The sequence below is a fragment of the Tachyglossus aculeatus genome, chromosome 25 (assembly GCF_015852505.1).
Source record: "Tachyglossus aculeatus isolate mTacAcu1 chromosome 25, mTacAcu1.pri, whole genome shotgun sequence".
NCBI classification, from domain to species: Eukaryota; Metazoa; Chordata; class Mammalia; order Monotremata; family Tachyglossidae; genus Tachyglossus; species Tachyglossus aculeatus.
This window is the reverse complement of record NC_052090.1, coordinates 15,133,485-15,277,663: the sequence shown is the minus strand read 5'-3', so window position 1 is coordinate 15,277,663 and position 144,179 is coordinate 15,133,485. Positions and strand designations below refer to the sequence as shown.

Sequence of the window (144,179 nt, the reverse complement as noted above, 5' to 3'; positions counted from 1 at the left end):
AACCACCATCCTGGTCTTCAAGGATTTTACAGAGCAGCCTAGAGTTGGAGGAAAGTAGGCTGAGTAGTCAGGACAGTCTTACTCCAGGAGAAAACATGTCAAGTCAACTGTAAAATGCCTTTTTTAAAAAACTTTTCTGGTGAATGTTTATTGATTGTTGAATAATTCATCCTACAGTTTCCACTCCTTTTCTCCCACCCCCATGAAGACTCCCCTTCAGTCTGACAGGGTCTCTTCTCCCTCCAATACTTACAACCCTCTCCCTGCCTTGCATCCCCAGATTGTCCCAGGGTAGACAGAGGAATGAAGAAAGTGGTTTTTGAGCAGGAACCAGAGCCAGATCACAGCATTATAGGCATTGTAGCAGCAATAAGGAGAGCAGATTAGCAGCTCTCCTGCCTGGTCTGGGTCACTCCAGAGAGAAAACGCTCTTCTCAGCCCCATACACACCAGCCCTTCTCTCCCTACCCAAGCAAAGAGCCTCTCGTTTCCACTAACCGTCTTCAAAATCACCAGATTTCCTCTCTGACTCTATAGGCTTCAGGTACCCAAAGATTCAAAGCTCTGTGCACCTGGGCAGGGAGGTAGAATTAGACTCCCAAGACTAAAGGCAAGGTGGAAATTAAGGCTTTTCAGACTGATCACCTCCCTTCAGCCTTCCCAAAACTCTCATGCATGGAACTAATAATAATAATGGTATTTGTTAAGCACTTACTATGTGCCAGGCACTGTACTAAGCCCTACTGGGTGGATTCAAGCAAATTGGATTGGACAAAGCCCCTGTCCCACATGAGGCTCACAGTCCCAATCCCCATTTTACAGATGTGGTAACTGAGACACAGAGAAGTGAGTGACTTGCCCAAGTGGTGGAGTGGGATTAGAACCCATGACCTTAACTCCCAGGCCTGTGCTCTCTCCACTATGCTATGCTGCTGCTCAACTACAGAGAAAAAGGGGAAACCAACAAAAGCAGAAAGTTTTTACTAAACTCAAACCCAGCATAAACATAATGCCTCTTGGATCCCCGCTAAATTCTGCCCATGAAGTGATTTTAACCACCAAATTTAAATAATCCTCACCAGACCCCCAAACTTTCCACCGAATGCCAGATAACATAAGGGGTATGGAGAAAACAAACTTTTCAGGATATCATTTATCCACTTAACAGAAACTGGGAAAATATTTCTTAACCTGAAAAAGACTTGTCCCCACTCTGCACAGCCCTGTTTAGGAACACTTGACTCACCCCAAACTGGGACAGAGACTAAAGAAATAGATTTCTAAAATTTACTTCCCCTAGAATAGCCTTAGATATTTAGCACACAAACAGAAACCTCCTTGACACGTTACTTTATTCTTGTCCAATTGTATACACTCACCATTAGCAACATCGTCTTCCAACTGGAAAGCCAGCTGAAATCTTGGTCCCTTCTGGTTACAGTTTAGCTCTACTTCAGTTGATGAATGGCATTTATTGAGCACTTATTGTGTGGTAAATAGCATATTTAGTACCTAGGAGAGTACAATGCAACAGAGTTGGTGAACATATCCTATTTGCACATTAGAGCATGCAGTCTGGAGAGTAGAAAGAGTGCATTTGCCTCACTCCAGAAGCAGGGAGGAGAATTTGGGCTGATGCAAATGGGAAACATCTGTGAGGTGCAGGTCTGACTCAATCCCTTTGGGGAACAATGAGGGACAGCTGGGCATTAGCCACCCTCCTATTTCCTCTCCCCCTTCTCCCCCCACACCTCCCACCCCTGGCCCACGTGCTCTGTTGTCCCACAGAGACGCCAATGTCCATTCATTCTTTCAATCGTATTTATTGAGCGCTCACTGTGTGCAGAACACTATACTAAGCACTGGGAAAGTAGAATTTGGCAACTGATAGAGACAATCTCCATCCAACAACGGGCCCTCAGTCTAGAAGGGGGAGACAGACAACAAAACAAGTAGACAGGCATCAGTAGCACCAAAATAGATAAATAGAATTGTAGATATATATACACATCATTAGTAAATAGAATAATAAATATGTACAAGTATCCACCAGTGCTGTGGGGCTGGGAAGGGGGTAGAGCAGAGGGAGGGAGTAAGGGCGATGGGGAGAGGAGGAGGAGGAGAGGAAATGGGGGGCTCAGTCTGGGAAGGCATCCTGGAGGAGGCAGTTGATTGGGGATTACGATGAACCTAAGAGTTATAGCTCAAAAATGAAGGGGGAGGTCGTTGGGGCGGGGGGGGACAATAGGAACAGCAAGAAGTTTTCAAAGAAATTTTATGGTAGTTGTAGGTGTGATCAACTTGTGGTTTTTTTAATGGTACATGTCTACTATGTGTCAGACACTGTACTAAGTGCTGGGGTAGATGTAGGATACTCAGGTTAGACACAGTCCCTGTCCCACCTGGGGCTCACCGTCTTAATCCGTATTTTACAGATGAGGTGGCCATCACAGAGAAGTTGTGATTGTGATTGCTACTACTTGTGATTGCTCCTCTTTTAAAAATGAAGCATGGGAAAACCCATGAAACACATTCAAGATACTTGACTACGCTGTCTCTCCCTCTCATTGATTTTCAGTTTCCTTAAACCACTTCCATAAATTATGTTATCTTCCTCTCTATGGGTGACTTCCTGTGGCCTCATATGTAGCACAAAAACTGCTCTAAACGTAGATTTCCCTTTGAATCTTCTGTCGATTTTAGGTGAAGAAAAATGTCTTTTGTTTTGTCTTCTAGGGTGCTAAAAAGAATATCAAAGGTCTGAAGTGTATTAGTCAACTTGAGGTGCTGCTATTTTTTTAGATAATTATTTTAAGCAATAAGTCACATCTATGTTGCAGATTCTGTTTGTAGACAACACTTGAGTGAACCCTCCCATTGAAAACATACTGGATGATGTGTATGTGTACAAATGCAAAAAATATTAACAAAATATGTGAACTACAGTGCATATTGTGGCTCAGTGGAAAGAGCACAGGCTTGGGAGTCAGAGGTCATGGGTTCTAATCCTGACTCCACCCCTTGTCAGCTGTACGACTTTGGGCAAGTCACTTAATACCTCTATGCCTCAGTTACCTCATCTTAAAATGGGGATTAAGGCTGTGAGCCCCAAGTGGGACAACCTGATTACTTTGTATCCTCCCTAGTACTTAGAACAGTGCTTGGCACATAGTAAGTGCTTAACAAATACCATTAAAAAAAACAAACTCAACTAAGATCACCTGAAAAACATAATAGCAATAGCTAAGAAATGATAGCCCTTCACCCATGTTTCAGAAGCAAAGTTATTCTTTAATATGTCTCTCCTCTCTTCCTATAGGATTTATTTATGTATCATGATTTATGCCTTCCATTTTGTTCTTCAATTGTCCTTTGTTAAGTGCTTGGCACATTAGTAAGTGCTTAACAAATGCCATTATTTAAAAAAGTGCCCTTAGCTCTTTTTAAAAAAAATTTCTGGTTTCTTCATTCATTCATTCATTCTTTCAATCGTTTTTATTGAGCGCTTACTGTGTGCAGAGCACTGTACTAAGTGCTTGGGAAGTACAAGTTGGCAACATATAGAGATGGTCCCTACCCAACAGTGGGCTCACAGTCTAGAAGGGGGAGACAGAAAACAAAACAAAACATATTAACAAAATAAAATAAATAGAATAAATATGTACAAGTAAAATAAATAAATAAATAGAGTAATAAATACATACAAACATATATACATATATACAGGTGCTGTGGGGAAGGGAAGGAGGTAAGGCGGGGGGATGGAGAGGGGGAGGAGGGGGAAAGGAAGGAGGGGGTCAGTCTGGGAAGGCCTCCTGGAGGAGGTGAGCTCTCAGTAGGGCTTTAAAGGGAGGAAGACATCTAGTTTGGTGGATGTGCGGAGGGAGGGCATTCCAGACCAGGGGGATGATGTGGGCCAGGGGTCGACGGCGAGACAGGTGAGAACAAGGCGCTTGCGTATATTTGTACATATTTATTATTCTATTTATTTTATTAATGATGTCTACATATCTATAATTCTTTTTATCTATTTTGATGTTATTGATGTTATTGTTTTGTTTTGTTGTCTTTCTCCCCCTTCTAGACCGTGAGCCCGTTGTTGGGTAGGGATTGTCTCTATTGCCGAATTGTACTTTCCAAGCGCTTAATATCGTGCTGTGCACACAGTTAGTGCTCAATAAATACGATTGAATGAATGAATGAATTCTGCCCAACCTCCCACATCTCTGTGAAGTCCAATCCACTCCTAGCATGCTGAGGAAGCAGCATGGTGTAGCAGATAGATAGATAGATAGATGTGTGACCTTAGGCAAGTCATTTTCCTGTGCCTCAGTTACCTCATCTGTAAAATAGGGAATAAGACTGTGAGCCCTATGCGGGACAAGGACTGTGCCCAACCTGATTTGCTTGTTATCCACCTTGTGTCACCTGTCCACATGTTTTGTTGTCTGTGTCCCCCTTCTAGACTATCAGCCCGTTGTTGGGTAGGGACCATCTCTATATGTTGCCAACTGGTACTTCCCAACTGCTTAGTACAGTGCTCTGCACACAGTAAGTGCTCAATAAATATGATTGAATAAATGAATGAATCCACCCCAGAGCTTAGTACAGTGAATGGCACATAATAAGCGCTTAACAAATACCATAATTATCCTAGCTCCGTTCTGAAGCAGCCGTCTCCTGGCCCCTTTACAGTCCTGTTTGATGATGACAGAAAGCACCCAAGTTTCGAAGGAATTGATTGTAGTGTGATAGCGGTTTGTAAAGTGCCCCTTTCACTCTCTTGGCAATGCCAAATAAACCACAGACTCCTGCTGAAGAGAAAGCAGAGCACCGAAATCATGAGATGAACTTATCTGACTGTATTGTACCTACTCCAGTCCTTAGCACAGTGCTTGGCACAGAGTAAGCTTTTAATAAGTGCCATTACAACGACTATCTGGTGAGCAACTTTGCAAAACCTATCCATGCCTGAAGGCAGTCATCTGGCAACTGCAGTCTACTGAGCCAACGTGAGTTATTCAATAGCATTTTTAATTATAGCCTGAAGAGTATTAAAGAAATATGAGTATAGGAAAGCACTGCTGCTCTTCTAAATAATTTTGATTAGCACTAGTGTCATTTCATTTGTATAGATCCAGAATTACTGGGTCGCCACAGGTCTGTTTGAAGAGATTTTTCTTCTCCTACCCGTAATTCATTTCAGTGTCTGTTTACCCCACTGCAAGATTGTAACCTCCTTGTAATGATTGGTTGTTTGATTGTACTTCCCCAGCTCAAAATACAGTGCATCTCTTGAATTGGGTGCTCAATAAATGTTACTATGACTATTACTATTATTTCCATGACTGCTGCTGCTGCTGCTACTGCTACTACTTCTAGGCATTCAGTGGCCATTCAGTGGCCATTCAGGCATTGGAACAAGTTCTTCAGAATAACCTGCATATTTTCTGGTGAGGAGAGGAGAGAAATATGTGACTATATTTTCAACTCCACCTCCATCCCACCCCTTCATGAAATCATTCAGGTTGTAATAATAATAATAATAATAATTGTGATATTTGCTAAGTGCTTGCTATGTGGCAAGTACTGGACTAAGCACTGAAATAGATACAAGATAATCAGGTCCCACGTGGGGCTCACACTTGGTAGGAGGGAAAACAGACATTGGATCACCATTTTGCAGATGCAGGAACTGAGGCACTGAGAAGTTAAGTGACTTGCCAAAAGTCACACAGCAATGTGGCAGAGCTGGGATTAGAACCCAGGACCTCCGACTCCCAGGCTCGTGTTCTTTCCACTAGACAATGTTGATTGTCTACCAGATTGTAGTCAATCCAGTAACTCATTATTCCCTAGAAGTCCTGCCTCCCCGCACTCAATTCAGTGGACTGACATCATGGGAATTTTCCCAGCAGGACAAGGTGTCCAACCCTGTACAGTGCAAGCGCTTAGTACAGTGCTCTGCACACAGTAAATGCTCAATAAATATGATTGAATTGATTGACCCCTGTAAAATAAAGGTCATGTCACTGACCTCAACAAGGGCAAAGAGCAATTGCACCTTAGAAATCTGCTGGTGACCTTCTGGTGACTCCTGAGAGCAGTATCCCTTGAAGAGGGATAATATACGGGAAGAGAAGCAGCGTGGCTCAGTGGAAAGAGCCCGGGCTTTGGAGTCAGCGGTCACTGGTTCAAATCCCGGCTCGGCCAATTGTCAGCTGTGTGAATTTGGGCAAGTCACTTCACTTCTCTGGGCCTCAGTTACCTCATCTGTAAAATGGTGATTAAGACTGTGAGCCCCCGGTGGGACAACCTGATCACCTTGTAACCTCCCCAGCGCTTAGGACAGTGCTTTGCACATAGTAAGTGCTTTATATATGCCATTATCATTATTATTACTGACTTTCAGATCCATATGCATGTTTAATTATACATATGCATGTGTTTTAAAATGCATGAAGTACAGATTGAGAACTAAAAATTATAGACTAGCTTGCCATAATTAAGGAGTAACCCCAGATTATACCTTTTGGATTGTTAAGCAATACATGATTAGAGATGAGCTAAATGCAATTATTGCATGAGACTTGGTTCCAAATCCTTCACCCAAGATTCAGACACTGAACCATCCAACTAATAGGATGTCATTCCTAGAGCGGACATTCACATGGAGAACTGATTTCAGAAATTTCTTTACTCCCCTTCCTGTATTAAAAATGGCCTGGGTAAAAATGACAGTGGTTTCTAATTAGTCACCAGGGTTCAGGTCCTTTATTTTTTTTTTAATGGCATTTATTAAGCGCTTACTATGTGCAAAGCACTGTTCAAAGGTTCTTGCGGGTAGGATATGCTCCTCTATTCTCGGAAAAATTTCATCACCTTCCAAAACCTGAATCTTTGGATAGCTTTGGAATCCGAAGCTATAACAGACTATTTGGTCTAAGGTTGATGTCAAAATCTGTCAGTCTTTTTAAAGATGTCTTGGCCTCTTTAAGTCTATGTTTTGTTTCTTTTTCTATAAGAACTTAATTGTACTGTGTTTCAGAGTTAGAAGAAATCAGGGACGGTATTCAATTGGCATCCCTGATCAAAACTATTGGCTGCATGTAGGATTTCCTTATTTCACCTTGGCCTTCTGTACAGCCCATAGGAATTTACAGATTCTGAAAAGGGATTAATAATGATTTGCATGTGTATCCTTTGAAAGTCTGGCCATCACAGCTCTTGTAGGACTAATTCAATAATTTTTCATAACCCTAATAATCTGTTAAATTGGAAGTGTTCCCCAGAGTACCAGAATCACACTCTCATAATGGTTTCCAGGTTCCTTATTGCACTCATAGACTTGCCTGTATAGAATCCGTTGAACATACACCTTTGCTTTCCTCCTTTGTGATGGGGAGAGGAACAGATGAAGCCCCCACAGTTCCAATGTAATGAGCCATACCTTTGTGGAGTAGCCTTAGGATTACAGAGAATTTCTCAGAGAAGACAAACTTGCTTAATAGCTGCCAAAATCTAGTCTTCTTCTTATGTTTTGTTAAACGATCAGCATTAAAATGGGAGCAGGAAGGACTGAAATTGTATTTCTCACCATTTCTACCACTTGAAACCCATTTTGGATTCTTGGATAAACACGCATAGTCAATTCAAACAGTATCCAGTTCAATGAACTGATGAAGGAAAATCTAATTTTACATTGATGAAACTATCCTCATTTGATCGTGATATAGATTGGGAAGAGAGATATTATTACTCTAAAGTGGTGTTCTTAGGGACTTGGTGAGATTTTATCATCCTGTGGGAATGGGCCTGATAGAACCAGTGAGTGACTGACATTATTTTCCATACTTGGGGTGCCTATTAAGATTTTTGTTTTCCAGAACTGTGACTTTTACTAGCTGCAATGCTTGGCACGGCTTTCATTTCTCCGCCGTCATCCCTAGCCTTCCTAAAAAACTCTGCTCTCAAAGTGTCATCCTATTTCTAGTTTGCCACATGCCAAGCTAGCTTGTCTGCTGCTGCTGTCTCTCCCAAATTTCCACGACTCTACCATGTTACCTGAGATTTGGATTTATTCTTTCTTTAAATCATTTCTTCTCTCCTCGTTTACCACTCCTCCCAGTTCAGCACACCAGAGAGCAACTAACCAGTCTCCTTACAGATTCCTCCCAGCAAAGATGTAGTGCAACATCAACAACAAAAATTTGGTATTTGTTAAATGTGTCAGGCACTGTACATTGTACAAGCTGATACGAGATACAAGACTCACATCACGTGTTCCAGGGCCTCTTTGTTTTCAATCTTGTCCAGGTTTTGATGTTGAGAATGGTACATAAGAGGCACTGATTGAACTGCTCTAGATATTACTAATGATTATGACATTTATTAAGCCCTTGCTATGAACTGGAGTAGATATAAGTTTATGAGATCAGATAAAGTCACTGCCCCACATGGGTCTCATAATCTGTTTTATCCCCATTTTTAAAAATGAAGAAGCGAAGGACCAGAGAGGTTAAGTGACTTCCCCAAGATCACATGGTAAGTCAGTGGTGTTCTTCTGGCTTCCCATGCCATGGGTTTTCACCGAGGTTGAGTTTACGATTTGTTGTCTTTGATAAATACAGTCCAAGGGGATTAGCATTGTTTAGTATTAGCTCATCCTCTCATAGGATGTGCTACTTCTAGATTCATTCTCTTTCCCCCATCTACTCTTACACCAGTGTGCTGTCTATGTAAAAAAGTCATTTACACCTACTTTGCTGATGGAAATTTTTGCTAAAATTGTCAGTTTCTAGGTGCAATCAATCAATCAAATTTATTGAGTGCTTACTGTGCGAAGGGTACTGTACTAAGCGCTTGGGGGAGTACAATGTAACAAATATAATAGAGTTGGTAGATATGTTCCCTGCCCACAACAAGCTTACATCTCAGTCATCTTTGATCCACTTGTCAGTCCAGAGCATTCTGCTGGCTTTGAAAAATAGTTTGTTATCAGCACATAGGAGGTGTTTAGTAAATGCTACTGATTTTGTTGACAACGATGATAATCACCTCCAAGTCTTCTGTGTCTCTGCCTACAGCCCAATCAATCAATCAATCAATGTTATTTGTTGGGCTCTTACTATGTGCAGAGCACTGTACTAAGTGCTCGGGAGAGTACAACAGAATTAGCGGACACATTCAGTGTAGAGGAGCTCCTGTATTACTGATTCAAGAGCGTTCGACGATGCTTTTAGACTAGTGATTAAGGAGTATTTCCCGGGGGTTCAGAATCACATACCAACACCAGTTTCTATATTGCTTGGTGCACATTCAAGCATTTCTATGTGAAATAGATGGAACAAGATTTTCTCTAATTTGCATATTCATTGTCAGTCATATTTACTGAGTGCTTACTATGTGCAGAGCACTGTACTAAGCGCTTGGGAGAGTACAGTATAACAATGAACAGGGACATTCCCTGCCCACAAGGAGTTTATAGTCAAGATATGTAAAATAAAAACCATATACACCTTCATAAAATGAATTTTTGAAAATAGAGCATTAAATGATGAAATAGGTTGAGAATAGAGCGTAATACCCATATTTTAGAGTGTGATTTTTCCTCCCATATTTCCTGAAGGTCAGTGTCGCATCGCTACTCAGTAGCAATTATAATAATGATTGTGGTATTTATTAAACACATATTCTGTGCCAAACTCTGGATGGATTCAAGATAATCATATCACAGTCCCTCTTCCACATGGGATTCAATATCCGAAAGGGAAGGAGAGGACATTTTGTCCACACTTTATGGATGGAAAAAAAGGAAGCCCGCAGAAGTTAAATGATCTGCCCAAGGTCACTCAGCAGGCAATTGGTGGATCCAGGACTAGAACCCAGGTCACTTAATTCTGAGTCTCATGCTCTCTCTTTCTCCTTTCAATGGTATTTGTTTAGTGCTTACCATGTGCCAGCACTGTACTGAGCACTGAGGTGTCTTACAAGCTAATCAGTTTGGATACAGTCCATGTCCCATATGGTTCTCACAGTCTTAATCCTCATTTTACAGATGAGGCAACTGAGGCACAGAGAAGCTAAGCGACTGGCCCAAAGTCACACAACATACAAGTGGCGGAGATGGGATTAGAACCCAGGTCCTCTGATTCCCAGGCCCATGATCTCTCTTTCCATTAGGCCATGCTGATTCTCTTCTCTTTCTTTCTTTTCTCTAGGCCACATTGTCTCATGCCTATAATCTATCAATAAATCAATATCTATAGCAATACAGCATCATCAGCATCATCAATCATATTTATTGAGTGCTTACTATGTGCAGAGCACTGTACTAGGCGCTTGGGAAGTACAAATTGGCAACATATAGAGACAGTCCCTACCCAACAGTGGGCTCACAGTCTAAAAGGGGGAGACAGAGAACAAAACCAAACGTACTAACAAAATAAAATAAATAGAATAGATATGTACAAGTAAAATAAATAAATACAGCAGGTGCTCCCTCTCCAAAAGCAGATATTCGATAAAACTGCTGCTGAGTTCAAATGACCGGGCATGTACGTTTCAACACCATTATCCAGTGGTGTAGAGAAAAAATAAGGAATCTCATCACTGTTTTACATTTTCTATAATATTAACATGTAATTAAAATAAAGCTTAGAAATCATGACCCTGGGCAAGTCACTTAGCTTCTCCGTGCCTCAGTTACTTCATCTGTAAAATGAGGACTAAATCCTACTCCCTCTAACTTAAACTGTGAGTCCTATGTGGGATACAGACTATGCCCAACTTGTTGTTCTAGTGGGCTGGTGCTTTAATCAGAGATGGAAAACATTTATATGAAACTGAAAAGTCAAAAAGGGAATCCTTTGGCAAACTAGTAAGTGCTGCTTTTGATCATAACTTACAAGTTATAACCGTTTTGCACATCTCCCTGTTCTTGTATGTTGTACATCGTGCATCTTATGTACTTTGCAAGTGCTTAGTACAGTGCTCTGCACACAGTAAGCGCTCAATAAATTCGATTGAATGAATATTTATGAGTTTAGAGCCTTGGAACTAGCTGTAATTCTATTTATTCTGACGATTTTGACACCTGTCTGCATGTTTTGTTTTGTTGTCTGTCTCCTCCTTCTAGACTGTGAGCCCGTGGTTAGGTAGGAACCGTCTCTATATGTTGCCGACTTGTACTTCCCAAGTGCTTAGTACAGTGCTCTGCACACAGTAAGCGCTCAATAAATATGAATGAATGAATGAATGAGTAGGTTCTATCTACCCCAGCGCTTAGAATGATATTTGGCACATAGGATGTGTCTATTTGTTGTTTTATCATACTCCCCCAACTGCTTAGTTCAGTGCTTTGCACACAGTAAGCGCTCAATAAATACGATTGAATGAGTGAATGAACGAATAAGGGCTTAATAAATAGCATTATTATTAAAGTAAGACTGGAATAATGTTTGAGTCTCTTTTTACTGTGCCTGTGTAAAACTTTCCAGCGAACACTGTCCTCTAGAGTTGTTTTTAAAGTACAGCATTCCCAGTTTTTTCTGGCCATTTATTTTTTTCTTTACCTTTGTTCAGAAGGATGAAAGAAGGAAATGGCCAGGGTGCATGCTCTGTCCTAGGAAGAGGTCAGATTCTGACATTTTTCCCTCTCTACTGGAGTTCTGCACCACTTCTTTGCACCTTCGGCAGTGGTAATTGCAGAGGGGTTTGGGGGGGACCTGCCTCTCAACCGCTTGTACTTCCCAAGCGCTTAGTACAGTGCTCTGCACACAGTAAGCGCTCAGTAAATACGATTGATTGATTCTCATTCCCCTGCCTGGAACTGCCTGAGAAGCTGTGTGGTCCAGTGGATAGAACATGGGCTTAGGAGTCAGAAGGACCTGGGTTCTAATCCCAGCTCTGCCACTGGTCTGCTGTGTGACCTTGGACAAGTCACTTCACTTCTCTGTGCCTCAGTTACCTTATCCGTAAAATGGGGATTAAGACTGTGGAACAAGGACGCTGTCCAACCTATTAGCTTGTATTTACCCCCAGCATTTAGTACAGTGCCTGGCACATAGTGAATGCTTAAAAAATACCATTAAAAAATTATTCTACACTCCTACCACTACTACCACCAGCAGCAGCAGTATGGCCTAGTGGAAAGAGCATGGGCCTGGGATTAAGAGGATCTAGATTCTAATAATAATGATGGCATTTGTTAAGGGCTTACTATGGGCAAAGCATTGTTCTAAGCGCTGGGGAGGATACAAGTGATCAGGTTGTCCCACGTGGGCCTCAGTTTTAATCCCCATTTTACAGATGAGGTTACTGAGGCACAGAGAAGTAAAGTGACTTGTCCAAAGTCACACAGCTGACAATTGGTGGAGCCAGGATTTGAACCCATGACCTCTAACTCCCAAGCCCGTGCTCTTTCCATTGAGCCTGCTGCTTCTCATCCCAGCTCACCTACTTAACTGCTGTGTGACCTTGGGCCATCACTTAACTTCTCTGTGTCTCAGTTCCCTCATCTGTAAAATGGGGATTCAATGCAAGTCTCCCTCTTACTTAGTCTGGGAGCCTGATGTGGGATCTGATTATCCGTTATCTAATCCAGCATTTAGTACAGTCCTTGGCACAAAGTAAGCGCTTAACAAAAACCAATTATTATTACTGTGCATCCACTCAATACAATGCACTGTGCTAAGTGGTTGGGAAGTACGAAACAAGTGACACATTCCTGCCACAAGAAGACAGGCATAAGAGGAGTTTAAAAAAACAATCAGGATGAAAAATTGAATGTAGAATTATTATTGTTATTATTAATAAAAATAGTAGTAGTAAAGTAACAATAACATAATAATTGTGGTAATTGTTGACACATATACCATTTGCTGAGCACTGTACTGTGATGTCCCCCTCTCCATCCCCCTCATCTTACCTCCTTCCCTTCCCCACAGCACCTGTATATATGTATATATGTTTGTACAGATTTATTACTCTATTTATTTATTTATTTTACTTGTACATATCTATTCTATTTATTTTATTTTGTTAGTATGTTTGGTTTTGTTCTCTGTCTCCCCCTTTTAGACTGTGAGCCCACTGTTGGGTAGGGACTGTCTCTAGATGTTGCCAACTTGTACTTCCCAAGCGCTTAGTACAGTGCTCTGCGCACAGTAAGTGCTCAATAAATATGATTGATTGACTGATTGATTGATGAGATAGATTCAAGATAATCAGTTCCTAATCTATATGGGCTCACAGTTTTAGGTAGAAGGAGAAACGGGCATTGAATCCCCATTTTACAGATGAGGAAACTGAGGCCCAAAGAGGTAAACTGTCTTGCCCAAAGTTTTGAGGTTTTATGACTTAGGATGTTGGAAATTCACCGGGGGGAAAGGAATGTTGGAGGAGGTGGGGTCTCAGGGGGTCTTTGAAGATGGAGAGGGCTGGGATCTGTTAGATTTGGGGAGGGAGTTCCAATCCAAGGGAGTAGTGTGGGTAGCCCCTACCTCGCTCCATCCCTGCTATCCCTTTTGAAATGTGCACTGGGTTAGGACTTGGGTCTATAATCCTTAAGCACGTTGTTACTCACTCCATCCCTACCCTCACAATATTTCTGTACAGATCCTCATACTCCGCTGCTTCCATTTGATTCATTTAACTGTCTATTTCCCCGACTTGAATGTAAGCTCCTTGAGGGAAGGAATCTTGTTTACCAAACCTATGGTTGTGTTTTCTCCCAAGTCCCTAGTACAGTGTTCTGCACATAGTATGTGCTCATTAAACACCATGGATTGTCTGATTGAGGGGGTTACTATAATTCATTGAGTGCCTATTGTACGTAGCATGTGCCCTCTTTTACCAAAGTATGTTACAGTGGAAACCCAAGATGTAATACGTATCGTCCCATTAAAAAAAATATATTGCAGATCTTACTTCTGCACAAGAGATTTTCACGACAAAGAAGAGGAAGAAAAGAAAGGAAGGAGTTAAGTGGAATTTCCATGGGTAGTGGTTTGAGGGAAATAGTTGGGAAATTGTTTTTAAAACATTTACAGTTTTCAGTTTAAACCAATGTATGATGCAGTTTAACCAAAAATAATTTACCATCCTTGCCCTCAATGTTCACATTATTCATCCGTGGGTTAATTACGGCAAATCCAAGAAACACTCCACACTGCGGCGGCTTTTTCCAAGCAAAAATACGCATAACGCCTCATCATTCATTCCCACATCACTCAACCACTCCCGAATGGCCGCAGGCAACCACCCCAAACCTATACTTAGGTCCTGAGTCAAGAACAAATCAGGTCAGTTTTGTTTTGTTGCCAGCTGCACACCACAACTATTTCATTCTAAATTCACAACCCCTGCTTACACACTCTGTTGTTTAGGGGTGCCATGGAGACCACTCCCACATGTGGAATCTATTTTAATTGGTTGTTCTTTGACGCTCTGGTCGTTGGTGTGCTTTTTGTGGGAGGAATAAAGGGAGCTTTTTGTCCAGTTCATTTAACTCTCTGTGGTCATGGTATGATGAAATAATTCTCGTAGGCCCACAGTTGCTCTGCACACGGTAAGCGCTCAATAAACATAATTAAATGAATGAATAGGGGAAGATCCAACCATTAGTAGGGAACATGGGGCGGGAAATGTGACAGTGAGAAAGAGAGGGAGGGAGAATCAATCAATCAATTGTATTTATTGAGTGCTTACTGTGTGCAGAGCACTGTACTAAGCGCTTGGGAAGTACAAGCTGGCAGCATATAGAGACAGTCCCTACCCAACAGTGGGCTCACAGTCTAGAAGGGGGAGACAGAGAACAAAACGAAATACTAACAAAATAAAATAAATAGAATAGATAGGTACAAGTAAAATAAATAAATAGAGTAATAAATATGTACAAACATATATACATATGTACAGTTGCTGTGGGGAAAGGAAGGAGGTAAGATGCGGGGGATGGAGAGGGGGATGAGGGGGAGAGGAAGGAAGGGGCTCAGTCTGGGAAGGCCTCCTGGAGAGAGGGAGAGAAAGAAGAGAGGGAGGGAGAAAGGAGAGATGAAGAGAGGGAAAGGGAGAAAAAGTGAATCAGAGACGGATAGAATGGATCAGAGTTGGATTGGCTATGTTTGCTGAAAGACTGGCTCCAGTAGGGAGATGTGGCTTCCCGTAAAGAGATTAAGGCTTCCCTAATAAGCCGCCACTGTGTTTTACTTTTATTGTAACCTTTTTGTTATGTTGACACTGTTGCCCTTGTCTTTTATACTGTTTTTGTGCTTGTCATTTCAGCCTTTCTTATGTGTCTGTCCGGGGGCCCCTCTCCCCTCCTTTGTGAGGACTCTGGAGTTTCAGAGAACGCCTCTAATATTCACCTGTGTATTTTTTTCCAGAGCTTAGTAGGGTTCTCTGCACAAAATAAACACTTAACAATACTCCCACAACTGCTATCACTACTACTACTACTCCCCTCTAGACTGTGAGTCCGCTGTGGGCAGGGTTTGTCTCCATTGCTGCATTGTGCTTTCCAAGCGCTTAGTACAGTGTTCTGCACACAGTAAGCACTCAATAAATACGATTGAATGAATGAATACCACTACTAGTTTGAATAGCCTTACCTTCCATCCTCCCACACTCTTCCTATTTCCCTTCCTTCCCTCCAGATGACATTCTCATCAGGGATAGAGAGCTTCCCACCCAGGGTAAATGAATTAACTAATCAATCCATGTTTTTTATTGAGCACTTACTGCGTGCAGAGCACTGAAGCACTTAGGAGAGTACAACACAGCAGAAGTAGCAAACACATTCCCTGCCCATAAGGACTGGGGTAGGGAAGCTGGAGGAACAGCAGGATAATAATAATAATAGTGGTATTTGTTAAGTGCTTACTATGTGCAAAGCACTGTTCTAAGCACTGGGGGGGCTACAAGGTGATCAGGTTGTCCCACTTGGGGCTCGCAGTCTTAATCCCCATTTTACAGATGAGGTAACTGAGGCACAGAGAAGTTAAGTGGCTTGCCCAAGGTCACACAGCTGACAAGTGGTGGAGCTGGGATTCGAACCCATGACCTCTGACTCCCAAGCCCTCACTCTTTCCACCGAGCCACGCTGCTTCTCCTAATAATAATGATGGTATTTGTTAAGCGCTTACTATGTGCAAAGCACTGTTCTAAGCACTGGGGAGGTTATAAGGTGATCAGGTTGTCCCACAGGGGGCTCACAGTTTTAATCCCCATTTTATAGATGAAGTAACTGAGGCACAAAGAAGTTAAATGACTTGCCCAAATTCCGGCAGAGCTGGAATTTGAACCCATGACCTCTGACTCCAAAACCTGTGCTAAAATAATGGCATTTCTTAAGCACTTATTACATGTCAAGCACTGTTCTAAGTGCTGGGATAGATAAAGGTCAACGAGACTGAACACAGTCCGTGTCCCATAGGGGAAAACAGTCTAAGATGGAGGGGGGCCAGGTATCAAATCCCCATTTTTCAGGTGAGAAAACTGAGGCACAGAGAAGTCAAGTCATTTGTCCAAGGTCACACAGCAGGCAAATGCCAGAGTTGGGATTAGAATTTAGGTTATCTGGCTCCGAAGCCGGTGCTTTGTCCTCTTGTGTTACTGAGCTTCACTGCCACTGCTTCTGCTGCCTTTTCTTGGCCACAGTTGCATCGTTCTTCTCTTTTCTACTCAAGATTCCCCCCTATGCACCAATGGAGGCACGGTGCCATCCACTAATTAGGGTTTATCCACCTGGCAGAGCATTGTTTGCTTGAGCTGGGGATAGATATCTTGAGGAAGGAAGAATGGCAATGGGAATTCCCGTGATTGGGAGAGGACCCAATCATTGCAGGGAAGAAGCGTCTCACCAGTGGGAAATATTTTATTTGGGCTATTATGGTCTAATTGTCAGTGGAAAGAGCACCGGCTTGGCAGTCAGAAGACCTGGGTTCTAGTCCCAGCTGCGCCACTTGCCTGCTGTGTGACCTTGGGCAAGTGACTTGACTTCTCTGTGCCTCAGTTTTCTCACCTGAAAAATGGGGATTTGATACCTATTCCCCCTCCATCTTGGACTGTTTGCCCCTATGGGACAGGGACTGTGTTCAATCTGGTTGACCTTTATCTACCCCAGCACTTAGAACAGTGCTTGGCAGTGCCTGGAAAAGTGTGACCTTGGGTAAATCAATCAATCAATCAATCGTATTTATTGAGCACTTACTGTGTGCAGAGCACTGTACTAAGCACTTGGGAAGTACAAGTTGGCAACATATAGAGACAGTCCCTACCCAACAGTGGGCTCACAGTCTAAAAGGGGGAGACAGAGAACAAAACCAAACATACTAACAAAATAAAATGAATAGATATGTACAAGTCAAGTAAATAAATAAATAGAGCAATAAATATGTACAAACATATATACGTAAATGATATGACTTCTCTGTGCCTCAGTTTTCTCACCAGTAAAATGGGGGTTCAATACCTGTTCCCCCTCCTTCGTAGACTGTGAGCTCCCATGGGCAGGGATTGTGTCCAAATTGATTATCTTGTATCTAGGCTGGTGCTTGGCTTATAGTAAGTGCTTAACAAATACCACAATCATTAATATTACTATTACTCCATTTTTCTTTTTATTCCAACATTAATAGTACATAGTCCAGCAATAGCTTATTCTAATACCTGCAAGGCATCCTAATGTTAAGGTCACATGCTTCAGCTGGGGTGAGATCTGAATGCCTTTGAAACCTTGGTTTCAATTTTGTGTGGGTGATCTTCAGGTAGAACTTTGGATTCAGCAGTTAAACACAGACAACATTTCCTGTTTTATTGAATTTATCTCCTCAAATGGACACACCCAGGGCCTTCAAAACACAGAACCACATTATTGAATTTAGCACTTATTTATTAATTAATTCATTCAGTCACGCTTACTGGGTGCAGAGCACTGTACTAAGCACTTGGGAGAGTATGGTACAACAATAAATATGCACATTCCCTTCCCACAATGAGCTTGCAGTCTAGAGGAGGGGGTTACAGGCATTAATATAAATGAATAAATTACAGATATGTACATAAGGGCTGTGGGGTAGGGAGAACAAAGGAAGCAAGTCAGGGCAAGGCAGAAAAGAGTGAGGGAAGAGGAAAGGGAGGCTTAGTCAAGGGAGGCCTGTTGGACGAAGTATGCCTTCACTTAGGCTTTGAAATTGGGGAGTGTAATTGTCTGTCGGATTTGAGGAGGGATGGCTTTTTCCAGGCCAGAGGCAGGATGAAGGTGAGGGGTCTCCGGAGAGATAGACGAGATTGGGGCACAGTTAGAAGGTTAGCATTAGAGGAGCCAAGTGTTCCAGCAGGGCTGTAGTAGGAGAGTAGTGAGATGAAGTAGGAGGGTGTAAGGCGATGGAGTGCTTTGAAACCAATGGTGAGGAGTTTTTGTCTGATGCAGAGGTGGATGGGCAACCACTGGAGTTTTGGGAGCAGTGTGGAAACATGTCCTGCAAGGAAACAGTCACTTTTCAGTGGAGTGTTTGTGTTAACAGTTGAAAGCAGACAGCACCAATATTAAAAGAGTAGGAGGAAGAGGTGAGTTGGGAATCTCAGAGGGGTGTAGGATTTTGAAGAGAAGGAAGAAAAGGAGAGGATCTCTGGTTCTTTTTCAGAGGACTGGGGAAAAATGAGAAAAGAAGGCAGCATATTGTAGGATAAGCTGTGGCCTGGCAGTCATCTCTTAGACAAAACCCCTCTGACTCTGAATAACAAGGGCTTATCTCACTGAATAGTTATGCAGCTAACTTCCTCAAGAAAAGTTCAAGTTTTGAAAAGTCTCCCCCAGGGCCCTGTGTGCTACTCCCACTCAAGTTTTCAAATGTCCTCATGGGTCCTCCCTAATCAGGATACTTAAGTCTCTCAGGGGGTAAATTGACAAGACAAAGGCTTGCAGATGAACCGGGCTGAAGTTTCAAAATTCTGCTCAAAGAGGGTTTTCTGTCTCCATTATCATCATGAGCACCCTCATCATGATGGAAACAAAGCTATACTCAGAAGGAGACAACTCCTCCTCCTTACCCTGCCCCCTTAACTCCTTCCAACCCCAAAGAAAACATCTCCCAATATCTGCTACCTGATTCCTGCTGAAACATAAAATGGTTAATAATTTGGGTATTTGTTAAGGGCTTACTGCGCTCTAAACATCAGGTTGAACACAGCCGCTGTCCTATGGGGAGATAATCTAAGAAGGAAAGGGAACAAATATTTAATCCCAGTTTTACAGTTAAGGAAACTGCCTGGAACATAGGTGCTGAACAAATGTCATAAAAACAAAAAAAAAACCCAAACTGAAGCACAGAAATATGAAGTGGTTTGCCCAAGGCCACATAGTAGGTAAGTGGCAAGAGAAGGGATTAGATCACAGATCTCCTGATTCTCAGGCCCAGGCTCTTCCCATTAGACCATACTGCTTCGTGACTGCTTGAAATCTACTAGTTTATATCCATTCTTTTACACTAACAGCATGGTACAGTGGATAGAGCAAGGGCCTGGGATTCAAAAGGTCATGGGTTCTAATCCTGACTCTGTTACTTGTCTGCTGTGTGGCCTCGGGCCAGTCGCTTCACTTCTCTGTGCCTCAGTTACCTCACCTGCAAAATGAGAATTAAAACTGTGAGCCCCATATGGGACAGAAACTGTGTCCAACCCAAATTGCTTGTATCCACCGCAGCGTTTAGTACAGTTGTCTGGCACATAGTAAGCACTTAACAAAAACACAATTATTCTGATTATTAGATAATTATTTGGTTTGGAAATTGGATTGAGTAGAAGTTTTTAAAAGCCTCCAAGCACTCTAAAGAGGATATGGACAAAAAAGTATCAGAACTGGAGTTCACAGGGCACAGGCAGCTCTAACCCTGATCCAGAAAGGATAGATGTGTGGGTCACCTGTGGATACCCAGACAGGTTTGACAATTATTAGTATTACTAATATTATTATCTATAAAAAGGGGATAAGATAGGTTGAGCCCTGTGTGGAAATCTCATAACCTTGTACCTACACCAGGACCTGCAACATAGTAATACCATGATTATAATTCTTAGAAAATCTCAATATGCCTAATTTCTCTTTCAGGTAAACTCCTGGTTGAAATGAGTTGGGGCAGATCAATGATGTACTTTATATAAAACTCTGCTGGGACTGGTAACTCTCTAAAAATGTAAAACTAGCCTGAAGGGCAATTCAGATGAATTGTACTTCCAAATCCGTGAGGCTAGTCACTCAACATTTCCAGCTGGACAGATCTCTTTTAGACCAGGAAATCCTTTTGAAAATAACCATTTTAATAATAGGGTCAGAGGACCAGAATACATATTCTTTGCTGCCACATCCAGTACTGACCTTTTTAGAACCTTATATCATCCCCTTAAAACATTATTGAGAATGAAATGTGTGTGTGAATAGATACATTTCAAAGTAGATTTTCTGACAATATTATACCCAAATTTAATATCCATTTCCCTACTACTTTGATTAGACTTAAGAGCCAACTTGATAGAAAAGTAGAATGGAAAGGAACTATGACAGATTATCTCCACCATCTTCCTACTTTCTGGAAAGAATAGACAGCATGGCTTAGGGAAAAGAGTAAAGGATGGGGAGTAGGGAGATAATAATAATAATAATGGCATTTATTAAGCACTTACTATGTGCAAAGCACTGGGGAAGTTACAAGATGATCAGGTTGTCCCATGGGGGGCTCACAGTCTTAATCCCCATTTTACAGAGGAGGTAACTGAGGCCCAGAGAAGTGAAGGGACTTGCCCAAAGTCACATAGCTGACAATTGGTAGAGCCGGGATTTGAACCCATGACCTCTGACTCCAAAGCCAGGGCTCTTTCCACTGAGCCATGCTGCTTCTCTAAGCTCTGAGAAGCAGCATGGTGTAGTGGATAGAGCGCAGGCTTGAAAGTCAGAAGGACCTGGGTTCTAATCCTGACTGCCACTCATCTGCTATGTGACCCTGAACAAGTCACTTAACTTCTTTGCGCCTCAGTTATCTCATCTTTGGAGTCAGAGGTCATGGGTTCAAATCCCCGCTCTGCCAATTGTCAGCTGTGTGACTTTGGGCAAGACACTTAACTTCTCTGTGCCTCAGTTACCTCATCTGTAAAATGGGGATTAAGACTGTGAGCCCCATGTGGGACAACATGATCACCTTGTAACTTCCCAGCGCTTAGAACAGTGCTTTGCACATAGTAAGCGCTTAATAAATGCCATTATTATTATTATTATTATCTGTAAAATCAGAATTAAAACAGTGAGCCCCATGTGGGACAAGGACTCTGTCCACCCTGATTTGCTTGTAATCACAACAGGACCTAGTATTGTGCCTGGCACACAGTAAGTGCCTAACAAATACCATAATCATTATTATTCTCTGGGTTCTAGACTCTGTTGTCCACTTGCCTGCTGTGTGATATTAGGCAAATCTCTTAACTTCTCTCTGCCTCAATTTCCCCATCTGTAAAATTGGGACACAATACCTGCTTTCTCTCTCTCTCTGATTGTGAACCCCTTGTGGGACAGGGATTGTATCTGGTGTAATGCTTGGCATACCGAAAGTGCTTAATAAATCCCATCATCATTAAAAACCTAAATCATTCCAATTTAACTGTTTTTGAAAGACCTCCATTGGAAGGCAAGTCCACGGTTTCCCTGGAACACTTTGCAGCACTGGCCTCTTTTTCTTCCTTTTAAATTAAGGGCTGAAATTTAGTCCTCAGGATAGTCACCTGAAGCAGTTTTGAGGCATTTGTGATGAAAGGACCCGATATAGGTAACTGGGGCTCATAGAACTTCAATAATGTTTTGCTGTCTCTATCTCCATCACCACCCATCCTCGTCTTTCCCTCCATTAGTTAGTGACTACAGCCCTGCTGTTTTTCCCTGCTGATGGTTCAGTGGAAAGAATATGGCTCTGGGAGACCTGAGATTTAGTCCCACTGCTGCAATATTAGTAGTGAAGGCTTCTGCCGGGAGAATCACCTAAGACATTCTGCGAGATGGACTGCTTAGAAGGAATCCTGAAAAACTGCTTGCTAAACGTGGACAGCCTAGATCCTTGTGGCTACCAAGGCAACCACCGGCTGGTATATGGAGCCAAAGCTCAGGACTTGCTCTATGGCTCTAGTCACTTGTATTGATGCCTGTCTCCCTCACTCTAGACTGTGAGCTTGTTGCGGATGGGGAATGTCACTGTTTATTGTTGTGACATACTTTCCCGAGTGCTTAGTACAGTGCTCTGCACACAGTAGGTGTTCAATAAATATGATCGATTAAATGCATTGAATGAATGAATGAAATTGTCAATGGGCCCTGTACGTAAAATGACTCCTTGTGCAGTCTGTGAGGTACTGTCTCTTTAGCCACTGAACTCTTGTTCCTTCCCTTCCTCCTACTTGGCCCTCTCCAGCCCTTCACAGCATCTTCCTATCTTTAAAGCCTTTCTAAAATCATTAGATTTTAGAAGCAGCGTGCAGCGAGAAGAAGCGTGGCTCGGTGGAAAGAGCACGGGCTTTGGAGTCAGTGGTCAGGGGTTCAAATCCCGGCTCCACCAGTTGTCAGCTGTGTGACTTTGGGCAAGTCACTTAACTTCTCTGTGCCTCAGTTACCTCGTCTGTAAAATGGGGATTGACTGTGAGCCCGCCGTGGGACAACCTGATCACCTTGTAACCTCCCCAGCGCTTAGAACAGTGCTTTGCACATAGTAAGCGCTTAATAAATGCCATCATTATTATTGTTTGTCCTTTACAGGGAGGTCGTCCTTGACTAATTTTCATGTGTCCTACGCACTCAACACTTGGATACTTCCCCTGGCAGTAGCTATGTGCATATATTTATACTCAGTTTATTCCCCCTACCTGAAATGTATTTTAGCGTCTGTCTCCCCTGACTAAATTGCAAGTTCCTCAAGGGCAGGGATTGTGACTATTAATGTCATTTTCCCTCCCGTAGGCTTAATACAGTGCTAGGCACAGAGTAAGCATTCAGTAAGTACAATCCATTGATTACAGCACCCTCACCTATCTACTCACCCGTTGCAATCCGTGTTGATTCAGGAACATGACTGCAGGGGTGGGAAAGCACAGTTGATGCTATACAAATCACTAGCACTGTCAGCAATGCCTCATGTAAGCTCTCATGGTTACCCGTGTCTCATTATTAGGGCTTAGAGGAGGTGGAATTTGATATTTTCAAAAGGAGCTTATCACTGAATTTCGGGCAAGTGGGTAACGACATTTCACAGGGCCCATTGAATATTTACTTTTGGGGATGTACGTTCACGGCCTCACACCTGCCACGAACAGTCAATCATGGATATTAGTTGAATTCCAGCTTAATCACCGTGTGAACCGTGCCACAAACTTGGAGCCAGTGGGAAACACGTACTAGGCATACTTCCATCTTCAAGATCTATTTTACACCCAGTTCGATCAAAACATGTGTTTTCTCTCGGCATCTTGGCTGGAATGTTGCTAGGGAATCAGTGAATGTGTGTACAATGGCATGAGAGTATTTGGATGCAGGATGGTATGGGATTGGAAGGAATCTCTTACGCACTTGTGCCCAGCATCGGACATAGTGAGGGCTCGTCTTCTAGACTGGGCTCGTTGTGGGCAGGGAATGTGTCTGTTTATTGTTGTATCGTACTCTCCCGAGCGCTTAGTACAGTGGTCTGCACACAGCAATCTCTCAATAAATACTATCGAATGAATGAATATTAATAATAATAATGATGGCATTTGTTAAGCACTTACTATGTGCAAAGCATTGTTTTAAGCGCTGGGGAGGATACAAGGTGATCAGGTTGTCCCACGTGGGGCTCACAGTCTTCATCCGCATTTTGCGGATGAGGGAACTGAGACACAGAGATGTTAAGTGACTTGCCCAAAGTCACACAGCTGACAATTGGCAGAGCTGGGATGACTACAGTGAATGACAACAACACCGGCTTTCCATAACACTGGGTTTTGTGAGAAAGCAACCCCCAGCGTTTTAGAACAGGGTGTAATAATAATAATAATAATAATAATAATAATAATAATGGCATTTATTAAGCGCTTACTATGTGCAGAGCACTGTTCTAAGCGCTGGGGAATTTACAAGGTGATCAGGTTGTCCCATGTGGGGTTCACAGTCTTAATCCCCATTTTACAGATGGGGTAACTGAGGCCCAGAGAAGCGAAGTGACTTGCCCAAAGTCACACAGCTGATGAGTGGCGGAGCCGGGATTTGAACCCGTGACCTCTGACTCCAAAGCCCGTGCTCTTTCCACTGAGCAACGCTGCTTCTCTTATTACTACTAATTACTACTATTATTACTACTATTACTACTAATGGTGCTGACAACGTTTTAATGACTGATTGTAAAACACTTTTCAAACAAAATCTATTGCCAGCCTTCATTCGTTCTCGGTATTATTACCACTGCCACTTTAAAAGTGCAGAGACTCCTTTAGAGAAACTGAGCAACTTCAGCTCAGTCAATCAGTGGTATTTACTGAGCACTTACTGTGTAGGGTTGCTTGGTGAAGTACAATGCTACAGAGTTGGTAAATACATCCCAGCCCTCCAGGAGCTTGCAGTTTAGTGGCATGTCGGGTTCCTTTCATTCAGCAATTATAAATCTGGAAGCAATAATAATACTTGTGGTATTTGTTAAGTGCCTAGTGTGTGCCAAGCACTGTACTAAGCACTGGAGTGGATAGAAGCAAATGGGGTTGGACGCAGTCCCTGTCCCACATGGGGTTCACAGTCTCAAACCCCATTTTACAGATGAGGTAACTGAGGCAGAGAGAAGTGAGGTGAGTTGCCCAAGGCCAAACAGCAGACATGTGCGGAGCAGGGATTAGAAGCAGCGTGGCTCCATGGAAAGAGCCCAGGCTTTGGAGTCAGAGGTCCTGGGTTCAAATGCCGGCTCTGCCAATTGTCAGCCGGGTGACCTGGGGCAAGTCACTTCACTTTTCTGGGCCTCAGTTCCCTCATCTGTAAAATGGGGATTAAGACTGTGAGGCCCCCGTGGGACAACCTGATTACCTTGTATCTACACCAGTGCTTAGAACAGTGCTTTGCACATAATAAGCGCTTAACAAATACCATCATCATCATTGTTATTATTATTATTATTATTATTATGTGCGGAGTAGGGATTAGAACCCATGTTCTTCTGACTCCCAGGCATGTGCCCTAATCTCTTTGCCATGCTGCTTCTCTAACATAGAGTCCTTGAATGACAGCCAATAGTTTCCACCATCGGGAGTTGGAGAAAAAGCCACTGGTAGCTCATAGATCTGCTTGCATTTCTTTCTTTCTCTCTCTCTCATCATCATCATCATCATCAATTGTATTTATTGAGCGCTTACTATGTGCAGAGCACTGTACTAAGCACTTGGGAAGTACAAATTGGCAACATATAGAGACAGTCCCTACCCAACAGTGGGCTCACAGTCTAAAAGGGGGAGACAGACAACAAAACAAAAACCCCCACCCCCATCTTAACCTCTGATGGCTGCTGAAGAGAGCTACAGTACTTCTCTATTTTTCATTCGTTCATCCATTCAATCGTATTTATTGAGCGCTTACTGTGTGCAGAGCACCGTACTAAGCACTTGGGAAGTCCAAGTTGGCAACATAGAGAGACGGTCCCTACCCAACAGCGGACTCACAGTCTAGAAGGGGGAGACAGACAACAAAACAAAACATATTAACGAAATAAAATAAACAGAATAAATATGTACAAGTAGACTGTGAGCCCACTGTTGGGTAGGGCCTGTCTCTATATGTTGCCAATTTGTACTTCCCAAGCGCTTAGTACAGTGCTCTGCACATAGTCAGCGCTCAATAAATACGATTGATGATGATGATGAAGTAAAATAGAGTAATAAATACGTACAAACATATATACATATATACGGGTGCTGTGGGGAGGGGAAGGAGGTAAGGTGGGGGGGGATGGAGAGGGGGAGGAGGGGGAACATCTAGAGACGGTTCCTACCCAACAGCGGGCTCTCAGTCTAGAAGAGGAAGACAGACAACAAAACATATTAACAAAATAAAATAAATAGAATAGTAAATATGTGACTGTGAGCCCACTTCTAGACTGTGAGCCCACTTCTAGACTGTGAGCCTGCTGTTGGGTAGGGACTGTCTCTATATGTTGCCAGCTTGCTCTTCCCAAGCGCTTAATACAGTGCTCTGCACACAGTAAGCGCTCAATAAATACGATTGATTGATTGAATGAATGAGTGAATCCCACACTATTTCCCCGGTGAAATGTAGGTTAAGATGAACTAACAAAACCACCCACTCGTGGAGGAAGGAGGTGGCTCCTCATGGGCACGTAAGCACGCACACCTGCTTTCCGAAGCAGCAGTTTGACCTGCCCAACCTGACTCAGCCGGAGGAAGGCTAGCAGTCACAACAAAAGCATAGTCCCTGTTCCCTTCCTTGCCACAGTCAGGCAGGGCAAAGGAGTCGGGCCTGACTCACCAATAAAATGATGGTGGAGCGACACCTGCCCGGACGTCGACAAACGTGAGACCCTTTTAGATCAATAAAACTGTTTAAAGCCTGCTGTAACCTGCACACCCATCTCTGTTGAAGGTGACCAGATAAAGGAATTCTGTTACAGGAGGGTGGTGGGGGCAAAATGGTAGAAAACCATTCATCTGACCTTTGATTCTCTGAAACCCGTCTACATGTTTTGTTTTCTCCCCCTTCTAGACTGTGAACCCGTTGTTGGGTAGGGACCGTCTCTATATGTTGCCAACTTGGACTTCCCAAGCGCTCTGCACACAGTAAGAGCTCAATAAATATGATTAAATGAATGAATGAAACAACTGAGGGAACTGGAGGATTGCTGAAATAGAAATAGGATTCCTGAAGAGAGGCTGGTGGAAAACGGAAAGAAAAGGGGATAGAGATGGGATATGGCTTAGGCTGTAAGTGCCTTGTGGGCAGGGAATGGATCTACCATTCATATTGCTCTTTCTCAAGCACTTTGTACAACGTCCTGCACCTAATAAGCGCTTAACTGGGCAAAGTCTTCTGAAGGAAGTGGCTTTTCAGAAGGGCTGTGAAGATGGGAAGAGCTGTGCAATGGTGGATTTGAAGTGGGAAGGAGTTTCAGGCGGGAGGAAGGACGTGATCCAGGGATCTGAAGGATCTGAAGAGGCAGAATCAAGAATGAAACGCCAAGAGGTGACCCTAGGAAAATGGAAAAAACAAGCTGGGTTGTAGTAGAAGAAGAGTAGGAGAAGGGTTTAGAGTGGCAGGGAAGAGGGAGTAAGTTTAGAGAGGGCCTTAAAGCCAAGGGTCAGCAGTTTGAAGCAAAGCTCAATGGGTAAGTATTGGAAATTTTTTTGAGAAACCAAGATGTAGAAAGATGATTCAAGCAGCAGAGTGAGGTAGCGTGATAAGCAGTGTGGCCTCATGGATAAAACCCAGGCCTGAGAATCAGAAGAACCTGGGTTCTAATCCAGGCTCCGTCTCTTGTCTGGTGGGTGAACTTGGGCAAGTCACTTAACTTCTCTGGGCCCTCAGGTACCTCGTCTATCAATTGCTTAGTACAATGCTCTGCACTCAGCGCTCAATAAATACGATTGAATGAATAAAACGGGGATAAACCTCAGGTACCTTGTCTATAAAAAGAGGATTAAGATTGTGAGCTCCGTGTGGGACATGGACTGTGTCCAATTTGGTTATCTTATATCAACCTCAGCACTTATTACAGTGCCCGCCACGTAGTACGGGCATAGTAAATACCATTAAAAAAGGTATATTTTGGAAAGGTGAAGGGCTGGAGGCAGGAAGGCCCCAGAGGAAGCTGATACAGGAGTAAAACTGAGTGGTGATGAGCACCTGGACATGACTAATAGGAAGAAGAGAAAAGGGCAGATGTGCCAAGTTTTGATGAGGACAGACCAACAGGAATTATCAGCTGTCTGGAGGTGAAAGTAAGAAATCAAAGACAATGCCAATCACATAACCTTATTTGATGAGATTACTGAACCTTGCATTTGTATACTGGTTTCTGTCAAGAGTGAGCTGACTTCTTTGTTTGGATACTGACATTTGGGATCTTTAACTTTCTGAACTTTTGCTGTGTCTTCTGCAGCTACTCCACAGGCCCAGGCCTCTAGCTGGGGGGTGGAAATTAATATTTCGAGGAGGGACAAAAGGCGGAAGCTCTTAAATAATACTAACCTGTCCCCGAACCCACAAGTCCTCCTTTCCAGCAGGACTCTTGGAGAGCCCTAGAGCTGTGCTTCCAAAATGTGGTAGAAGCAAGTTAAGGTTGCCCGTTTCTGGCTTTTGTGGCTGGATTATTCAGTAATGGCAGGATGTGGCTTTTTAAAAATGGTATTTGTTAGGCACTTACTCTGTGCTAGGCTGGGGCAGGTACAAGCTAATGAGGTTGGACACAGTCCATGTACCTGTTGGGGCTCATAATAGTGATCCCTATTTTATGAACAACGAAGTTCAGTTTTGTAAGATGGTAGAGGGGTAGCTTTATTTTCTAATATAAAAATCTTGCAACGCAGAACTTTCCAGCGCTCTTCAAAATATGGGGAAGCAGCGTGGCTCAGTGGAAAGAGCCCGGGCTTTGGAATCAGAGTTCATGGGTTCGAATCCCGGCTCCGCCAATTGTCAGCTGTGTGTCTTTGGGCAAGTCGCTTAACTTCTCTGTGCCTCAGTTACCTCATCTGTAAAATGGGGATTAAGATTGGGAGCCCCCCGTGGGGCAACCTGATCACCCTGTAACTACCCCAGCGCTTCGAACAGTGCTTTGCACATAGTATGCGCTTAATAAATGCTATCATTGTTATTATATGAGAATTGAACTCAAATGCATGTCTTTCTACAAATGCAAATTATCCAGGCAATGGAAGCCTGAAAACATACTTTGACCTCAATGACTGGGCTCCCCTGTGGCCCAAAATTTAACCTGCTTGAACTATCTTGATTACTGAGGTCAAGCCCATTTTTGAAGTCTGAATTGTCCAGATCATTTTGCATGAGTCTATTCACCTAATGAATGTTACTGACCCGTGCCATATTCATGTCCCGAGAACTGGGAAACGGCCAAAATCTGAGATGGAGAGTAACAGTGAATTAGTAATATTCTCAGACGCTCCCTCAACTTGTGTCCAAACTAAATGGAATCTTTGTAAAGATGCACAAGTCAACCCGGCTACTGAAGTCATACCTTTTTAACAGTTAATTGGCATGGCGGAAGGGCTTAAATTAGAGAGTAAAGCCTGGAACGGAGCCTGGAGAATCTCATTCATATGTGTCTTTGTGACGATTTAGGTGTGGAAAAGGGATGGGTCTTTTGTCCTGTTGGGTTCTTTCCTGGCTGAGTTTTCTAAGGCCTAAGGTATGCTGAGTTAAAAAATGAAGAAAAGGAAGGCCATTTTGAAATAAAATGCTGAATCCAGGTTTCTTGATGCCCCAAATAAAGTCTACGCCAAACAATAAAGGGGCTGGTTTACACTGGGCACTAGAAAATTACCGGACTGTAAACTCCTTGTGGATTATGTCTTTTTCTACTACAGTCTCACAAGGACATTCTCCCAAGGCCTGACAATTAATGCAACTCATGGATGAATGAATTAGTACATGTCGGTAGTAAACTAGTACGACCAACTTCAGATAGATGGTAGAATTTAAATCCGCCCTACTTAGACTTGGGTTAAAGATAAAGTTTCTGCTTGGTCAGAATGAATGATGAAATATCCAGAGCCGTGAAACCTCCAATGGCTCACTTTTTTATAAGCGTCACAACCGGCAGCACTCCCTTTAAGTCAAGTTGACATCTTCAGTGACATTTATTTAGTCCTTTGTAAAAAATACTGATTTAGCAGCTGTTGGAATTAGAAAGGAAGAGTAAAGCACAGTCCTGCCCTCACGGAGTTTATAATCAAATGACAAGGAACAAATCATCACTGTTATTTAGTGAGCTCTTACTACGTGCAGAGCACATAATGGATAAAGAGTATGAGGCTTGGGAATCAAAAGGACCTGGGTTCTAATCCCACCTCAGCCACCTGTCTGCTGTGTGACCTCGGGTAAAGTCACTTAATTTCCCTGGGCCTCAGTTACTTCATCTGTAAAATGGGGATTAAGATTGTGAGCCCCACTTGGGACAGGGACTGTCTCTAACCTAATTTGCTTGTATCCACCCCAGTGCCTTGTACAGTGCCTATTATTAGGCACAAATACACAAGCATAGAGTTTGAGTATTTGGGGCATAAAATGTGGGAGTTTGAAAAGCTTGGAAACACGCGTATTAAAAAATATTGCTGGGCTAGTTGGAATTAATGGTGAGGCCAGATGTGGGGGGAAAGGATTGGTCTGTGAAGGAATAATGGAGCAGAGAACTTGTAGCAGAGTTTGGAAGAAAAGAAAGGACGGGGTTTGGTGAAACACAGGGGGGAAAACGGCATGTGCAATGACTCCCTTTTTTTTTTCTTTACAAAACACTCCTGCAACCCAAACCCAAGAAAGGAATCTGGATCTCAATCTTGAAGGACGAGGTTCTGGAGAGCTTTCCTGGGGACTGGGACTGGTAGAGACATACCCTGCTGCATTTTTCTGGATTTTTTTTTAGCTCTCTCCATCCTGCAGAATTTACAATAGCCCTTTCCCTCCATCTTCGCTCTCGTAAGAGCCTGCCAGGTTCTGTACAGAGGATATTCCCGTATCGGCTTCAGAGTACTTAAGCTATTCTGTTGCCTCACCCCATCAAGTCTCTAGGGGTTCAGGCCTGACGATCGCAAAAAGGCCTTTTGTTTCCCTCACTGTGACAAAATGCTTGAATGCCCAGAACAGACCCGAGTTAGATGGGCCATCCGCGTAGAAACACGGTGCTGTTTTTCTCACGCTTTAGTATTTTTAAACCGAATTTCCCATTTATTTCCTTTGGCCTATCCGTCCTTTATTTATACAACGCGAGAAATATCATCTCTGAACGGGGTCCACGGCTTATCCAGCTCCCTTTTCTGTCTTTCACTGTGGCACTTGGCGGGTCCGTGCGGTGTTGGCTGTGCCCTGTGGCAGGGTGGTGAGGTTCCCAAGGGCCCCCCGGGCCCGATCTGCTAGGTCTGCCGGGGCCGGGGAGGAGAAAACCACCGCGGGAATAAGTCGAAATTCATTCACTCATTCGTTCAATCGTATTTATTGAGCGCTTCCTGGGTGCAGAGCACTGTACTAAGCGCTTGGGAAGTACAAGTCGGCAGCAGAGACGGTCCCTACCCAACAACGGGCTCACAGTCTAGAAGGGGGGAGACAGACAACAAAACAGGTAGACAGGCGTCAATACCATCAGAATAAATAGAATTACAGCTATATACCCATCGTTAATAAATAAAATAAATAATAAATAAAATCCCAGCTCCGCCACTCGTCAGCTGTGTGACCTTGGGCAAGTCACTTAACTTCTCTGGGCCTCGGTTACCTCATCTGTAAAATGGCGATTAAGACTGTGAGCCCCACAGGGGACAAACTGATCACCTTGTATCCCCCCCGGCGCTTAGAACAGTGCTTTGCACATAGTAAGCGCTTAACAAATGCCATCATTATTATTATTAGAGTAATGAATATGTACAAATAAAATAAGTAGAGTAATAAATATGTACAAATATATATAAGTGTTGTGGGGAGGGGAAGGGGGTAGGGCAGAGGGAGGGAGGGAAGGAGGAAAGGAAAAAAGGGGGGCTCAGGGGTGCAGAGTAATGTTGCCGACTTGTACTTCCCAAGTGCTTAGTCCAGTGCTCTGCACACAGTAAGCGCTCAATAAATACGATTGAATGAATGAATGAATACTACACTAAGTGCTTGAAAAGTACAATTCGGCAACAAACTGGGACCATCATGTGATGGGCTGGCCCAGAGGTAATCCCCCCAGATCTCCCCACTCTCTTAAATCATAAAGCAGCGTGGCTCAGTGGAAAGAGCCCAGGCTTTGGAGTCAGAGGTCATGGGTTCAAATCCCGGCTCTGCCAATTGTCAGCTGTGTGACTTTGGGTGAGTCACTTCACTTCTCTGGGCCTCAATTCCCTCCTCTGTAAAATGGGGATTCATTCATTCATTCATTCAATCGTATTTATTGAGCGCTTACTGTGTGCAGAGCACTGGACTAAGCGCTTGGGAAGTACAAGCTGGCAACAGATAGAGACGGTTCCAACCCAACAACGGGCTCACAGTCTAGAAGGGGGAGACAGACAACAAAACAAAACATATTAACAAAATAAAATAAATAGAATAGTAAATATGTACAAGTAGAATAGAGTAAAAAATCTGTACAAACATATATACAAGTGCTGTGGGGAGGGGAAGGAGGTAGGGCCGGGGGGATAATAATAATAATAATAATAATAATAATAATAGCATTTATTAAGCGCTTACTATGTGCAGAGCTTACTATGTTCTAAGCGCTAGGGAATTTACAAGGTGATCAGGTTGTCCCACGTGGGGCTCACAGTCTTCATCCCCATTTTACAGATGAGGGAACTGAGGCCCAGAGAAGTTAAGTGACTTGCCCAAAGTCACACAGTTGACAAGTGGTGGAGCCGGGATTTGAACCCATGACCTCTGACTCCAAAGCCCGGGCTTTTTCCTGGGATGGGAGGGGGAGAGGAAAAAGGAGGTGACCTCTCAGTAGGGCTTTGATGGTGAGCCCCACGGGGGACAACCTGATCACCTTGTATCCCTCCAGAGCTTAGAACAGTGCTTTGCACATAGTAAGTGCTTATCAAATATTATTATTATTATTATTATTATTGTTATTATTGTTGTTGTTATTATTATTATTATTATTATTATTATTATTATCCCTGCCCAACAACGGGCTCCCAGGCTAGAAATCCCCTTCCGGCCAAGGTCACTGGGCCCAATCTGCTTTTGGAGGGGGCTCCTTGGGGCCCAGGTCAGTCGGTCAGTCCGTCCATCAGTCAGTCAGTCCGTGAGTACATTCATTCATTCATTCGATAGAATTTATTGAGCGCTTAATGTGTGCAGAGCACGGTACTAAGCGCTTGGAAAGTACATAAGATGCATGATGTACAACGTATAAGAACGGGGAGATGTGCAAAACGGTTATAACTTGTAAGTTATGATCAAAAGCAGCACTTACTAAATGGTTTGCCAAAGGATTCCCTTTTTGACTTTTCAGTTTCATATAAATGTTTTCCATCTTTGATTAAAGCACCAGCGCACTCCCTGTAGTGTTTCAGTCAGTCAGTCTGTCCATCCGTCAGTCCATAATAATAATAATGGTATTTGTTAAGTGCTTACTATGTGCAAAGCACTGTTCTAAGCGCTGGGGAGGTTACAAGGTGATCAGGTTGTCCCACGGGGGGCTCACAGTCTTAATCCCCATTTTACAGATGAGGGAACTGAAATGAAATGAAACTCAAATGAAGTGTGTTAAACCAAAACCAGAGACTTGAAAAGGAAAGACAGATCGTTTACTAAGCATTTAATGACATCGCTTATTTTAATAATAATAATGATGGCATTTATTAAGCGGCTTACTATGTGCAAAGCACTGTTCTAAGCGCTGGGGAGGTTACCAGGTGATCAGGTTGTCCCATGAGGGGCTCACAGTCTTAATCCTCATTTTCCAGATGAGGGAACTGAGGCCCAGAGAAGTGAAGTGACTTGCCCAAAGTGACACAGCTGACAGTTGGAGGAGCGGGATTTGAACCCACAACCTCTGACTCCAAAGCCCGGCCTCTTTCCACTGAGCCACGCTGCTTCTCCATCAGTCAGTCAGTCCGTCAGTCAGTTCATTCATTCATTCAATCCTATTTATTGAGCGCTTACTGTGTGCAGAGCACCGTACTAAGCGCTTGGGAAGTACAAGTCGGCAACATATAGAGCCGGTCCCTGCCCAACAGCGGGCTCACAGTCTAGAAGGGGGAGACAGACAACAAAACACAACATATTAACAAAATAGAATAAATATGTACAAGTAAAATAAATAAATAAATAGATTAATAAATATGTACAAACATATCTACATATATACAGGTGCTGTGGGGAGGGGAAGGAGGTAAGGTGGGGGGGGATGACGAGGGGGGAGAGGGGAGTCAGTCTGTCAGTCAGTCCGTCAGTCAGTACGTCCATCAGTCAGTCAGTCCGTCAGTCTGTCTGTCAGTCAGTCCGTCAGTCCATCAGTCAGTCAGTCAGTCAGTCCGTCCATCAGTCCATCCATCAGTCAGTCTGTCAGTCAGTCCATCCGTCCATCAGTCCATCCGTCAGTCCATCAGTCAGTCAGTCCATCCGTCAGTCCATCAGTCAGTCAGTCCGTCAGTCCATCAGTCAGTCAGTCCGTCAGTCCATCAGTCTGTCAGTCCTCAGTCAGTCTGTCCGCCCGTTAGTCAGTCAGATCGTCTGTCAGTCCATCCGTCTGTCCGTCAGTCCATCAGTCAGTACATCAGCCAGTCAGTCTGTCTGTCCATCAGTCCATCAGTCCGTCCATTGGTCCATCAGCCCGTCTGTCAGTCAGTCTATCCGTCCATCTGTCTGTCCATCAGTCTGTCAGTCAGTCCGTCAGTCAGTCAGTCCGTCAGTCAGACCGTCCACCAGTCCGTCAGTCAGTCCGTCAGTCTCTCAGTCAGCCCATCAGTCAGTCAGTACATCAGTCAGTCCGTCCGTCAGTCAGTCAGTCAGTCAGTCTGTCCATCAGTCCATCAGTCCATCCATCGGTCCAGCAGCCCGTCCGTCAGTCAGTCTGCCTGTCCCTCTGTCCGTCCATCAGTCTGTCAGCCAGTCGGACCGTCTGTCCATCAGTCAGTCTGGCTGTCACTCAGTCAGACTGTCCATCAGTCTGTCTGTCTGTCAGTCAGTCCATCCATCAGCCTGTCTGTCAGTCAGTCGGTCTGCCCATCTGTCAGACCATCCGTCTGTCAGACCATCCGTCCGTCAGTCAGTCCCTCAGTCAGTCCGTCCGTCCATCTGTCAATCAGTCCATCAGTTGTCAGTCAGACCGTCCGTCAGTCACAGCCGGTCCGTCAGTCAGTCAGTCCGTCCGTCCATCAGTCAGTCTGTCTGTCTGTCTGTCTGTCAGTCAGTCAGACCGTCCATCAGCCTGTCTGCCAGTCAGTCAGTCAGTCAGTCAGTCAGTCAGACCGTCCATCAGCCTGTCTGTCAGTCACTCCGTCTGTCAGCCAGTCCGTCCGTCAGTCCGCTCGCCTGTCAGCCTGTCAGACCATCCGTCTGTCAGCCCGTCAGTCCGTCCGTCCGTCAGTTGTCAGTCAGACCGTCCGTCAGTCCGAGTCGGTCGGTCCGTGGGTCCCCCGTTCCCCGAAGGTGGGGCCCGGGGCGGGCGGGTCACGACCCCCCTCCGACGGCCTCCCGGGCCGCCCGCCCCCGGCAGGGGGCGCCGCTCCGCCTCGGCGGCGCCCGCGCACTTCCGGCCCGGCTCGGGGGGGGGGGGGGGGGCGCCGCTCTAGCCCCGCGGCTTGCCTCTCGACGGCCCCCGCCCGGTGGCCGCGCTGCGCCGTCTCGGGGCCGGCCGCCGCCCGGCATGCACCGCGGCGGGAGAGACGGCCTCCACAATAACAAACCGGCCGCGGCCGGCTGAGCCCACCGGCGTCCTGCGCCTCGCCTCAGGAACCGCCGCCCGCGTCGGTCGGTCGGTCGGTCGGTCGGTCGGTCTGTCTGTCTGTCTGTCTGTCTGTCTGTCTGCCGGTCTGTCTGTCTGCCGGTCGGCCGGCCGGCCGGCGACGCCGAATGGGCGGTTTGTAGCCGCCGCTGCCGCCGCCGCCGCCGCCGGCGGACCGGGGGGCGGCGGGGGAAGATGGTGCCCGCTGTCTCCGGGGCTGCTGCTGCTGCTGCTCGCGCCGCCGCCGCCGGCGGAGGACGACGACGACGACGAGGAGGGAGAGGAGGAGGAGGAAAAGGAGGACCCCAACGCCGCCCTGTCAGGTAATAAATCAAAAATCTACCCGTTTTTTCCGTACATATTTATTCTATTTAGTGAATATGTTTCGTTTTGTCGTCCGTCTCCCCCTCCTAGCCTGTGAGCCCGCTGTTGGGTAGGGCCCGGCTCTCTAATGGGGCCCACTTGGACTCCCCAAGCGCTTAGGCCGGCGCTCTGCACACAGGAACCGCTCAATAAACACGGTTGAATGAATGAATGAATGAATTTATTTTCCTTGGATATATTTAGTATTCTGTTTATTTTATTTGGTTAATGTGTTTTGTTTTGTCGTCTGTCTCCCCCTCCTAGACTGTGAGCCCGCTGTTGGGTAGGGGCCGGCTCTCTGTGGGGCCCACTTGGACTTCCCAAGCGCTCAGTACAGTGCTCTGCACACAGTGAGCGCTCATTAAAGACGATTGAATGAATGAATGAATGAATGAATTTATTTTCCTTGTACATATTTACTATTCTATTTATTTTATTTGGTTAATATGTTTTGTCTTGTCGTCAGTCTCCCCCTTCCAGCCTGTGAGCCCGCTGTTGGGTAGGGACCGGCTCTCTGTGGGGCCCACTTGGACTTCCCAAGCGCTTAGTACAGTGCTCTGCACCCAGTAAGCGCTCAATAAAGATGATTGAATGAATGAACTTATTTTCCTTGTACATATTTACTATTCTATTTATTTTATTTGGTTAATGTGTTTTGTTTTGTCGTCAGTCTCCCCCTTCCAGACTGTGAGCCCGCTGTTGGGTAGGGACCGGCTCTCTGTGGGGCCCACTTGGACTTCCCAAGCGCTTAGTACAGTGCTCTGCACCCAGTAAGCGCTCAATAAAGATGATTGAATGAATGAACTTATTTTCCTTGTACATATTTACTATTCTATTTATTTTATTTGGTTAATGTGTTTTGTTTTGTCGTCAGTCTCCCCCTTCCAGACTGTGAGCCCGCTGTTGGGTAGGGACCGGCTCTCTGTGTAGCCAACTTGGACTTCCCAAGCGCTTAGTACAGTGCTCTGCACCCAGGAAGCGCTCAATAAAGACGATTGAATGGATGAATGTATTTTCCTTGGACATATTTACTATTCTGTTTATTTTATTTGGTTAATGTGTTTTGTTTTGTCGTCAGTCTCCCCCTTCCTGCCTGTGAGCCCGCTGTTGGGTAGGGACCGGCTCTCTATGGGGCCCACTTGGACTTCCCAAGCGCTTAGGCCGGCGCTCTGCACACAGGAAGCGCTCAATAAAGACGATTGAATGAATGAATGAATTTATTTTCCTTGTACATATTTACTATTCTATTTATTGTATTTTGTTAATATGTTTTGTTTTGTCGTCCGTCTCCCCCTCTTAGACTGTGAGCCCGCAGTTGGGTAGGGACTGGCTCTCTGTGGGGCCCACTTGGACTTCCCAAGCGCTTAGTCCAGTGCTCTGCACACAGGAAGCGCTCAGTAAAGACGATTGAATGAATGAATGTTGGGTAGGGACCGTCTCGATGTGTTGCTTAGTCCAGTGCTCTGCACACAGTAAGCGCCCAATAAAGACGATTGAATGAATGAATGAATTTATTTTCCCTGTACGTATTTACTATTCTATTTATTTTATTTGGTTAAAATTTATTTTCCTCGTACATATTTACTATTCTGTTTATTGTATTTGGTTAATATATTTTGTTTTGTCGTCAGTCTCCCCCTTCCAGACTGTGAGCCCGCTGTTGGGTAGGGACCGGCTCTCTGTGGGGCCCACTTGGATTCCCAAGCGCTTAGGCCAGTGCTCTATACACAGTAAGCGCTCAATAAATACGATTGAATGAATGAATTTATTTTCCGTGTACATATTTACTATTCTATTTATTGTATTTTGTGAATATGTTTCGTTTTGACGTCCGTCTCCCCCTCCTAGCCTGTGAGCCCGCTGTTGGGTAGGGACCGGCTCTCTCTGGGGCCCACTTGGACTTCCCAAGCGCTTAGGCCAGTGCTCTGCACACAGTGAGTGCTCAATAAATACCATTGAATGAATGAATGTTGGGTAGGGACCGTCTCGATGTGTTGCCAACTTGCGCTTAGTCCAGTGCTCTGCACACAGTAACCGCTCAATAAATACGATTGAATGAATGAATGTTGGGTAGGGACCGTCTCGATGTGTTGCCAACTTGCGCTTAGTCCAGTGCTCTGCACACAGTAACCGCCCAATAAATACGATTGAATGAATGAATGTTGGGTAGGGACCGTCTCGATGTGTTGCCAACTTGCGCTTAGTCCAGTGCTCTGCACACAGTAAGCGCTCAGTAAATACATTGAATGAATGAATGAAATGAACAGCCGCCGCAGCCACCATGGGGCCCCGGGCCCGCCGGGGACGCAGGCGTCGCTGCTTCCAATTCCATTCAATTCAGTCATATTTATTGAGCGCCTACTACGTGCACAGCACTGTACTAAGCACTTGGGAAGTCCAAGTGGGCAACAGATACGGTCCCTACCCAACAGCGGGCTCACATTCATTCATTCAATCGTATTGAACGCTTACTGCACGCACTGCACTGTACTAAGCGCTTGGGAAGTACAAGTGGGCAACATGTAGAGACGGTCCCTACCCAACGGCGGGCTCATAGGCTAGAAGGGGGAGACAGACGACAAGACAAAACATATTAACAAAATAAAATAAATAGAATAAATATGTACAAGTAAAATACATCAATAAATACAGTAATAAATCCGTACAAACATATATGCATATGTACAGGTGCTGTGGGGAGGGGAAGGAGGTAAGGTGGGGGGGGATGGGGAGGGGGCTCGGTGTGGGAAGGCCTCCTGGAGGAGGTGAGCTCTCAGTAGGGCTTTGAAGGGAGGCGGAGAGCTAGCTTGGCGGATGTGTGGAGGGAGAATTCAATTCCAATTCAGTTCAATCGTATTTAGTACTTACTGTGTGCAGAGCACTGTACTAAGTGCTTGGGAAGTACAAGTGGGCAACATATAGAGACGTTCCCTACCCAGCGGCGGGCTCACAGGCTAGAAGGGGGAGACAGACAACAAAACAAAACATATTAACAAAATAAATAGAATAAATATGTACAAGTAAAATAGAGTAATAAATATGTACAGACATATACGTATGTACAGGTGCTGTGGGGAGGGGAAGGAGGTAAGGTGGGGAGATTGGGAGGGGGAGGTGGGGGAGAGGAAGGAGGGGGCTGAGTATGGGAAGGCCTCCTGGAGGAGGTGAGCTCTTAGTAGGGCTTTGAAGGGAAGAAGAGAGCCAGCTTGGCGGATGTGCGGAGGGAGGGCATTCCAGGCCAGGGGGATTCCAATCCAATCCCGCCCCCGCCGCTGGGCTGCCCGGTGACCTCGGACAACTCACTTCCCTTCTCCGGGCCTCAGTTCCCTCCTCTGTAAAATGGGGAGGAACACTGCGAGCCCCCCATGAGACAACCTGATTACCTTCTATCTCCCCCAGTGCTTAGAACAGTGCTTGGCACATCGTAAGCACTTAACAAATACCATCATCATTACTATTATTATTATTATTCTCTGGGCCTCAGTTCCCTCATCTGTAAAATGGGGATAAAGACTGCGAGCCCCACAGGGGACAACCTGATTACCTTGTATCTCCCCAGGCATTTAGAACAGTGCTTGGCACATAGTAAGCGTTTAATAAGTACCGTCATCCTTACTATTATTATTATTATTTTTATCTGGTCCTCAGTTCCCTCATCTATAAAATGGGGATTAAGACTGTGAGCCCCACAGTGGGACAACCTGACTCCCTTTTATCTTCCCCAGTGCTTAGAACAGTGCTTGGCACATAGCGCTTAGCAAAAACCATAATTATTATTATTCCCTGTGCCTGTTACCTCATCTGTAAAATGGGGATTAAGACTGTGAGCCCCACATGGGACAACCTGATTACCTTGTATCTACCCCAGCGCTTAGAACAGTGCCTGGCACATAGTAACCGCTTAACAAATACCATAATTATTGTTATTATTATTATTATACCCCCGGATCGGGGTTGCTCTGACCCCGGGGGCCGGACGGGGGTGGGCGCCTTCCCCCTCCCCTTTGCGAAGAGCTGAGCCGTCATGGCGGGCCGACACCTGGGAATAGTAGTGATGATGACATTTGTTAAGCACTTACTATGTGCCAGGCACTGTTCTAAGCGCTGGGGGGATACAAGGTAATCAGGTTGCCCCACATGGGGCTCCCAGTCTTAATCCCCATTTTACAGATGAGGGAACTGAGGCTGAGAAGTGAAATGACACAAGGGCCCGGCCCTGCCTTTCTCCTTCCTCCACACCCAGCCTCTCATCCCTTCTTCTCTCACCTTGGCCAACTTGTCGGGAAAGCCAAGGCTGTCTTGTGCCGCCCACCCCCGCACACCGAGGAAAAGGGAGCCCCCCGCTTCGCAGAAGGTGGGGCGCCATGGTGAAGGAGGGCCCTGCTTTTAGGGGGTCCGGGACCCGGCGAAAGGGGAGGTGGGGAGCCCCAGGAGACGCAGCACTGGATGTCTTTTGTCCCCGGTCCAGAAATGAGAGATTCCGTGTAAAGTTACTTGGAGGAATGACTCAGCCGCTCCCACTTGTAGATGGAGGGGGGAAAAGGGGGCTTGCACAACACCAAACAACCCAACTCGATTTTCCCGGTAGAAATTAACCACCGGGAGTGAGGAAGAGAAACAGGGGCAGCCTTCCGGGAAGAAATAGCTCTGGTTTCTTCTAGTTCACAGGCAGCGTTGGCCTATTATAGTTTCGCTTTCAGGGTCCTGCCCAAAATGTAAAGTGCAGCCATACCATGAAAGAGGGTAGGCCCGGGTAGACCCGATTTCACCACGAATCACTTTACATTCTCTGGCATAACATGCCCGTGTAGGGTGTAATAACGATGGTTGAAGGTATTTAGCCCAGCAGCAGTGGGGATCTTTATTCTTGTGCCTTTTTCCGGACTTTATTATTGAAAGCGTTGGTAGGGGTTGGGAGCTATGGTGACTGTGGCGTTTTGAAAGGTGGTGACATCCCTTAGCTCTGCTTACGGCAAACTAGGGAGTTATGGAAGCAGACTAAATGCTCAGGTTATAATTTGAACGACTCAAAGTGGTAAGTCCAAAGCGTTGCTAAAATCTTGATGAAGAAAGCCTACTTTACCTTTTCTTAAGAACAGTTGGAAGTGAAATAGAAACATGTTGCATCTCTGGTATTTTTACTCTCCCTTCCAAATCCTTTCCTGTTTCCCATCACATATGACACCATCACCACCAAACCACCACCGCTCCTCCCTCTCAGATCTGCACAACCTCACCCTTAATATTATTCTTGATTTCTGCCTTGCTTTCAACTTCCAGATTCAGTCTGTGTCAAATACTGTTGGTTCCTCCCCTACCACATTTCCTCAGTCCACCCCTTTTACTGCATGTAAACTGCCGCCATCCTGGGCCTGACCTGGGCCTGGCCCCAGCACTTGGCATGTAGCGGCTTGAGCAGAGAAGCAGCGTGGCTCAGTGGAAAGAGCACGGGCTTTGGAGTCAGGGGTCATGGGTTCAAATCCCTGCTCTGCCAACTGTCAGCTGTGTGACTTTGGGCAAGTCACTTCACTTCTCTGTGCTTCAGTTCCCTCATCTGTAAAATGGGGATTAAGACTGTGAGCCCCTGGTGGGACAACTTGATCTCCTTGTAACCTCCACAGTGCTTAGAACAGTGCTTTACACATAGCAAGCGCTTAATAAATGCCATTATTATTATTATTGTTATTATTATTGAGCACTGCGGGCTTCCTTGGAACCTTGATGATCTCCCTGCCTCCAATCTCTACTGTCTCCAGACCATGCCTCACTCTGCTGCAGGGATCACTTTTTTTGAAATCATCATTCTGGGCAAGTGTCCCCACTCCTTCAAAACCTCCAATGGTTGCCCATTCCTCTCTATCGCTAACAAACTGGTGACCCTGGGTTTTAAAGCACACAAATCCCTCCTTCTTACTTATCTTCTCTCTTCTCTCACTAAGCCCGTTTTGAACTTTGTTCTATTCAAGCCAAGCTATTCACTGTCCCTCTAGCCCTCCCTTCCGCGTGGAACTCCCTCCCTTTTCAAATCTGACAGACCTCTGTTGTGTCTCTAATCAAGGCAGTCCTGAAATCACATCTCTAGGAGGCTTTCCTGATCAGTTTTCTCCCTTTCCATCCTGATTCTCCAACAACTGCCGTGTCATCGCCATCTAAGCACTTGGGGACTTGCTCCTCTTCCTCGTAGCTCTTAATGCACATATTCTATTCTTACCTGTAATTTTAGCTTGTTTCTCTTGCTGAATTGTAAGCCTCTTGAGGGCAGGGAATCATATACACTGCTTAGTATGTAGGGCATTAAATTGCCACAGTAGCATTTATTGAACACACAGTAAGTGCTTAAGAAATACTATTGATTGACGTAGATGGATTACACAAAGCATGGTTTTAATGTTATGTCAGTAGTTTTGGTAGCCAACAATATGTATTGAGCACCTGTTGGATGCAGAACAAATCAGTAGTAGGCATTTAATGACTTTTAATCATGGCGGCTTCCGGTTAACTTGTAGTATTTTCAAATTTTTATTCCTACTGCATAAAGAAGATAATAATAATAATGGCGGTGTTTGTTAAGCACTTACTATGTGCAAAGCACTGTTCTAAGCACTGGGGGAATACAAGGTGATCAGGTTTTCCCACATGGGGCTCACAATCTTAATCCCCATTTTATAGATGAGGTAATTGAGGCACAGAGAAGCTAAGTGACTTGTCCAGAGTCACACAGCTGACAAGTGGCAGAATTGGGATCAGAGTGAAGGAAAAGCTGTAGAGTGTGTCTCAAAGCACACATGGGCAGAGTAAAAGTTTTTTCAACATGGACAGAGTAAGAGTTTTTTATTTTATTTTATTTTCATGGTGTTTAAGTGCTTACTATGTTCCAGGCATTGTACTAAGCGTTAGGGTAGATACAAACTAATGTGGTTGGACACAGTCCCTGACCCACATAGGGCTCACAGTCTTAAATCCTCATTTTACCAATTGAAGTGATTTGCACAAGGCCATACAGCAGAAAAGTAGTGAAGCTGGGATTAATCAATCGTATTTATTGAGCGCTTACTGTGTACAGAGCACTGGATTAGAACCCAGGTTCTTCTAACTCCTAGACCCATGCTCTCTACACTAGGCCAAGCTGCTCTCTTTGTTCAGTTGCTCTGGTCCAGTTTTCACTGGAAGTTTTCAGAATGAATCACACTTATAAAATCCTTTTACTTTATTATTCTTGAAATATTCAGCAACTGCTGCATCAGTGAAGGTTTCGAAAACTTTTCAGACATGTTTTTACAAGACATAGAAGACTCAGAAAAGGGTTTTCCTGAATGGTACACTACAGGAAGAGAAGTTCAGCTTTCCTTTGCCATTCTCTGAGATTAGGTTCCTGAAATCCCAGGGTTTAGTAGAAGGGATGGGTAAAACTAAAAGCTTCTGGGCTGAATTGGGGTTAGCAAGTCTGGGGGATCAGTTACACGGAGTGGCCTCATTTGGCTCAGTGGTTCTCAAGTGGACTTTTTCAAACTAAGATGCAGCCTCACACTCCCCGTTTGCTAGACAGGGCATGGTAAATAAATAAATAATGATGGCATTTGTTAAGCGCTTACCATGTGCAAAGCACTGTTCTAAGCCCGGGGGTTGGGGGGGATACAAGGTGATTAGGTTGTCCCACGTGGGGCTCACAGTCTTAATCCCCATTTTACAGATGAGGGAACTGAGGCTCAGAGAAGTTAAGTGACTTGCCCAAGATCACACAGCAGACATGTGGGGGAGCCAGGATTAGAACCCATGACCTCTGACTCCCGTGCCCGTGCTCTTTCCACCGAGCCACGCTGCTTCTCTATAATAATGGCATTTATTAAGCTCTTACTATGTGCAAAGCACTGTTCTAAGTGCCGGGGAGGTTGCAAGGTGATCAGGTTGTCCCACGGGGAGCTCACAGTCTTAATCCCCGTTTTACAGATGGGGTAACTGAGGCACAGAGAAGTGAAGTGGCTTGCCCAAAGTCACACAGCTGACAGTTGGTGGAGCTGGGATTTGAACCTCTGACCCCTGACTCCAAAGCCTGTGCTCCTTCCACTGAGCCACGCTGGTAAACCTGCATCCTGGAGTTCCTGTGGGACCCTCCACAAGGCTCAGTACTTCCACTGGGACAGTTTTTTGGTTTTGTTTTTCAGTGGTATTAAGTGCTTATTACGTTCCAGGCATTCATTCAAGTGTATTTATTGAGCGCTTACTGTGTGCAGAGCACTGTACTAAGCGCTTGGGAAGTACAATTTGTCAACGTATAGAGACGGTCCCTACCCAACAGTGGGCTCACAGTCTAGAAGGGGGAGACAGAGAACTAAACAAAACATATTAACAGAATAAAATAAATAGAATAAATATGTACAAGTAAAATAAATAAATAGAGTAATAAATATGTACAAACATATACATATGTGCAGGTGCTGTGGGGAAGGGAAAGAGGTAAGGCGGGGGGGATGGAGATGGGGAGGGGCACTATACTAAGTGCTGGGGTGGATACAAGTGAATCAGATTGAACCGAGACCCTGTCCCACATGGGGCTCAGTTTTAGTCCCCATTTTACAGATGAAAGAACTGAGGCACAGAGAAGTAAAGTGAGCTGCCCAAGGTCATTCAGCAGACAAGTAGCGGAGCTGGGATTAGAACCTTTTTGATCCCAGGACCGTGCTGTAGTCACTAGGCCATGCTGCCTCTCAGTTGGCTGCAGCGGGGACAGTGGAGGAGGGAAATGCAGTCGAGGACCCTTGCCCCCAACCTGCTGCTCCCCTCCATAGATGACGCAGTGCCAGAAACCCCACAAAGTAGAGGCTGGAGTAGCATTCATTCATTCATTCATTCGTATTTATTGAGCGCTTACTGTGTGCAGAGCACTGTACTAAGCGCTTGGGAAGTACAAGTCGGCAACATATAGAGACGGTCCCTACCCAACAACGGGCTCGCAGTCTAGAAGGAGGAGACAGACAACAAAACAAAACATGTAGACAGGTGTCAAAATCGTCAGAATAAATAGAATTATAGCTAGGTCCAAGGCTCTAAACTAATAAATATTCAGCCGAATTTATTGAGCACTTACTGTGTGCAGAGCACTGTACTAAGCGCTTGCAAAGTACATAAGATGCATGATGTACAACATAAGAACGGGGAGAGGTGCAAAACAGTTATAACTTTTAAGTTATGATCAAAAGCAGCACTTACTAAACAGTTTGCCAAAGGATTCCCTTTTTGACTTTTCAGTTTCATAGAAATGTTTTCCATCTTTGATTAAAGCACCAGCCCACTAGAACAACACAACACAGTTAGTGTAGGCCAGCAATTTATTGTTTCTCTGAAAGAAGTAGCAGTGTCCAAAAGCCCCGAGTTAGGCTGTTCAGCAGTTATAGGGGAGGGGCATTCCCCTATAAGAATGGCTAAGAATGGCACAAATTGGTTGGTAATTACCTGCTTTTTTAAAGTGCAAGCGTTTTCAATGCATCTTCGTGTAAGACTCTTGTCCAGGAGCCTCTGTTTGATGGGCCTCTGCTAGACAATTATTCAACAGCTCCAAGGACATTACTTTCCTTGCCATCTTCCCAAACAGCCCACACATATTTTGTTTTGAGGCCACGATTAAAGGCGACGTTGTTGCTTAACCACGTGAACCACACTGGCCACACCAGCCGCCGGGGCCAGAAGGGCAAATAAAAGTGTGAACAACTTGAAATGGGAGAAAGTAGTGGTCACTTAAAACCGGATATTAGGGTAGCTAAAATGTAATTCAGAATATTAAGTGTACTCAATCCTGGTGGGCAGAGCTAGTTGGTGAAGGAAGCCTGTCTTTAAAACTCTGATGGAAATTGGGTTGAATGCCGAAGACTGAAAAGAGATTGAGGGGATTTCTGTTTTAGCGTTTGCTTGTTTTGTCAGCCAAGAGAATTATAAAAAAATTGATGCTAGAAACTAAAATATTTACTGGCAAGAGCAAAGAAGAGGTATGTGTAACATTTGAATAAATAGATGAAATCCATTTGCTCAATTTACAAAGCAGAAAGTACGTTCATTCAGTTTGGGGACCCGATAGGTAAGGTAAAAAGCCTTTAAAATCTGAAAACAGGGAAAGTGAATCTATCCCCAATTGCTCATTCTCTTTCTTGAAACACCGAAGATGCCAACTTCTGGTATGAAAGGAATCAAGTGAATTGTCAAGCATTTCTCAGTTGTTGCACTCATCTTCTCATCAGAACAATATGTTAGCATTAGTCTATTCTTCGGTAATCCTTGGAGTCTGAGCCCTCCGTTCTCTTGCATTTATAGAACTGTTCTGTGGGTGGGTGTTTTTTTAATTCTGAGCTTAGTGTGTGTGTTTGGGGGTATTTGAAGGAGGATTCTTGAAGTAAATGTGCTTCTTGTGAAAGATACTTCAGGGTTCAGTGGTAAAGATTAGAAATCCATTCATTTTTTTGCAGTGGTTCCAGTGAGCGTCCATCATATTCTGGAAAAGGGACTGCCGTGGGTGATAAATGACAGTTCATTAGTAGCTAATCCTTCAGGCTTGTTGGGTTGCCAGTAGCAGATTACCAGAAAAGTGATAGTTATGCACATCTTTTCCTGAATCTGAGATTAGAAAAAACGCCATTGATTTTAGCTTCCTCTTCCAAGTTATATTTAGGCTCACGCTTTTGAGCTGTTTGGCAGGTTTACTTTTTGAACTCTTCTAGACTACATCTCACCTTACCCGGGATCATCCCCATTGGGTCCCATTTGATTCTGGAGAGATATAAGACATCTGATAACATTTAGACTTTTGTTTTGACCAAGTAAGTTTTTGTTCTCACATGAATAAATATTGTGTTCCCCCTTCTTCGTTCAGTCTAACTCAAGTTCAGGCACCTCTGAGTTGTCCTGAAGTGCTGATTTGAGAAGGGTAGCTAGCATAGCATGGTTTATCAAGTTTCCTATTATGGTTAAACAACGAATCAAAACCAGCACAGGATCGCAAATAGCAAATACAGCAGCTTGGAAGACAGTGTTTACCTGCGCTCAGCGTGGAAGGGGCTGTTGGCCACTCGGTCGTTTCGCCCGCTATGTAGATAAAATCCCACAGTCCTAAGCGGCTTGTTCAAGACCAAAAGATAATATAACTGTAACTTTGGCATTATCCTCAACACTTTTCTCTCTTTCAGCCTACATATTTAGCCTGTCACCAAATCCTGTCGGTTCTGCCTTCGCAACATCACTAAAATACCCCCTTTCCTCTATCTAAACTGTCTCCACGTTAATCCAAGCACTTGCCCTATTTTGCCTTAAGAACCGCATCAGCCTCCTCACTGACCCCCTCCCCCCTACTGCCTCTCCCCACTCCAGTCCTTTCATCCATCAGTCAGTGTTTTTTGAGAATCTACAGGGTACAGGGCACTGTATATGTGCTTAGGAAAGTACAGTATACACGGTTAGCCTGCCCACAAGGACCTTGGCGGTGGGGCGAAAGATTTTGTCCTCCCCCTCACAGAAGTCTTATATTTTGTTTCTTGCAGCCTGGGCCAAGTACTGTACTAAGCAAAGCCCTGGGGTAGGTACCATCAGTCATTCATTCATTCAATCATATTTATTGAGTGCTTACTGTGTGCAGAGCACTGTACTAAGCGCTTGGGAAGTCCAAGTTGGCAACATATAGAGATTGTCCCTACCCAACAACGGGCTCACAGTCTAGAGGGGGGAGACAGACAACAAAACAAAACATGTGGACAGGTGTCAAGTCATCAGAATAAATAGAAGTAAAGCTAGATGCACATCATTAACAAAATAAATAGAATAGTATATATGTACAAGTAAAATAAATAGAGTAATAAATCTGTACAAACATATATACAGGTGCTGTGGGGAGGAGAAGGAGGTAGGGCGGGGGGGATGGGGAGGGAGGGGGAGAGGAAAGAGGGGGCTCAGTTTGGGAAGGCCTCCTGGAGGAGGTGAGCTCTCAGTAGGGCTTTGAAGGGAAGAAGAGAGTTATCTTGGCGGATGTGTGGAGGGAGGGCATTCCAGGCCAGGAGGAGGACGTGGGCCGGGGGTCGACGGTGGGACAGGTGAGACCGAGGCCCAGTGAGGCGGTTAGCGGCAGAGGAGCGGAGGGTGCGGGCTGGGCTGTAGAAGGAGAGAAGGGAGGTGAGGTAGGAGGGGGCGAGGTGATGGAAAGCCTTGAAGCCGAGAGTGAGGAGTTTTTGCCTGATGTGAATACAGTCCTTTTATGAATGGTATTGAGAGAGCATTGAACCAAGCACCCAGGAAAATGCAACATAGTAGAGCCACTACACAGTCTCCCATACTACACTCTGCTTCCCGGATCAGTTTTCTAAAAAAAAAAAAATAGTTCAGTCCATGTCACCACCTTACCAATGGCTTAAAGCACTCAATCAGCTCTCCCCGATCCAACCGTATCTCTGATTTTTTTTCTCCTACTACCATCCAGCCTGCACACTTCATTCTTCTAACGCCCACCCACACATTGTACCTTGATGACATCTATACAGAAGCAGCGTGGCTCAGTGGAAAGAGCCCGGGCTTTGGAGTCAGAGGTCATGAGTTCAAATCCCAGCAAATCCCAGCTCCACCAATTGTCAGCTGTGTGACTTTGGGCAAGTCACTTAACTTCTCTGGGCCTCAGTTACCTCATCTGTAAAACGGGAGTTAAGACTTTGAACCCCCCATGGAACAACTTGATCACCCTGTAACCTCCCCAGCGCTTAGAACAGTGCTTTGCACATAGTAAGCGCTTAATAAATGCCGTCATTATTATCTGTTTCCATGCTGACCTCTGGCCCATGTTCTCCCTCTGGCCTGGAGCTCTCTCCCCTTTCATATATGCTAGACCACCACTCTCTCCACCTTCAAAGCCTTATTCAAATGACATCTCCAAGTGGTCTTTCCTGATTAAGCTGTCATTTCTCTTTCTACCCACTCTTCCTTCTGTGTTGCCTCTACACTTGGATTTACACCCTTTAAGTTCATGATATTCACCCCATCCCCAGTCCCACAGTGCTTTAGATATCCATAATTTATTTTAACATCTGGCTCACCCGGTAGACTATAAGGTCCTTATGGTAGGGAATGTGTTTGCCAACTTCTGTTTGTGTTGTACTCACCCAGTGTTTAGTACAGTGCTCTCTGCTCATACTAAGTGCTCAATAAATAGGATTGATTAAAAGCCCTAGGCATCATTTTCAAGTGGCTCATGTAATTTTCATTGCAATGGTACAAATGAATGCCTGTGTATAGCAGCAGTAGTAATGATAATAGTGCTATTTGAGCACCTATTGAATGCAGTGCCTTATACTAAGTACTTGGAAAAGCATTATAGAAGCGCAGGCCAGTGTTTGAATGAGGTTCCCATTTCTTAAGAATAAAACCTGCATACTTGTAATCAGCACAGCAAAGCGTGGTGGCTGGAATGAAGCTTCCTTTGTTAGGAGTAACTGTTTTCGAGATGATGAATGAAACATCTCAAAAGCTCTCTTTCCAGTTGTGAATAATACATATGGTGTGGATAGTAGGGAAGAGTAAACAGTTAAAAGAAAACAGTGGTTCTGTTTTACTCTTCATGACCAATGAATGAAGTCATTAAAATTGATTTTGATTAGGAACAACTCAACTGGAGTGAGCTGAGATATAAGGGGAGATGGAGAAGAACAGTCAATCAGTGGTATATACTGAGCATTTATTATGTAGAGAACACTCTACTGAGTGCTTAGCACTGTCCTACAGTACAATCAAGTGGGATAGAGAGCTTTGTTCATTTTGGGAGCAAACTCACTTGGTGTGAGCTGAGATTTAAGGGAAGATGGAGAAGAACAATCAGTGATATTTACTGAGTGTTTATGTGCCAAGCATTTTACTGAGTGCTTAGCACAGTCCTGAGTATAATGAGGTGGGATGGAGAGCTTTGTTCATTTTGGGAGCCATATAAGATCTGTGATTCCACTGGAGATGAAGGGAAGAAATGATAGAGAGGATTGAAAAAGTGTCCCTTGTAACTTGAATGAATTTGTTGTCACCTAAAGTTCATTCATTCAGTCGTATTTATTGAGCGCTTATTGTGTGCAGAGTACACCCAAATCTACATCTCTGCTCCTGCTCTCTCCCCTAGTAAAGTTCTGGTTACTGAGCTTTGACCTACCCGTGCACTAAAGAAATCCTCTTGGAAAGCCACAAAAAGGGATCTCTAATGAAACATTTTGTAAGGGCCCAGGCTGCAGAATGGCCAGTTTGGGTTCAGCTGGACTCATACTGTCTCGGGCCAATTATAGGAGGCTCTGGGCAACAATAGTGGCTCTGGCCCACATGGAACTCTTCATAATGAACTTTAGCTACCAGAGGGGACAGATGTGCCCTCAAAATGAGATTGGGCCTTCTTAGGCCCCTTGGGGTCCTGACCCAGGCTTTGGAGGCTTGGCTTTTGTCTTGTGTGTTGTGGGGAGAGGGGAAGGCCTGTGAGGATTTCAGACTTTGCTGCAACTAGTGAACTACCAATTCACCACTTTTGCTAAAAGGCGTTATATTCGGTGCTACGTGGAAAAGATCTCATCACTAATAAATAATTGGATTTGGGAGAAATTGAAAAATGATGGTAACAAATTGAGTTAACTACTGCAAAGGAAAGCCTGTTTATTTTTCGGTTGACTTTTTGGCAAAATCTGATATAATCATCCGCCTTAGCATTACAGAGATTTTTCTGCAGGCTAGCCCAAGCGATTGACTTCCCATTCGCTTAGGAAATCGATTTCTGTTGTATGAAGTTGCTGACTTGGGCTCTATGTTGATGTCTTGACAGCGATGTGAAAAAATCTGTGTGCCTAGTATTTTAGTTCTGAATCATTGTGAAACTCAATCTGTGTATAAGGTTTTAATTGAAGCAAGGTTTACATTAATTTGGAAAAATATGTTCTCAGGTTGAATATTTGTTAGCTTCATGACCCACAGTAATTTTTCAGTTGTAAAAGCATCTATGTTGGGTGTGTGGCAGTGCCTGACTAAAGAGCCATCATCACTGATCAATATTTAATACATCTCTTTCTACAGAGGGCAAGTGCCTGTGTTCATATTCTTTCCATTCTGAAGAACTGAGCAAAGGAAAAGTGTAAAAAGATGGGGAATCCCTTGAGATTTAGCCATTCTGAAAGAATACACGTTTTTCACGGCAGGATCACCCCAGCTCCACAGTACTTGCTTAAATATTCTTATACTCTACTCTTTCTCCTATCCACAATCTACTTAATGTCCTCTCCCCCTGTAGACCTTAAGCTCCTTGTGAGCAGGGATTGTGTCTACCAATGCTATTATACTCTCTTAAGGGTTTGGTACAGTGCTCTACATGCAGTAAGTACTCAATAAATGTCATGGATTGAAATGGAAATTTATGAAGGTGCTGTGACCTCAATATTTATCTTGGGGAAACTTTCAGTCTGCAACAAAATCAGTACCTGGGAATACTTGTTTCTAAGGGAAATGGATACTTCTCTCTTTAGCCCTGGGAAGATTAGTTTCCTGGGAACCAAATACCCTTGTGGACACCCCAGTCACTTCCAAAATCTCCTGGGATCTTTATATGCTTCACGCTTCACCCTCTAGTCCCTGCAACTTTGGGAAAATCCTAGAGATTTTTACCTACAGATTCCACACTCCTCCATCCTGAGAATCCACTTCCCTTCTCTGTGCCGTTACCTCATCTGTAAAATGGGGATTAAGACTGTAAGCCCCGTGTGGGACTTGAACTGTGTCCAACCTGATTAGCTTGTATCTACCCCAGCGCTTAGAACATTGACTGGCACGTAGTGCCTGGTGCTTAACAAATGCCATTTTTTTATATAAAAAAAAAACAACAAACCAAAAACTATACCATGGAGCACACACATTTCTTTCAGTGCCTTCAGCACTAGATTGATTTGCTAGAAGTACAGTGCTCCTTTCCTCAAAAACTGGCTATTGTAAGAAAGTAGGAAGTCTGGGTTGGGCTGAGACAAAATTTATGGGGGCTAAGAGAGATGACAAGTATTTCAAACTTTTGTCTGTTGCTAGCCATGTTTTCATCCAGCAGGGCCCCTTGTGCTCCTGCTGCCCATTGGGTTGTCCCCGCTCCTCCCTTTCACCATCGCTGGAGCCTGTCCTAGAGACCGCACCTCCATCATGCAGTGGGACTGCTGCGCTTTCAATCAATTGATCAGTTATATTTATTGAGCACTTCCTGTGTGCAGAGCACCATACCAAGCGCTTGGTAGAGTAAATATAATGGAGCTGGTAGACACAGTCTCTGCAACCTCTGCCTTTGGTGACCCTTGAGGATGGGCCTGCCAGATTCGGTCCCTAGAAAGGCTTCATTTAGGGTGTCTCTGTGCCATCCCCAAACCAGAAGCTCCAACAGCCCCTTAAGTCTTTTTGTTTCCTTCTGGGAATAATCAGGACTGAAATTTTAGAAGAATTTGGAATAGCACCTTGAAGACGTTTTGTATAGGAAAACATTTTTTTTAGAATCTAAATGATAATGGATGTTTTGCATGAAAACAAGGATATTTTTACTAACCATAGCTCCTGTCTGTGTATTTGTCATCTGCAGAAACAAACCCAAGGCTGTTTTTGCTGTGACCCTCCCTGCTATTTCACATAAACATTTAGAGTGATCACAATTGCCATCCCTTGTCTTCTGAGTACAGGGGATTAGACTGTTTTTGACGTGGGTTACTTTTTGATGTGGTCTGTGTAAGGGGAGGAGATGTCATGGGGGAGGAGTAGAAAGTTCAAGACGCTGCCGCTGGTGTCTTTTGACTACAGGGATATTGGAGGTCCCCAGCACCCTTTTCACTGAGCAGTGACTTTTTTTTACCCCAGTAATTGATTCTGGATTGACACGAGGTAAACCCATCCCCTACGGCAAAAGGGATTTTTCTATAACTTTGTAATCTTGACAAACTAAGAATTCAGTTTCCATTCAGTGGCTTTGCGAACAATTTTTTTTAACGTGACAGCATTGGTTCCCACTACAGTTTCTTCCCCGTCCAGTGATGTTGTCTTGTTTTTTTGTTTTTTTTCCCTGGTCACTGTTCCCTAGTAACCACGGAAGTGTCAAGTTTTGTGGGAGTTAACGTGATCCAGTATATTCCTCGGCCATGTTGGTGTGTGATTGGGGCAGTAAGAAAATTGGCAGAGTCCTTGAGTTTTCTTTTTTACTTCCATTCCCCAGCAGAGTTGAGTCTGTGAACTCAGATATCCGTCCCGCCTGGACCCCGATAGGAAGGACCTAGTGTACAGCATGAGGTGGGAGCAGTTTCCGGTGACACTCACACATACTGGGCTTGGCTCTGAATTGGTTTCTTTTATGATTTAAACACAAACCATGGTCCTGCCCCTTTGGGTGAAGGGAGCAGAGTTAGGAGGCCAGAGCCATGGAACAGCCTTGAGTTAAATATCTGCTGATCAATCTTATTTTTTGAGCACTTACAGTGTGCAGAACACTGTACCAAGTGAACACTGAACACTGTAGACCTGGTCTCTACCCACAAAGAGGCTGAGACCCCTGCCTCTCTTTCTTTCCCAGATCCATGTGCTTCATAGAATAATGCTGTCTGGTGACTCTTCTTGTCATCCTTATTGGCCTATAATGTGCTCAGGGTGGGCTGTGTAGGGTACTTGAACGGCTACTCTTCATTCATTCAGTTGTATTTATTGAGTGCTTACTGTGTGCAGAGCAGTGTATTAAGCGCTTGGGAAAGTATAATGCATAAGTCAAATAGGCATGCTCCTTCTCCAGCAGGGTTGCCTTCCCAAAGTGTGGTCACCGACAAAGATATAGAAAAGGGATGAACTAAATCAGACCTTATCAGCCAATGAGTGGTGTTTGTTGAGCATCCGCTGAGTGTGAGGTGCTGTTCTGAGTTTTTGGGAGCATTCCATAGAAGACGCGCATTTCCTGCCGTCACGTAGTGTGCAGTCTAGTGCGGTCTAATGGGGGCGGGGGAAGATGAACAAACATTATTTTGGCAGCAGGAGGAACAACAGAGATGTAACGACGAGGTACAATTATATCAGGATTATGCACTTGTTCATGAGTGCTGAGGTTAGGAATAAAATAGCTAAGTGCTGAAGGTGGGTATTGGGTTGATGCCCCTGGGAAGTTGTGAATTAACTGGAGAAGGTTTCCTGTAGGAGGTGGTAATAGTAGTAGTAATAATTGTTGTATCTTTTTCCCCCCTTCTCTTTCCCGCCACTGAAGACAGCACCATTCCCCCGACGCAGCTCACTAGCCTATTACCTTGGCATTATCCTCCACACATCTCTCTCATTCAACTTAGTACAGTGCTCTGCACACAGTAAGTGCTCAATAAATACAATTAAATGAATTTAACTTATATATTCAATTCGTCACCAAATCCTGTCAGTTCTTCCTACGAAAGATCACTAAAATACACCCTTTCCTCTCCATCTAAATAGCTACTATGCTAAACCAAAATTTTGTCGGAAGTATTCAGATTATTTTGCCAGATTTTTGCCTTATGTAATTCAAGTGTTTTTTTTTCCTATTAACAAAACAAGTTCAATGTTTAAGTCATGGTTTGCCACGTAAAACATAAAAACAAGTATTATTTATAATTACTATGACTCATCACGCAAAATCGTTAATGTCCGGAAGCTGTAGTTTACATAACTGTCCTGGCATTTCTAATAAGAGGAGAATTTAAAGCAACAAACGTCAGTGTATTAAAACCAAGCTGTTAAGTTTTGTGACTCACGAAACAGATTGTATAGCAAACTCATTCTTCAATGGAAATTTGCACTGTGTATGGTAATTAAGTATTCCGATTTTCCAATTTGCTTTCCTTATTTTTTTTTTAATTACTATTAATATCAGTTTCTTGTATAAAGAGAAGTTTGGTATTCTGGGTGTAAAAAATGTTGACCACTGAAACACATTCACCAATTAGAATTCTTTTCCTCCATCTGGCATATCTGTTTTAGTTTGACGTCTTCTCTCTGTACCCTTCTACCCGTGATTGCTGTATATGCTAATTACAAATAAGATTCAAAAGGGCAGTTGGCTTGGAAGTATATTTAGTGAACCCTGTTGTGTACTTACATAAGAAGAAATATGCTTCTAAGTATATTTATAAGCTGCATGGCCTATCGGAAAAAGCGCAGACCAGGGAGAAAGAGGTCCTGGGTTCTAATCCTGTCTCTGCCACTTGTCTGCTCTGCGACCTAGGGCAAGTCACTTCTCTGTACCTGTTCCCTCATCAGTAAGATGGGTATTGAGACTGTTAGTCCTACATGGAACCGTTTCCAACCTGATTATCTCATATCTTCCCAAACACTTAGTATAGGGCTTGTCACAGAGTAAGTGCATAACAGATGCCATAAAAAAAAAGTTTGAATGGGGAGATAAATTACCTGCAACAATAGAGAAACAACTGTGGTTGTTAAAAGGCCAGTGCACTGAGAGGTCGAATCTATTAATCTTATGTGGCTTTTATTGTGCTATAGTTATTGGCCACATCTGGCTTCTTTAGGAGTTCCAGCAGTGTCACCCATACGCAAATCAGATAGCATGGACAGGCTCACCAGTGATTGTAGAACACAGTCAATCGGCAGCTTCAAAACTTTGCTCATCTCAACACAGCTTGGCTTTAGGCGAGCTGTATGCGGAGAATGAATAAAGTCTGCTGATGTCAGTCAGTTGCTGATGCTGAACCGAATAGGTGTGAAGGAATGCGAGGTACACGAGGGATGCAGCGAAGTATGGCACGGCAGCTAAATGGTGGGATAGGACTATGGCAGAGAGACCATCCTGGCATTCTGTAAGCAACAAAGGAGTAGGATAGACGCCTCAGCTTCTGAGCTGAAGTTCCCGGGGTCCTTGAGACGTGGGTAAAATCAAAAGCAGCCCCTTATGTTTCAGGCAGCAAGCACATCCCACTAGGTGGGCGTCTTTGTAATGCCTCATGGGGGAGGAGTTGAGTTAATGTAGCCTTTCAGCCACGCCCATCCAAAGCTAGAATTCACCATCTTTTAAATCAGTCAATCGTATCTGAGTGCTTATTGTGTGCCGAGCATTTGGCAAATATGTCCCCCCGACCCCCTGCCCATTTCCCTCTCCTCCTCCCTCCTCCATCTGTTATTGGTGTCTAATCACTTCTGTGGAGGGCTGTTCCATCATAGCTTGACTCTAGGTGTTATGGTAGTGTCTAGAAACAACTCTTGGTAGTGTCAGGGAGAAAGCTGCCATTGATTGTGAAGGAGGAAAAGCTTCCTACTATATCGTTTCTGTTTCTCCTGAAAGTTATTGAATCTTATATTTACATTGAACAGGAAAAACTCTGTTTTCTGGGATACATGGGACCAAAGCCAATTAAAATCTCTGCTGATTTCAGGAAAGGAGCCTGGCCTAGTGAAAGAGCACAGGCCTGGGAGTTGGGGGACCTGGGTTCTAATCCTGCCACTGTCACATGATTGCTATATGATTTTGGGAAAGTCATGTCACCTTGCCTCAGCTTCCTCATCTGTAGAATGGGGGTTAAATACCTGTTCCCCCTCTGCCTTTGGACTTTGGCCCTCATGCGGGACAGGGACCGAGCCTGATTTTATTGTATTATATTTACTCCAGATGTGAGCATTGAGCTTGGCATATAGTAAGTGCTTAACAAATACCACAGTTTCGTATCGTTCTTCCAGATAATGGACTCTGTGCTGAGGGATGAATTTAGGTTTACCCCGTCTTGTGTATCTTAGATCACTCAAGGTCAGTATTCCTGTTTTATGTAGTAAGTCTGTTGCTCAGTACAGGGTCTGCCTTCTCTCTGATCCCCAAGGACCTTGGCATATGCAGCTCTGCCAGTTCCTCTGATATTCAAGGGGTCACTCCAGGCCACGTCTCAACCCTTGGAGAGAACCCAAGGGTGGGATTCTGTAAAATGCATAGAGTGGCTCAAGAGCTCCCATTTCAGGGGGCCCAAACTGGCCTTTGCCAGGCCCCCGGGAATGGCTGCTGTCCTGTTTGCTGCTGGGGGTGAAGTTCTTGGAAATGGAAGCACCATCTGTCTGTTCCAGGGCTGGACATGCCAACCTCAGCAAAGGAACCTTTTAACTTTCTTGCCAGGTGTCATTCCCACTTTGTTTACCCTAGGTTTTCATGGTCGGGTGTTTTAGTTGATGAAGTGTTACTGGAATCCTTTAGCAATCATGTCCAAACTGCTGGATTATTTGATTCCTGCTACCGGTTATTGGTCTTCATTTATGACAGTTGAGATAGAAAACTAAGACCAGTGCCAGGTATGTTGAAGGGAATATATTTGTGAAATTCGGTGGGAACATGTTAGGAGATAGATTTTGGGAGATGGCAGTGATTGGCTCCCTTCTCTAAAGCATTTTCTATCACAGGGGTCGTCTGCTCAGCTCAGCTACCTTAAAGCCGTATTTTGTCCCTTAGGTATTTCAGACCACACGCAAAGCACGAGTGGGATAATCTGATGATACCCAGATGTCTTTATGCCCTCCATGCTGGGGATAGACCTGATTTTGGAGAAAGTGTAGTGTCTGAGATCAGATCCAATTATTGTAGTAGTTTTTCTTTGTTTTGTTTTCCCTGACCCTTTTGGGATTCAGGTTGCCTGAAGAAAATCCACACTGAATACTAAATGCTCCCTCCCTTTGTCTACAAAAGTGTTAAAATTTTAGGCTACAGAGCAGAATGATCTTAGATTGGAATTTTCACAACTGCCAGGGGTCAGGAACTTCCCTAAATTTTCTTTTGGGGAAAAAAAGTGCAGTTAGATTATGTGGATATCTTTATCAAAGAGCCAAAAGATTTTGTGCACAATTTTGGGGGAGGCATGCTATAAAGGAGATTAACAATTCCTGATTCTACTTTAGAATATATTCTCTAAGGTCAGCGGGAAGTATAATATGAATGTTTGCTTGGTACTGAATTTCAGTAGTGCTCAAGTTGTTGGAACATGTGGAACGTACTCCTAGGCTGAAATTAACAAGGGCACGGAGCACCATTGAAAGTAGTGTAATCTTAAGGAGTGCAGGAATTTAGGATACTGAAGAGTCCTTGGGATACCTTCAAATTGATATTAAAATTAGGCAAACTTTTCAGGTGGCCTGATGGAAATTGAAAAGAGGAATTTTAGAGCCATCTCTGATTTGCATTTACAAATGCAAATCTCTAGGTAGGTTCTCTGACCATTAAAGTAGCTTTTGAGATTTTATTAGACCAGCCCCCAAATTGACAATTTATTGCCTTTTAAAAACAAAAATGACAAGTTTAACACTCCTGTAACTAAGGACTAAGTTATTTCAGGGTAATCTTTAGAACTTATGCGTTGTTAGGGCAAAATAATAGTGACTCGCTCATGATATGGACCTTGGCGATCTTAGAGATGCTTTCTGTGGATAAAACCTCCCAGCAGATCAGGCCACAGCACTACAGCTGATGCCTTTTCTAATTCCTAGCCCAAAGGCAAAGAGCTTTGTGAGGAAGGCAATAGCCTGGCAGCCAGCTGGGTCTGTGTCCCATGCTCAGATATAATTAGTACCGAGATCCCTAAGATGACCTTTCGTGAATGGGTGGTGTGGAAGGCTGACTTTTAGCACATTCAGCATGTCTTCCCTCGGCTTTTAGAAGGGTGATGGTGGAGGTATTAGTAGTAGTATTCGAATTTACTGAGTGCTCACTGCTCTGAAGACTATATTCAGCACTGGGCAAAAATATGCAGGAGGGTGTTAGACATGTCCCCCAGGGCCTCACAGTCTGAAAACAAGGTGGGAAAGGACTCGATGACAGACCCAAGAGGAAAGATAAAATAAGAGAAATACAAAACAACATAAAAGTACCAAGCCCAACAAATTCAATGGTAAAGGCATCTGATAATAATAATAGTATTTGACACATTATTATATGCCACCCACTGTACTAAGTTCTGAGAATCAGATCAGTCAATCAGTGGTATTTATTGAGCACTTGCCGTGTGCAGGGCACTGTACTAAGCGCTTGGGAGAGTACAGTACAACAGAATTGGTAGATGCAGTGCCTCCCCATGAGGGGATTTCATCAGAGAGTATAGCTGAGGTTGGATACAATCCCTCTCCCACGTGGGGCTCAGCCGAAGTGGGAAGAAACCGAGGCGCAGAAAGGTACATGACTTGCTCAAGGTCACACAGCTGGCAAGTGGCAGAGCTAGGAATAGAACACGGGTCCTGTGACTCCCAGGCAGTGCTCTTTCCACCGTATGAGCCTTACAAAATTTGAGAGGCTGCTCACTGCCGCTGCTTAAATCCGCAGGGCACGTCGGGAGCTGGGACAGTGCCCCGGATGGCATAATCGAAAGGGGGCAGGCAGGGTTCCTCATGGATTCACTCAGCAGATGGCAGAGGAAGAGGTCGAGGGGTATGTTGCTACAGCTTTCAAGCCTTTCAGCCTGCCATACACAGGGTGCACCAGGTAGAAGAAAGTCTACTTCCCCCTTAGGGATTCTCTGTCTGCACCTGAATGTTTGTTTGTGGCCACAGCTGAAGAAACAGTGTGTGACCTAGTGGAAAGAAGGAGGGCCTGGGAGTCGGGACACCTGGGTTTTTAAGCTACTTCACTTGCCTGTCATGTGACCTTGGATAAGTTACTTATTTTCTCTGTGCCTCAGTTTCCTCTTCTGTAAAAAAAAAATGGCCAGGGGGCCGGGTGCGGTGGTGATACCTGTTCTCCCTGCTCAGACTGTGAGCCCCAGCCTTATGGTAAGTGCTTAGCAAATAACATTATTATTATGCAGGCACCTGTGAAACTGTTTTCTGCTGCATGGTTGCAGGCAGTGGCTAATAACCTTCCCCACTACTTTAATGCACAAAATGTGAATTTACGGCAAAGGTGTACTCTGGGCTGAAGAGAGCTTAACTAAGCCCCCCTGGCAATTACCAGTGGTTCTTCCCTGAGCTGCCCTCATACACACGAGTCACTGTGGTCTCCCTAGAGGGTCCACGTGGGCGGTGTCTCCATACTCCATATTGCCTCATTCCCCGCATCCCATTCAGGTTGGGTGAGCAGGAACCAAGCTATTGATTGTCATCTTGCCGGTGATTTCCCATAACTTGTCCTTTGTAAAATTTAAAATGTATAGTCTGTATGTATTCTGAGGCTTTTGGGAAGTACTAGATCATTTTCAAAAGCCAAACGAATGCAATTCTGTCATATCCGTGGGGTGATAGGACATATGGATCTTGGGTAACCTGAAGAGTTAATTGTGAACAAAGTATAGTAACAATGCTAGTATCTGTTTGAACTTGGACAAATGAAGGAAGTAAATGGTTCCTATGGGAGAATATGCTGTTCTGTCTAATTAAAATGAAGTTGTGCCTGTAGTATTTGGGTACTAGTAATGAGATCTGAGGTCCTTGCCAAGCTGTAATAAATAACCTTGGATTTTGGCTTGTTTTTAATTACTTCATCTTCATTGGTGCTTGGTTGGTCCCTTGGAAGCCCAAGATTTCACTGATACGTTTTTTGCCATGTAGAATCTGGAATCTTATTTGGCCCTATTCTTTACAGATTAGGGTGTTTTCTTTTTTCCACTAGCGGTAGTGAAAGATGAAAAAGATCCACCCAAGTTTAGTGCAGCTTTTTAAATTATGGTGTTTTGTTTTGTTTTTTAATCAATCTGTTAAGCACTTACTTCTGCCAAGCACTGGATTTGGTGCTAGGTACTAGGTATGGTGCAATAGAGTTGGTAGATATGATCCCTGCCCACAAGTAGCGTACAGTCTAGGGGTAGTTCCAAGCATAATTTCCAGTAGAGACCAGGAGACATACTGATTTAAGGAATCATGACCATTTTGTTTTTCAAAGGCAGGAGTGATGAGTGGTTTGCCCCAGTGAATCTGAAACCGTTAGAACAATATTCCTTGAACTCATTTTTATTCTGTGTGGGGAAGTACCAGGGTCTTCTATTCCCCTTCAGTCATTAGACTGAGGTTGGATGTGCCATTCATATAAATTAGGCATGATATTGACCTAAAAATGCAGTTAATGCAATTATTCGGGTTTTACAGCCCCCGCCCCCCACCGTTAAAGGATTCTGCTTAAATTATCTAGATACGTTCACTATTAAACCCTGCTGGAATGAGGCCATTGTAGGGGATTTGCTAGTGTGGGGTTTGCGCTGAACTGTGGACCTCCAAACTTTTTCAGTCGGAAAACTGCTTTGCTGAGTGAAGCTCTCAAACACCACTTTGGGGATGAAAAGTCAAAGACATGTAACATTATATCAGACCCAAGCTCTCCGCTGCTTCCCCGATAATCATCACCAACACCAACATCATAATGATAGTATATAAATGCTTAGTCAGTCAGTCATATTTATTGAGCACTTACTATGTGCAGAGCACTGTTTTAAGCACTTGGGAGAGTACAGTGCACCCATAAAAAGACACATTCCCTGCCCACAATGACCTTACAGTCTACGAGCTCATTGTGTTCCAAGCACTGGGTAGATAGCATACTGTTTGTGTCCCACATGAATCTCATAGTCTGTCGAGGAGGGAGAACGGGAATCTTTTCCCCCATTGTACAAATGAGAAAACTAAGGTGCAGAGAAGTCATGTTATTCCCAAGGCAAGTAGCAGAGCTGGGAGTAGAACATAGGTCTCTTGAATCCCAGTCCCCGTCTCAGTAAGCACTCAATAGATACCATTGCTGCCTCTTGCCATGCAATTTTTAGCACAGCATCAGTAGTGGTGGTGAGTGGGGGCATTGTGGCCATAGACTATTTGGAGGTGTCTGTTTGCCTCATTCGGGAGAGCCACTAGTATAGCAAGGGCCTTCTAATTAGAGCGTGACTATTATTTAATGTCCTAATAATACACTCATGTTTTCACTATGTATTTTGAGTAGAACTATGTTAGGGAAGTAGGGTTAGTTCATCGTCAAGCCTCCTTGGCAACAGCATGGCATCGGAAGAAACAGTTGTGAATACTCTTTAACATGAGGTCTACAAACTCAGTTCCCATATGCTCTTGGCAAACAGTGTATTTAAAGTGTAATTAGAAATTAGGCAAATGCCTAGCCCAATTACTGGGGTTCACTAGCTGTTTCTAGTAGAATTTTGAGTTTTGAACCCCCGTCACTTGAGGATCTTCACTTGTTTTAATCATGCAGCATTGACATGATAATAGAAAGCATGGGTTGCCTGTTTAATTTGTCGAAGGAACTCAGTGCGAACACTGCTTGCATTTCATAGTTTGTAAGGAAAAAATGAGGGGAAACTTAGGCAGAGAGAGAATTAGGAAATTTTGGTACTAGTATTTGCCAGAATCCTGAACAGTAAGGCCTAGTATTGCTATGAGTTGTTGCAGAACTTCTTTTCTCCATGAGCATAGTGTTCTAATAATCGTAGTAGTAGTATTTATTGAGCATCCAGTAGGTGCAATGCTCTGTACTGTGCGCTTGGGAAATACAAAACAGAGAAGTGAAATGTTCTCTGTCCACTGGGAGCTTATATTCTAATAGGGGGAGGTAGACATTAAAATGTTTACAACTACAATAATTGAAGTAGACAGTTGAATAAAATACACCAATGTGCTCAAGCGAAGCACGTAATACAGTGCTCTGCACACAGTAAGCACTCAAATACCATTGATTGGCATCAAGTGTACAAGTGCTGGAGATTGCTGGTGGATTTGTATGCTCTGGAGTGCTGGCTTGCTGGAAGAAGTGGGATTTTAGGAGACCATTGAATAAGGGGAGTAATGTGGTTTATTGGACTTGGAAGGGGAAGACATTTCAGTCTGGGCAAGGGGACAAAGGAGGAAGAGGTGAAAGGTACAGTTAGGTTAACTTGGGTGGAGCAAAAATTGCCAGTTGGGAAGAGAGCACATTATGATGATGACTATGGTATTTAAGCACTTACTGTGTGTCAAACACTGTTCAAAGCGCAGGGGTAGATACAAGGCAATCACGTCAGGCACAGTCCCTGTCCCACATGGGACTCATAGTCTAAGCTGGAGAGAGAACAGGTATTGAATCCCCATTTTATAGACGAGGAAACAGAGAAGCGATGTGACTTGCCCAAAGTCACGGAGCCGGCAAGCAGACCCAGGTCTTTCTCCCAGGCTCGTGCTCTTTCTACTAGGTGACATTGCTTCTCATATGGAAATATGTAAGATGGGATAAATCAGTTGAGCCTTTAAATTGAATGAGTACTCGCTTGATGTCATGAGACATGGGAAGCCAGTGGAAGGTTTTGAGGTGAGAGAAGTGTGCCAGACAACACTTCAAGATTATATTGTGCAGCAACATGTAGCATAAAATGGAGCTAAGGTTGGAGGCAGGGAGACCAGTGAGGAAGGTGATGCAGTACTCCAGCCATGTTTGCACTAGAGCTTGGGCAAGATAATAGCTGTTTGAATGGAGAGCAGAGTGGATATGGGAAATACTGTGTTCGAAGAACTGGCAAGATTTATCAGTCAGGTGAATGTGAAAATTTCAAGGCAGGGAGAAATCCAGGATAACACCAAGGTTATGGGTTTCTGGGACAGGAAGATGGAGGTGTTATCAACAGAGATGGAAAAGTTAGGAGAAGGAGTGTGTTAAGCGTGGGGAAGATGAATAGTTGCATTCTAGACCTATAAAGACAGGAGGCAGGACTAGAAGTACGTGACTTTGTGAAGTTATTCTGTCTGCACCGTGACATACCTGTTGATACTTGCTTGGCATTTAACTTGAGGTTGGCTCCGGGCATATTTGCGTTTCCAGAATAAGAGTTTTTGAGTGGACCATCCCTTTCAGAAACACAGCTCCCTAAGTAGACCTAACCAAATAAATACTCTATTTGCTAAGCTAGGCTATTCAGTAGACTTGCCACTTAATTGTCTAATGTTTTAAAATTAATATCTAAAAGGAAAGTGTCTGAAAATGATATAAGATTTTTAGGTAGAAAAATAAAAATAGTAAGCTGGAGCCGTGGAGGGAAGTATTTAGACAGATATTTTGAAGTCCCGAGCTTCTTGACAAAAAGTTCATTCAATTTAAGTACCCTTTCAAAGTTTTTCAAGACAATTCTGGATTTAAAATTTAGAAAGCATGTTTTCTGTGAGCAGTCTTAAACACCTCTCCAAAAAAAAAACCCCTCACTCCTCCCTTTAAAGAAAAAAAAATAGTGGGAGTGGTGGTCATGTAATATGTCGGGATACTGGTTTTGATCATTAAGACATCTTGTCAATGAGTTCTGCTTGGGCAATGGTCCTCAACCTCAGAACAGAGGTTATGGCCACCCATGAGATGCGTAGAGTGAGTTTTAGGTTGTATGCCCAAAATCTGTGCATTTCTACCCAAACAGCTTGAATCAGCACTGACCCTATGAAAGTCTGGTCACCTCTGGGGTTCCTGCAGTAGTAGTAGTAGTAGTAATAATAATAATAATAATAAGAAGAAGAATAATAATAATAATAGCATTTGTTAAGCACTTACTATGTGCAAAGCACTGTTCTAAGCGCTGGGGAGGATACAAGGTGATCAGGTCATCCCACCTGGGGTTCACAGTCATTATCCCCATTTTATTGTCACACAGCTGACAATTGGCAGAGCCGGGATTTGAACTCATGACCTCTGGCTCCCAAGCCATGCTGTTTCCATTGAGCCATGCTGCAATGGTTTGTAGCAGTAATAGGAGGAAGTTGGGATGCCTGGTGTGGATCTGGATCAGACTCTACTCCAAGTTCTGTCCTACATCAAGTTGAAAAGTCAGGATCCCAAGCAGTCTGGTGGTCTCTCAGTAGTTCTCTGATCGGAGGGGATGTGGAACGTGTCCAGACCTTCTAAAAGCTGCTGCCAAGAGGACTGAGTCCCCAATTCTACAAATCCCCAATTCTACACCCCTCCCATCTTCCTCGATACACACACGTTCCCCCTACCTCCAACCCACTGCTCCATCCTGGAGGAGCCCAAGCCAGACAAACCGCGACTCAGATCATGAAACTTGATCAGAATTGAATACGTTTACCATGTGAATTAAAAACCTATTTCCCTACCTACATTCAGCTCCCTGTGATGCTTCCAAGTAGTCAGTGGGAGTACCAGGGGCAAGCTGGAGAACTGCTGATCTGGAAAAAATTCTGTGCTTTCAGTAGGATGAATTTCATGGTTTTGATTGGTGTATAGTTCTGTTCATTAGTAATCAATTGGCGGTGTTTATGGGGTGCTTACTGGGGCAGAACACTAATAAGCACTTGGCAGAGAAGCAGCATGGCCTAGTGGAAAGAGTATGGGCCTGAGAATCAGAGGACCTGGGTCTTAATCTTGGCTCTGCCAACTGAATGCTGGGCAACTGTGGACAAGTCACTTAACTTCTCTGTGCCTCAGTTCCCTCATCTGCAAAATGCAGATTCAGTACTTGTTCTCCCTTCTTCTTAGACTGTGTGCCCCATGTGAGACCTGATTATCAAGCATGTATCCCAGTGCTTAGTACAGTGCTTAGCACATAGCAAGCACTTAAATACAGTTGTTGTTATTTTTACAATACAACAGAATGGGTAGACAGAATCCCTGTCAAAAGGAGCTAGCAGTCTAGAGCGCAAGACAGACGTTAACGTAAGTTACAGGTAGGGGAAATGGTACATGGGTGAGGTGAGTATCAGAATGACACAGGGGACGGCGAAAAGACTGGAAATGAGGGCCTAGTCAGGGAAGGCTTTTCGGAGGTGATATGATTTTAATAAGGCTTTGACGGTGGAGAGAGTGGTGATGACAGATATGAAGGAGGAGGGAGTTCTAAGCCAGAGGGAGGACGTGGGCAAGGGGTTGGTTGCAAGACAGATGAGATAGAGCTACAGTGAATGATTTCGTTTAGAACGATCCTTAAATTCTGTTTCTCTTCCTTTTCAGTTTACTGAATTTCAATTTGACTAGTAATGCCATTCTGTTGCCAATATCGAGAAAAGCAAGCTTACGCCAGTTTGACAGCTGTATTTAAGAAAAATAGTCACCCCTTTTACAGTGCCTGAAGGTAAGTGTAATTTGTTATCTTCATATAGTTGTTTTTGGGACATCTTTGGCTGGGAAAATTTTAAAATGTAATTTGTATTTTTTCATAAACAGCAATTGTTAATTGTTGCCACAGGCATGGGGATAGGGTTAGGAGGAGAGGAGAGGTGGGGAGGAACTGTAAGGTTTCTGACCCTCAAACCCCCGAGTACGTTTTCAGTCGCTGACGGGAGTGAGGCATGAGGGTGAACCCTCTCATCTCCCCTTCCCCTCCTTTGCCGTCTTGTCTTCGGTCACCATGAACAAACAAAACTCGCTGGGCTATATATCTGAAAAATAAATTTCATAACAAAAAACAAGGATCAGCCTCCCTAGGAATGAAAGCCCAGTTTGTTTTTGCCGTTTTGCCCATGTAACAGAAAGTCGCTGTGTGGTGATCTCCCAGGTCTAACAATAAGTTTTGTATAAGAAGATGTGCTGTGTTGGTAAAACTGATCCTTATTTCCGCATTCCTTCTAGTTCTTAAATGATCCTATCAAAGCGAGAAGAATAAACTTACGGAACCAGATCAATCACCATGAAGTTATATGTGTTTCTGGTCAACACTGGAATTACCCTAGCATTTGACACTGAACTTGCAGTGCAGACGTGAGAATATTTTATTACTAATTATTTTGGACGTGGGTGAAATGTTCAGTCATGAAAAATGGAAGCGGGCATTTCCTTTAAGGCTGTTGGGTTACTGAGTAAGGAACAAGAGTTGTGTTGTGATTCCTAAAATCTTTCAAGGTAATTTTGATTATCTTCCATCACTAGAAGGTGCCTCTGGACTGGGCTCACAGGTTGTTGAATTTATATTCTGTATATAAAATCTATATGCAATAACAGCCACACACAGTTAATTTTTATGTGGTACGGTTGGGTTTATCAGGTAAATACAGGCTCAGCGCAGCCTGGCTTAATGGATAGAATATGGACATGGGTTCTAATCCCAGCTCTACAATGTGTCTGGTGTGTGACGTTGGGCAAGTCATTTCACTTCTCAGGGCCTCAGTTACCTCACCTGTAAAATGGGGATTAAGAGTGTGAGCCCCATGTGGGAGAGGGACTATGTCCAATGTGATTAACTTGTATCTACCCCATTGCTTAAAGCAGTGCTTGGCACTTCATAAGTACCATTATTATTATTGTGTGCATTGCTAGAGGAATTAGTGGTAGTCAAATACTTGACGTTAGTTCAGGTGCTTTTTTTGAGGGAAGTTGGTTTGTCAGCCTCCACCTATTCATTTAATCGTATTTATTGAGCGCGTACTGTGTGCAGAGCACTACACTAAGTGCCAAGTCCATGGTGTCTAATTGAAGTGTGTGGCTCCCAAGTGTCCAGTATCATTGCTGTGCAATGTAAAACCCATGTCAGGGCATTGGCAGTCACTGACCTCGCATCAGAGTGTGATACACTAGGCCACTCAACTTAGATCAGCCCCGGGTCTCGGCCCTAGGGGTGTCTGATTGCTTCATTTCCAGTGTGTTGTGATCTCCTGAGGCTCAGCTGTCACCCCATGGCCTCTGCAATCTGTCGTTTCCACCCATGCTTGTAGTCGGATGCAGCCGGCACGAAGGGAATAGGGAACGTAGAAGTGGTATCCTTAGAGTGGCCCAAGCACCCCTCTGTCATCTGCCCAGGCCTGACCTGAAATGGTGCAGCAAGGAAGAATTTGCCATGGATTGTTTTATATATTCCTTTTATGTAGACAAAAACCAGGGTATGTGGATTGTAAACTCCTCCACTAAACTGGGAGCTCCTTCAGAGCAGGGATAGTGTCTACCAAATCTATTGTATTGCATTCTCCCAAATCTGTTGTAATGCTTACTAGTTTTTTTTTTTAATTTTGGTATTTTTTAAGTGCTTACTGTGTTTGAAGCCCTGTTCTAAGCACTGAGGTAGATATGAGTTTGTCATGATGGAACACGGTTCCTGTCCCACATTGGGCTCACAGTCTAAGTAAGAGGGAAAATAGTACTGAGTCCCCATTTTACAGTTGAGGAATCTGAGTCACAGAGAAGTGAAGTGACTTGCCCAAGGTTACCCAGTAGGCAGGTGGCGGAGCTGGGGTTAGAGAAGCGTGGCCTCTGAAACAGCATGACCAAGTGGATAGAGCTTTGGTAGACAAATCAAAGCTCCCCCCATTTTCAAAGCTCTTCTGAAATGACATCTTCTCCAAAACACTTTTCTCAGTTAATATCAGATCTCTGCCTGTTCTGCACTTCTGTCCAATGAAGCACTTAAGTACTTCTGTAGCTAACATGTGTCCCCAGTGCTTAGAACAGTGCTTGGCACATAGTAAGTGCTTAACAAATACCATCATTATTATTATTATATTAATCACTAACTCATGTACAAGTCTACATTTTCTCCCTCTTCCTACTTGTGATTTATTTTAACCTTCCCTGCTAGATTTTAAGCTCCTTCAGGGCAGGTATCTTGTCCACTAACTCTGTTGTACTCTCCTAAATTCATAGTATAGCGCACTGTACACAGTACAGGCTCAATAAATGCTATTGATTGATAAACTGTGGTACATTCTGTAGTAGCAATTGTCACAGTTTAGCAGTTTTCTTATTCGGAATTCCATTGAACAGGAGTTGAGTCATCAGACCCAAGTAATAAGTTTTGTAAAGCAAGTGAATCTTTTTGGCCTAGTAGAATGGATGCATTTTGGGGCAGAGAATTGAAAGGTTGCTCATATGTTGTGGTAATCTAAAAATAATGCCCAGGAAAGTAAGTGACTGGCTAGCCAGACTTATGAAAAGGGTGCTTTGGTAATAAGCAGAAAGTGTTGACTTCCTGCTCCTTGTTCCCAGGACTTCAGAGCAGTTCTGGTCTTCCTCTGAAAAGGCTTGGGTTGGGGGGAGTGGAGTTCACTGGGAAAAATGCATATAAATTTTATGTACCATAACATTGTGTACTTATTTCATCGGGTCACTAAGCCACGAGAATGTGTTAGTCATTGTAAATATTTGCTGTAGCGTTTCTTCAGGTTTTCCGAAGAGTTTTGGGCTTCAGACCATCATGCTATTAAACTGGAGTAATTTTTCCAGCCGCAATATGTTTAAGATTGTAATAGACAGTATCAATTTACTGGTTTGGTACGTTTGGGAAATTATGGCAAAATGTGCCATTTGTACCTTTTTTAGGATTGAATAGTTCAGCTATTTGTTTGAATGGATTCTTGGGGACACCCACTTTAATGGAAGAAAATGAATTTGGATTTGCGATACTGCATTTGAGAAAATAAGGACATCCTTTTGTAGCATTGTCACCGTGAAAATTTGTGTTCAATTTTCTTTCTTTTAGTGTGGCAGACCTTAAACATGCAATCCAAACCAAATATAAGATTGCAGTTCAACACCAGGTACTGGTTGTCAATGGAGGAGAATGTATGGCGCCAGACCGAAGAGTCTGCACTTACAGTGCTGGGACAGTATGTACACACCTAAAATTTCATATACATGAATGCTGGCACGTCACAAGGAAGTTGGGAATTGAGATTTCTACATCATGTACTTTCAGTTATTGTGGGGAATGGTGAAATTTGTAGATTGTTCTCTGGGAGTGGATTAAGCTGGTGAAAATAGTATGTTTTTTGAAAAGTGATTTTTAGCTAACGTTTAAGTGAAGCGTTCATGATCTGTTATATTGTTTTTGTGAATGAGCAATGGTTAACTCCACCTTTTTTGCCCTTTCAACACAGGACACAAATCCAATTTTTCTGTTTAATAAAGAAATGATCTTATGTGATCGCCCACCTGCTATTCCCAAAACAACCTTTTCAGCAGAAAATGAGATGGAATTAAAAGTTGAAGAGTCTCTCATGATGCCTGCAGTTTTTCATACTGTAGCTTCAAGGACACAGCTTGCTGTGGTAAGACTTAAATGAGTTACTGCTGAATTGTACTTTCCAAGCGCTTAGTACAGTGCTGTGCACACAGTAAGCGCTCAACAAATACAGTTGAATTGAATGAGTACCGAGTAGCGATTTAAAGTTTTAACTGTTCATGTAAAAATTCACTTGACATCTCACATTGGAGTGCATATGCTTGTCAGTCTTTTCAGTTTCATCTCTCATATGGCTATAGGCTGAGAGTACTAAAATATCAGAGCCTAAATTAAAACGAGTAAATTTGGCAAAGAAATTTGAAGAGGATAACACAAGAAATGATTGACAAAATATTTTTGTGGTTAATGCAGTGCTTATAAATTGCCCCATTTCCTTAGTTGCCTTATAGTTCTTGTCTTTGCTTTTGTTTTGGAAGTGTAGGAATAGATCAGGGCATAGGTATCCCCAGATAAATGAAAAACTTGGCAAGCCACGAGTTTAATGCATAGTCGAGGATGAACTTCCTTCAGCGGAAGAGCTCCACCCATTAGCTTTTCTAGGAAAAGGGAGCTTCTAAAACAGCTGGTAGGCTGGTGCACGAATGTGGTACATTCTAGTGAATGACTCTTGTTCCCTACTGAAATGCATTAATTGGAATCTGTCAGCCAGCTAGACTACCTGTCTTGGCACCTAGTCTTTTGGACAACTTACCAGGGGGACCTACTTGCTGTTTTGAATAGTAATAGCCCTCCCCAAATCTGTCATACCGTAGCTCTTTGCATTTTCCAAGGCCTCCTAAAATCCCACCTGCTCCAACGATACTCCTGATTTTTATAAACCCACCACCTATTTCTAGCACTCAAGTACTTTACCCCATCCTCAGCACTTGTGCTTAGATTTTCATCCAGTTATACATTCAGTTTCTTATTCTGATTATTCCAGTTGTATTTCTCTGTCTCTTGCCTTTTTTGGAGAAACAGTATGGTGTAGCAGAAAGAGCATGGGCCTGGAGTCAGAGGATCTGGATTCTAATCCTGGCTTTGCCACTTGTCGGCTGTGTGACCTTGGGCAAATTACTTCACTTCTCTGTGCCTCACTGACCTCATTTGTAAAATGGGGATTAATACTGTGAGCCCCACCCATGTGGGACAGGGGCTCTGTCCAATCTGATTATCTCATATCTACCCCAGGGCTTTAGTATGGTGTCTGGTACATAGTAAGTGCTTAACAAATACCATATATATGGTATATATATATACACATGCACATGAATATATCCTGCTTTATTTCCTTAGGAAACTATCAGAATAGCACAGAATTAGAATGTAATGGAAATGTTGGCTGAGGAACTATCAAATGAGATTCCCAATGCCTCGATTCCTTTCTAGTTAGTTACTGAAGACCCTACTTTCTATTTCTTGTTCCTAGTAGACATTCCTTTGAACATAACTCTCGTATTGGTAGTCTTTAAGAATAAAGAATTTAATGAGGCTGTTGATAATTCATGGGCAAACATCTGTTTCATGTGATCTGTGGGGCTTGTTATCCTCAAGGTGTTTAAAGTCTAATGTAGACTGAATTCATAGTTTACCTTCCCTGAGGCTCTATCAATCAATCAGTTATGGTATTTACTGAGTACTTTGTGCAGAACACTGTACTAGGTGCTGGGGAGAGTACAGTACAACAAAATTAGCAGACAAGCTCCCTGCCCATAATTGTTTACAATCTTACGACTGTAGAAGTCTAGAAACAGGAACCGAACTGCTGACAAATCATGGAGGGTATTCGCTGAGTGAGTAGGGTTTAGTGAAAAGACAGTTAGGGTAGGACAGGGGTGGGAATTTGATAAAGCAAAGAAAAGCTGTGGGCACCAGTTGTTGAGTGAGTTATTCTTGTTTGTGGTCAGGGTTGTGGGGAAGAGCATTTTAATTTGAAGGATCTGCTTTACCGTATCATTATGATCAAGTCACAGCTATTAATCTAATAGACATAGTATTAATGTTGTTAGGAGCTACCACACCAGACATTATTACCTGGCAGGAATAGAATTGTCCAGTGTGAGACGAGGGGATAGTGGGTGGTGTTTTTCATAATGACTGTCCTTGAGACATATAGAATGTGGTGGTCCTCAATATTCCCATGGGGTTTTTAAAGAAAATATTCTTTAAAAGAAAATGAAGAGCCCAGATACCTTTGTAGTCATAAATGCCCGCTCTACAAGGGAGACGAGGGCAATCTCCTGCACAGCATTTTGTACTAGATATACAAAATTGTTCATCCCAGAGCTCTGAAAGGATCTGAGTTTTCAGTCAGGGCTGAAATCAGCCCAAGTGGGGTCTTTTGGGGCTGTTAGTGGTTATTAGTGCCTATTGATAACTATTTTGGCAGGTGGAAGCTTGTTGTCTCTGTCCTGTAGCCACCCCCTTCAAAAAAAAATCCTTGCCTCCTGTGCTCAAAATGACAAATTAAAACCTCTGCTTGTAATGCATAAAGTTTGACCTAACAGAAAGTAGTAGTAGTAGTGATACTGGTGTTTTACTGCCTTCCGAGCACCTTGCTCTATACTAAGCTTTGGGAAAGCACAAGTGAGAGACAAGACATGCTCCTTGCTCACAAGGAACTTACACCCTAATAATGGAGGAGCTTGTGTTCTTTAAAAGAAGTTGACGTATTTTAAACCTAATTTCTTATTTTTTACACAGGAAATGTATGAAGTGGCCAAGAAACTTTGTTCATTTTGTGAAGGTCTGGTCCATGATGAACATCTTCAACACCAAGGATGGAGTGCCATAATGGCCAATTTGGAGGATTGCACATTTTCATACCAAAAGCTGCTTTTCAGATTTGATGATGTTTATTCAAGTTACCTGCAATCCATAGATGATATCAAGCTGAAACTTACGCAGTAAGATTCCTATTAGAATTCACAATCTTCAAATCCATTTACAAGTACAGTGTTTTTGACAGTGGCTCCAGTATTAGCAGCTGGATTTTAAAAATCAGAATGTCTGATATTAAATTTTATGGAGTAGATTTTATAAATCTAGAAAAGCAGGAGTGTGGCCTAATGGAAAGAACTTGGGCCTGGTAGTCAGAGGAATCCCGGCTGTGCCACTTGTCTGCTGCGTGACCTTGGGCAGGTCACTTAACTTCTCTGTGCGTCAGTTCCCTCATCTGGAAAATGGGGATTAAAACAGCGCTATTTGGGGTAGGAACTGTGTCCAACCCAATTATCTTGTGTCTGCCCCAGTGCTTAGTACATGCCCAGGACATTAAGTGCTTAACAATTATTATTATTATCATCCTCCTCCTCCTCCTCCTCATCATCTCTGTACGTGTTTTTTAAAAGTTGTAGTATTTAAACACATGCTATATGCCAAGTCCTGAATTAGGCACTGGAGTACAGGTCAGACACAGTCCTGGTCCCAAACAGGGTTTATAGTCTAAGTAGAAAGGAGAATAGGTGTTGAATCCCCATTTTGCAGATGAAGAAATCAAGGCACAGAGAAGTTAAGTGACTTGCCCAAGGTCTCACAGAAGGCATGTGGCAGACAGCATTAGAACCCAGGTCCTCTGACTCCTATTTCCATTATTTCCTCATTTCCACGAGGCCATGCTGCTTCTCTTTTAAAATGAAGGTTCATAACTGCAGCGTATGTGTGTTAAGTCTTCTAAATGTATGTTATCCTAGGTAACTAGCTATATGCACAGTTGAGTAATGGGGTGTGGTGGCCTAAGAAGTTTTGAAAGAAAGTAAGGAGTTGCAAAGTAAAGTAATCAACATGACCAGGGCTTTAATTAAGAAGTCTCAAGATATGAGGGAAAAAAATAAGGTCTTGATTTTGATGGTCATAAAGCAAAGGCCTAACAAATATTTGTTTTGACAAAGAGAGCAGTTTTTGTCATAAGTTAAGAATTCCCACAGAAGCAATTGAGTTTGTTTGAAGCCTTTGAACTAGATCCAAAACATATACGCATATGTAGTGGTGTCCTGCACTTAGACAAAGATGCTATTATTCAGAACTTCTCTTCTCATGGTTTTGCCTCTTGGGATTTACCATTGGTTTGAAAACCAATCTAAAAGACATTTTTCTGATTATGTAACTGATGCTCCATTGTGTATATAAACACTATTTTCACCCAGTGTGACTTCACTGGACCCATGCTTCTGCTGTCTCTACCCACGTGTTTCCCTTTACTTTTTGCCACTGTCAACGGAGTGGAGAGATGCATCCTTAATAGGGAGGAGTGGCCCCACTGGTGAAAGCCCACATCATTTGGAGGCATTGGCATGACCTTTAGGGACGATCAAAATGTGACTGACCTTTCAGGAGCACATGACCTGAAAGCCAAAGTTTGGTCATCGCTAATTTTGTTCATTACCACTGCAGGGGGCTGAATTGTTTGTGACCTAAAGTGTTTGTGACCTAAAGAAATAGAAAACATAAATGGAATGCTCCTTCAGATGTTTCAAAATGAAGATCAGTTTGCTTTTTTCAGGCAGTTGGCAAAAGTTTGGCCATGTTTCCTCTGCTGGTAAAAAAAAAAAAAAAAGCAATTTCTATGCCTTTGGTTAAATGACCACCAGAAAGCCAAGTTACTGAACTTGGTTATCAGTTGGGAATCCCTGTAATCTAGTCTGTACTGTTTTAAGCTGATTTCTAGTACTTCATTTGCTGTTATAGTTGATGAGAAAACACCCAAACACTCTTTGGTACTTACCTTCAACTCTCCAGGAATTTGTTAAGCAGTTGCATTTGAAGTACTAGTTTCTTGTAAGTGACAGAATTTTTATATTTTAAGTTTAGGAACTGCTGTTACAATAATGGCCAAGATTCCGCTGTTGGAGTGCCTAACCAGACATAGCTACAAAGAATGCTTGGGAAGACTGGATTCTACTCCTGAGCATGAAGGGACAGAACCAGAGAAAGAAGAGTCAGAAAAATCCACTGGATTGGTGCTCTTTTCTGACGTACCAAGAGTGAACAGCAAATCCACGTTAGCTTCATTTTGCAAGTCAGTGGAACATTCTGTGGCGGACAACACAGAGCCCGAAAGTGGCAGTGAAATCAGGGAGTCCTGTCAGATCCCTTCCCAGGACAGTGGAACTTCTGAGGATGTTAAAGAGAGCGATCTGCCTTCTTTCAATGTTTCTTTATTAGACTGGATAAATGTTCAAGACAGACCTAATGATGTGGAGTCTTTGGTCAGAAAGTGCTTTGATTCTATGAGCAGGGTAAGTAGTGTATTTTATAATATCAGTGTCCCCAAATTTTTGCTAAATGAAACTCAGCTCCTTATCCCCTAATTTTCTTTTTACTGCTTTTTAGTGCCTTTTGTCAAATTGCATAATGCTTTACTAATTTTACATCTACTCCCCTATTCCCTCTTCCTTTTGCGTCACTTATGCACTTGGATCTCTAACCTTTAAGCACCTGATATTCACCCCACCCTCAACCCTACAACACTTGTGTACATATCTGTAACAATCATTTTAATGTCTATCTCCCCCTCTAGACTGTGAGCTCTTTGTGGACAAGGAATGTGTTTACAAGCTCTTCTGTGTTGTACTCTTCCAAGCACATGGTGCACTGCTGTTCTGTGCTCAGAAAGTACTATTAGGCTCTCCCTTAAAGTTGAGATTACAAATAAAAAAAATGAACACTTTTTTTTGCTTTAGAATTGGCATACTGAAGTTATTAAAAATTATTTATGTATATTTTGGATTATTCTGTTTTATCTCTTGGTTGTTGAAGGGGAAAAACAGTATTCATTCATTCATTCAATCGTATTTATTAAGCGCTTACTGTGTGCAGAGCACTGTACTAAGCGCTTGGGAAGTACAAGTTGGCAACATATAGAGACGGTCCCTACCCAACAGCAGGCTCACAGTCTAGAAGGGGTAGACAGAGAACAAAACATACTAACAAAATAAAATAAATAGAATAAATATGTACAAATAACATAAATAAATAAATAGAGTAATAAATAGTGTGAATGTAATGGTGAAATACCCTTTGTTAGTATGAGGTTGTGCTGGCAAGTAGGTATTACTAGAAACCGAAAACTGGTTCTGCCATAAAGTACTCATGTGTATTGTCCCATTGACAATCATTTGAGTCCACTAATTTTTAGATATTTTGACTACCATGAAAGGTAAAGAGGAGGTATGGTTTTAAGGACATTTTAAAATATTGTCCTCATTGTTAATTCAGATTTTGTTTTCTGTTGGCTATTACATACTGTTTTTTTTACCTGCTTCAAGAGTCCCAAGGTTGTGGGCACTGTAAAGGTTGGGGGCATCTTCTTTGTGATCCCACACATTTTTCTCTTTGATGCCAGTGACAACTCTCAAGAATTTCAAACTTTAGCTAGTCGGTAACTACTCAAATTCCCTCTGTTTCCTATATTTCTGCACTTAAAGAATTGAACCTATCCCATTGGAATTGGCAAAGTATAGAGTGGTGAAAAGGCTTACCAGCTTGATATGTGATAGCACTAGATTGTTAAGAAAAATAATAGAACGTACCAGTGTTCAGCCCTTTCCCAAAATTGAAAAACTCTAAGTTTGGTTCTGGGATTGCACTTTACAATCATGGTCTCAAAAGTGTTTGCATGTTCAATACTAGTTTTTCTCACTGTTTGTAATTTTCAAATCGAAAGCTAGTTATCCAGGCCAATTGGAACCAAGGCTAGTTCAGTTAAATATACATCAATTAAGTTCATATAACTGGGAAGCAGCATGGTCTAGTGTAAAGAGCAAGGGCCTTGGAGTCAGAGGACCTGGATTCTAGTCCCGGCTCCACTGCTTGTTAGCCGTATGACCTTGGGCAAGTCACCGAACTTCCCCGTGCCCAGTTACAGCATCTTTAAAATGGGGATTAAGACTGTGAGCCATGTGTGGAACATGGACTATATCCAACCTGATTAACATGTATTCATGCATTCATTCAATCGTATTTATTGAGTGCTTTCTCTGTGCAGAGCACTGTACTAAGTGCTTGGGAAGTAGAAATCGGCAACATATAGAGACGGTCCCTACCCAACAGTGGTCTGTACCCAAGCGCTTAAAACAGTGCCTGGTGCATAATAAATCCTTAACAAATACCATTTTTAAAGAAAAGCACCTGCTTAACAAATGCCATTTTTAAAGAAAAGCACCCCCTCCCCCCAACTGTATACAGTTGGATTCAGCTCTCTGTATATCATTGAGTTGGACTTCGTTGGGATGGTATAGGCCCGATTTTGCCCAAATATTCAAAGTTTTCCGACATCTAAACTAGACTCAATTTGGGCTATTGATCATTGGGTAACTGGAAAACCTGGTCAGTTTTCTACTACTGAGCTTATCAATATCTAGCTACAGCAGAGACACATCTTCATTAAGCTGTTTTTTTTCTTCCCAAAATATGACTTCAGTGGAAATATGATCTCAGTTGAATCTGTCAAACGGTAAGTTTTTCTACTGCCTTCAGCACCGCACTGACAGCTCCTTGACATTTTGCAAAGTGAACTTTTCTATCACAAGTGGTGATGACTTGCTAAGAGATGGCAAATGACCCGTGAAGGCAGCATCAGAGATCCCTGGACTTCCTGTGGTGCAGAACTTGATTTTAACTGTGTTGCTTTTTTAGGAAGTTTTAGTGCATATACCATTGAGAAATCTGCCAAGAAAAATCTCGGAACTCAGTTGCTATATTTAAAACAGAATAACAGTATGTCGAAATAAGCAAATGGAAGCATACATTTAAACTCATTAAAATTCTACTTGGTTCTTCCAGAGCTTGGATATTCTTAATTTGCTGAGGATGCTCTAGAATTCTTTTTTCTTGGGTTTATGGCCCCTAGTCAAAGAAGCATTTGTTTCAACAAGTGATATGGCTCCCTTTGAAAGCAGTAAGCGTTCTTTGCTATTCAGCAGCCTTCTGAAATTTGCTCCTGTCCCCAGGGTGGGGCCTAGAATGAAGAAGCCATGGAGAAGGAAAGCCCCTTCCACCTCATCAGGGCCAGATGTGGCAGCTACAGTCAGACAGTCATTGTCATTAAGCGCTTAATGTGTATGCAGAGCACTGTACTAAGTATTTGGGAGAGTACAGTGAAATAGATAAGTAGACCCAAACCTGCCTAGAATCATTAACAGGATATGTGTTTCCTCCAGTCAGGAGCACATGTTTTAGTGATTAGTGCTGTGCACACAGTAAGCGCTCAATAAATATGATTGAATGAATGAATGAATTAATTTCAGAACCTTGTTTTATCTAACAAGTAAGGTAAACACTATAGCCTAAAGGCAATTGTCTTTTTTCTTATTTCGGTAAAAATAACCATGGACTATCATTTTTTTTAAAAAAGAAATAAAATAGATTAACTTCTCATCCCCACCCTATCTTCCCCCTGCATCAGCATTTTTGAATTTCTAAACCTCGTGTTCTCACAAACCTCCCTCTCTGTCCCCTTGTAGCATCTGTGGGCATATCTCTATACTCTGTTACGTCCCCCTACCTGTAATTTATTTCACCATCCATCTCTGCTGCTAGGTTGTAAGCCCCTTGAGGATAGAGACCACTTCCACCAACTCTATTCGCCTAGGCACTTAGTGCAGTACTTTGCACATAGTAAGCACTCAAATGCTATTGAGTGATGGGTTGACATGACAGCGGTGAAAAAAGTCCTGCAACTAGGGTGGTTGCCCAAGGGCCTTGGAGGTAAAGTCTCAGAAACCAACTGAAAATCCCAGCAGTTCACCCATGGAAGTCATTGATCAGCATGGTACTGAAAGTTCCTGGTCTTGTAGATTCAGGGTTTGGAGCGTATGCATTGGGAGCCTGGGAATCAAGATCCCAATATTGTCTTAAATGGTATTGTCTGGATCATTTTTCTGAAAAAGCGTTCAGGACGTGTTTCATCACTCCTCAGAAAACTCCAGTGGTTGCCCATCTACCACCTCATCAGACAAAAACTCCTCACCGTTGGCTTCAAATCACTGTCACCTTGCCCCCTCCTGCCTCACCTTGCTACTCTCTTACTACAACCCAGCCCACACACTTTGTTCCTATTAAACTAACCTCACTGTGCCTCAATCTCACCTATCTTGTTGCCAACCCCTTGCCCATATCTTGCCTCTGACGTAGAACTCCCTCCCTACTCAGATCCAACAGACAATTCCTCTCCCCGACTTCAAAGCCTTATTGAAGACATACCCCCCTTCTCCCACTCCCTTCCTTCTGCATTGCCCTGACTTTCTGCTTCAATTCTTCCCCCCTCCCAGCCCCACAGCACGTATGCTCATATCTGTAATTAATTTTTTTATATTGTCATGCCCCCCCAGACTATAACCTCGTTGTGGGCAGGGAATATGTCTGTTTATTGTTGTATTGTACTCTTGCAAGCACTTAGTGCAGTGCTCTGCACACAGTAAGTGCTCAATAAATATAGCTGGATGAATGAGTTGTTAGGGCTGTTATGGGTCCAAACCAGGGGAATAGATATACTAGGAGGATCAGCATGGTTTAGTAGATGGAGCACGGGACCCGGAGTAAGGAGGACCTGGGTTCTAGTCCCAGTTCTGCTGTGTGACCTTGCGCAAATCACTTAACTTCTCTGTGCCTCAAGTCCCTCATCTGTAAAATGGGGATTAATACTCTGAGTCCCATATTTAACCTGGATTGTGTCCAACTTGATTATTTTGTATCTATCCCAGCACTTAGAACAGTGACTGGCTCATAGTAAGCATTCAACAAATACCATAAAAAATCAAAGCTAAGTACTATTAAACTGTTTCTCCAAACTTCCCCTTTTTTGGAGACAGAATACTCGTATGAATGGACCATTGGCCAGACTCTACATGGTATTTATGTCTTTAGATTTCCTTTTAAAAAATATTTTGCTTATTAAGTTGTCAATTAGTCCCACTTCTCTACCCAATACTACTCACATGGATGGCTTTAGTGAACCAGAGCTGGAGAGTACGTATTTTTTTTGTTCAGTGGAAACTCAAGAAGTCAGCTTGATTTTTTTTTTTTAAAAGATGTAAGTATTAATTAGATTTAACCCTCTAATACCAATGGAAGCTTACCCTGAAGGCTCTGGAAAAAAATTTGGAGGCAATTCAATTGTTGCACACTTCCACGTTTTTCACTCTCTTCATCCCATTTCTAGGCCAGTCAACAATGTCAGAGATAAAGTAGGTTCATTGCAGTGCTGTGGATGAGTTAATTGCATGCATTGGCATGTGAAATAATTTATCATTAGCAAGATTTATCTCTTGGTTATTTCCCCAATTTAAAAATACGTATAGTTGACCTAAACTACAGTTTACTAACTATGTTTGAGTCATTTTGCCCATGTGTAATTCCAAACATGTCATTTGTATTTTATGGTTGTAAAGTGTGGAGTTTTAAATTCAGTAATTAATCAGTGTTAAATTTTTCACTAATGGAAATTTCCTGATGAGTGATAAACTTATTTCTGTCAAAATCTTAAACTTGTGTCATTGTCATAATTTGGCTTTTTCTTTTAATTGGAACTTAGGGTTGGTGTAGTCTCAGCAAAAGGGCAAACTTAAAAAAAAATCTTCCAAATGCTTTTGGTATTTGTATTTTTGGTATTTTGGGAATACAGTTATAGTTTGGGTTCAAATTGCATGGGAAATGATGCTAGTTTTTAAAAAGGCAAGGAATTTATTTTTGACATGGTAGGAAGTCTCCTGGCAGCAAGATGTTGCCTAATAACTCTTCTTGTTCTGTTGTTTTCTGGTTTAAAGTATATTAGAATTTTTTTTTTCAGCCTTAAATTGAAGTTCTGTAGTTCAAGAAAACAGAGCTAAAATATTTATCAAAAAAAATTCCAAGAACGGAACCCTTGAATTTTACAAATGATTTACATATGCTTTGTCATTCCTATTTCTTCAATATTGAAATTTTCTTCAAATTGAAATATTTTCTTCAATATTTCCACTAGGGGCCATGCTGCTTCTCGTGTTATCTCAAGTAATTATCTTTTTTAATGGAATAGCTCACTCCTTGCATCCACCTTCCCCATAAGCTGTATTTGGTATATCTGTAATTTTTATAGCTCTCATTTCCCAAATGCAGTTTATGAAGGTGGATGTGAGGCGTGAACAAGCTACTCCATTTAAAGAAGATGGTCCTAAAATATCAGAAGCTCAACATCCAGCTAGCAGGATTTTCCCATAGTTTGACATAAATGTGTTAACTATGTAGGAGGGTTTCTCGCTAACTAGAGAAGAGCTTGCTGGCCTTTTGATTTTTTCAAAATAACTCAAAGAAGGAATATAGAAGAGAACTCATCTAAAATTGAACTCCGGCGGTTAATTTTTTTTGTACAAATTTCAGCTTTTTTTTTTTTGTAATCTGGGTTTTCCAACTCCTTTGGACAGGCAAAATAAAATCATCGGAGGCAGGTAAAAGGGTCACTGTAGCCCAGATCCCAGGACTCAGAAATCGGAATATATAGCTTTTTATGACTCATTGGTTAGTGCTTGCCCCTCCTTACCAGATTAGACCTGGCGCTGTCTCTTGGTGCTGCATCGCTTGCTGCTTTCAATTTGTTTTCTTCCCACAGCCTTCGGAACTGTGTTGCACTAACTGCATTTCGGGACGAAAGAGACTTTGAAGCAGTACGACGTTTGTCCCTCTCTGGCAAGAAGCCCAAGTGCCCGTGGTTGTGCTCTTTCTCTGCCCACTCAATATTTTCAAATTTACCCTGAATGACTTGGGTGTCTGAAGTTTTCTAACTGTCGGCAAGCCATCAATATAAGGTTGTTTTCTCTCTCCTTAATAGCTTGATCCCCGGATCATTCAGCCATTTTTGGCAGAGTGTCGTCAAACTATTGCCAAATTGGATAATCAGAACATGAAAGCCATTAAGGGACTTGAAGACCGACTTTATGCACTGGACCAGATGATAGCTAGCTGCAGCAGATTGGTCAATGAACAAAAAGAACTTGCTCAGGTAATTCCATACTTTTCAGCAGGCGGGAGGACAAACAGTGAATACAATGATTGTATGGGTTGTTGTTGTTATTATTACTATGTGTCAAGCACTGTTTTAAGTGCTGGGGCAAATACAAGTTATATAGGACACAATCCCTGTCCCAAGTGGGGCTCACGTTGTAAGGAGGAGGAAGAACAGCTCTTTAATCTCCGTTTCACCGTTGAGGAGACTGAGGCACAGAGAAGTTAAGTGACTCACCCAAGGTCACACAACAAGGAAGGCAAAGCTGGGATTAGAACCCAGGTCCTCCAACTCCCAGGCCCATGCTCTTTCCACTAGGGGCCATGCTGCTTCTCATGTTATCTCAAGTCTTTAATGGGAGAATTTTTAATAGATTTTTTTTGAAGGTAGATATAAATCTTGTTCATTCATCACAACCGATCTCTCTTCTGTGGCTGCCAGAGGGCCTAGACCTGCCAAGGTTCCATCCAGACTTTGTGGAAAAAAAAAAAAAAAAAAGAAATGGAGACAAATGTTTCCATAATTTTTTTTTCTTTCAAAATCTGAATGCATGTTTTGTTTCCAAGCCTGAATTTAGATTCATTTTTAAGAATGGGGCTAGTCAACCTCTGAACTGACCCACTTTCTCTTTGGAATAAGGAGTAGAGCACTGGAGTGTTGGTTCCTGCCATTTATGCTGAGACTACAGCAGGGACAGGATGAAAAGTAAATTTATCCATCTTCTCCTTCGTTCCCCTCGCTGTCTTGAGTGGATCAGTCCTTCGAAGACATCTACTTTGTCTTTATTATATTTGTCCAACTGGACAATTCACTTTTGTTCAGATTGCATAACGGTAGTCCATCAATAATGTTGTGCAAGGTGGTGAGGGGCAGTTGATGCAGAGCTTCAAAACTGGTTTCCTGGAGTACTTATTTGATCCTGCCGACATCTACATGGGGTGACTTGGAGGAGCGATTAGGCAGGAAACACCGAGTCTGTCTATAGATGGCTGGACTAATGCTGTGACTAGGAGAATGAAGAGAAGGGAATGAACCCGAGGACTAAGTGGCAGGACTTAATGGAAGGTAAAGGGCAAGAGAAGTCAAATATTAATTCCAGACCCTGAACAGAGTTCTCTGTCTTTTCCAACTTTTAAGCTATTTATAACACAAAAATGGACGGACCTCATAAACAAATGTAGAAAATGCAATCTGATGAATAAATGATCAAGAAGGTGTATGAAGTGAGCTATTTGACTTATAAACCACATTTCCAGAGCTTTTTCTTTCTTTACCTATTAAGAAGCTGGACTAATGCTGTGACTAGGAGAATGAAGAGAAGGGAATGAAACCAAGGAATAAGTGGCAGGACTTAATGGAAGGGAAAGGGCAAGAGAAGTCAAATATTAATTCCAGACCCTGAACAGAGTTCTCTGTCTTTTCCAGCTTTTAAGCTATTTATAACACAAAAATGGACAGACCTCATAAACAAATGTAGAAAATGCAATCTGATGAATAACTAAATCATCAAGAAGGTGTATGAAGTGAGCTATCTAACTTATAAACCACATTTCCAGAGCTTTTTCTTTCTTTGCCTATTCTTTAAGAAGCAGTGTGGCTTCGAGTTCAAACTGTAGTTTGAATGGATTCTGTTTTTCTGTTGAAAAGTGAGAATCTGTTGGTGGCGAAGGGGTGTGAGTTGCCAACTGAGGAAGACCAGGATCCATGGGACAAGCTGTGAGGAACGGTGCCTCTCTTCCTTCTTCCCCTCCCAATCTCTAGTTACTGGCATTTTGAAAGCCTTGAGGCTTTATGAGCTGTTTAAACCCAACTCAAACTCAGAACACTGCTTAGCCTGGGCTCCAAAAGAGAATATTGGCTTCATAAATGTCTTTGAAAACTGGAATCTTCTGGTTTTGCTTGGTTTCATGTTATTAGACCTGTCAAATGACCTACAGCTTTCCTTCTTCCACTTCCCTCTGTCATTCCCTCACTCCCAAACCTTTTGTGGGTGCTGAGACGTTTTTGAAAAATAGTTGGAAAGGATCTTTTTGGACAGATCAATATGAGTAGCCTATTGCAATTATGGCGGGAGAAAAGCCACAAATATAGGTGATTTCAAATGAATACATTTCCAAATTACTCACCGGAATATGCAAAAAGATAACTCTTTGTGGTAATTGCCAGGTTAAGATTTCATAATTTAAAACTAAGAACAGCGTTTTTACAGCAGTGACAAGCTAGGGGAAAAATGTACTCCATGTGAAAGAAGTCTTCTGTTTTTGGACTCTTGTAGATGTTTTTCCTTGCTATGGTTTCCAAATAGTTTGAGTAAGGGAAAAAAAAAATCTCACTCTTGATATCTTTACTGTTGATATTTTTTGGTTTAGTGTTTGTTTTCATGTTTTTCTCCCAGAGATCATGACAATGGGCAGGAACAGTGCAAAGGAGGATAGAGAAGGAAGGGATCGTGATCAGTATCAGAGGTGGGGAAAAGGTATCAGAAGTAGGAAGGCAAACCAAGTGCCAAGGCATGGGAGGCAATAAATGCTTAGGTATAAAAATGTTGTATTGCTCATTCAGAAGGATTAACTTTGGTATACAGGACAGAGAGGTCAAGCACCTAGTTAAATCAACCCTCGTCGGCTCGTGAGAAAGATTAAAACACACTCAGTGAATGATGAAATGGGGAGTGAAACGTGCTATGCAAGTCACTGTAGTCCTGCTGTAACAAATGACTCAAAGTTAATTTTAAAAAAAGTTTTAAAACTGGTAGAGCAAAGGTGTGTTACAGCAAGAGAAGCGTCTTTGAAAAACAATGTTTTTTTTTCTTGTAAAAAAAAGCAAGCTCATTTTGAATGCAGCAAAATAATGTTTGGAGATGCAGTTTACCGAAACACTAACACAGGTGTGGTTTGTTTACTTTCCATTTGGGCTAGTCCAAAAGTTGTCGCTTGATTTTTGTCGTAAACTCTGTACTTGCTGAAGCCCGCAGATAAGAGCATTGGCTGATGTCAGAAGTTGTGGTTAAATTGCATAGCTCCCCAAGAAGCCTCTGCGCTCTCATGCCCCTCCAGCCAGTGACAGAGTCAGGTGATGCTGCCTGATAATGATTCGGGAGTGGAGCATACTTCTTGCCCTAATGTTTTTTTTTGAGAGTGATGTGTGGGGATTAATGGGGCTTCTTCTCCATGTGAGGTCTGTCTTTCATCATCATCATCAATCGTATTTATTGAGCGCTTACTATGTGCAGAGCACTGTACTAAGCGCTTGGGAAGTACAAATTGGCAACATATAGAGACAGTCCCTACCCAACAGTGGGCTCACAGTCTAAAAGGGGAAGACAGAGAACAAAACCAAACATACTAACAAAATAAAATAAATAGAATAGACATGTACAAGTAAAATAAATAAATAGAGTAATAATTATATTAATCACACAATGATTTGTGTGATAAAGATAATAAATAAATAATAAATAATTTGTGTGATAAAGATAATTCATAATCACACAGAAGCCTGTGGAGCCAGAGCCAGTAAATGCTTTTAGCCTGGACTTTTGGTGGGCTTTAAATTTTTCTAGCTAGAATGTTTTTTGATGTTTTTGAGAAGCAGCGTTACCTAATGGAAAGACCACAGGCTTGGGAGTCAGAAGTCCTGGGTTCTAAACCCAGCTCCACCACTTAACTACTGTGTGATCTTGGGCAAGTCACTTAACATCTCTGTGCCTCAATTCCTTCATCTGCAAAATATGCATTTAATCCCTGTTCTCCGTCCTACTTAGACTGTGAGCCCCATGTGTATCTACCCCAGCTCTTAGTACAAAGCTTGATACATACAAGTGCTTAAAAAATACCACAGTCATTATTATTATATCACTCTATTCATTCTTTTGGAATGAAAGATTGTCTTTCAACAGGAAACCTGGATTTCATCCTAAAAATGGGATGTCTTTGTCATCAAATGCTCACTGAAAAATATTTCAAACACAAGTGGAGATTGAGTGGAAAAATATTTTAAATAAACTCACGTTTCTGTTGAGGCTAAACAGTGTACTAGGTCCCCCTGCATCTTTTTGGGTTCATATTTTTGTCTCTTTCATTTGGATCTCTGAGCCATGGTGGTGAAGAGTCCGCATTTTTGAAATCGCAGTTTCTCACTTTAATTTGTTTAAGTTCCTCAAGAAATCACTCATCACAAATTTGCACATAATCCAGTATTACTCATAAATAAAACACTGGAGGTTTTCTCTTGTGGCTGAATATGCTCGTATCTACCCAGGCTTTTGTGCTAGTCGTCGTGGATAGTGTTAGATCTTTTCCACTTTGTCTTTCACGAAGAAATCATTAGGCTTTACTGGGGCAAAATCCATTTGGAAAGAAGGGAGTATGCACTGTTGGAAAGATTGATAACAGCACTGCCCTAAAAAGAGCGTAGAGCGTGCATAGGCTTTCTTCCCTGAACCTTGCCGAACTGGCTCATTCATTCATTCAATCGTATTTATTGAGCGCTTACTGTGTGCAGAGCACTGTACTAAGCGCTTGGGAAGTACAAGTCGGCAACATATAGAGACATTCACAGCCCTTGGGTAGCCAAGAGCTGAGGAAAAGCATCTGCAAAGCAGTGTATGGAGAGTTAGGGTGGGAAGCAGAGGGAAGCTTTTTCCAGAAAGGCACTTAGCTCATGCCTTTCTGCCCTTTTCTTTGGGCACCTAGAAGAGGATGTAGTGGGCAGAGTACTTGCTCCTAGGAGGAATTTTTGTTTTGACCTTAGTATTGATAGAACAGACTCCATTTTCTATTCAGGCAGTCCTCAGTCTACCCAGCCAATTCCTGGGAAACTGTTTAAGTGGAAACATAAGTTGAAAACAGTGTTTTCAAAAGAAAAATGTTAAAAATGGGGGATTGTTTTGTGAACAAAGGTTGGACAACCATGCTTTTTATTTATTTTTTAAACCACGATTACCTAAATTCAGATACTCAGTATTACTCAATTATGGATGGGTAATTTAACTGTATTTCAGCTCGTGGAAAGAGCACGTGCCTGGGAGTTAGAGGACCTGGGTTTTAATTCCAGCTCTGCCAAATGGGTCTGTGCGACATTAGGCAAGTCACTTAACATCCTTGCCTCAGTTTCCTCAACTGTAAAATGGGGATTAAATACCTTTTCTCCCTCCTACTTAAACTGTGAACTCCATGTGGGACAAGGGACAGTTTCTGACCTGACTAGCTGTATCTACCCCAGGGCTTAGAACACTGCTTGACACATAGGAAACACCCACAAAAACAGCAACAATAACAATAATAGTAATATTGAAGAAGGCTCCCCTTCTGCCTCCTGTCCCCTAACTGTGGGAGACCCTCAAGGCAAGGAGGTTTCACAAGGGTAGCCAGCTTTTACTTCATCAGATAATGGTCATATCAGTTCTCCCCTATGACTCCTTGGTGGTCAGATCAGCTCACCTTTGGGGTATCCCGCTCAGTATTCATTCCCCAACCCCCCCAACCCCCAATTTCTCCCTCTCCCTCCCCTCTACCTCCCAACTTTTTAAAGTATTTGAACATTTCTCCACAGGTCTCGGTTGCTTCCTTCTCCCACCCCCAACTCCTGCCACTCCCACTCCCCAGAGTTAGGGCCATAAAGGAGGCAGGTGTTGAAAAGCTAAAGCAGAATCATAAGTATCGTTTATCTTAATGCGAAGAATGTTAAGTTGAGGATTTCCTGGAGTGTGGTTCTAAACTTCTAGATGGCTGCTGAGGTTAAATAGACAGCGTAGCTTCTACTGCTGTTCTGTAGCCTTCAAATGATAATTATGGTATTTGTTAAGCATTTACTATGTGCCAGGCACTGTACTAAGTGCTGAGGTGGATACAAGCAAATCAGGTTGGACCCAGTCTCTTGTCCCATGTGGGGCTCAGAGTCTCGATCCCCATTTGGCAGAGAGACCCAGGGAAGTGACTGGCCCAAGGTCACACAGCAGATGAGTGGTGGAGCTGGGATTAGAACCATGACCTGACTCCCATACTGTTGAAATCTTCCCTGTTAAGCTAGGATCCAGGAGCAGGGATCCTTTCCCCATCCCCTAAATTGAGCCCTGTAAGGGCCCACAGGGCCCTCCGTTCACCTAGCCCAGGGGCCAGGTTGTGCCAGCTTGGCTAAGCCGAGGTGCCCTCTGGCATCCCTGCGGTCCAGCTCATGGCAGGTCATAGTGGACCTTGGTTCAGGTTGCAAACACACTGTCAGCCTGAGGTCGTGTCTGTCCGAATGTCCAACCCAGTTGAGGCCGGATTCCCAACACCTGAGCCATGTCTTGAGGTGTGAGAAGGGAAAAAAATCTAACCTCTAGGGACCCTCCATAAAAACCTTTGCAGTAGCCATGAACATCGCAGCCCATGGAAGCATTCACACTTTCTGGAAAGCCAGGGTGGTGGATGTTTAAATAATAATCATAATTTTATGATTATTAGTGCCAGACACTATACTGAGCGCTGGGGTGGACACTAGCAAACCGGGTTGGACACAGTCCCTGTCCCATCTGGGGCTCACAGTCTCAGTCCCCATGTTACAGATGAGGGAACTGAGGCACGGAAAACTGAAGCGACTTGTCCAAGGTTGCAGAGCTGGGATTAGAGCCCACCTCCTTCTGAGTCCCAGGCCCGTGCTCCATCCACTACGCCATGCTGCTTCTCTGCACTAGAAGTGATGACAGATGTGACAGACGGCAGATGAAGTATTCTTGTTCATCTACTTTGGTCAGTCATCTGAGAGATCAGTCAATTTGATCAATTTGAGGGCTTACTGAGCGTTGAATGAATGTGCTTTATGTTGACCCCCGATATTACGTTGGACCTTCACTGAAATTCCAAGTGAACTGAGCTGAGAAGGAGCGTGCCTAGTGGATATAGCATGGATTTGGGAGTCAGAAGGACCTGGGTTCTAATTCTGGCTCTTCCACTTGTCTGCTGTGTGAACTTGGGCAAGTTTCTCAACTACTCTGTGCCTCCGTAACCTCATCTGTGAAATGGGGATTAAGGTTGTGAGCCCCACGTAGGACGCGAACTGTGTCCAGGCTGAGTATCTTGTATCTGCCCCAGAATTTATACAGTGCCTGGCACATCCCGTTCTTAAAGTAGAACAAAACAAAAAACTGGCTAGTGATCATGAGCTTCAGCTTTTAAGGAAGTTGTTGGTATTCTTTCATTTTTTGTATGCAGGCATATTGAAAGCGAAGTTAAGCAACTGTACCCCTGGTGTTGAGAAAAATGAATATATTCAATGCTGTGGTAATAATTAAAAATGGGCCTCTGGCTTTGCACTAGAAAATCTAATACTGCTTAATGTACATTTGATAGAACTGCTTTTCCTGATTTCTAGGTGGAAACTATTTGGAGAGTACTTTCTACCCTGAAATAAAATAATTTAAGCATTTCTTGTTTGTACTAAAAATGTAAACAGTATTTTAATAAATTGCTTAAGAATTTTGATAGGGATAAAGGTTAATTGTATTTTCTGTCAGTAGATGGCATTACATAATAATGCTACATTTACAAATCTTCCTGTTCTTAATTTTTGTTTTATATGTACAAAGTTCATGTACGTGTTTTGTATGTACAGAGTTAAGAAGTTCAAAATTTCGATACTGAAAAGGGCTACTGAACATTTTGAAGGTTGACAAGTAGGAAAATAACTAAATTTTAGTGGATCACCTTCATGTGGCACATAAATTATTTAAAATGTGCATCTAGATGCACATTGAATGTGTCACCAGATTCTCTCAGTTCAACCTTCATAACATTACTAAAATCTGCCCTTTCCCATCCATCAGACTGCTACCATGTTAATCCAAGCAGTTATCCTTTCCTGCTTTGATTACTGTATCAGCCTCCGTGCTGACCTCCCTGCCTCTTGTCTCTCCTCACCCCAGTCCAGTCGCTCTGCTGCCCAGATCACTTTTCTCTAAAACTGTTCAGTCCATGTTTTTGCACTCCTCAGGAACCTCCAGTGGTTGCCCATCCACCGCCCCATCAAACAGAAACTCCTTAACATCAGTTTTAAAGCACTTAATCACCTTGCGTCCTCCTACCTCACCTCGTTACTCTCCTACAACCCAGCCTGCATACTTCGCTCCTCTGGTGCCAGCCTACTGACTGTATCTTGATGCTGTCTGCCTTGGCACCGGTGTCTCGCCCATGTCCTGCCTCATGGCTTGGAATGCCCTCCCTCTTCATAGCTAATAAACAGTCACTCTCCCCACCATCAAAGCTTTACTGAAGGCACATGTCCTCGACTAAGCCGTCATTTCCTCTTCCACTCCCTTCAGTGTCTCCCTTTAAATGTTTATTTTCTCCCTTTATTCACACCTCCCTCAGCCCCACAGCACTTATGGACATATCCATAATTTGTGTATATTAATGTCTGCCTCCCCATATAGACCACAAGTTTTTTCTGTTATATTCTCCCAAACACTTAATGTCTGCCTCCCCATATAGACCACAAGTTCATTCTGTTATAGTCTCCCCAACACTTAGTACACTGCTCTGCACACAGTTGGTACTCAGTAAATACTGTTGATTCCACCCCTTATTATTCCTTTTAAGTTCTTACTTGCCATGCAGCACCACACTAAGTGCTAGGGAAAGATATGAAGGTGTGACTTCAGACACTGCCCCTGGCTCAGGGAGGGCTTCATGATCTAAAAGGAGGGAGAATGGGGAGAGAACTGGCAACAGACCCACGAGGAACAGTAACAAGATAAAGCAACAGAAATGAACGAATGAAACAATGCCAACAAGAGCTACGGTAACGGTGCGGAGGCTCCTCAACCCTCCAGCTGGCCTGTTCTTTGGCCAACAGACACAACCTGCCCAGTGGTATTAAAGTCATCCCAGGCTTTCCTCCAGCCTCTCCACCGGGCAGATGTGCTCCCGGAGCAAAATGCTTGACTCTGGCAATGACAGGTAAAGGAAGGGTGGCGTCAGTCACTCCAGACAGCCAGAGGGAGCGTCCATATTTCAAGAAAAAAGTCCTGTAGATCCAGAAAAAAGGGAGAATGTATTACCTGTTACTGTGTGTTTTTCTTAAAAGGATCATTTCGTCCCCTAGGGATTTTTAGCTAATCAGAAGAGGGCTGAAAACTTGAAAGATCCTTCTGTGCTACCTGATTTGTGCCTGAGTCATGCAAATCAGTTGATGATTATGTTGACTAACCACAGAAAACTGTTGGATATCAAGCAAAAATGTACCACTGCCAAACAAGAGCTTGCAAATAATCTACAAGTCAGACTAAAGTAAGTGATTCCCAACGTATTTCCGAGTTAAAATTTTTACATAACTAGGTTTGAATAATTTACTATAACACGAATTATCATCATATGCTTTCACAGCTTACCTTTGGAGGAAGCTAGGAAACTGACTGTGGGTGTTGTTGTTGTAAATTTTATTTTTAGCTGTGCTGAGCAATTTGTATTTGAACTGTAATAAATTACCCATTTTCTAACTTGAAATGGCCCTTGGATGTATCCAGCCACTGCATCACCTGCTTGTTATCCCCAAATACATTGGTGTCTTAACTGCTATCCTGTTAATGCTGTGGAATTTATATCACCAAAATATTTGCCTCATGACTTCTGTAGTAGCCATGGCAGTTTCCAGATTATCTGGTCTGGGCAGCTTGTTTTGCAGTAGTCAAGGCTGAAAAATGTTTGTGAATTGCTTGTTCATCGGGGCCATTGTCAAAGCCTAAATTACCTTGGGGTCACACCATAGACATCTGAAAAATGTTCCTTCTAGCAGGTTTTCAAAATTTTGCTGGGGGAGAGTGCTTCCATACTGAATTCAGTATTGTAACGTGTTGGTGAAATCTCAGGTCAGAATTGAAGTTGAGGTGAACTCTAAAGTGGCGGATACTCAGCGAGCATCTTCTATCCGCAGGTGGTGTTGCTTTGTTATGCTTCATGCCGATCAAGATGGAGAGAAGCTACAAGCCTTGCTCCGTCTTTTAACAGAGCTTCTAGAACGGGTCAAGATTGTAGAAGCCCTTAGCACAGTTCCTCAGATGTACTGCTTAGCCGTTGTTGAGGTTGTAAGGAGAAAAATGTTCATTAAACACTACAGGGAGGTAAGCCAGATCGATCTGATTTTGTTCTTTTTTGCAGAGAAACAATAAATTGCTGGCCTACACTAACTGTGTTGTGTTGTTCTAGTGGGCTGGTGCTTTAATCAAAGATGGAAAACATTTATATGAAACTGAAAAGTCAAAAAGGGAATCCTTTGGCAAACTGTTTAGTAAGTGCTGCTTTTGATCATAACTTACAAGTTATAACCGTTTTGCACCTCTCCCCGTTCTTATATGTTGTACATCACGCATCTTAAGTACTTTGCAAGTGCTTAGTACAGTCTCTGCACACAGTAAGTGCTCAATAAATTCGATTGAATGAATATTTATTAGTTTAGAGCCTTGGAACTAGCTGTAATTTTATTCTGACGATTTTGACACCTGTCTACATGTTTTGTTTTGTTGTCTGTCTCCTCCTTCTAGACTGTGAGCCCGTTGTTGGGTAGGGACCGTATCTATATATTGCCGACTTGTACTTCCCAAGCGCTTAGTATAGTGCTCTGCACCCAGTAAGAGCTCAATAAATACGAATGAATGAATGATTGGGAATACTCTTCTCTTTTTGCATATTTTGTGAATTTACTTCTTGTTCATGGCCCAAAACTACATTTTATTCCCCAAAGTGGTTTGGAGACCTGAATTATTCTTTTTGGTTGTTGACATGGATCAGAAAAGACAATCAGCCACTTTATTTGGGCTATGCAAAGTTAGCCACTTCTGGCATATTAAGTAGTATTTTTTTGCCATCTTCAAAACAACCAGAATTAGGACTGAAACATTTTTAAAAAGCGGTATTGTTTTGAGATTGGATTGTTATGTGTTGTTCAGCAGTTGACTTGCTCCAGGCTAACCCAGTCAGACATTTTCTTGGAGATTTTGAGCTCTCTGTAAAATCATTAATTGCGTTCTGAAAGAAACTTTAGCTTCTGGCTTGGAACAGATTAATAGGTGTGTGTTTCTCCAATTGGAAAGACTGCATCTGAATAATCTTTATCAGTGATTAAAGTAACAGCAGAAGAATAGCCTCAATTAACCTGCAAGGACATAGAGGTAATGAACCTCTGTCAGCTACCCCTCCCCTTGAGAAGCAGCAGAAGGGCTAGAGAGAGGGCTGGACCAGGAATGTTTTGGGAAAGTGCGAGGGTCCGAAAGAGAGGCCAGCTTTATTGCCATCCCCAAGCCCAGGTATCTCACCAGTCTTGCTACTTTGCCCTGCGACATCTCTGTCACGCAGCTCTAATCAGGTCCTGTAGAATAGCAGATTTTTTTGCCAAGGTATCAGGAGGCCCAAGTTATTGCTGCATAATCAGCAGCTTCTGGGAAAAATCAAATTATATTCATTCCAGTTATCTCTGAGGGATTGGTAAGAAATGTGTATCTCCTGCTATACTGAAGTTATTACTGATTAATTAGAAAATGTGAACAACAGAAAAGAGTAGTCTGTTGAGAGTAAAGATAAGATGAAGAAAAGGTTTGTGTTGAGAAGGAATTGATTTTTGGATTCTTCTCCCCGGCGTGTGAGAGGTCCTTTTGGTCAAGTAATTCCATATGTAGCCTTGCTCGGACTCAGGTCTTCAAAAGGCTTAGGTCTTTCCAGGATGCAGGTTATTCAGAAGGTATAGAAAAATTTACCTATGCTCAGACATGATTTTCAGATCAAAGCAGAGTGAGGGCATGTGAGCACTTTTTTCAACATTGAGTTCCTTAGGAGTATGCCTTGGAAGTCTGTGAAAATGTTTAATTCATAGTCATTCTGTATCATTTCGTTCACGCACTTAGCACAGTGATCTGCACCCAGTAAGAGCTCAGTAAATACCCCATTGATTCCTGCATACTGATATTCTTAATCTCTTTCAACAGGAAAGTCTTTTTTAAGAAATCATCTCTTTAGAGGACTGGATTCCTGGCCCCCTTCTTTTTGTGTACGTATTTTTCGAACTTACTGAATTCTCCTTGTTTTTCAACCATTTTAATTTCAAGAATCTTGGACACTAAGAGCAACAAACCCACTGTGGAAACAGCTAGGTTTCACAGTTGCCTTTTAATCACCTTTGAAGGCAAAATTCCCAGTGTCAGTGACTTAGCCAGCCTGGTCTATCAGTATGGGATTTGGGGTTGATATAAATTTGTTAGGTTTGGGCATGATGTATGTTCATATGGCAGTTGAAGCATTAAGACCGTATGAGTTTACCAAGAGAGAATGTAGGATCTAGCCTTGGGAAGATACTCAGTGTTGGAGGTGGGAGAGGACCTCTGAAAAAGAGGCTATTGGCTCTTTGAATGTAACCCTCTAAACTGTATGCTCGTTGTGGGCAGGGAATGTGACTGCCAACTTGATTATATCATACTCTCCCAAGCACTTAGTACAGTGTTCTGCACACAGTAAGCACTCAATAAATATGATGGCTTGATTGGTAATGCAGCATTCAGAGAAGGTAGAATGAGAACTTTCAGAAGTTGTCTTGCAAAGGATTTATTCCAAATGCTGTGGCTCTCTCAACCACTGTGATTTATAGCAGCATTCCAGAGGGGCAACTTGACAAATGGTGGTGATTCTAATGTGAACTGGTTAGAACTAATGCCATAAGGAAAATCATGCTTTACACCAATTGGGGAGTCTAGCAAATGATATGGTAGAAGCAGTACAGCCTAGTGGAAAGAGCCTGGGCCTGGGAGGAACTAATAATAATAATAATAATGTTGGTATTTGTTAAGCGCTTACTATGTGCCAAGCACCGTTCTAAGCACTGGAGGGATACAAGGTAATGAAGGTTGTCCCACGTGGGGCTCACAATCTTAATCCCCATTTTACAGATGAGGGAACTGAGGCACAGAGAAGTTAAGTGACTTGCCCACATCTGAGAAGTGGCAGAGCTGGGATTAGAACCCACGACCTCTGACTCCCAAGCCTGGGCTCTCTTCCACTGTGCCACGCTGCTTCCCCAATTAGATATAGATTCTAATTCCAGCCGGTTGTTTGCCATGTGACCTTGGACAAGTCACTTAACGCCTCTTTGCCTCAGTTTCCCAATCTGTTTAATTGGGATTAAATACCTCTTCTCTCTCCCCCTCAGATTGTGAGCTTCATGTAGGTCAGGGACGTTGTCCTACCTGATAAACTTGCAATAATAATAATGATATTTGTTAAGTGCTTCCTATATGCCAGGCACTGTAGTAAGCGCTGTAAATACCCCAGATAATAATAATAATATTGATGCTGTTTTTACATTTCATAAAAACTGTATATCACAAAACTCTTTAGTCCACAGTTTTTCCCTTTTGATTTCAAAATTTTAGTCCTTTCATCATTCCTTTTACTGACGTGAAAATGGTTTCATTCATACAGACTCGAAAACCTCGGCGGTTTGATGTTGAGCTTCCAGATATTTCATTAAATGACTTGCAGTTTCTGCAGTCTCTTTGTCCTTCAGAAGTACAGCCATTACTCAGGTAAACTGCTCATACTAATTCCCGCCGAATCCTTGGGACTCTACAGGTAGTGGCTTTCCACAGAGCTGCTGGTCGGTGAAGGTTGCTAGGGAGTGAGTTGCTATTCTGACTAGGCTTTTAGTGTTTCTTAGAAAAACATTCAGTTGATCAAAAGAACTGTGTTAGTGGTAGGAAAAAGCTCATTGATCGTTTAGAGACTCTCCCGCTACTTCGTACACTCATATGAAGCTACAGACTATTTGATGTTTATCTCTTTCGAAACCTCTTACCACACTAACTGAGCTAGCCAGATTGTAAACTCATCTGCTAGACTGTAAGCTCATCACGGGAAGGGAATGCGTCTGCTAATTCTGTTGTAGTCTCCCAATCTCTTAATACAGTCTCCTGCACATAGTAGTGCTCAGTAAATACCATCGATTGATGGATTTTAAGTAAAAACTCTCTCCTCTCTCTCTCTCTCTCTCTCTCTCTCTCTCAATGGACTTTTGAAAATAACGCCAATATCTATCAATGCTTTCTCGTTTTTGCATGGTTATTCAGCCTTTCTCTCAAGGAGTCATAAGCAGTAGCGTGAGGAGACAGGTCCTAAGGTGCTATTTATTTTTATGGGGAAGTTTTCTTCAAAATCCCCACACTAAGAGCTGGCACTGTGTGATTCCAAAATGGTTTTGGAAGCTCAATTGAGGACCGTTACACGCCACAGTGCTGAGGGAAGGCAACAGCTCCAGCTCCTTGGTGCTCAACTGACCACTCGGGGTTGTCCCATCATTTGCCCAGGAAGACGACTGGGAAGGGAAGTCAAGGAATGTGGCAGCGGTGACCATCCCACAGTAGCCAAGGCAGGGTGGTATGGCATTGCTAGCCTGTCACGACCATATTGAAATATGCCTAATCTGGGTTAGTGAAGAAGCACGGCTTGGAGAAAAGCAGCATGACCTAGTGGAAAGACCACAGGCCTGAGAGTCAGAGGACCTGGGTTCTAATCCTCCCGGCTCTGCCGATTGCTTTCTGTGTGACCTTGGGCGAATCACTTAACTCCTGTGCCTCAGTTCTCCTGTTCTCCCTAAGCTATGAGTCCCATATGGTCAGGGACTGAGTTGTCCAACCTAATTCACTTGTATCTACCCCATTGCTTAGAACAATATTGGACACAAAATGCTTAGTAAATACCAGAAAGACAAATAAAAAACCCTAAATTCTACTTCTCAGCTGATGGGAAGAAATAGGTAGTTGTGTGGAAGTGTTCTGATTTTACTTCATTATTGACATTTATTCTCAGTGACAGTGGGGGAACTCATATCAGTCAACTTGCTGCCCTGCCCTTGCTTTAACTTTGGAAACCTCTAGATGATTCTGTTGACCCAGAATTGGAGCCAGATTCTGGTTCATTCTTTTCAGTTAGCTCACTTTTTCCACCTGTATCCATTGGATGTCGTCACCTGAGGGCTTGAAGGTACAGCCAGGTCATTTATTTTATGCTTACTATGCTTATTATCCAAGATCACAATACCTGAATGGTTCAGGTTGATGGAATAATCAGCAATCATTGAAATATTCCAAAACCTTTTATTGTTAGCAGTCATAAGCACTTACGCTGGTTGATATCCTTTGGATAGTCTTATCTCTGGACATCCGGGGAAATACAGTTTTTTATGCCATTATTTTGTCCTGGCTCAGCAAGCATTCAGTTCAGTCACTTCTGCTCTACATAAGTTTTCATTATGTGATCTAGTTATTACACAGTGGAAGAATTGGGCAGTATTCTTCCCACATCGTGAACCTGTTCTGGTTTATCACGGTCCATAATATGATGCAAGTAAAATTTGGTAGAGAAAAAAATAGTTGTGGCGCCAGAATCAGTCAAGGCATGATGGTGCTGCATTTTGCAACCTTTGCTCAGTCTTCCGTACTGTATCATACAGTAATTAGTGTATTGTTTTGCTTTTATGACTTTATAGTATTTAATAAGGTAAAGATCAGTAGATGACCAAGTGTAAGGCATTTTCCTCTTGGCAGGTATGACAATAATATAAGAATTTTTATCAAAAAAGTTTTCATGTTCTAGCAAAAATTACTTTTCTCCTTAAACCTTTCGATAATAATTGTGGTATTTATTAAGCCTGTACCACGTTCCAGGCACTGTAAATACAAGGTAATTGGGTCGGACCCAGTCTCTGTCCCCCATAGGGCCTACAGTCCTAATCCTCCTTTTACAGAAGAGGGAACTGAGGCACAGAGATGTGAAGTGACCCACCCAAGGGCACACAGCAGACAAGTGGTGGAGCTGGGACCAGAGCCCAGGTCCCTTTGACTCCCAGGGCTGTGCTGTATGCACCAGGCCAAATTGCCAGTCAGTTATAATACAAGTGTAAGGGAATGAATAAAACCTTCCGTACCGTGTTAACAGACCTTGAAAATCATGGGTCGGGATTAGCAGGCCAGGGCTCTGGCAATTACTATGTAAATTTGACTGCTGCACAGCATCTTTGATTGATGTAATCTCCAAAGATGCTGAGGAGATCTTAAATATCTTGGCCTCCCCCTGGTTTCTAAGCTATTTTTCCCATTAAATGTTTAGCTTCTCAGCCCCTCTGAGCTTTCCTTCCTGACCATGGCAATGGGTCTGAAATCTGGGTCCCAGTCTCTCCCTCTGGGCTTCTCTGCCAGTTCATGCATTGCCCTACTTCCCATTCCTTAGAGTCCCTTTTTCATCTCCCTCAACTGCTCTGCCCCCCTCTTCTGTTTCCCTGATTTTACTCTTAGCTCTGGTGACAATCAAACATGTTCACTTAGGATCTCTGTCTCCTCCATGCTCCTTCCTTGTCCGTGCTGCTGGTGGAGGGTGAAGAAGGCTCTACATTGCTTCCTTATATACTGTAAAGTGTTACGGGAGAGTGATTTCCTTATAGTTCCACAGAGTGTACTGAATTATCACTTTGTTGTGGAAGATATTTTATTAACATTTCTTTTGCTAGTGAAAGGAAACATCAAATTAATATCTGGCATGTTTTTATGGGGTGAGAGAATGGACAGTAATTAAATGGTGGTGGTAAGAACTTGAAGCATACTTATTAAAATCGCATGTACTTTTTCAGGGTTCCCTTACTTTGTGACTTTGAACCTCTACACCAGCATGTACTTGCTCTACATAACCTGGTAAAAGCAGCACAGAGTTTAGATGAAATGTCACAGACCATCACGGACCTACTGAGTGAACAAAAAGTAGGTTACTTTCCCCCTCTGGATATTTCTCTGAGCAGGCATTAAAGTGCAGATAAAGACGGATTCGACTTTACTCTTAAATTTTTCTTATTTTCTTGCAGGCTTCTAATAGTCAAGGATCCCCCCAATCTGTAACCACACCAAGGATGGAAAGTACAATGGGAATTACAACTACAACTGCTACCTCGCCTAGAACTCCTCCATCACTCAGTCTTCATGATCCCTCTTGTCCTCCAGTGTGTCCGTTAGAAGAGTTGTCTCCAGACAGCATCGATGCTCATACGTTTGATTTTGAAACAATTCCTCACCCAAACATTGAACCAAACGTCCTTCACCAAGGATCCCTGGACTTAGACTCATTAGCGGAAAGTCCAGAGTCAGATTTTATGTCAGCTGTGAATGAGTTTGTAATAGAAGAAAATCCAACCTCTCCTAACCCAATAAGTGATCCACAAAGTCCAGAGATGATGGGGGAATCCCTCTATTCTTCAGTAATCAATGCAATCGACAGTAGGCGTATGCAAAGTACAAATGCCGATGCGAAAGAGGTTTCAGGAGAACACGTTTCTCTAAATGTGCGTTTGGAAAAATGTCGAGCACTTGCCCAGGACTCCCAGTTCAATTTGCGAAACTTCAAGGATGACCTTTGCCACTTTAAATCACTTGTACAGAAAGAGCAGTGTGACTTTTCCAGTTCTTTGAAATGTACAGCTGTAGAAATACAAACTATTATAGAAAAAGTAAGACTTTCTCTGGAAAAAACACTAAAAGAAAAACATGAGAATGAACTCCAGACATTAAAAACTGAGTATGAGACGAAACTAAATGCATTAATAAAAAACAGTGAAGAAAATGAGAGAAAGATAACAAAATTAAAAGGCGACTTGCTAAGTCTTGAAGAAGTTTTACAAAATAAAGACAACGAATTTGCTTTGGTAAAGAATGAAAAAGATGCTGTGGTCTGCCTGCAGAACGAAAAAGATCAGAAGTTACTAGAAATGGAAAGCACAATGAAGGATCAAAATTGTGAAATTAAAGAGCTGAAAGAGTCCCGGGAAGTTGTGTTGGAAGACCTAAAGAAGCTTCATGTTGAAAGCGATGAAAAGATACAACTTTTGAGGGCAGAACTTGAGACTTTGGAGCAGAGTCACCTAAAAGAACTGGAAGATACGTTGCAGATCAGGCATACACAGGAATTTGAAAAAGTTTTAACAGACCACAAGGATTGTGTAGAGAAATTAAAAACTGAAAATCAACAGAGGCTTGACCAGATGCAAGAGTCTCATGCTATGATTGTCCAAGACAAGGAACAACAATTGCAAGACTTGGAGTTCAAAGTTTCTGATTTGTCTGATTTGAGATGCAAGTTAGAAGTTGAACTTGCTTTGAAGGAAGCAGAAGCTGATGAAATTAAGATCCTTTTAGAAGAAAGCAAAGTCCAGCGGCAGGAGACATTGAAAACCCTCATTGATAAAGAAACCGAAAGCTTAAGAACAGAGATCAGCAAGCTACACCAGAAGATCCAAGTTAATGATGAGGAATATCAAATGGGTTTGACAGAGCTAAGAACTTTGATGACAATCGAGAAAGATCAGTGCATTTCCGAGTTGGTGTGTAGACATGAGGAGGAATCAAATTTGCTGAAAACTGAGTTGAACAAAGTAGCTTCTCTGCAGCAACAAGCCTTCGAAATAGAAAAAAAGTTGAAAGAGCAAACAGAAGATTTGCAGAGTAGGTTGGAGCGGGAATTGAGTGCCCTTGAAAAACAAAAAGACGAAAAAATGGCCCAACAAGAGGAAAAATATGAAGCTATCCTTCATCAGCTGGAGGAAGACAAAGAGAAAATACTTTTGAAACAAGAACAGGACAGAGAGCTTCTTATCCAGAAGCTTAATTATGAAAAAGAAGAAGCCGTGAGGATTGCCCTCAAGGAATTCGAGATACAGAGAGAAGCTGTTGAAAGAGAACTCTTGGAAAAAATTAAACATCTCGAGAGTCAAATAACTGGAAGGTAAGTATTAAGTTATCTGAAAGGATCTAAAAATAAGATGAAAACTGTGTTAAATATCTTTAAAGGGGAGTGTAATTACCCTGTTGTTGTTGTTGATGATCATCATTATCCCTGGCTTTATTTCATCTAATGAAACTGGATTATATTGCAGCTGTAACTTTCCCTTGTTAAAACTTAGGCAGTTTTATGCATTTTGGAGCTGTGTCAAAAACATTCCTATTATTTCCGTGGACCATTCAATTTTGAGAACATGATGACATTAGTAACAGTAAACTGTTAAATATACTCAATGTTTTAGAAATAGGCTAAGAAGTATACTAAAGATAACTTAAAATTCCTTGTTGAATATAATTGAAGTGAATGGCTTGAAATTGCGAAGTTTTGAAATGTTTTTCTTGGAACAGTGATGAAGCCTTTGAATTTCAGCTTAAAAGCATTTATGTATAAATGATTCTCCTGAATATCAGAATATCTTTCAACAGTGGGTGATGGCTTCCATTCTTTTTTTCTCATTCTGTTTGGAAGAGTGTGTAATATTTTCAGTTCTTTCTATTAAAGTTGTATTTGTTTAAACTGGGCAAACAGCCAGTGAAGCAGTTTTGCTGTTTATGTTTGTGACTGATGCAGTCAGTAGGTTTGTAGGTGGGTACCCTATTGAGTGGAGTATATTAGAGTTAGCCAAAGGCTATCATTGCCCTGGATCATCACACCCTAGTCTTATTTCTACGATTAACTGCCAGCTGAATAAGGAAGTAATACATATATCATTTTATACATTAAGTTTATACATTAAGTTCATTGCTTTCCAAAATTAACAAAGGTACTCAAAAATCTGAAACGGTCATACCATTTAATTTTGGCTCCGTCTACCCTAACAGGTACGTAAAGACCCTTGAAAATTCAAACAGGCTGTAAGTGCCAATAATACCATTTAAATTAGTGTTCACTTTAATCTTAATGTTAGTTTAAATGCCCTGAATTCAAAGGAATTAAACTAATACAGCAGAGTTATCTGAATCCAAAAACCTGTAAACAAAAATTGAAAATACTGTCGGTATTTCTATTTAGCATTACTTATCGGCCACTGTTTGCAGAGCCCTGGCACTGACCCTGAAGGAGCTTACAATCTAATCCATGTTGAGAGAATGTGGAAATTGTGGCCAAATAATTACCTCATTATGCACCTGAAAAAGCTCTTAATAATTTTGGTAGCTGTTAAGCACTTTTACTATGTGCCACTGCTCTGACATCCTGAAAGCCCCAGTCTCTAATCCTCCTGTCAGTACTGCCTACCAGCATTCAGTAAGGCTTTTTTAGCCCAATTGTCTTCATGTCTAATTGTAACTGAGATTAGCAGCGTGGATAGTAGTGCTTTGTCCACTGATTGTTTGGCATGGTAGGAGCACAGACTGCATGCTCATGCTGAGCCTCAAGAATCAGCAGTACAAAGGTGAAGGCTTCTGTTCTGAGCTCCCTCTCTCCTTCCCCTTGCTGCCTTGGAATCCCTCTGTGCTTCATAAGGGGAATTATGGTCAAAAAGCTCAGTGGGAGGGCGATAGGGAGGACTAAAGGGTGGGTGATCTCTAGGCTTACTCAGTTGTGGCCATTGCAGAGAACCCCCATCCCCTCTGGGCAGGTGAAGACCTGATGAGTCCCCTTTGCCGTGGGGTTCACTAGTGGGTAGTCTAGCCGTTGCAGAAATTCCAGGCCCAGGGAGGCCCAGGAGACTACTGGGAATGCTAAAAGGTAGAAAAAGGGAGGGAGAGAAAAAGGACATGGATGGGAAAGACAGAGGTGGAACCAGGGAAGACGGATGGGTGAAGTAGGAAAAGGGCAAAAAGCAGGCAAGACCAGCAAAACCCAATATACCAATAAAAAGTCAGCTGAGGGTGAACTTCCTCTAGACTCATTGGCTTGATGGGTCAACCTGGCCCTTTTCGTCTGGTCAAATGATCCACTCACAGTGGGAAGGAAAGTCCTTCCAGAACATCCACCCTTTCATCGTGACACAACTAGGAGAGGTAGCGATTGCAGTTATGTACCATGGTAATCTCGCCAGCAGGCCTGGAGAGTAGAGGCAGAAGCAGATGAAGGAGGGAAGGCAGCTGATGAAGTGAATATTGAGATGTCCGGTTCACCTTTCCGTATGGATTAGGGTTTGGTGGAGGGTGGAGTGTAGAAAAGAACAAGAATGTGTTCTTGGTCAAGATGTTACTTGGGAACGTACAACCAGCACCACTGATTAAAAATCTGCTGCCTTGACTCCTTCATATGCCACCTGGAGAACGAACATTTTGGGGAACTAGCCGGGAGACCGGAAGAGAAAGAGGTGGATACACTGTAAAAGGTTTGCACAAATGGGACAAACTAGGAAAAAAATCCAGACGGACACGGAATATGAGGCAACTAGAGACACATAGCAGTACTGGGACAGACACAGGGACAAACAGAAGTCCAGAGAAGAGGTAGACAGGTATAACTATTGATGTGTTGGAAGCCATGGGGAACAGCTGCAGGGAGAGATGAGGAGAGTGGAGGAGAGAATTACAGAAAGAGAAAGAAGGAAAGGGGGCAGCAAAAGAAGGAATAAAAAGTATGGTATTTGTTAATCTTGGCAAGAATTAATATGCCCATAAATCAGGCCCCTTGGGTACTAGCTGGTGAAATTGCATATGTACTGTAACTATGTGTCTGTGTGGATTGGAGGCAAGTTTCTTTGTTCATTTTAGATTTACCTTTACATCTACTTCTACTGGGTAGTTCCCTAAAGAAATCCATTGTACAGTGTTTTTTATTTCTTGTTTTACTGAATCGAAACCAGTAATTATAGTAGTTTAGGAAGCACATAATTCCCATGTTAATAGAGGAAGCAAATTTGTCCAGATGCTTTGTTTCTTAAAGACAGAATCAACCATTTGTGTTCATTGAGGAGCTGCTAAATGTAGAATACAGCAATGAATGCTTGGGAGAGTTCAAAAGAAAGAAGCCACACAGTCCTTGCCCTCAAAGACCTTAAAATCTGAAGAGGAGATTGTAGACAAAACTGATTTACTCATTCTGGGAGCAAGAAGAACAGTAAAATCAGTCTGAATATATCGGGTGGAAAAGAATAAATAATTGAATGTTTATGAGAGAGATATAAGTATTTAAGTACAAAGGGTGGTTCTTGTGTAGGTGCAGTTTGGGTGGTGGGGATTAATCAGGGAAGGCTTCTTGGGGAGGTGGGCTTATTTTTAAGGGAGGTTTGACAGTGGGGAGGGCAGGTAGTTTTGGCACCAGTTTATGATGCAAATCTCAGATGCCCATTCCCCAGAATTCATATAGGTAATGTCCTTCACAGATGTGGACTCCCAGCCTTGCTCATGTAGGTCTCTGATCTGACAGTTTCCAATCAGTGGCTAAAAGGCCCCCCCAAATGACTTTTTGACCTATTAACGCACTGTCCTAGGACTCATTCCCTCTAAAATCCCTTCCCTCTCTTGCCCCTATTTTCAGAATGAAAAGTTTCCCCCTATGTTGAGTCAGTGAATCAATCAATGGTATTTATTGAGCACTTACTATATGCAGAGCACTATACTAAGCACTTGGGAGAGTACAATACAACAGAATTAGCAGACACTCCCCCCGTCCATAAAGAGCTGACAGTCTAGAGTCTATCGGGTTGAAAGGCATACATTTTAAAAAGGAGATGTTATTGCTGGCCAGCCTCAGTTCCTCCAAAATACTCACGAAGAGCCAGATTCTCTCCAATACACTTAAGTTTTGGAAAATGTTAATGCACCCGGTTTAGACTTTCCGCTCACTGGAAATGTGGAGCTCGGTGCAGTGTTGGCATGCCAGGCTGCAATAGATACAAGTCCAGGCCAACCTGGAAGCCCTTTTGACTAGTGGGAATTGCAACCTCAGTAGTAAGTGGATCTTCTACCCTGGGTACAGTGGCCCTCTGAAATGAAACCTGGGCCACTAGGGTCAGGTGATGCCCAAGCCCAGTAGGTTCAACTTTGTGCCATCCTCGCCCAGCTTCATATTGTTAGGGCCCTAGGGCCAGATTTCTCAGTCAGTCGAGCAATCAATCAATCATAATTATTGAGTACTGATTGGGTGCAGAGCACTTTACTAAGCACTTGGGAGAGTACAGTACAAGAGTGGGGAGACACATTCCCTGCTCACCAGGAGCGTACCCTCCGGGGCCAAGTATTAACCTACCGATTAACTTGTACTTCTGGGGGATGTGGATTGTCTAATATCTGATTTTTTTAAAGCTGTAAGTGATTTGAAATGAGTGATTTTCATTTATTATTTTTAAAATAAACTTTTAAAATTAAAAAATAACTGAAAGTTTCAAAAACCTTTATTGTGCGTACCTAAAACTTTCCTTCTGTGTGCAAAGAGGTACCTATTCAAAATCTTTGTCATAGACCTTCATTCTTATACTTACCAGTTTTATATATTTATATATATATTATTGGCACTATCTAGACTGTGAGCTTATTATGAGCAGAGAACATGTTTACTAATTCTCTTGTATTGTACTTTCCCCAGTGCTTAGTACACTGCTCTGCACATAGTAAGCGCTTGATAAATACCATTGATAATCTAGAACAGGTTTTTGGTAGGCATTAGGCTTTCAAGAAACCTATATGATATTCAAAAACTATAATAAAAATCCCTCTGGGAATTTTCACAGGAGCAAAGCTGAATCATTAGGTTAGGTAAACTATTTTGTTACTCTCTTTCTACTTACAATGAAACAGAATTTGGTGAACAGATGCTAATAAATGAAGCCCTTTCCATAGTGTGCCTGTGTCTTCCTGATCAAAACAAAGTAGAAGTATTCAGCAAGTGAAAGCCCAGCCCAAATTTTCAACTGGGACACTTGTTTTACTTAGGGCATGGTCACTATACTAGCAGTTCTGCAGCACGGTCACAGATTAGGCTTAGAATTTGGCAGGGAAATGTTCAAATGAAATAGAGAACACTCTACATTGAAACTGAGGAAATAAATAACAGTGGCTGTTAGGGCTTTTTAGGTTTATGTGAACTATTGGCAAAAGTTAAAGGAGAAGGTTCCAGATTGTCACAGAATATGGCAATCAACTGTTTTTTATGGTATTTAAGTGCTTACTACATGCCAGGCATGGTATACAGTGCTTAGAACAGTGCTTGGCACATAGCGCTTAACAAATACCATCATTATTATTATTAAACGCTGGAGTAAATATAAGATAAAATATGAGATAAGCTCCGGTAAATATAAGGTTGGACACAGTCCCTCTCCCACATGGGACTCGTAGGCTGCATTGGAGGGAGGAAGGTTTAATCCCTATTTTACAGATGAAGGAACTGAAGCACAGAGCAGTTAAATGACTTGCCCAAGATCCCATAGCAGACAAATGGTGGAGCCAGAATTAGAACCTAGGTCCTCTGATTCCTAGGTCTGGGTACTTTCCACTAAGCCATACTGCTTCTTTCCTGTTTCCACCAGGATGAAGCTGTAGGTATCAGCATCATCCTGTCTGTCCTTCCTTCCCTTCAAGTCTTTGCTTTTCCATGTACTTTCAAAACCAGAAAAAGATTGATCAACGTATGGGGGTCCTTTTGAGCTTCGTTTCAGTAATTGAACATTTTTAATTTGGATTATATTTACTTTTCAAGTCTTCCCATTGAGTCAACTAGTGAAGAGTCATCAAGTTTAGTTGCTGAACTTCAAGAGAAACTTCAGGAAGAAAAGGCCAAGTTTTTGGAACAACTTGAAGAACAAGAAAAAAGAAAGAATGAAGAAATGCAAAATGTCCGAACATCTCTGATTGCAGAACAACAGGCAAGTCGTCTTCTGCTTTTTCGTTTAAATTGGGAGGCTGTCATCAGGTTTGGATAACTGGGCTCTTCAGCACTTTGCCAACCAGAAGGCTGTAGTAACTGGCATTTCTGATATCTCTCGGGGAGGAAACCTCCCCCAGGAGAAGGAATTTACGAAGGTCAGATTATGTTTGAGGCCTCCCTAGTAGGAGGCTGATTACAACAAGTGGTGTGCAAACTGCTAGGGGCAGAATCCCACGATTCAGCTAATCAGTGAACGCTCTCTGTTCTGACAACAAGAACACCCAGGCTTCTCTAGGGACATTATTTCTAATTATATAGTCCTCATTAGCCCTCTGTTTGACCTTGTGAAGCCCCCTGGTGAGTGGTTTCTGGGAAGAACCCTCATGACTCTTAACTATCCCGTCCACATCCTCCTACTGCACTGGTTTTACAGCTTTTATACAGCTTTTACTATGTTCCGTTTGAATTTTGTCACTGCCCTTTCGGGGTGTAGTAGTGGCAGCTATAATATGAGTGACCACCACTCTATACCAACTGACCGACTCTAATCCTGAAACCCTCAGAAGAGGCTGAGAACCTAGAGACAGTTCGAGGGTGAACTCAAAATGCTTGGTAATTTCAGTATAAAGGTATGTACCAGAACACCCGTCCTTTCCCTCCCCCCTGCACCCGCTAGTTTCTACATGCGTGTGTGTGTCATCTTGTTTAAATCATTTTTATTTCTAATCCTAGACCAATTTTAACACTGTTCTGACAAGAGAAAAACTGAAGAAAGAAAACATAATAAATGACCTCACTGACAAATTGAAAAACACAATGCAGCAACAAGAGCGGGATAAAGGTTAGCCGTGTCGAATTTGTGATAAGGATATGACTGGGTTGCTTCTGGTTTGGGTTTAAATCCACATGTGACTTCTAGCCTACTAAAGTACGTTTCCGTATTGATCATTTAGATTTGATCGAGACACTTTCAGAAGATCGGGCTCGTTTGCTTGAAGAGAAGAAAAAGCTGGAAGGAGAAGTCAATAAACTTCGAAGTAGCAGTTTTGTTCCTTCAGCATATTTTGCCTCAGGTGCAGAACCCTGTGGAGCTTGTGCCCCTGAACTCCCTGATACAGAAAGATCAGCTTTCGAGATAGAAGAAGAAGGGCACGTGGATTCGGCTATGGACACCAGCATGATGGCTGTGCAGTAAGTGTCTTTCTGGGTTGTTCCAGGTTCATAAACTGGGTTTCAGCCACAGCCTGGGCATTAGAAATTGCACTGAAGCCAGTAGTGACCCTCTGTCAATCAATCAGTGGCATGGAGTGCTTTCTGTGTGCACTGCACTGTGCTGAACACTTGGGAGAATACAGCGCAACGGAGTTGGTAGATACGGTGCTTGCACACGAGTGAATAATCTAGAGGGGGAGACACATTAAAATACATTATGTGTATGTAAATAAGTGCTGGGATGGAGGGTGGGATGAATATCAAGTGCCAAAAGGGTACAGTTCAAATGCATTGGCAATGCAGAAAGGAGAGGGAGTAGGGGAAATGAGGACTCAATCAGGGAAGGCCTCTTGGAGGTGGAGAAAGCGATGGTCTGTTGTGTATAAAGGAGTAGGGAGTTCCAGGCCACTGGGAGGACGTAGTCAAGGGGTGAGTGGCGAGAGAGATGAGATTGAGGTACAGTGACTAGGTTGGCATTAGAGGAGCGATGTGTGTGGACTGAGTTGTAGGAAACCAGCGAGGTAAGGTAGGAGGGAGGGAGTTTCATTTTTAATCTTTCTTTTTCTTTTAGTGAAAATGTCCATATGCTGTCTGAAGAGAAACAGCGGATAATGTTGCTAGAAAAAGTAAGCGGGCTCTTATCTGGGCTTCTAAAACTTATGATGTTCCATTCCTGGCAAAAACTAAACCTCTTGGACATCACTTTTATAGGAAATTATTTAAAATTCATTCACAGGCATCCTTCTTCCTCAATCTTTTATCTTTTACAGTTGGTAAAAGGTATAGATGATGGTACCTCTCAGCCCTTTGTATTCAAGGGTAGATCCAAGTAAACATTGCCTTTGTCCAGTCTGGGTGGTGTCTCAGCACATGCACAGTTGGTGAAGACCACCCTAGAACTAGGAAGCTGGGAGATGCCATCTTTGCTCCAGATATCTGCTAAAGGGTAGTCCTAAAGCAGGATAACGTGGTGAATTTGAGTGGGACAGTGTGAACCATTTTATTCTGAAGTAGAAACTTGGGGATTTCACTGTCAGGGACCACTTCTGACAGTTGACAACTTCAGTGTTATCCTGCTGTAATGATCCTCATTCCAGGAGATTGCCTGTCACTGTAGGGACCATGAATTTTAGAACTTGTGATATGTTTTTTCCAGAGAAAACTAGGAATACCTTTTTCCCCAGTCCTATGTGAGTGCTGAAAGGGTACAGACATACCTGGGATCAGGAATTCCCATCAACCCTACCGTATTGCAGGTATTACGGAGAAAACAATTCCTAGTGCCAGGAATTTTATCCTGATTGACCTAAAATCAGGGATGGAGAATCTTGGTCACCATACAAGATGAGAATGTGAAGAATGAAGTTTCCTTTATTCCAGCCTTGCCTTGAGCCTGAGCAAAAGAGTCCTGCCACCATATAGTTCTGATTTTAAGGAAATTGAGTTTTATGGTCCCATAATTCCTGCCTTAAAGTGATGTCCCAATGTATCTGCAAATATGTGTTCTGCGAAACAGGTAGGTGTGCATTAAGATGAGCAGTCAAGTGCTAGGTTTTGCATTCAATCATGAAGTTTTGGCCCATAGAATAAATGTTTTTTTTTGAGTCGGGTGTTTGAGTCTGAGATGAACATTTGATGACTCAAGAATCAAATGAAATGACATGTGATTTATTTGGGATGTTGCTCTGTTTCAAAGCCAAATTATTCAGAAGAATTTTAAAACTGATTCACAGAGGGAGTTGCCACGAGAAATGACATTGGGGTTTCCAATTCCACTTTAAAACAGACCAAAGAGAAGTAAAACTTGTAAGATGGCTTTTTTCATGTCAATACAACCCTCCTTACAAAAAATATAGTCAAGATTTATTGGAAAATGCACTGTGGAGAGTTTAACTGGATTTTTGTTTTTCAGACTTTGCAACTGAAAGAAGAAGAAAACAAGCGGTTAAATCAAAGACTAGTATGTATTAATCTGTGGTAATCATTAATCGCTTACTATGTTTAGAGCACTGCACTAAGCACTTGGGAGAGTTTAACACAACACACAACAGACATGTTCCCTACCCATAACCAGTTTTCAGTCTAGAGGGGGTGACAGACATTAATATGAATAAAATATTAGAAAATCAATAGAAAAAATGGGTCATTGTAAGCAAGGTCTTGGCATTAAAGTCAATTCTAAATAAGCTACATTATCAGCAGTAAAATTTATTAAAAAGAAAATTTGACTGCCTTCAGTCTCTTCAGATTTATTCATGCCTGTTTTCAAATTTTATGAATTTTTGAATCATAGCCTTTTAATACATTTTCACCAGGCTGTTCGTGCATTGGAAGGACTGTGTGAAAATTGACATTTTAAAATTTAAAATATTTTTCACTGATGTAGCTTAAAGAACTACTTTTTTCATGATTGCCTTCTAACCAGACTTCTGAATACAAGTCGGAACACAGAATTGGTTGGATGTTTGTTCTGAAAAGATGTAATTTACATCACTCACAAAGAAGTTTAGTGCATCTTAACAGAAATTGCTCATTCATAGTAGAATCATCAAATAATCTTGGCCATAATTTTTTCACCCCAAAATGCCTTGGCTGATACTTAAATTACCAAACACTCAGCACCTGTCCGTATCACATCTGTGAGTCAGTCACTGAGGTTTTGGAAGATTTAATTTCCCTTTGCTCATTTTCTTTAAGGTAGTCATGTTCCTGTGGGGGGAAGAATAGGTGAATACTGATTGGTTAATTCATTCTTCACTTGGAACTTGCGGACTGTTCTTGGGTTAATTACTGCAGATGCTGTGATTAGGAATTCTTTTTACTGTTCCTCTAACCTCCAAATAATTTATTAAATATTTTCTGAGCTCCCTATGATTTGGGGGACAGTACCAATCCCTGTATTTGGGAAAGTGATCTGTAATTAAAGAACATAGAGAACACAGGCCCTCTCCATGTGTAGTTTACAGTTCATGTCAGCCAGCCAGTCTGCTCAGTATGCACATAATGACATATATATATACATATATATATATATATATATATATATACACACATATATATATATACACACACACACATACACAGACACACACACATTAGGGGACCTGCCTAATGAGAGCCTGTGGTTTTGTCATACCTGGGCCATAGGACATTTTATTTCTGAACTATCCAGCTCTTCTACATCCCACGGCCGGCTCACTGCTCTCATTTTGTACCTGTTGTTGATATAAATGTTTTCAAATGGTAGCTTAGTGTGGCCTGAAAGACTTTTTTTCTCTCTCCCTTACTTTTGAATACTCCCAGGAGTTTGATAAGGGGTTTTAGTCATCATCATCATGATCATCATCAATCGTATTTATTGAGCGCTTACTATGTGCAGAGTACTGTACTAAGCGCTTGGGAAGTACAGATTGGCAACATATAGAGACAGTCCCTACCCAACAGTGGGCTCACAGTCTAAAAGGGGGAGACAGAGAACAAAACCAAACGTACTAACAAAATAAAATAAATAGAATAGAGATGTACAAATTAAATAAATAAATAGAGTAATAAATATGTACAAACATATATACATATATACAGGTGCTGTGGGGAAGGGAAGGAGGTAAGATGGGGGGGATGGAGAGGGGGACGAGGGGAAGACCTCCCTAGTGTGTTGCCCTTTCTAGCCAGGGGTTTAAATTGACTATTAGCCTGCTTGTTGAGCTCCTTAATCCGTCTTAGAGATTTGTCTTGTCATTTGCAGTGAAGACTGGCCTGCAAATGTCAGTGCCAACTTGTCCAGGCACGGTGTGTGATATCATTAGCATGTCTAGTTCTCCTCCACCTGTTTAGTAGGTCGAAGGGCATCATTCCAGCAGACATTTATTCTGAGATTTGAGATGTGGGAGACACCCTTTTATGGACTTCTCTGCTCTGGTACATCATTGTTGATGTGCTTTGTAATCCCTTGTTTTGAAGTGCATCGTTTGACGGAAGACAAACAGAAGAGGCAGGACAAGTATGAAATTGGAAAATACAAAACCACATTTTCCCCTCTAGATCCATAAACCCTTAAAGGAAAGTTATTGAGAAAAAAGTCACCTAGCTAGTTTTATCTCCAGTGTTTAATTGAAAGCTCCTTGTTTTTTGTCTCCCAGACAGGCAAAATGAGGCTGATTTTCTTTGTTCATATCTCTAGTAGTGTGTTATTTGTGATTACTTAAATCTTACTGGTATTAGAAGGTATGAAATTAAGGAGTATCTTCTGTATTTTGAATTTTGGATTGATAGCTAAATAGTGAGTGGATCCATGGTTTGTGGCTTCCATTTTTAGATATTTACATTTTTTTGATTTTAAGGTAGAAACTAATGTATTCTTTAAGCACATCCTTCGTATGAGAGACCTTTCTCTGAAGTAATACATTTACCAAAGGGTAATTGAAAAGTTTTGGTGCATTAAAAACTTGGAATGGCAGCTTAGTTGGGAACGAAAAACGTTTTTAGACGAGGTTTGTATGCATGTGTACATTTGTGCGCGAAAGAAAAATGTCAGGACATGATACAGCAGTAAACTGTGCACTGTATATAAAGCAAATGCGGTTACTCTTATAGTTTGCTGATATAGAAGACCCCAGAGACATCCTCCTCCCTAGTTGTGGAGAACCACAACCAGCTAGTACATCATGTGGGCCGATGGTCCTGACAGGACCTGTTGAGAAGGTGAGAGAGTGTGGATGTCTCAGCACAACACACCACCTCTCCTAATAACACCAACTCGAGCACATATTTTGGATGACATTTGGTTACTCAAGCCATGAATCCCATGCAAGTAGGCAGCCCAGAAAATAGGTCACCAGTAACCCAAGAGCCAGTAATGCCATTTGTCAGTCCTATTTATAATGTTGCAGTCCCCCATATATGGAACAGGGACATGAAAAAGGTGTCTTGCCCATGAACTTGTCCCGCAACTAAGCGTCATCAGATAGTCAAGGTTGGAGAGCGTGACTTTTGGACTCCAAAATGGAAAACTCCCTTTCCCTAAGAAAATGTAGTGCATCACGTAAATGCAAATGGCACTAACCTTGTTTTCCAAATATGTCTCATACTTAGTATTATCTCAGAGCAGGGGCATGTGGGTATTGAAATGGGTGGTTGGTGAAGCCTTCATTTTCTATGCTTTTTAATGAATTATAATGTTCATTTTATTTTTCAGATGTCACAAAGCATGTCTTCAGTATCTGCAAGGCATTCTGAAAAAATAGCGATTAGAGAGTAAGGATTTCCATCCTCATTATTACGTAACTGCGTTTGTTCTCAGTAATGAAACATTGATCTAAGAAATTGTGACAGAACGATATTTTTATTCTGCTCCCACAAGGCCTTAAAATAATATCACTATGGAACACACATGCGTTTTTTTTCTACAGTTTTAATTGTTTTGCCTAATTTTGAGAAAAATAATTATGCAGTAATGTTTCTTAATGGAAAATGGTTGTTTTAATCGCTAATGGTAATTCAGTGGTGGTGCAAAAATGATTAGCTATCAGTTCAGAAATAAAAAGATAGGTTTTAGAGCCAGCACCCCATATATTAACATTTATAATGTGGTGATCACTACTGAAAGCAATCTACTGAAGATTTTGTGGATTTCTTTTCCAGTTTTCAGGTTGGAGATTTAGTTCTCATTATCTTGGATGAACGCCACGACAATTATGTATTATTTACTGTCAGCCCAACCTTATATTTCCTGCATTCAGAGTCTCTTGCTGCACTGGATCTGAAACCAGGTGAGTGTGGTAAGTGTCGCTTTTAATATATTTTAAAGTCTCTCTGTCATCTGATCGTCATATGGAAACTACTCCAGCTCTCCCTGATCATTTCAAACACTCTAGACACGTGCAGTGCGTGGTGAGGGTACAGTAACATCTGAGTATCCGCTGCCTCTTAGGTCTTGGAAGTGTTCGGCTCTGGGCCAGCAACAGCATCCTTTCTCTCTGCCAGCCTTCTCACAGTGCTGGCTATTGTCCTACAGGAGGACTGAGCGAGAGAGCGTGGATGGCTCAGCACAGACCGTCATCACAAATGCAGAAACAAAAGTGTGTGTTGGACCGTCTGTGTGACATACCTTTCCCCTTCCAGCCACTGGTAGCTGAGCAATACTCACTGTGAATACAAGGGACCAGAAAAGATGCACTACTGTATTCATTCATTCGATTGTATTTATTGAGCGCTTACTCTGTGCAGATCACTGTACTAAGTGCTTGGAAAGTACTGTATTCCCTTAGCCACAGAGTGCAAATGTGTAAGAAATTCTCTGTGACACTAGTGCATACTACAATCTCACCGTCTGTAGCATTGTCTTCAGATTGAAGAACACAAACACTTGTCCTTCTACAGTTGCATTTCATTTTTATAAGCATAAAAATTGATTTTATGAACTTAATATGAAAATGAATATTAAGCAGAAGAATATACTCGTGAAACAGAATTTATGCTTGACTCGTCAGCCTCGGGTTCATCTAGAAGACCTTGGGTACTCGGAAAAGTTATGGAGAAGGAATATTGTCAAGCCAAAAAGGTAAAACCAAGCCCAGAGGTAAATGATGTTTTGTTTCCAGAATCTGAAAAGAGGAGTTAGCCGTTTCCTTCAGAGATACCATTAATGGTGATCAAAAGGGGATTCCCATCGGGTATGGAAGCGTGCTCTCTTCTTGCCTCCTTTCCCGATGGAAAGCTTTATATAGAGTAGAGTTGTTGAAAATAGAATATATTTGGGAATATTGTATTGGGCCTATTGGAACGAAGGGTGTATGTGTCTCATTTTTAATAGCACTAGGTAGTAGTTCAGCCAGCATATATCATTTTGGTTTTTCATTTGAGTAATTTCATTTCAAATTATTCCTGTTGTTTTTTGTTTTGTATTTTAGGCACAAAACAGATTTAAAGTTCCGTTGGGTACCAAATTTTACAGAGTGAAAGCCGTGCCATGGAACAAGAAAGTATAACCTACACAGGAAACTCGATTCATTCTGTCACATTTCTCTGGCTTGTCCTACAGAGCTCATTCGTCACTCCAAAAATAGCAGACCATCTTTTTATACGGAAGTCAATGTGACAATATGCTTCACTGATGTGCTACATTTCCCTAACAGGTCACATTTTAGAAACAAGAAATCCATCACAATCCTAGGCTCAATTCCATTTTTTTTTACCCAGATGACTCTAGAAATGCGGACCAAATTAGTTCATTTTCTCAAAGGGCATACCCTGGTGCATCGTGGCTTATTACTGGCCATATTAATTGCCTGTTAAATATACATTAGCTCGAACTTAGATGTTAAATGTTAGTTACCATTATTACCAGCATTTGTCCTTTTGTGAAACCATTATCAAAGTCTGTGCACTCTTTAACACATTCTTTATAATATGTATAAATACATCAGAACTATTTAAAGAGGAGTGTCATTGCATGCAGATAATCATATAATTTTCTTCAATATGAGTTTGCCTCTGTAGAGAACTACTACAACTGGTTTCATTACATGGGAAAAAAAAGCCCTTTGATGTTTTGAGGAGGGGAAAAAAAAGGAACCCTCGAATTCGATTGGCTGATTTTTTTTTAAACATCAGCCCCAGATAATCTGCAATCTTCAAAAGCACTTTCGACAGATTGATCCTATAGATTCTGAAGGGAAGCCTCTGTGTCATTTATAGTTTTAATGAAGCACTTGAACCTTCCCAGCAACACAGAAGTCTTGTATTAATCTATTTAGAAAAATCATATTGATAAAATTGTAATTCATGGTTGAGTTTCAGGAAAAAAAAACTCATTGTACATTAACCATTCAAAGGTCATTTAAGTAACAAACTATTGTATTGTAAAAGACATGTAGAATTTTAAACAATAAAGATTTGAACCTGTAAATGTGTGTGCCTTTTAAACAAAAGGGTAAATTTTTGATAACTATAAGTAAATGCTGGAGGATGTGAAAATATTCCTCTGTATCATTACGTGGGGAGAGCAGCATCCTCACTACAAAAATAGTGTTCTCGAATTGTGTATAACTGGGTAAATCTGTTTTTAGCAATAAATTGATGTTTATTGTGCAAACCATATTTGCTCAGACAAGCTACAGCTAAGCAAAGGTGTTTAAATGCATTACTCAGGTTAGGAAGAGAGTATTTAAGTTTTGTCACTGCAAAACAATGATGAAATGATTCATTTGCATAAAATATTAGCTTTCTTTATGAAGATGAAATAGTTGAATGTTGTTTGGTAAACCTGTATACCTAATAAAACACAAAGCAAAATGGAGTGAATGCCAGTGTAAAGCCAACCAGGTTTTGACAGCATATTCATTAATAAATGAATAAATGTTATATAAAATGTTTCTATGCAATCTTTCAATGAATTCCTTGTGCAAAAGAAACAATAGGCCCAAATTGACTTATAAACATCTTGTTCCAGATGCATGGTTTTTCCTTTTATAAGACTAGGAACATTTAAGTGTTGGCCTTTAAAATTTCAGTGAAATGATTTTTTTCCCCCCTCCAGGTTAAGCAAACAGCTGGTTTTAGGCCTTGGAACCCTTTTTAAAGCTAAATTTCCTGTCTGTGATTTTATGGTATTTGTTAAGTGCTAATTATGTGCCAGGCTCTTGTAATAAGCACTGGAGTAGATACAGTTTAATCAGGTTGGCCACAGTTCTTGTCTCACATAGGGCTCACAGTCTTAATCCCCATTTTATAGAGAAGGTAACTGTGGCAAAGAGAAGAGCTCAGAAGGTACGTGGAGAAATTTTGATTATCTTGAGTCCCACTGCCATTCCTGAAGGAAGAAACATAGGTGTTCTGGCTTGAAAACTGCATCAGAAACTAGCATTATACTCATTGCAGGTTTTGGACTTTTTTCACTTTCTACTTGGAAAGACACCTGAATGTCGCAGAAGATAGGATTTTTTAGAGAACAGTGGGTCAGCTTAATTCTCTGAAGAACAGCATTTCTTTTGGTGAAAATTGATTCTATTGGTTTTTGTGGCTATGTTTATCTGTTTTAACAAGGCATTCATATCTACCATAAGTGAAACTTAACTTACTAATTGTCTTCGGGTTAGTTCCTTATCTTGAAGAGAAAATAAGTCTTGATTAGACTTCAAGAAGTTTTTGAGAAGCTAAGGAGATACTGAAGACTTGAGGTATGTATTAACATGGTTCTGGTCTGTTCTCAAACTGCTTATAGGTTAATAAGGTGACAAGACCAACAAACCTGTTGTCCACATAAATATAATAATGAACTGTGATATTTGTTAAGTGCTTACTCTGGGCTAAGTGCTGGGGTAGATCTAAACTAATTGGGTTGGACACAGTCCCTGTCCCACATAGCGCTCACAGTCTTAATCCTGTTTTACGGATGAGGGAATTGAGGCACATCGAAGGGAAGTGACTCTATCCTCTAGGCCCCACCATGTCTCATAATGTAGAGAGTACACTTATTAGTGGTGATGGAGTGGAGCAGAGGACTGGATAATGTTTACACAGAAGATTCAAGAATTACCTGTCGGTTCTGTGGTCACATCTTTGAACCACCGCACTCTGATAACAAATGGAAGTACCCTGCCTCTGGTTCTAAAGTTCTCCCTCAAATATGGTCAGTTGACTTCACTGCCTTTGAAGGAGCCTTCCTCTGTAATAAATGCTTGGGAGAGTACAATACAACCAAGTTAGCAGACACCTTCCCTGCCCATAGTGAGCTTCATCTATTCAGGGACTTTGTGATCCTGTGAACGTTTCCCCAGTGAACCGGATTGAGTGCTTCCTATGAGCAGAACACTTTACTAAGCGTTTGGGACGGTACACTACCAGAGTTTGCAGACACATTCCATGCTGGTGAATAGACTGCTCTAGCACCTTCTGGTTGGTAATCTTGTCATCAGTTGTCTTTATTGAGTGCTTACTGTGTGCAGAGCACTGCACTAAACACCTGCCATTTGATGGGCTTGTCTCAGAGGTAATAATAATGGCATTTATTAAGCGCTTACTATGTGCAAAGCACTGTTCTAAGCGCTGGGGAGGTTACAAGGTGATCAGGTTGTCCCACAGGGGGCTCACAGTCAATCCCCATTTTGCAGATGAGGTAACAGGCGCGGAGAAGTGAAGTGACTTGCCCAAAGTCACACAGCTGACAATTGGCGGAGCCGGGATTTGAACCCATGACCACTGACTCCAAAGCCCGCACTTTTTCCACTGATACCATTCATCCGACTACTTGAGAATCTGCCTTCTGTGCTAGGTCCAAGTCACACATAATAATAATAATGATGGCATTTATTAAGCACTTACTATGTGCAAAGCACTTCTAAGCGCTGACAAAGGTGTATAAACCCTCAGTGGGAAAGAAACCTGATGCCCTGTTGTCACACTCTGTCAGTGTCTAAAATCCTGCCGATTTCCTTTTTTGATTTTTTTCTAGGTCTCTGTGTATTACTGGATTGTGATTTTTTTCTGTTTTGTCGCCATTGAAGTCTGTTTATGTATAGAAGTCCCTTGATGCAATCTAGTACACATCCATAAAATTCCCTGGATGCAAACTAGTATTCATCCTAATATATTTTTCTGCAAATTAAGACATGAGTAAAGGGAGTTGTATCAGTAGATAAGGTAATTATTTTAAGAAATAATACCTTTTTTAAAATTAAAAACCAAGTTCCATTAAAAGCCAGTGGTGTCAAATGGTTCTCCATAGGCGCAGATCATCAGCAGGTATAAATCTAACAAAATAGCAGTTCTGGAATATAAGTATGCAGCCTCGGCTCACTTTTGGGGGGTATTTGTCCTGTTTTATTTTATAATCTTTATGTGTATGTAAAATGGAACTTCTGTCAAACAAAACTTTAAAATGTTGGTAATGAGTCTCAACAGTCACCACAAAAATATTTAGTTTACATACTTGTTGTATTTTGCAGACTTACTAAACTATAGAAATGGACATGCCAGGAAGGGTTATGTATGCTTAGATCCACCTTTTTGTTTCATTCTAGTCCCAAATCAAGCCTCATCGTGGCTGTGGCTTGGACCCAGTAGAGATGCAAAATTTGGGGGAAGGATGGATAAAGAAATGCAAGATAAAGAATAGGTGGTGATCAATATGGAACTTGAAAATTTGTCTTTCAAGCAAGACTGGCCTTTGTGTTTGAAATAATGGGAAAATTTTAAAAATTGCTGAGAAAAAAACTGTATGCTGTTACTCAAATTTATTGCATTTCTTTCTGGAACTACTATTCTGCTCCACCCTCCACCCCCAACTTACAGAATTTTATGCTTTTGAAAAGAATAAGGCCAACCCCTGGAGAAAATTGGTGAATTACAATCTTTGCTGTTCCGTCCAAAAGAAATGTTCTTAAAACAGACTCAAAATCTGCAGCTTTAAGTCAAAGAAGACTTGTCATGCACTCAGTTAAGAACATGGAAAGGAAAATAGGAAATGGCAAGTTTTGTACTGTATAACTTTAAAGAAATTATTAAGGTTCTTGAACCTTTTGGTAAATTTTAAGAAATTTGCTTAGCTGCCCAGAGAGCAGATCAGTTCTCTTATCCTATTATGTGTTCCAGTCAATTCAGATGTCCCAGTTTGCCATTTTACATTTAAAAATCAATCAATGGTATTTATTGAGCACTTGGTGCAGAGTACTGTACTAAGCGCATGAGAGAGTACAATACAAGGGTTAGTAGGCATGATACCTGCCCTCAGGAGTTTATGTGACAGCCTAGAGACCTTAAAAGATAACCCTTGGAAGTTATTTTTGTTCTGTCATAGTAAAATGCCTCCACAGAGTTTTGCTTTTAGCTTTAACTGTTGATCCTAAAAAGTCAAATAGGAAATTTAGAAAATTCCGGACTAACTTTTAGGACTGATAGATTAATGAAATGTGCTATCACCTTCAGAAAGATCCTCCCTTGGGCTGTTGGTGACTCTTATCAGTATGCTCTAATGCCTTGTTATTGCAGTCTGCCAAAATAAAGCCGATAGAAGAATTACAGTGATTATTAATTTCTTGGGTATTCACTGTAATATTCCTCATGATGCATAGCTAACCCAACCGTCATTAGTAATCCCTTTGGAATTTGATTGTAATTTGCCTCCAAAGAGTTTCTGCCTCCTTAAAGAAGTCGAAGCACAGATGGGTAAGTGTTTTGTTTGAATATTAGTTCTATGAAATGGAGCTAAACTAGTAGAGAAAGCTCAGAACTGGAAGTCAGGAGATCTGGGTTCTAAAGGGGAAGCAGCATGGCTTAGTCAGGAAGCTTTGTAGACCAAGTTCAGTTTATGTACACAGTGGGAAAGCAGGGTGGCTTAGTGGCTAGAGCCCGGGCTTTGGACTCGGGGGTCATGGGTTCAAATCCCCCACTCCAGCAATTGTCAGCTGTGTGACTTTGGGCTTGTACATATTTACTATTCTATTTATTTTATTTTGTTAATATGCTTTGTTTTGTTGTCTGTCTCCCCCTTCTAGACTGTGAGCCTGCTGTTGGGTAGGGACCGTCTCTATGTGTTGCCAACTTGGACTTCCCAGGCGCTTAGTGCAGTGCTCTGCACACAGCGCTCAATAAATACGATTGAATGAATGAATAAAAGTCACTTAACTTCTCTGGGCTCAGTTCCCTCATCTGGAAGATGGGGATTAAGACTGTGAGCCCCCCGTGTGACAGCCTGATCACCTTGTAACCTCCCCAGCGCTTAGAACAGTGCTTTCCACATAGTAAGCGCTTAATAAATGCCATTATTATTATTAAGAGCATGGACTTGAGAGTTAGAGGATGTGGGTTCTAATCCCAGCTCCGCCACCTGGCTGCTGTGTGACCTTGGGCAAGTCACTTAACCTCTCTGTGCCTCAGTTACCTCATCTGTAAAATGGAGATCGTGAGCCCCATGTGGGACAGGGACTATGTCAAACCTGGTTACCCTGTATCTACTCCAGTGCTTAGAACAGTGCTTGGCACATTGTAAGCGCTTAACAAGTACTATTATTATTATTAATAATCCCAGCTCTGTCCCTTGACTGCCCCGTGATCTTGGGCAAGTCACTTCTCTGTGCTTCAGTTTCCTCCTCTGTAAAATGGGGATTAAATATCTGTTTTCCCTCCCTCTTTGACTGTTGGCCCCATGTGGGACAGGGATTATGTCTGACCTGAATATATTGTATCTATCCTAGTACATAGCACAGTGCTTAGGATGTAATAAGTGCTTAACACATACCACACTTGGTGGTGGTGGTATCAGATTTGATTCTGGCCCTCTTAAATGACGCTTCTATCTATGTAGTCTGTCAGTGGCAATGGAAATCGCTTGAGCCTTCGGGCAGACTGTTCTACATACAAACTGTCCAGGTGGAGTGATGGGACTGGATCGCAACACCGTCACCAAGAATGCAGGTACTTTTACTGTATTCCATTTAAGTAAGCATTTATAATAGATGCCCTTCACTTTAGCCCCATTAATCAGTTCTTTTAAAATGGTTTCCTAGAGGCCAGAAAGAGTAACTAATAGCTGATAGGGTGATATATATATATATATATATATTTGATTTATAGTCCATTAAACTCGGGTAAAAACATTTTCCTGGAGGAGAGAGGGGCTATTTAATAGTGAAATCCTTTTGGAGAGTTTAAGCACTTTTAATAATTCTTTTCCCTCCTGCACCCCCTTTCGTCCCCCATCCACTCCTCCTTCTCCACCAGGGACTGGTGCTCTTTGGGAGCAGAATAGAGGGGATTGGGATTTGAGCAGCAGAGGTAATCATGTCTCCTTGCACTTCAGGGACTATTAGTTGGTGTGCCACTGTGGACAACATGGCAACTGCTTAGCCTAGATCAAGAAAAAAATCATACTTTGAGTAAATAAGTTAGTTTTATGAATATCCGGATCCTACAGGGGATTCTAGGCAATTAGGATTGAATTATAAATCTACCCAGAAATTGACAGATATCACTGGCAGTTTCAAATTCTCTCTAAGTCTGAGCCAGGATTATGTGAGTTCCAGAACATTAATACCAGTGACAAGATTATGGAGTCAACTTTATTCTTGAATCTTCTGTATCTCCTAGGTACCTCATACATGCACCACACCAAGTGGGCGCTCAATAAATGCAACCACTGCTATTTTGTGTAGAAATTTGGAAGCAATCGATTATCCAGCAGTTGCTTCAGAAGCTTAGAACAGTGCGGTGAAGGGTGGAGTGGAACTGTAGACACAGTTCACAGTCTCCAGGTGTGACCCTGAGAGGGCTACTACCACTACCTATCTATAGTTTATTTTATCATCTCTCCCCCCTGCTGGATTGAAAGCCTTTTGAGGGCAGAAATCATGTCTCCTAATTCTTTTCTCCTTGACTAAGTGATCAGTACAGTGCTGAGTACACAGTGCATGCTCAGTAAATGCTATTGATAGATGGATTCCCCACTTAATGGAACATTCCTCCTCTGAATTCATTCAGATTTATTGGCCTACGACCACATTGACCAGATGTTTTTCCAGGAACTCTGTCCTGGGGCATTGCTCTGGTGCCATGCCAGGAAGAAGATGGCCTGGCCTTCTAGCCTAGCTCAATTGGGTCAGCATCAGGGTCCAGTTCCAAAACAATGCTCAATAGTTCCCAGAAGTACTGCCCATTATTTATAGGGAATTATATTAGGCATATGTTTATGCCCACTTCCACAGAACACATTAAGGATACTGTGACTAATGCTGTTATCAGAGCAGCTTTTTAGTTGACAATTTAGGAACAAGCTATAGAAGGAATGTGCATCTATAAAAACATCACTACCAAACGTATATAAACATTTCTGTTGGGAGCTGATGTTTCCATTCATGGGCAAGAGCTAACATCATGTTATACTAATTACGAGGTCATGGAAAGTACTACCATCACATGTGCAGAGCTTGCCAAATTACAACTAAACATAACGTACGACTCCAGGAAAACTGCAGAGATAAATCGACAAATGTACGAAAGGTCAATCATCACAGAACCAATTAATAATATTTAGAACCTGTTGTTTGAGTAACTGGTATTTGCAGAGCCCTGGGCTAAATACTTGGGAGAGTAGAACTGGGTTAGGTATGTTCCTTATAAAGTCACGACAGGTCAGTTTTTTCCTTCCAGTCACACAGGAAAGTACATAAAGACCTGCACACAGCATTTATCAACTTAACCAAAGGTTTACACACCAGGAGTAGACCTGAGCTCAGAGAATCACCAAGTAAGCTGAGAGGTGACATGACCTAGTGGGAAACACAGTGGGACTGAACAGGTGATCGAGATTCTAGCCCCATTTTCTGTCATAATCTAGGTAACGGACTTTTGGTTTGAAGCTGTAAAAGATATAATGTCTCTTCTATTCAGGTGACTTGTCTGACCCACTGTTACATTACTCTCCAAAACTGGTAAGAGCTGAGAAGCAGTGTGGCCCCGTGGGAATGACCTAGTTCCAGGAGTCAAGAGGACCTGGGTTCTAATCCCGGCTCTGCCATTTGCTTGTTGGGTTACTTTGGGGCAGGTCACGTAACTTCTCTGTGCCTCAGTACCCTCATCTGTAAAATGGTGATTAAAGGTCTGCTCTTCCTCCCCTTTAGACTGAATTCCATGTGGGACAGGGACTGTGTCTGACTTGATCGTCTTGTGTCTACCCAGGGCTTAGTACTTTGCGTAGTATATAGTAACATTTAAATGTTACTATTATTATCATCAATTATATTTATTGAGCGCTTACTGTGTGCAGAGCACTGTACTAAGCGCTTGGGAAGTACAAGTTGGCAACATATAGAGACAGTCCCCACCCAACAGTGGGCTCGCAGTCTAAAAGGGGGAGGTATAGATCTGTAATTGTATTTATTTGTATTGATATCTGTGTCCCCCACTCCCCAGACCATGAGCTCACTGAGGGCAGGGATTGTCACTGTTGATTGTTGTACTGTACCTTCCCAAGTGCTTAGTACAGTGCTCTGCACACAGTAAGCGCTTAATAAATATGATTGAATGAATGATGGTCTATAGAGACTGATGGCCATAAATTCCTGTTCCCAGAGTGGCAGGGCCTTGTGGGTGCAACTGGAAGGGCCTGAGCAACGGGGATGCTGGGGAGGCCTAGTTTTTGTTTGTTTTTCATTTGTTTGCCGAAAAAAAGAATGAACCGGACCTCCAAACTTCGGAAAGGGATGGGCCAAGGCGGCGCGCCCTTTGGCATCGCGTCTCTGAGGATGGAGCTGCTGTTCCGGCCGCATCGGGAAACTCGGACGGTTTTTTGCGGCCACAAACGGTTAAGGGAGGAGCCCGCATCTTCCGCCGAGTTGCACAGGTGGCCACAAAGAGCGGCGGGGAAAGTCTTGGTAACTCCCATCTCCCCCATCACCTTCCCCACCGAAATCTCCAAGCCCCCGCGACCCTCCCCGCACTTGCACTTACACTTTACAGAAAACCACTTGCCCTGACCTAAGGGGGAAAAGGGGAAAACCAGGTCAGGAGCGGTCGCTGAGCAGCAATAGCAGCCCCCCGCCCCCTCCTCCAGGGGGAAAGGGAGGAGTCGGACCTAAAAAAGGGGGCCCGGGAGCACAGAAAAGTTGCAACGGTGGAAAGAAGAGGGGCTGTACGGGAGCAGAGAAAAGCTGCGAGAGAGTAAGGAGGGGGAGAGGGGCTGCATGGGAGCAGAGAAAAGTTGCGAGGAGGGGGAAAGGGGCTGCCCGGGAGCAGAGAAAAGCTAAGGAAGAAGAAGGGAAGGGGTTTCGCGGGAGCAGAGGAAAGCTGCGAGAGAGTAAAGGTGGAGAGGGACTGCACGGGAGCAGAGAAAAGCTAAGGAAGAAGGGGGAGAGGGGCTGCACTGGAGCAGAGGAAAGAAGAGGGGGAGAGGGGTTGCACGGGAGCAGAGAAAAGCTGCGAGAGAGTAAAGGTGGAGAGGGGCTGCACGGGAGCAGAGAAAAGCTAAGAAGAGGGGGAAAGGGGCTGCACGGGAGCAGAGGAAAGAAGAGGGGGAGAGGGGTTGCACGGGAGCAGAGAAAAGCTGCGAGAGAGTAAAGGTGGAGAGGGGCTGCACGGGAGCAGAGAAAAGCTAAGGAAGAAGAGGGGGAGAGGGGCCGCACGGGAGTAGAGAAAAGCTAAGGAAGAAGAGGGGGAGAGGGGCTGCACGGGAGTAGAGAAAAGCTAAGGAAGAACAGGGGGAGAGGGGCTGCACGGGAGCAGAGAAAAGCTAAGGAAGAAGGGAGAGGGGCTGCACTGGAGCAGAGGTAAGAAGAGGGGGAGAGGGGTTGCACGGGAGCAGAGAAAAGCTAAGGGAGAGGGGCTGCACTGGAGCAGAGGAAAGAAGAGGGGGAGAGGGGCTGCACGGGAGCAGAGAAAAGCTAAGGAAGAAGGGGGAGAGAGGGGCTGCACTGGAGCAGAGAAAAGAAGCGGGGGAGAGGGGTTGCACGGGAGCAGAGAAAACCTGCGAGAGAGTAAAGGTGGAGAGGGGCTGCACGGGAGCAGAGAAAAGCTAAGGAAGAAGAGGGGGAGAGGGGCCGCACGGGAGTAGAGAAAAGCTAAGGAAGAAGAGGGGGAGAGGGGCTGCACGGGAGCAGAGAAAAGCTAAGGAAGAAGAGGGGGAGAGGGGCTGCACGGGAGCAGAGAAAAGCTAAGGAAGAAGAGGGGGAGAGGGGCTGCACGGGAGCAGAGAAAAGCTAAGGAAGAAGAGGGGGAGAGGGGCTGCACGGGAGTAGAGAAAAGCTAAGGAAGAAGAGGGGGAGAGGGGCTGCACGGGAGCAGAGGAAAGAAGAGGGGGAGAGGGGCTGCACGGGAGCAGAGAAAAGCTGCGAGAGAGTAAAGGTGGAGAGGGGCTGCACGGGGGCAGAGAAAAGCTAAGGAAGAAGAGGGGGAGAGGGGCTGCACGGGACCAGGGGAAAGAAGAGGGGGAGAGGGGCTGCACGGGACCAGAGGAAAGAAGCGGGGGAGAGGGGTTGCACGGGAGCAGAGAAAAGCTGCGAGAGAGTAAAGGTGGAGAGGGGCTACACGGGCACAGAGGAAAGCTGCAAGAGAGGAGAGGGAGAAGGGCTGCACGGGAGCAGGGAAAAGCTGCAAGAGAGAAAGGACGAGGAGGAGAGGAGTTGGACGGGAGCAGAGACAAGCTACCTGGGAGCAAAGACGCGGAGGGAGAGAGGGGCTGCACGTGGGCAGAGAGGGGGGCTCCAAAGCTGTCCGCAATTCTGCCCTCCCGGGGTGCTCCCCCACAGATAAAAGGAGGAGGGCTTGGGCGCCGGTGGGGCTCACGCTGCCGCACCTCCTCCTGCTGCTCCTCATAATAATAATAATGATGGCATTTATTAAGCGCTTACTATGTGCAAAGCACTGTTCTAAGCGCTGGGGAGTTTACAGGGTGATCAAGTTGTCCCACCGTGGGGGGAGGGGGGGCTCACAGTCTTAATCCCCATTTGACAGATGAGGTAACTGAGGCTCAGAGAAGTGACCCAGCTGACAATCGGCGGAGCCGGGATTTGAACCCATGACCTCCGACTCCAAAATCCGTGCTCTTTCCAGCTGCTTCTCTATGCTGATCCTCATGCTGCTCCTGATAATAATAATAATGATGGCATTTATTAAGCGCTTACTATGTGCAAAGCACTGTTCTAAGCGCTGGGGAGGTTACAGGGTGATCAAGCTGTCCCACGGTTGGGGGGGGGGGGGGGGGGCTCACAGTCTTAATCCCCATTTTACAGATGAGGTAACTGAGGCGCAGAGAAGTGACCTGCCCAAAGTCACCCAGCTGACAATTGGCGGAGCCGGAATTTGAACCCATGACCTCCGACTCCAAAATCCGTGCTCTTTCCAGCTGCTTCTCTATCCTGATCTTCATGCTGCTCCTGCCGGGGCCGGGGGGCATCAGGGGCGGCCCTGACCCCCGGAATCCCCAGGCCCAACACCCGACCCCCAGGTAAGGGCCCACACACCCCCCGAAAACCCCCCTCGGGATGATAATACTAACAGTCACGAGGATGGCACTGGTTAGGCGCTCACTAGGTGCCAAGCTCTGGGGAGGATACGAGGTGATCAGGTTGTCCCACGGGAGGCCCATCGTCTTCATCCCCATTTGGCTGATGAGGGAACTGAGGCCCAGAGAAGTGACTCAATCAATCCATCAATCAATCAATTAATCATACTTATTGAGTGCTTACTGTGTGCAGAGCACTGTACTAAGCGCTTGGGAAGTCCAAGTTGGCAACATAGAGAGACGGTCCCTACCCAACAGTGGGCTCACAGTCTAGAAACCATCCCTCTCCTTCCTCTCCCCCTCCTTCCCCTCCCCACAGCACCTGTATATATGTTTGTACGTATTTATTACTCTATGTGTACATATTTATTTTATTTATTTTATTTTGTTTATATGTCTTGTTTTGTTGTCTGTTTCCCCCTTCTAGACTGTGAGCCCTCTGTTGGGTAGGGACCGTCTCTATATGTTGCCGACTTATACTTCCCAAGCGCTTAGTACAGTGCCCTGCACACAGTAAGTGCTCAATCAATCAATCATATTTATTGACCGCTTGCTGTGTGCAGAGCACTGTACTAAGCGCTTGGGAAGTACAAGTTGGCAACATATAGAGACGGTCCCTACCCAACAGTGGGCTCACAGTCTAGAAGGGGGAGACAGACAACAAAACCAAACATACTAACAAAATAAAATAAAATAGAATAGGTGTGTACAAGTAAAATAAATAAATAAATAGAGTAATAAATATGTACAAGCATATATACATATATACAGGTGCTTTGGGAAAGGGAAGGAGGTAAGATGGGGGGATGGAGAGGGAGACGAGGGGGAGAGGAAGGAAGGGGCTCAGTCTGGGAAGGCCTCCTGGAGGAGGTGAGCTCTCAGTTGGGCCTTGAAGAGAGGAAGAGAGCTAGCTTGGCGGATGGGCAGAGGGAGGGCATTCCGGGCCCGGGGGATGACGTGGGCTGGGGGTCGATGGCGGGACAGGCGAGAACGAGGTACAGTGAGGAGGTTAGCGGCAGAGGAGCAGAGGGTGAGGGGTGGGCTGGAGAAGGAGAGAAGGGAGGTGAGGTAGGAGGGGGCGAGGTGATGGACAGCCTTGAAGCCCAGGGTGAGGAGTTTCTGCCTGATGTGCAGATTGATTGGTAGCCACTGGAGATTTTTGAGGAGGGGAGTAACATGCCCAGAGTGTTTCTGGACAAAGACAGTCTGGGCAGCAGAATGAAGTATGGATTGAAGTGGAGAGAGACATGAGGATAGGAGATCAGAGAGAAGGCTGATACAGTAGTCCAGATGGGATAGGATGAGAGCTTGAACGAGCAGGGTAGCGGTTTGGATGGAGAGGAAAGGGCGGATCTTGGCAATGTTGCGGAGCTGAGACCGGCAGGTTTTGGTGACGGCTTGGATGTGAGGGGTGAATGAGAGAGCGGAGTCGAGGATGACACCCAGGTTGCGGGCTTGTGAGACGGGAAGGATGGTAGTGCCGTCAACAGAGATGGGAAAGTCAGGGAGAGGACAAGGTTTGGGAGGGAAGACAAGGAGTTCAGTCTTGGACATGTTGAGTTTTAGGTGGCGGGCAGACATCCAGGTGGAGATGTCCTGAAGGCAGGAGGAGATGCGAGCTTGGAGAGAGGGGGAGAGAGCAGGGGCAGAGATGTAGATCTGGGTGTCATCAGCATAAAGATGATAATTGAAGCCGTGGGAGCAAATGAAGTCACCAAGGGAGTGAGTGTAGATCGAGAACAGAAGGGGACCAAGCACTGAACCCTGGGGAACCCCCACAGTAAGGGGAGGGCAGAGGGAGGAGGAGCCTACAAAAGAGACTGAGAATGAACGACCGGAGAGATAAGAGGAGAACCAGGAGAGGACGGAGTCTGTGAAGCCAAGGTCGGATAGCGTGTTGAGGAGAAGGGGGTGGTCCACAGTGTCGAAGGCAGCTGAGAGGTTGAGGAGGATTAGAATAGAGTATGAGCCGTTGGATTTGGCAAGCAGAAGGTCATTGGTGACCTTTGAGAGGGCAGTTTCCGTGGAATGTAGGGGACGGAAGCCAGACTGGAGGGGGTCAAGGAGAGAGTTGGTGTTGAGGAATTCGAGGCAGCGCATATAGACAACTCGTTCAAGTAGTTTGGAAAGAAATGGTAGGAGGGATATGGGGTGGAGGGGTGGAGGTGTCAGGGAAGCTGCAGAATACCTAGGGGTTGGGCAGAGGGGTAAACTAAACAGCATCTCTTTTCCCCCTACCTCTTCTTTCTTGGGCTCTGTGGCCATGCCAAAGCTCAAAAACTGCTGGTCCTTTCATTCATTCATTCATTCATTCATTCATTCGATCATATTTATTGAGCGCTTACTGTGTGCAGAGCACTGTACTAAGCGCTTGGGAAGTACAAGTTGGCAACATATAGAGACGGTCCCTACCCAACAGCAGGCTCACAGTGGTCCTTAGGAGCACAGCGTGTGAGCACGAGGAGAGACCTGCTATCTTTGTGTCCTGGGACCTAGAGTCTGATCCAGAGGGAGATTTGTGGAGCAGGTACCCTAACATTACTAGGGATGCATTAATATATTTTAAAAAATCACACACTGGAAAAAGATATTCCTCCTCACTAAATGATGCTAATGTGCTCCTTTTCTTAACCTCAGCTTCATACAGAAGAGGCTCGGGGAGTTTATGGGAGACCTTTAGGTTAGAATCATATCTATTTCCACTTAGAAAATGACGTCCCATGGGCAGAAGTGTTTGAAAGGCCGACAGGGTGAAATTTTCTTTTTCACAGTATCACAGCTCTTGCGTTATCCAATCTCCAGGGAAAGAAAATTCCCATGGTCTAGTCACCTGAAAAGGTGTAGGGAGACTTCTCGGTTAATCAGACGGAAACGTATACAGCCGCAGTTACCGAAGCAAAGAAACCTAATTATATGTCAATTACTAGGACCACTGGGACTAAGGTGTTTTCTATTTTATCTGAATTCTGAATCCTCTAGATATTTGAAGTACACTTCAGTTTCCTTTCTGCTTTGGAGTTATGGTGTCCAAGACCAGGTTTCCGTTCCAAGCCAAGCACAAACGTGAGGTGTGTATCTGAAGAAGTGGAGGTAAAATCATTGTCTTTTACTCAGAATGTGCCAGGTGAAGAGCCCAGCCTTCTTTGCCTTTGGAGGAGACACAAATTGGGCATTCCAAGCAAAATGGGGACAAATATACGGACCAGACACTGACTGCTCCACTCTAACAGCCTTATATGAACCAAGGGATTTTCTCCTCTGTCCTCACCTACCACAAATCTGCCCCCAATTTTTTTCCTCAAAGCTCAGGATCCCGGGTGAACTGTGATAACAGGGGAGGGGTGGATGAAAGTCTGGACGGTGCCTCTCTGGTCTTATTGACGGGTCCAAGAACTCCCCAGACCTGCAGAAGGACTACAAGAGAGCATTGCCAAGTGCATGACTCTGCGGTGATTCTCTTCTTGAAGCATATCTGACTGTTTTAAGCAGAGTGAAGTTTAGAACCTTCTGTCAGAGAGTTGAACTTCGTGTTTATATGCACAAATCGTAAACAACGAGTCAGTCCTTTAAGCTGCCCACCAATCTTGATGCTTTGGGGGTAAAAATACATTCATTCATTCATTGAATCGTATTTATTGAGCGCTTACTGTGTGCAGAGCGCCGTACTAAGCGCTTGGGAAGTACAAGTTGGCAACATATAGAGACGGTCCCTACCCAACAAAGGGCTCACAGTCTAGAAGGGGGAGACAGACAACAAAACAAAACATGTGGACAGGTGTCAAGTCATCAGAACAAATAGAATTAAAGCTGAATGCACATCATTAACAAAATGAATAGAATAGTAAATATGTACAAGTAAAATAGAGTAATAAATCTGTACAAACATATATACAGGTGCTGTGGGGAGGGGAAGGAGGTAGGGTGGGGGGTTTGGGGAGGAGGAGAGGAAAAAGGGGGCTCAGTTTTGTCTAGACCAAAAGAACCCTCCCAAAAATGTCATTTGTCCTACAACTTTGTGTACATATTTGTAATTTATTTTAATGACCCCTCTTCTCCACATTGTCCAAACAGGGCTCCTTGCTATGGTGTGGACTCCAGTTCAGGGACATGGCAGTGCACCTTTCTACTGCAACATCTGGTGGAGTTGTCTTCTGATGTCTGGGAGGATGGTGGTGTCTATGGCTCCTTCTGGGATTGGGGGTGAGGGGGCAGAATTGGGCACAGTGAAGGTAGAGACCCTTGTTACTTCCAAAGCGCTTAGTACAGTGCTCTGCATACAGTAAGCTCTCAATAAATACGATTGAATGAATGAGTAAATGCGATTGAATGAATATTCATTCATTCATTCAATCGTATTTATTTAGCGCTTACTGTGTGCAGAGCACTGTACTAAGTGCTTGGGAAGTACAAGTTGGCAACATATAGAGACGGTCCCTACCCAATAACGGGCTCACAGTCTAGAAGGGGGAGACAGAGAACAAAACAAAACATGTGGACAGGTGTCACATGTAGCATATGAATATAAATACATGTGTAAGTCCAGTAGTTGGACTTCAAAAGAATTGCTATACCCTTCATCTGGCAATTTGTATGAGAATTAGAAGACAGATACTTGCCAGCAGCGAGTAAAATAAAAACAAGCCACAAAAATTTCCAGATGCACTCTTTTTTTTGTAGGAAATGGGGCTTCAAGTTCTCCTTAAGCACAAGTCCTCTTTCCTGATTCCAGTTTTGGGTCCCATAAGATTTGTTGTTCATTTCAAATTTGTTATTAGAATTAGAAGACAGATACTTGCCAGCAGCGAGTAAAAAAAAGAAAAAAACCACAAATAAACTCCAGATGCACTCTTTTTTTTGTAGGAAATGGGGCTTCAAGTTCTCCTTAAGCACAAGTCCTCTTTCCTGATCCCAGTTTTGGGGTCCATAAGATTTGTTGTTCATTTCAAATTTGTTGATAACTCAACTGTCCTATAGTAAAATGTTATCTTGTTGAAGAAACTCCTGATTGATATGAGCTACGGTGACTAGAAAGTGTCTGCAGGGAAGTTGACCTTTGGAAATGCATACCTGAAATTTAAATATTTATATAGTTTTTACTTTGGCAGCCTAATTGTCTTTATGTAAGTTTTTTCACTCTCTTCCTCCCTTCAAGGCCCTACTGAGAGCTCACCTCCTCCAGGAGGCCTTCTCAGACTGAGCCTCCTCCTTCCTCTCCCCCTCCACCCTTCCCCACAGCACCTGTATATATGTTTGTACATATTTATTACTCTATTTTACTTGTACATATTCTATATATTTTATTTTGCTAATATGTTCTGTTTTGTTCTCTGTCTCCCCCTTCTAGACTGTGAGCCCACTGTTGGGTAGGGACCGTCTCTACATGTTGCCAACTTGTACTTCCCAAGCGCTTAGTACAGTGCTCTGCACACAGTAAGCGCTCAATAAATATGATTGAATGAATGAATGAACTGTTCAGTAGCATATGTTTTGCTGATCTCTGGTGGTTTTTATTGGTAGAGCCAGGACAGTGCTCCTTCCTAGATTGTTGTTTTTATTTAATGGTTTTTGGGAAGTGCTCATTCTGTGTCAAGCACTGATCTAAGTGCTGGGGAAGATACAAGTTAATCAGGTCAGACACAGGCCCTATCCTACCTGGGGCTCAGTTTTAGACGAAGGCAGAAGAGGTACAGGGTATTCTGGTACAAAGTATTCTGAGTCTCTCAGAGTAAGACTGGGATTTTAGACATAATTTTATATAAGACTGATGTAATCTTCTGGATTTCACCAGGCTATAGAAGATGTAATTTTCTTCCTTATTTGTCCCCGTTCTTTTCCCTTTCCTGTCCTGAAAATCTCTCTTCCTCCCACCTCTTCTACCCTGTGACCTACATCTCTTCTATTTTCTGTGTCTTTTTCTCCATCTGTTTAGCTATAACTCTGGTTACGTGTCTCAATATCTCATCATATTCTGCCTTAATTAGAGCCTAATGTTTGCAGAGCATCATACACAGTGCTTAGCTACATATACGTAATTTATTTTAATGCCTTTTGAACAGGGTATCTGACAACCGACTCTGTGAGAAGCAGTGGGGCTCAATGGAAAGAGCACTGGCTTGGGAGTCGTAGGATGTGGGTTCTAATCCAGGCTCTGCCATTTGTCTGCTGTGTGACCTTGGGCAAACCGCTTAATTTCTCTGTGCCTCAGTTACCTCATCTGGAAAATGGGGATTAAGACTGTGAGCTCCATGTGGGCCAACCTGATTAACTTTTACCTACTCCAGTGTTTAGAGAAGTGCTCAGCACATAGTAAGCACTTAAAGGGGCTACCAATCAACCTACGCATCAGGCAAAAACTCCTCACCCTGGGCTTCAAGGCTGTCCATCACCTCGCCCCCTCCTACCTCACCTCCCTTCTCTCCTTCTCCAGCCCAGCCTGTACCCTCTGCTCCTCTGCCACTAATCTCCTCACTGTGCCTCGTTCTCGCCTGTCCCACCGTCGACCCTCAGCCCACATCATCCCCCTGGCCTGGAATGCCCTCCCTCCGCACATCCGCCAAGCTAGCTGTCTTCCTCCCTTCAAAGCCCTACTGAGAGCTCACCTCCTCCAGGAGGCCTTCCCAGGCTGAGTCCCCTCTTTCCTCTCCCCCTCCTCCCCCTCCCCATCCCCCCGCCTAACCTCCTTCCCCTCCCCACAGCACCTGTATATATGTATATATGTTTGTACATATTTATTACTCTATTTTATTTGTACACATTTATTCTATTTATTTTATTTTGTTAATATGTTTTGTTTTGTTGTCTGTGTCCCCCTTCTAGACTGTGAGCCCGCTGTTGGGTGGGACCGTCTCTCTATGTTGCCAACTTGTACTTCCCAAGCGCTTAGTACAGTGCTCTGCACACAGTAAGTGCTCGATAAATACGATTGAATGAATGAACAAATACCATAATTATTATTAATGTATTCTCCCAAGTGCTTAGTACAGTGCTGTGCACAAAGTGCTCACTAAATACCATTGACTGACTGATGTAAAAGACAGAGACACGGTACCTTTAGGAGTTTTATAATCTAATGAGGAAGACTACGTGTTATCCTTTATTCCTGTCCCTCTACTAATAATAATGATATTTGTTAAGTGCTTACTATGTGCCAAGCACTGTTCTAATTGCTGGGGGAGATACAAGGTTATCAGGTTGTCCCAGGTGGGACTCAGAGTCTTAGTCCCCATTTTACAGATGAGATAACTGAGGCACAGAGAAGCTAAGTGACTTGCCCAAAGTCACACACCTGACAAGTGGCAGAGGGATTAGAACCCATGACCTCTGATTTCCAAGCCTGTGCTCTTTCCAGTAAGCCATGTTGCTTCTCTGTCCCTTTGACACCACTCCTCATTTCTCCTTAGTCTCCTGATTTCTTCTTTTGTAATCAGCGGCATCTTTCTCTGTTTATCTTTTATTGTTCTAATGGCTTCTTCCACTTTCCTGCCCAAGCGCTTGCTGTCTCCCCTAGCCGCCCCCCACCGCCCCTGTCTTTCTGAATTTTCTTTGCCTTTTTTAACTGCTTTCCTCTCTAACCCTGTCCTTTCTTTTACCTTTTCTTGCCCCTCTTCCTTCTCTCTTTTCCTCCTCATCCCATTCATCCCTTACAGACATCTCTGTGCTGGCAGAAGAGGTAAACACCCTGGCAGAGACTCAAGAAGACAGAAACCTTGCTACTGTTTCGTATACTCTGTAGTCCAGGAGATAACCATCTCAGGTTGGCCTAAACTTTATTTTTATGCTTTCAGAAACTTGCTCTCTAGTATTTATTTCCATTTTATTGCTGCCGCTAAAGTAGGGAAGTGAGAAAATACTAATTGGGATCAGATGTGACTGATTCAATTCAAAACATGTGCTCTGATTGCAGTTAGAAGCAGAAGCTATAAATGGTTGCCAGCAGAAAGCACGGAGGGCTTCTAGGGATATTTGTTTTTACCCAGATAAGACATAATCTTTTCTTTGTTTTTTATCTTTTCTTTTGTCCCGGCTAACTTCTCCTTTAAGCCTGTGCTCCAGTCCCCACCCTGGAGGCTGGTAGGACAGAAAAGATGCTTCAAGTTGGCTTCCAAAGAAGGTGCCTTATGGGTGAGAAGACTGTAAATATTGTTGATTTCCAGGTTTGCTGTTCTACTCTATTTATGTTTTATGTGAATTAAGCCCTGCCCCAAAGTCCCACTTTCCCCATACTCTTGCTAAGCACAGTGCCTTGCTTTAAAGAGGTATGCAACCTCTCCCTTCTCCCATAAAAACTCGGAGCTAGGGGAAATCTTCACCCTCTTTTTAGTTTATTATGAGAGGGCAAAGTGAGGTCTTATATAAAAAGTATTTTATCCTGGTGTTTCTCCGCTTGAAACACCACCCAAAACCTTTTAAATTATGAAGAACTTGGGTGGGTGATAAACCTTTTAAATTATGAAGAACTATCAAAGTATTCTGGCCTAAGCAAATCTTCAAGAGACTTATTTGTCCAGGCTCCTGTGAGGGAAAGGATTTGAAATCTAGGCTCTGTGCTACTGCACTCTTGGACGCTAATGCACTTGGGAAAGCATCCTTTATGTTACTAGATAAAACTAAGCCCTTTGGGTGAGTTGTCAAAGAAAAGTCAGCAGGTTCATTCATTCATTCAATCGTATTAAGCGCTTACTGTGTGCAGAGCACTGTACTAAGCGCTTGGGAAGTACAAGTTGGCAACATCTAGAGACAGTCCCTACCCAACAGCGGGCTCACAGTCTAGAAGGGGGGAGACAGACAACAAAACAAAACATATTATCAAAATAAAATAAATAGAATAAATATGTACAAATAAAATAAATGGAGTAATAAATACGTACAAACATATATACAGGTTCTACTGAAAGGCTAATGAGGAGAACTCTCATCAGTTATTTAAGACAATAAACAGCTGCTTAACTATATCTTGTTTGAGGTTCAGGTCAATGGAGGTATTGCTTTAGAAATAATAAAGTAGGAACTCCTAATTCACCATCAAAATAAGTAAATGTAAGGTGCTGGCATATACGTCTCCGTACAGAACTAAGCACGTATAATTGGATACATAAGAAGCTGAGAAGGTCAGAATGCTATTAGACATAAGCTTTAATAGATTCACAGGTATGATAGATCTATAATGAGTAATTATTCTCTCCTGCTTCCCCTGCCTGTAATTGTAATGTCTGTCTCCCCCACAAGATTGTTAAATAAACTCCATGAAGGCAAGAAGGCTACCAAATCTATTGTATTGCATTCTACTGAGTGCTTAGTGGAGTGTTTGGTACACAGTAAGTGCTCAAATAACATTGTTGTGCAGCCTTAGCCAGGAAGATGAATGTCAAGATGGATGACACTTGGTCTTCAAGTGTCTCTTTAGAGCCATATTTCACTATTTCAGGTTATACCTCCTTTTAGTCAGGATTAATGAGGTTTTATTGTGGATGACATTCATGGCTAAAATTTCACTATCAGATGGATTCGCATCTGAAGAACACGCAAACTGCTCTCTTTTCTCTCTCCTTCCTTCTTTTAGTTTATAATTTAGCCTCTTCCATTCTTCCTAAATGAAGTTATTGCAGATGGTTACAGGTCAGAGCCATTTATTTTTAAATTTACCTCCAAATATGACTGCAAAATCAGATCAGTTCTCTTTTTTTTCCTTCTCTGTCAATTAGTTGCCTCAGAGATCCTGAACCATAAATGAAATTATACATCCAAGAGTCAGATTTGGTTCTTTATTGAGCAGCAAGAAGTCAAAAATATACTTTATAAAAAGATAGAAGTGGTTACTGAAAACAGCTTTGAGACGTGAAAACCTTTATGTTCAAGGTAGAAGTTGAGGGGCTGATGGGGAATCTTGGTGGTATGTGGGGTGAGGGTGGCCTTTCTCTTTCTCTGTCACATAGCTGCCTGGTATAAGGCGATGCCTTAGAGTTGCATCTGCTGGTTCCTCAATCTCCTGGCTGGTGAAGCTTGTGGGGGCAGTGCCCAGGTCATCTGGGTCCTATTGTCATCAAAGCCTTAGTGACACTCTAAAATGTTTAGACCGTCTTTGCTACTGATACTTTTTTATAGTGTTTAAGTGCTTACTATGTGAGAGACATTGTTTTAAGTTCTGGGGTAGAAACTAACCAGGTTGGACACAGTCCCTTTCTCATATGGGGATCCCAATATTAATCCCTATTTTGTAGATGAGGTAACTGAGGTCCAGAGAAGCTATTTGCCCAAGGTCACACAACAGACGAGTGGTGGAGCTGGGATTAGAACCCAGGTCTTTCAGACTCCCGGGCTTTGTCCACTAGGCCATCCCTCACAGCAGGGAATATTGGGAATTGGGGTAGGGACGCTGGATGGTGCAGTGGGAAAGCAGCAGAAGTTATCACTGGTTTTGTTTGGTGGCCCCATGGGAATTTGTAACCTCCCCTCACCCCTTCCTAGCCCCCTTCACTCTTTTCTCCATCCTACCCTCCCCTTAGGTCAGAAGCTAATTTAGACCAAAAAAAATACCTGAAATTGAGATGCAACTCTCTTTGGGGTCTTAAGACATTTGGATACTTTTCTAGTATCAAGGCAGCCTAGAGTTTTAAGAGTAGGATGCATTCAAGATCCTCTGAGGACTAATGCATGCGAGCCCTTCAAGTGCAGCGGTGATTATAGACTAATAAAGCGCTTGCATTCCATTTAAAAGGAAATCAATTGAAAATAGGAGAAATAACTAAGGCATCACTTAACCTGAACTATCGAGCAGGTGGTACGGGAAACCTCTAGCATCTTACTGGAAAGAATTCCCAGTTCTACTTAGCAGGGATGATGGGTTAGCCAGGAAGAAAGATGAGAGATCCACACTCTTGAATGAGGCATTTAACATCTCTCCCCCCTCCCTCTCTTCCCCCCCTCTTTGTTTCTCTATGTAAAAACGATCCAGAGAAGTCTAGAAGGAACAATTTGAGAGAGAGCTAGAGAGCATCAGAGGGAGGACAAACATTCAGCTGCATTTTTAGTGAAATTCCTTCCGTTTTCCAAAAGGAGAAGGCATAAAAACCCTTTAAATATGCTAAAATTCTGAAATACAGCACGTGACTGCTTTAGACAGAGACTTCAGAGAATTTGGGGAAGATTAAAAAGATCCATTTCATTTTTATGGAAGTGGTTTTTATTCGTCCAAAACCTCCTGTTAGGTTTGTCAGCTGGACGGAGCAGTTTGGACGATGGCCAGCCTACAAATATTCTGATCAGTCTGTCTGTCACCCCTGCCTCATAATCAGGTGTAAGAGGTGTGTATATATAGTTACATGTCAAGGTGAATGAGTTATCAGAGAGAGCATGAACTTCTAATTTATGGACACATTCTTCAGAATTAAAAACAAAATCCTTCTGTTGCCTAAAACTTAGATGGGTCATTTTTATTCCTGGATGTAGTGTGATGTAAATACAGGTAATTGCTGTTTACCAGTGAGAATTAGCAAACACAGCCTTGCCCCAAGATCTAGCCTGCCCTAATAACCAACTCATAGATTAGTGATGTGCGCTGATTCAGAGCAGATGCTTCAGCCTTCCATTATTCATTGCTGCTTCTTTATGATTATCATTCCAGAAGAGATTGAGGTCACATGTGGAAAGCTAAATAGAATAATTGACAGACTATGGGGGGAAAACAAAAGCAAAACCAGTGTCTGTCTACCAACTCTGTTGGCTGGCACTACCCCAAGCGCTTAGCACAGTGATCTGCACTCAGTAAGTGCTCAATATTTACTACTAATTGATCTGTGGAGCAACAGAGCTAGGAGAGCTCTTGGAGTTGTTAGATTCTGCATCTTTCTCAGTGTGACCCTGAAGTCCAACAGAAAAATTATATGGGGTGAATGGGGCAGAACTCTTTCCTGAAGTTCAGCAAATATCTACCCTGCTTATCATGAGAGAATTAACGTTTTTATTTCCCTGATAATTTTTCTGAAGAAGGTTCATACGCATAGCAGTGTAGTTTTACAATTTATCCATGATGTTTGAGGAAGGGAGATAGTAGGCACAAACCCTGCCCTCAGGGAGTTTACAAACTCCACTGTACCTACCCAAGCACAATGCTCCTCACAGAGCAGGTGCTCAAATTCTTTTGATTGATTTTACTTGGAAGGATTGGGCAGAACAGGATTGGAAGTAATAAAAACCTGAAGCTCAGCTGGCTTTTTCAGGAGTTCTTGATTCAGAAAAAAATCATGCCATGTTCCATCTGTCTGAAACTTTTTGGCTAACATGCAATTGTCCAGCATCCTTGTGCAATTGTGTTCAGGTAGGGAGAGGACTGTGAACTGCATTAATATATCTATAGCTGATAATAAGATTGAGATCATTCAGTGGTATTTATTGAGCACATACTATGTGCAGAACACTAAATTAAGCATTTAGGAGAACATGATACGATAGAGTTAGATACATTCTCTGCCCACAGTGAGCTTACAGTCTAGGGGTGCTGGCAGAGTGGAAAAAAGCTCAAAACTATGAAGGGCACCCAGGAAGGGGTCTATTCAGTTGTAATTATTGCAACATCAAACATAAATGATGTTCTCAATAAAAAAGCAGCAACAGGGTCCAAAGTCCAGCACCAACTGTGACTACTCCAAGAGAAGTAGCTTCTCCTGTTAATCTTGGTATTCTTCACCATTGTTTCAACAGCTTTAATGTAGACTCTGTATTGGTAAGGAAGGAATACCTGAAGAGCCTAATGAGGTTTAATTGTTGGTTGTAAAGGTCATTCAACATCATCTGCTCCTGCTATTCTTGGCCTCCCTCAGGGTCATTAGTCACAGCATTCTCACCTACAGGATTGTTCCTGGGGAAGAAACTAAGGAAAGATTGCCCTCAAAAGTTTCTGATGAGCTGTGTGTATATGAGACCTGTTTTCTCTCTTACTTGTCCTTGACTTTTCCAGACAGCTCCTCAATGGCACTGAAAGGAGGTGGCATAATCTGAGGGCTGGGTCTAAGAGGCCCGAGAAAGCAGAATTGAGAAACTCTAACTGAACATCGCATTTTAGGTGTGTAGATGGCCAATCTGAAGAGCCACTTCCTCACTGGAGGGTTTTTTTTTAACTTAAATTATTTGGAATTGCCTTTACTGATGTGGAAACCAACTGGCTTTGACTATTCTTATGTTTTACTCCAGGACACACAGCCCACCATTATTCTTCGTAGATCTCACTCTTGTCTTTGATCCACGTTAGTCACCAAGGTCATTTCTAGGCAGATCTTGGGAGTGAAGGCTGGCAATTATCCAGGGGAACTGATCAAACGTGAACAGTAGTGTGATCATCTGGGCCCCAGCCTGGACTTCCTTCAGCTTGGGAAGACACAGCATAGGTTGCTTGAAATAGCTGGAGTTGGAGAAACATTTGAGTTCATTTTTCTGAACGGTGATTGTCTTGAGCACAAGGATGGCATCATTTCCTCTCTGACTGTCCTTTGGGATTTTATAAAAAAACAGGCTAAATGTATTTATAGAAAGAGTACTATCGGACACCTTTACTTGTGAACGCTGAAGTAGAATAGAGTGCCTGGATCTCTAAGCTTCTTTAAATTTGTGTAACCATTTAATTTTTCCACAGGACCTAACCATCACAGCATCCCACTCAGGCAGAGAAAGACAGGAATCAATAATAATGATGATAATTGTCAAGCGTTTACTGTGTGTCAAGCACTGGGGTAGATACAAGTTATTCAGGCTGGACAAAGTCCCTGTCCCACATGGGGCTCACAGTCTTAGTCCCCATTTTACAAATGAGGTAGCTGAGGCACGGAAAAATTAAGTGACTTGCTGAAGGTCACACAGAATTGTTACCTCGGTTTTTCTGATGAGGAAACTGAGGTTGGGATTTGCTCGAGGTCACACAGCAGCCCAGAGGTAGAGCTGGGACTCCCAAACTCATGCTCATAAGTGCGTTTTCATCACATGTGCTAGTGGAATGTGGGAGAGCTGACAAAAGACAATTGATATGGACCTTGGAATGAGCTCTGCTGTGTACTCCTAATGACTTTAAAACAGTAAGGGAGGAGGCTCAGTGGAGTGGTGAACATCCACTGTGAAATAGAAATGGCCATGCAACTGGAGTCCTACATGAAGGGAGTTTCTTCATCCTGCAGCTGGCTCCCAGAGCCAGCAATTTGAGTCATTTGGCTCAGCGACTTGGCCTTGAATATTTAAAACAAATATTAGCAAATGTTCACAGCCTGAGGTGATTTTTTTTTCAATGCCCCTATGAATGAGAAACCCACGAGGAGGCCATCATGCGTATTTGGTGATTAGTCTTTATTAAAACAAATATTTATATTGACGCGGTGCCACAGTGCAGTCAGATTGTACATCAGCATGGTACTAGCTCTCTAATATCAAGAGAGAATGACCATATGTGACATGGTACCCAGAAGCTGCCAGCAGAAAAAAATAAATGAAACTCAGATATGCTTAGAGTTAAGGCCTTCGTGCCAAGGTCTCGCCAACAAGTGATAAGGTATCAGTGCTTCTTAAATGCTATGAGTTGCCTACATTTTCGATAAAACTTAAGATGTTAACTCCCATAGTTTAAGCAGAAAGACCCTAAGATTGCAGACTTTTGAAAGTCAGCAGGTAAGGAACGAGTGAAAACACGATTTGGGGGCGAAGGGAAGAAATTACATGTCCTTCAGGAAACAGATGATCAGTGAGTGATGCCAAGACAACATTAAGTCCCCATATATAACACTGAGTAGTTTTTATCATGCCTGCCTGTAGGCCATACTTAACATGCAAGGGCAAGATTGGATCGTCCCAACATTGCCCAATATCTCAGCAACTCCACCGAGCAGGGCAAAGGCATGATTTTGGGGCGAAGGGAAGAAATTACATGTCCTTCAGGAAACAAATGATCAGTGAGTGATGCCAAGGCAACATTAAGTCCCCATATATAACATTGGATAGTTTTTATCATGGCTGCCTGCAGGCCATACTTAACATGCAGGGGCAAGATTGGATCATCCCAACATTGCCCAATATCTCAGCAACTCCACTGAGCAGGGCATGGTGTGGAGGATGGATTAAAATAGGATTTTCTAAGCAACTGCAGTATAGAGCAAGCTGAAAGGGGAATAGGAACACCATTTTGAAATACGTGAAATGATGGGCCATAGCTGTGATATGTGGAGAAACAAACAGCTATATAGAGACCCACTTTAATATACAACGGTCAGAAATGTGCTAGCTCCTTGTGAGCCTGGTGATGTTCTGACAGTGACAGTAATAAAGCCACTAGCAGGAATAAAACTTAAGTGGTGACCTTAAGTGCCCATTGAAGGTCGGTGGGAAGGATGATAGCATCCTGTTCTGTATACAACATCAGCAACATTTTTGAAAAGAGGAAAATCTCTCTGTAAGCTTGGAGATAGTTAGCTCCTCAGTGATTGTTAGCTACAAGGACAATTACTCAGAGGCAAGAAAGGAGTCTGGAGCAGGGGGGAGGCAGGAAACTTTTATATTAATACCTGTCTTCCCCCTCTAGTCTGTAAACTTGTTATGGGCTGGGAACATGTCTCTGTTACATTGTGCTCCCCTAAGTGCATAGTATGGTGTTCTGCATTCAGTTAAGTGCTCAGACTCAGCAACAAATGGGAACCTGAGGACAAAGAAGAGTGGCAAAACTGGCCCTGGAGAAGGACCAACTATGGAGGGAACAGGAGCAGAGGTGGTGGTAGAGGCAAAGACATATCTGCATCTAATAAAAATATGTTTCTTCCCATGAGAATACCTGGAGTCCTTTACTTTTATACTGAATGGAATGATCAGAACAACAGGGTGCAGTATTGAGGTTGTCCTGGTTACCGTTAAAAAACCTCGGTTCATAATAGACTTCCTAGAAAGAGTCTGAAGATTGATTTTTTTTTTCCTCTCCGTCTTTTCTCCCAAAACAAAATTTTAAACAAATCATTTCCAGACTTCCCAATTCAGAATAGAACTGAAGGTGCTGAACTTTTGTATTTTCACTCATTTTATTCTAACTAGGTGAATAGAGAAGCAGTGTGGCTCAGTGGAAAGAGCGCAGGCTTGGGAGTCAGAGGTCATGGTTTCGAATTCTGGCTCTGCCACTTGTCAGCTGTGTGACCTTCGGCAAGGCACTTAACTTCTCTGGGCCTTAGTTCCCTCATCTGTAAAATGAGGATTAAGACTGTGAGCCCCACGTGGGACAACCTGATTACCTTGCATCCCCCAAGCACTTAGAACAGTGCTTTGCACATAGTAAGCACTTAACAAATATTATTATAGACTAGAACATCCATTTGCAACATATCAAAGTGTTGAGGGGGAAAGGAAAAGGAATGCAGAAAGTTAGGTTGCTTGACTGCCTGCTAATGCGTAATCAAGTTTCTCTTTAGTTTTCTTGGGACACGTTTATCGCCAGATCGATATGTGAAGTGCAATAAGAATGTGTTTCACACAGTATGCCCTTTGTGTTAAGGCAACAATGAAGTATTTTGCTCTTGTTAGTGGATTAACAATCGATTTTCCAATTTGTGTTTTTTTTTTTTTTTTTTAGGATGGAGCCCAGAGATTTCATGGAGGGAAATCCACATTCTCTGGGAAGAAAAGATGAAGCCAAGCATGGTGAGTTCTGAAGAAGTTGAGTGATCACTTCTGCGAGTCTTGTAGGTTTTCTAAATCAAAATCCCAGGTTGAGGAAAAAAACCCAAGAACCTTGACAGTGCACTCTCCAAATGTGCCTGAGGAGGATCACGGAGCCCCACTTTGCAGCAAAGATCTGACAACTTTGCATTGAATGATCTAATCTCAGATGAACTTTGTCCCAGGACGAGAGGAAATCAGTCAATCAGTGCTTTTTATTGAGCACTTGCTGTGTGCAGAGCACTGTACTTAGCGCTTTAGAGTGTACGGTGCAATAGATTTTGTAGGTATGATCTCTGATCACAAGGAGCTTGCAGTTTAGAGGGGGGAAACGTACATTTCAGATAAGGGCAATGGATATGTACAAAAGTGCTTTGGAGGTAGGGTGAATATTAAGTGCTTAAGGGGTGCAGACCCAACTGCTTAGGTCTCACAGAAGAGGGGGAATGGGGAAAATGAAGGTTTAAGAAAGGCCTTTTGGAGGAGATATGATTATAGTGGGCTTTGAAGGTGGAGAAAGAGATGTCAAGAGGGAGGGATAGAGTTCCAGGCCAGAAGAAATATTTACTGAGCACCTACTGGGTACCGTGTACTTCCAAAGTGCTTAGGAAGTACAAAACAAGTGACTTAATCCCTACTTGCACCAACTTTACGTACTAATGGTGGAGGCAGACCTGGAAATGGTTACAAATAGAATGATCAAAAGTAGTAGTTGAATGTCTAATTGTATACAAGCAGCATGGCATAGTGGATACTTAGGAGTCAGAAGGTCATGGGTTCTAATCCCAGCCCTGCCACTTGTCTGCTGTGTGGCCTTGGGTAAATCACTTCACTTCTGTGCCTCAGTTAACTCATCTGAAA

General features: G+C 42.9%; 1 protein-coding gene across 7 annotated transcripts; it reads left to right on the top strand.

Moving 5' to 3' along the window:
* Positions 1 to 35,894: 35,894 nt before the first annotated feature.
* Positions 35,895 to 116,027, top strand: RB1CC1 (RB1 inducible coiled-coil 1). 7 transcript variants are annotated; one of them, XM_038766506.1, is made up of 25 exons: positions 35,895 to 35,971; positions 65,899 to 66,019; positions 66,517 to 66,645; positions 69,353 to 69,479; positions 69,750 to 69,920; positions 72,578 to 72,780; positions 74,679 to 75,111; positions 81,678 to 81,848; positions 90,933 to 91,117; positions 91,761 to 91,947; positions 92,033 to 92,114; positions 93,805 to 93,866; positions 95,291 to 95,394; positions 98,490 to 98,616; positions 98,718 to 100,627; positions 106,283 to 106,448; positions 107,183 to 107,291; positions 107,404 to 107,641; positions 108,234 to 108,288; positions 109,575 to 109,622; positions 112,256 to 112,363; positions 112,857 to 112,915; positions 113,303 to 113,430; positions 114,151 to 114,221; positions 114,571 to 116,027. In XM_038766506.1, exons 3-25 carry the CDS (start codon positions 66,575 to 66,577, stop codon positions 114,646 to 114,648), a joined length of 4,893 nt encoding a protein of 1,630 aa, XP_038622434.1. In that variant the 5' UTR covers positions 35,895 to 35,971; positions 65,899 to 66,019; positions 66,517 to 66,574; the 3' UTR covers positions 114,649 to 116,027. The 7 variants fall into 7 exon arrangements, with proteins under 7 accessions (XP_038622434.1, XP_038622432.1, XP_038622433.1 ...); XM_038766504.1 differs by having other exon boundaries at positions 114,151 to 114,239; XM_038766505.1 differs by having other exon boundaries at positions 113,303 to 113,439.
* Positions 116,028 to 144,179: the final 28,152 nt, after the last annotated feature.

What these genes read in the sequence shown, in the direction of transcription:
- RB1CC1 (XM_038766502.1), top strand. Translation starts at nt 66,575, where the DNA reads ATGAAGTTATATGTGTTTCTGGTCAACACTGGAATTACCCTAGCATTT. An exon ending in ACCAGCATGATGGCTGTGCA is followed by an intron (nt 107,642 to 108,233) that starts GTAAGTGTCTTT and finishes TTTTTCTTTTAG; the next exon opens with TGAAAATGTCCATATGCTGT. An exon ending in AGCGGTTAAATCAAAGACTA is followed by an intron (nt 109,623 to 112,255) that starts GTATGTATTAAT and finishes TTACTCTTATAG; the next exon opens with TTTGCTGATATAGAAGACCC.